This window comes from Oryza glaberrima, chromosome 2 (assembly GCF_000147395.1).
Source record: "Oryza glaberrima chromosome 2, OglaRS2, whole genome shotgun sequence".
NCBI classification, from domain to species: Eukaryota; Viridiplantae; Streptophyta; class Magnoliopsida; order Poales; family Poaceae; genus Oryza; species Oryza glaberrima.
This window is the reverse complement of record NC_068327.1, coordinates 12,441,246-12,585,424: the sequence shown is the minus strand read 5'-3', so window position 1 is coordinate 12,585,424 and position 144,179 is coordinate 12,441,246. Positions and strand designations below refer to the sequence as shown.

General features: G+C 42.9%; 8 protein-coding genes, 2 long non-coding RNA genes and 1 other non-coding gene across 13 annotated transcripts in view; 3 read left to right on the top strand and 8 right to left on the bottom strand.

Annotated features, from left to right (window-relative positions):
* The window catches only part of LOC127764035 (ABC transporter B family member 9-like), an 8,341-nt gene extending 4,595 nt beyond the window's left edge, over positions 1-3,746 (top strand). Inside the window, exons 7-12 of one of the 2 annotated variants that reach the window (XM_052288847.1) lie at positions 1-178; positions 292-973; positions 1,058-1,286; positions 1,368-1,634; positions 1,717-1,980; positions 2,840-3,746. The exon at positions 1-178 is cut by the window's left edge and continues 96 nt beyond it. In XM_052288847.1, coding sequence (XP_052144807.1) covers positions 1-178; positions 292-973; positions 1,058-1,286; positions 1,368-1,634; positions 1,717-1,980; positions 2,840-3,484 — 2,265 coding nt within the window. In that variant the 3' untranslated portion in view covers positions 3,485-3,746. Of the gene's footprint in view, positions 179-291; positions 1,287-1,367; positions 1,635-1,716; positions 1,981-2,839 lie in introns of both variants that reach the window. The other variant, XM_052288846.1, reaches the window with a different exon arrangement.
* Positions 3,747-28,259: 24,513 nt separating this feature from the next.
* Positions 28,260-28,661, bottom strand: LOC127762514 (ras-related protein Rab-2-A-like). Its single transcript, XM_052287025.1, has 2 exons — positions 28,425-28,661; positions 28,260-28,340 (listed from the first exon to the last, which is right to left on the bottom strand). The coding sequence occupies exons 1-2, from the start codon at positions 28,659-28,661 to the stop codon at positions 28,260-28,262; spliced, it is 318 nt and encodes a 105-aa protein (XP_052142985.1).
* Positions 28,662-31,113: 2,452 nt separating this feature from the next.
* On the bottom strand, positions 31,114-33,248 carry LOC127764039 (uncharacterized). Its single transcript, XR_008015800.1, has 2 exons — positions 32,945-33,248; positions 31,114-31,811 (listed from the first exon to the last, which is right to left on the bottom strand). It is a non-coding gene; the product is annotated as an uncharacterized LOC127764039 (long non-coding RNA).
* An 8,687-nt stretch (positions 33,249-41,935) lies between these two features.
* On the bottom strand, positions 41,936-43,540 carry LOC127764036 (mitogen-activated protein kinase kinase kinase 18-like). The gene has a single exon (XM_052288848.1). The coding sequence runs from the start codon at positions 43,383-43,385 to the stop codon at positions 42,039-42,041; it is 1,347 nt and encodes a 448-aa protein (XP_052144808.1). The 5' UTR covers positions 43,386-43,540; the 3' UTR covers positions 41,936-42,038.
* Positions 43,541-64,295: 20,755 nt separating this feature from the next.
* LOC127764038 (60S ribosomal protein L10a-like) lies at positions 64,296-67,250 on the bottom strand. The gene is made up of 6 exons (XM_052288849.1): positions 67,153-67,250; positions 67,014-67,046; positions 65,957-66,176; positions 65,311-65,476; positions 64,698-64,903; positions 64,296-64,590 (listed from the first exon to the last, which is right to left on the bottom strand). Exons 2-6 carry the CDS (start codon positions 67,016-67,018, stop codon positions 64,537-64,539), a joined length of 651 nt encoding a protein of 216 aa, XP_052144809.1. The 5' UTR covers positions 67,019-67,046; positions 67,153-67,250; the 3' UTR covers positions 64,296-64,536.
* A 5,356-nt stretch (positions 67,251-72,606) lies between these two features.
* Positions 72,607-76,793, bottom strand: LOC127761024 (uncharacterized). The gene is made up of 2 exons (XM_052285233.1): positions 76,331-76,793; positions 72,607-73,287 (listed from the first exon to the last, which is right to left on the bottom strand). Exons 1-2 carry the CDS (start codon positions 76,641-76,643, stop codon positions 72,920-72,922), a joined length of 681 nt encoding a protein of 226 aa, XP_052141193.1. The 5' UTR covers positions 76,644-76,793; the 3' UTR covers positions 72,607-72,919.
* A 398-nt stretch (positions 76,794-77,191) lies between these two features.
* Positions 77,192-78,175, bottom strand: LOC127764197 (uncharacterized). The gene is made up of 3 exons (XR_008015823.1): positions 77,944-78,175; positions 77,768-77,858; positions 77,192-77,668 (listed from the first exon to the last, which is right to left on the bottom strand). It is a non-coding gene; the product is annotated as an uncharacterized LOC127764197 (long non-coding RNA).
* Positions 78,176-83,649: 5,474 nt separating this feature from the next.
* Positions 83,650-85,068, bottom strand: LOC127763705 (uncharacterized). Its single transcript, XM_052288487.1, has 2 exons — positions 84,106-85,068; positions 83,650-83,954 (listed from the first exon to the last, which is right to left on the bottom strand). The coding sequence occupies exons 1-2, from the start codon at positions 84,490-84,492 to the stop codon at positions 83,910-83,912; spliced, it is 432 nt and encodes a 143-aa protein (XP_052144447.1). The 5' UTR covers positions 84,493-85,068; the 3' UTR covers positions 83,650-83,909.
* Positions 85,069-85,187: 119 nt separating this feature from the next.
* LOC127763704 (uncharacterized) lies at positions 85,188-90,030 on the bottom strand. 2 transcript variants are annotated; one of them, XM_052288485.1, is made up of 7 exons: positions 89,597-90,030; positions 89,345-89,497; positions 88,608-88,754; positions 88,157-88,309; positions 85,901-86,023; positions 85,656-85,809; positions 85,188-85,482 (listed from the first exon to the last, which is right to left on the bottom strand). In XM_052288485.1, exons 1-6 carry the CDS (start codon positions 89,726-89,728, stop codon positions 85,732-85,734), a joined length of 786 nt encoding a protein of 261 aa, XP_052144445.1. In that variant the 5' UTR covers positions 89,729-90,030; the 3' UTR covers positions 85,188-85,482; positions 85,656-85,731. The 2 variants fall into 2 exon arrangements, with proteins under 2 accessions (XP_052144445.1, XP_052144446.1); XM_052288486.1 differs by having other exon boundaries at positions 85,188-85,414.
* Positions 90,031-115,305: 25,275 nt separating this feature from the next.
* On the top strand, positions 115,306-115,413 carry LOC127764888 (small nucleolar RNA R71). Its single transcript, XR_008016026.1, has one exon. It is a non-coding gene; the product is annotated as a small nucleolar RNA R71 (small nucleolar RNA).
* Positions 115,414-119,202: 3,789 nt separating this feature from the next.
* LOC127764431 (pentatricopeptide repeat-containing protein At1g09900-like) lies at positions 119,203-127,111 on the top strand. The gene is made up of 5 exons (XM_052289313.1): positions 119,203-121,176; positions 122,900-122,968; positions 123,052-123,288; positions 123,425-123,569; positions 126,692-127,111. Exon 1 carries the CDS (start codon positions 119,491-119,493, stop codon positions 121,117-121,119), a length of 1,629 nt encoding a protein of 542 aa, XP_052145273.1. The 5' UTR covers positions 119,203-119,490; the 3' UTR covers positions 121,120-121,176; positions 122,900-122,968; positions 123,052-123,288; positions 123,425-123,569; positions 126,692-127,111.
* Positions 127,112-144,179: the final 17,068 nt, after the last annotated feature.

The following is a 144,179-nucleotide window of genomic DNA, read 5'->3' as shown; positions in this document are numbered from 1 at the left end:
ATACTACTTCTTGATGAAGCTACAAGCGCCCTTGATGCTGAATCTGAGCATGTAGTTCAGGATGCACTCAATAATATCATGGTTAACAGGACCACCATAATTGTAGCCCATCGCCTGAGCACAGTGAGAAATGCTGATACAATATCTGTGCTACATCGTGGACAACTTGTGGAACAAGGTAACAGAGATCTTTGTCACTTTTCTTCAAAACTCTTGCCATACAAATTCAGCAAGTTTTCAATTTCGATTTATAGATCAAAATCAAGCTCAAAAATAATGTTTGCTAAACAGGACCTCATGCTGAGTTGATAAAAGATTCCAATGGAGCATACTATCAACTTTTACAGCTTCAAGAGGTAAACGCGAGAAGGAATGGAACTTATGAACTTGACCCCAATAGGCTATCTGATGTTGCAAACAGACTATCTGATGTTGCAAACAGACTATCTGATGCTGCGAACAGACTATCTGATGCTGGAAATTTTGTAAGTCGACATAGCATTAGAAAGCTATCCTTTGAGAGATCTATGAGCAGACATTCGTCACTGGGTGGAAGCAGAAGGAATTCACAGACATATGCATTGACTGAAGATGAAATCGAAGGGTGTGATGACACGAAGTCTGGCAAGAATGTACTTAGGCGCTTACTACACCTTCATAAGCCTGAAACTGCAATCCTTCTGTTAGGATGCATTGCCGCCTCCGCCAATGGAGCTATACTTCCAGTGTTTGGCCTGTTGCTTTCAAGTGCCATCAACGCATTCTATGAACCACCACACAAACTGCGAAAAGATTCAGTGTTCTGGGCAGAAATATACGTGATCTTGGGTGTTGTATCCATCTTTATCATACCAGTGCAACACACTTTGTTCAACATGGCAGGTGGGAAGCTTATCGAGCGTATACGTGCCTTATCATTTAGTCGGGTTGTTTACCAGGATATTGGATGGTTTGATGACCCTCTGAACAGCAGGTATTATCATTTGGTATATTGCCATTATACAATTGCCATTTCCTTTCCATTACCTAATTTTTCTGCATTACTGGAATTACTCAGTGGCGCAATAGGTGCTAGGCTATCCGCAGATGCCGCATCCGTCAAAAGCATTGCTGGAGATGTTTTATCATTGATCGTTCAAAGTATAAGCACTGCTCTTGTCGGCATTGTAATAGCTATGATTGCAAACTGGAAGCTAGCATTCATAGTCTTGTGCTTCGTTCCCTGTGTATTTGCGCAGAGTTATGCTCAATCAAGGTTAATGAGGGGATTTGGTGCTGATGCAAAGGTATACATATAGTCCTTTTTTTCATTGCAATAAAATAATTATGCTGTTTCTTTGCTGAAAACCTGTGATATTTTCCTGCAGGAAATGTATGAACAAGCGAGCACAATTGCTAGTGATGCCATCAGTAACATTAGAACTGTCACTTCATTCTGTGTAGGAGAGAAGATAATTGAAAGCTACCGAAATAAATGCAAAGGTCCTGTGAAGAAAGGAGTCCGTCAGGGAGCTATAAGTGGTGTGGGTTATGGATTCTCATTTGCCTTGCTCTTCTGCTTTTATGCTGTATCGTTTTATGTCGGAGCACGCTTTGTACACAATGGAACAGCTGACGTTGGGGAAGTTTTTAAGGTTAAAACTCAAGAAACTGATAGATGCATATTTCTGCAATTTTTCCTCTATTCATCCTTTTTGCTGCTTATTGAAAATGCAGGTCTTCTTTGCTTTAACAATGATGGCTGTTGGAGTTTCACAATCGAGTTCTCTTGCTCGGGATTTTAGCAAAGTGCAAGATGCGGCAGCCTCCATTTTTAAGATTATAGATAGGAAATCCAAGATAGATGCAAGCTCAGATGATGGAATGGCTCCAGAGAAAATTGAGGGGAATATAGAGTTTCAGCATGTGAGCTTCAAGTATCCAGCTCGAACTGACGTGCAGATCTTCACAAATTTGTGCTTGAGGATCCCATCTGGCAAGGTACATGTGGTTCTCATGGTAAAGCAATTTGTTCACAGTTCTTTATTCTCATAATTACCATCAATTTGCTCCTAATTTCATCTTAATAACTCTATAATGTTGAAACCATTGCTACAGAACTGAGGCAAGGTAACAATTGTTCCCTCCATTCTTTAATAAATGGCACTTTTGACTAAATCATTTGTTTCAAAATATTTGTCGCAAGTACCCTTTTCCCATGGTGAAATTCCAAATTTTCCCTTGATCCCCCGAAACTATAGTGGTGGGCCCAACAATCTTCCACAGATATTTTTTGGGTGCGTGCTTCGGTTTGTTCTGAAATTTGAATGAATAGCCTGCCATTTTGTTCAGTGCTTGCTTGGGTTTGTTGTACACGTGGCCTATCCTATACAGTGCATCCTAGGAGCATTTTTGTCACAATTTTTCAATATAACTGATGCCTTATTCTCTGTGTGTGGGTAAAAAGAAGTGCACCACAAGTTACAATTTAGAATATAGAACAAGCTGAATCTTAATAGCTCGTCGAAATGTTACTAGAATCTGAACTGAAAATGAAATCCATTCAATATAACTGATGCCTTGTTCTCTGTTCGTGGATGAAAGTATCAAATGTTGAGAAACAGAGGGAATAACAACTTAACAAGTAACCTGAATAGCTGCACAGTAGCTTCACAGAACAGTTGAATTATATTCTTCAACAAAAGTAAACAAAGAAGTGCACCACAAGCTGAATTTTAATAGTTGTCGAAATGTTACTAGAATCTGAACTGAAAATGAAATCCATTCAATACTGAATTTTCTTTTTTGTGAAGATACTGAAATTGTTTCTGAGGATGACAAGTTTGATCTTCTGTTGCAGACTGTTGCGCTTGTTGGTGAAAGCGGAAGCGGTAAATCAACAGTGGTAGCCTTGCTAGAGAGGTTCTATGACCCTGACTCTGGCGCCATCTTTCTAGACGGCATGGACCTTAAGACCCTCAAGCTCACCTGGCTCAGGCAGCAGATAGGGCTAGTGGGCCAAGAACCGGTTCTCTTCAACGGCACCATCAGAGCAAACATCGCCTACGGCAAGCAGGATCAGGTGTCCGAGGAGGAGATCGTCGCTGTCGCTGAGGCCGCCAACGCCCACCGCTTCATCTCCTCGCTCCCGCACGGGTACGACACCAGCGTCGGCGAGCGTGGCGTGCAGCTCTCCGGCGGGCAGAAGCAGCGGATCGCCATCGCGCGGGCGATCCTCAAGGACCCCAAGGTGTTGCTCCTGGACGAGGCGACGAGCGCGCTGGACTCTGAGTCGGAGCGCATCGTGCAGGAGGCTCTGGACAGGGTGATGGTCGGGCGGACAACGGTGATCGTGGCGCACCGGCTGTCGACCATCACCGGCGCCGACAAGATCGCCGTCATCAAGAACGGCGTCGTTGCCGAGGAAGGCCGGCACGGGCGGCTGCTGCGCTTGCCCGGTGGAGCTTATGCGTCCCTTGTTGCCTTGCAGTCTAGCAGTTCGTGATTCGTGAACTGATATGCATACTGCTAGCTATTGCTTCCTAGGACGAGTTTTCTTTCCGAAATTTTATTGACATTCCACGCCGTAGTCTAATCCAAAAACAAAATGACCACGTTGTTCTTTTAGTTATAAAGAGGGTCTTCAGCATGTTTAAAATGTTACGGAAGTATGCCAATATGGTGTTCTATAATCTAGACCCGTGTCATGATGTTACAGGCCCTTCTTTCATGACATGATTTAATTTTTTTTTACTTTGCATTTTCCTGATGAAGCCTTATCTTATAAGAAAAAAAAAAGAAACTTGTGTTTGTTCCTTTTTGTGTTAGTTGCTTGGGCTTTCTTTCTTTGGTCGTGCAGATGCTGATTCTGGAGGCATTATGGTTTATTTGGCCGGGCTATTGCAAATACGTACTCAGAACAAACAAGCCATTAGCAGAAAAGTACTTGCAAATACCAGATGCGCAGAAGTGTTGACAATTCGAAATCATCTCTTGCAGCGTTCCTGCCGATTACAAATGTTCTGTACAACCTGTAACAGACCCTTGTGGCGGGCCAGCGGCAGTTTGACTACACATGCTAAACGCCGTGGTGGTGTAGACATTGCAAAAATTCGATTTTCCCAACAATCAGCTTGGGGCAAGGTAGCCAGATTTGAAAACACCGTGCTGTAAAATCTAGACAAACAACCTGATGTATGCGGAGTACAAATTATGATAGTTTAAGAAATGGTCACTCCAAGAAACCAAGTGCTGCCTCTCTTTCAAAATAAAATAATACTCCCTCAATCCCAAAATACAGCTACCTTTTTACTCCAGTTGATAGAGAGAGTATATATTTCTCGTGAATCAAGCATAAGGAATATTAGGTGTCCGACGGTAGGAGGGCCGATGAAAGATTACATATATATAGATGAGGATTTTTTTTTTAATGAAGCTCAACACGTGTTAATTTTTTGAGGAGCCAAAAACAATTACGAAATATAAGAAAAACGGTATGAGAAGAAGCATTATGAACGAAGTATTCCTTTCTCCAGGCATGGGGGTATAAATTCTCAAAACCATAGAGGCTATTCAATCTATTGTTTTGTGTATTAAGCATTTGAGTGTACATATGGGAGTACTAAGAAATTGAAGGTGGTGAAATTCGAATTGAAATATGTAATTATAATGATAAATTCACATGACATATATATGTCAAAATAGATGAATTGGTTAAGCTACCTTAGCGAAGTTTCAAATAAAATGTTTTTAAATACCTGTGAAAATCTACGGTTAAATTTAAATTCTAGTACCCTTCTACTTCTAGTAGTACTAGTACAAACTACTACTACTACTATAAAAGTTCCCCAAAACTATTTCCATCCTTCACACCAAGAAAATGATGTGGTTATTAATTTTGGTCAAATGCCAAATTGAAGAGTCATATATTATTATATTGGTACATAGAGAATATGCACCCACATAACTTGGACAAGATTTGTTCTGATCTCCAAACTACATGTTTTAGATCCCCATAACTCACTCATGAATCAAGCAATTCTATCTCCGCATCTTCTACTTCTGTCTGTCGCACGATAGTTCAAATAAAAGAAATGTGTCAGAACACACGAATTGGGTTTTTCTTTACTGATGCCAGGTGTATTGTGCAAAGATGAGCTCTTTTCTAGGGTTGAAAAATATAACATTGCATATATGTGGCACATTAAGGACATTACGACAGAAAGTGTTTAATTCAATTATCATTGAAATTACTGGCGATTCCACAAATCTTCAGTTTCCACAAAACTTCAAGCGGGTCTTAGAAAAAGCAATAAGACCTCTTCAAATAAACAAAAGAAAATTTGATACGTAGCACATGAAAAACCTGGTAACAAAAAATAGCACAACAAATTTTTCATTTTGACAAAAAGCACAAGACACCAATTTTCTTGTGATTCATAGCACTCCCGTTACATTTGCCATCCAAACATATGAGTTGGCATGAAAAAAGACTCATTTGCCCTTCTTCCCCAAGCTCCGTGCCGCCCTCATCTGCTCAGATAGGTCGCCGCCGCCTCCTCCTCCTCCCTTCTCCGTGGCGACTCCGCTGATCTTTCTCGGCCTTGCCTCCCCACGCAAGCTCCGGCCTCCGCCGGCTGCCGATATCCGCACTGCTCTCCACCGCCGCCGCCTCGTAGCTCTCCGACAGCGCCTCGTCTCCATTAAACACCCGTGCGCGGCTCATCCATTCCAAATTTCTCATCCGCGCGCAGACGGTGGCGGTGACTGCTTGTGAGCAGCCTCCCCTCAAGCGCAATGGTGAGGCCTGCAGAAGCGGCAGGTCATCGTCCCGTCACCATCGCTGTCATCGTCATCGTCATCATCACGTGGAAGCAGCGGCAAGCCGGTGCGGCACGGTGCTATGGCAAGGGAGAGGCAGTTCTGCAGCGCCGAGTATAGCCACCACTGGCAGAGCCCGAGGACGTACAATGGCCCACATCCATCCACGCCGACGCTAGGGCCACCCACGTCATCATCGTTGTCCTCGTCGTCAAGCAGCCGCCGACGCGGGAGGCTCGCCCTCGATCAGCAGCACCGAGCGCCAGACGAGGTCACTACTAGAAAACTCATTTTCGGCGTCGTAGGGGATCGATTTTCGCAGGCGGGCATGTAATTCGGAGCCAAAACCCCGCCGGCAAAAAAAGTACCCGGGGTGGAGGGGGCGGTCCGCCTGTGAAGATTGATCTTTGCAGGTGGACCATATAAGCGTCGCCTGCGAAGATCGATCTTCGCAGGCGACGCTTATATGGTCCGCTTGCAAAGATCGATCTTCGCAGGCGCCGCTTATATAGCCCGCCTGTGAAGATGCCCCTATATAGTCTTCTTCCTCCCCGAGCCCTGTTCATTCTCCCCGAAGTTTCTCTCTCCTAAAGTGACTTAAATATAGGGGGGAGGTTTTGAACTTCAAATCTTCGGGGGATTTTTCTACGGTACTTAGATCTACTCATTTCCACACTAGGTATGCAATTTTTTAAGCTTTTAGGCCTTAATTTGTGATGGATTTATGCATGCAAAATTGTGAAGGAAGAGCTCCATGTTTTTTAAATTTATTTCTTTTGATATGTTGATGTTAGATGTATGTGTAATACTCGATGCCTCTTGTTGCAGTGGTTTAATGTGGTAACATAAATTCTCAATTTTTTTTATTTTTGCTATCACATCCACCTCCTAGTTCTAGATCTAGATCTAGATCTTGTCATATATAGAGAGAGAATAAAATTTTTAATGTCTATTTATTCGGTGCAATCAAAAAATAGTTATAGTATTTTGTAATATGCCGATGATATGATTTTGTTAGATTTTCCTAATGTACTAATTAGGCATGTCTGTGTAAAAAAATTGAAATAAACTTTGATTTTTTATTAATTTACACTTAACCTTTAGTTAATTAGTTTTGAATAGCGATAAGTTTTTTCAATAAACCCTACAAATTTGGTATTAATTGTGCAAATATTTTACGTGTATTTTTTTAGAGATATGGAAAGTCGGGAATGGATGTATCATTGGCCAAGGTTTTTGTCTCCATATAGAAACGAAGTGTCTAAATTTATTGGTATTGCCAAGGCACACGCTGAGAAGAACAATATGAGGAAGATAATTTGTCCATGTGCTGACTGTAAGAATGAAATAGCCTGGGACTTTGACGATGCTTTTAAAGTGAAGGAGCACTTAGTAACTCGTGGATTTATGGACAAGTACGAAATATGGACACGTCATAGCGAAGAACAAGTGGACGGGCCTGAAAATGTAGTTCCGACACAAGTTGAAGACATGGTGAATGCAACCTAGAGGAAATGTTACGTCATGCAGAACCCGAGGTGCTGATGGGGTCGGCTAGAGCGTTAAATAACTTTGAAGCTTTACAGAAGGCAGCAAAGGAAGTTTTGTACGATGAGTCGAAGGGCTGTGACAATGAGTTCACAACACTCCGGTCAGTTCTTGAACTTATGAGGTTAAAGGCGAGACATGGATGGTTTGATACCAGTTTCGACAGTCTGTTAGAACTTCTGCAGAAAATGCTCCCGAGGTCTAACTCACTACCATCCAGCACATATCAAGCAAAGAAACTCATATGCCCCCTTTCACTTGGTGTGGAAAAGATTCATGCGTGCGTAAATCACTGCATACTGTACAGGAAAGAGTACGCTTCTTTAGATGAATGTCCAACATGCGGTGCAAGCCGGTACAAGTTGAATAGCAATACTGGCTTAGAACCCTCTGAAGCAACTGAGGGATGACAGAGAAAAATTCCGCAGCTTGTGATGTGGTACCTTCCTGTCAAAGACCGCATTAAACGGATATACTCAAACCCGCGAGATGCGAAACTAATGCGCTGGCATGAAGAAGGGCGCAAGAAGGATGGGATGATTCGACACCCGGCAGATGCTCGTTAGTGGATAAACTTTGATGCTCAGTATAGAGAGTTTGCTAAAGACCCACGGAACATTAGATTTGCTCTGAGTACTGATGGAGTTAATCCTTTTGGAGACATGAGCAGCTCACATAGTACTTGGCCAGTGCTTCTCACCATGTATAATCTTCCTATCTTGCTTTGTCAAAAGCGAAAATACGTACTACTCTATATCCTCATACAGGGACCCCGTCAGCCTAGTATTGATATTGACGTATTTCTTGAACCATTGTTGGAAGATATGGCTGATTTATGGAAAGAGGGATTGAAAGTGTGGGACGAGTACTTAAGGGAATACTTCATAGTGAAGGTCATTATCTTCGTGACCATTAACGATTATCCAGCAATGTTTTTAGTTTCAGGTCAAATTAAAGGTAAAACAGGATGTGTGATCTGCTTGAATGGAACGTACTATAGGTATCTCCCGGGTTCCAACAAGCTTGTGTACATGCGGCACCGGCGGTTCCTACGCACAAATCACAAGTACCGCAAGATGAAGGCGGAGTTCGATGGTACTGAAGAGACTGGTCCTGCACCAAAACCTACATCGGGAGAAAAGGTGTGTGCAATGACAGAGAAAATTGTTTGCGAGTTTGGAAAAATGACTAAGAAACCATCAAAGTGGACAAAGCGCAAGAAACCTGAGAAGAATACGAAACAAGGGGATAGTAAGAAGCAAGATGATAGCTCGAAGCCAGATGATAAACTCCCTCCCCCATTCAAGAAGCATTCCATATTTTTTAAGTACCTCCCGTAATGGAAAGATCTGGAGGTTCGGCATGCCATAGACGTCATGCATCTAGAGAAGAATGTGTTTGACAACATAGTTGGAACATTGTTGGACATGCCGAAGAAGACTAAAGATGGTCTGCAATCAAGGATGGACCTAGTCGAGATGGGAATCAGGGAAGAGTTACACCCTCAAGAAGGAGAAAAGAATGGCAAAGTATATCTTCCACCATCCTGTTTCACACTGACACCTGAGGAGAAGAAGTCATTTTGCAACTCACTCCGTGATGTCAGAGTGCCCATAGGTTTCTCATCAAACATCAGTCGACTAGTTTCAATGAAAGATTTGTCGGTATCTGGTTATAATTCACACGACTGCCATGTCTTGCTCACCGTGTTTCTTGCAATTGCAATAAGGGCCATAAAACCGAAGCATTTAAAGGTTTCTATCACAAGGTTGTGCTACTTTTTCAACACAGTGTCACAGAAGGTCATTAGTCTCGAAGAGTTAGGAAATCTCCGTATATTCGCACATGAGACACAGTGCCAACTTGAGATGTGTTTCCCTCTGTCATTTTTTGATATGATGGAGCACCTCATTGTTCACATAGTGCCACAGATGGTTGCGCTTGGCCCATTGTACCTCCATCAAATGTGGTCATACGAGCGTTATATGGCGGTTCTAAAGGGTTACGTCCGAAATCGTGCACATCCAGAGGGATCAATAGTTGAGGGCTATAGTACTGAAGAGGTTGTCGAGTGTTGTATCGATTACCTCAAAGATGGATATGCAATTGGAGTACCTGTGCCCCGACACGAGGGCAGGTTGAGTGGCAGGGGAACGAAAGGAAAGAAGAGATTCGTCACCCATGATCACAAATCATTCCAAGAAGCTCACTTCAGCGTGCTTCATCAGTTTGCTATCTATGAGCCGTACATCGATCAACATATCGAACTAATACGAGCTAACAATAAGGGTCGCACCACCGAGTGGATAATGAAAGAACACAAGCGTCTCTTCATAGATTGGTTGCGAGACCTAGACTTACCTGAGGGACAAACTACCAATGAAATAACTATGAAGCGGTTGGCTTGTGGTCCATCAACTACAGTAAATTCTTGGCAGGGATATGACATTAATGGATACTCGTTTAGCACAAGAGCCCGAGATAATAAGACCTGTACACAAAACAGCAGTGTCTGTCACGCCCTAAAAATCGTCTAATGTAAAAATACATTGTTTAAATCATTCTTTAGAAATTAAATTAAAAGCCTACAAGCTAAACTCTAATAATCTAGGAAAATTTTCAACATAAAAAGGAGCTAGATAAAATTTTATTAAATACTTTGCTTGTTCCTCTATTTTCTAGAATTTTCTGGGAATTATTTGAGCAAGGGAAGTATTTTTTAATAATTGGAACAATATTTCACAAAATATTTTAATTAAAAAGTTCAAAAAAAAACCCTTCCTTAAGTTGTTGGGCCGTTTTTGGCCCAACACTCCCTCTCTCCCGCGCGGCAAAGCCGGCCCAGCCCGCCACCACCGCCCCTCCCTCACGTGGAGGCCGACAGGTGGGGCCCACCTGTCGGTGGTGTCTCCTACCTCCGGCCGGCTGCAAGCCGAGCCCGAGCCGGCCGAGCCGCCGCCTTCCGCCTCTGATTCCGCCCCGATCTCTCCACCCCGAGTCCGGGTTTTTGAGGGGTTTTTATCCCCACATCTTCCTCTATCTTTCCCCTCAAGAATCGGAGCAAGAGGTTGAGTATTTTGCCCGAATTGAACTCGTTTTCGAGTTTATCTCCAAAACCGAGTTTTTGATTTCCCGAAGCGATTTCTTGCGGGAGGAGTCCGATCTCTTCAATCCAAGGCTATAAATAGGACCCCCTAGTCCTCCTCTTCCGTTTGCCCCCTCTCCCGTGGTCTCTCGTGCCTTGTAGCGCCGTCGCCACCCGCCTCAACCCGCCGTCGCCGCCGGTCATCCTCCATCCGCGCCGCGCCGCCGCCTCCGCCGTCGCCGTCGCTTGCCGTCGCTGCCGCTGGTTTCGCCAAGAGGTGGGGAAGCTCGGCCGCCTCCTCCCCTTCGCCGCCGGCCGCCGTAGCCTCGTCGCCGCCGGTCAACCCGAGCCGCCGCCGCCGCCTTCTCGACGCCGGCTAAGGTCGGTGGTCGTTCGGTGTGTTGATAAGTACCGTTGCGTTCGTCTCGTCGTCCTCTACGTGTACATGTCCTCCAAATTCGCAGCCGACCACCCTAGCTCCGGCGAGGGTGCAAACCGAGCCGGCCACCATTGATGATGTCATCATGACATCATCATCTTTTCTTTTTCCCGTTTTTCTAATAGATTAAATCTTTGGAAAATCATAACTAAATAACCGTAGATCCGTTTCAGGTGGTTCAAGTTGCTAAATTTTTCTAAAATCAATATCTACATGTTAAAAATATCCACATGTACTGTTTATGCTTGTTTTTGTACTGTTTTGTTGATTTTTGTTTAATTGCTTTAGTTTCCGACGTTCCGGAGGAGAGCGTTTCCGTTGAGGAAGGGTCCGAAGCGTTTGTGGAAGCCCAAGGCAAGTCACACAGATCCCAAACAACCCTTTGAGCATGTTGAACCCATTTAAAGCTATTATTTTATTTCAACTTATGCATTATTTTCGAATGTCATCGGGTGGTGAACCTTTTCCCAATTAATTAATGGCCAAAGATGATCTTATTTTCCTATGGGTTATAATGTGATTAGCATGAACCTTATATATTGGATTGGTTCAGCTAAATGCCATATGTATGTTTGCTTAGCCATGCTTAGAAACATTAGCTAACTAAAGGGGTTAAATATAAATTATATAATTATTCTTGTTAATTATGGTTACATTAAATGGTAGCTCACGATGGTTAATCGTGTGATGTTAATTAATTGCTAATTAAAACCTGGTTAAGGTGGGTTGTGAGCATATGGTTTTGATGGTTGTGCTCATGACAATTAAGGACCGGTTCGCGAGCTACTGTTGTGAAACATTTATCGTGCCAACCACAAGCTAGCGTGGGCAACGGCTTTATCTTTTGTATAGCATGATTCATTATAGTGTGCCAGACTGTGAAGCGGCGAGAAGTCCGTGGGGGTCGCTGGGGAGTCCATTGCCTCTGGTTTTGAGGGGGAGATTATGATCCAGGAACGGTGCACTGTGGTGAGTTGTGTTGTGCAAGAGGTATTGTCACAGTTCCTTTCCGAGGTACCGTGGTGGTACTAAGGCGCATGGTAACATGTTGTGGGATTGTGTCTTGTGGGTACAGTGGTACACCTCTGATCAGAGTTTAATCTATTCGAATAGCCGTACCCGCGGTTATGGGTGAATTGAGCAATGTTTTTCGTGATTAGTCTCATATTACACATTAAATGGTAACGGTGTTAGTTAATGTAACTCCTAGTTTGGAATGGTATATTCCTAGTTTGGAGGTTTAATTTGTTCAACTGGGGTTGGTTGTTCAAATGAGGTTGGGCCTATGCAACACGGGTGTGTTGTATGGTGTTTATTTAATATTGATTAATTATACAACTGTTTCACTATTCTCTTAAATATTTGTTAAATGCTGTTATGCAAATGAGCTATATTATGCCATCCTTTGTTATCCTGTGCACTTGCATATTTGCTGTGTGGCTTGTTGAGTATGTCATATGCTCATTCTTGCAATATTCAATCATCAGAAGAGGAGTATTTTAGCGAAGGTGATGATCTGGGGGATTGAGCTTGTTCTGGTTAAGATGCCTGTGGAGTGGAGTCGCCATAGCTGTTCCGTAGTTTGTTATAGTTTTATTTTTTCCGCTGCATAGAATGTTATTCTTTGAGAGGAACTATCTACCTCTGTGATAATTTATTATTTGCGAATATTAAATAGTTATTTATTTGTACTCTATTATCAATTTGTTATTGTGTGCCTCGGTTGATTCCTGGACGAGGGTTTAACACACATGTAAGCGTTTGGAATTTTGGATAGAAATTCCGGGCGTGACAAGTTGGTATCAGAGCCACCTTGACCTTAGGATAAGCCAAATGGTAAACCTTAAGTAGCCTTCAAAATATTTTGAAAAAAATAGAACTGCTCTTCTCTATTCTTTTACAAATTAATTAAGTTGGCAGCACATGCAAGGTTATGCACAAAATTAATTTAATTCATTTTCTTTTCTTTTAAAAGAAAAAAAAATTGTTCTTCTTAAAATGTTTCCTATTCCACCTTAGTAAACTTCATTGATTAGTCGGCACTGTACATCTATTATGGTATCGATAAAATCATGATAGCACTAGTACTACTCATCCTTCTTATGGTGACACTGTACCGTGCTTATAATAGATCATAAGTATTTTAGTTTTATTTTAGTTGTTTGTCAAAAAAAATTATTTGTCTCTGTCCAAAAAGTTAAATTCTAAAAATATATATATATATAATAGCTTAGTATGTGTCTTTTCTTTTATTTTTTTTTTCTTCCTCTTTGGTCAAATCAGTTAAGTCTAGAGGGTGCAGCTAACTTAAAAATATGCATTAATTCCTCCCTTCTATGTTTCTTTAGATGCCGCCCCATTCACCGAGAAACTTGATCAAGGTGTTAGGATTCGTCAGGGAGCTGAGGTTGATGGCTTTTGAGGTAGGTTATGAAGTTGCTCCTGAGTATCGCCGGATTTCCCATGACCCCAACGAGGAGAAGTGTCGTGTTCGTGTGACGTTGGCTAGTGATCGTGAAGACCTTCCGTCCATTAAGTTCGAAGCTGGAGGAAGATCGTACAACCATGCTTGTCAAGAAGCAGCTTTGGTGGCCATTGGAGAGTTGCGTCAACGCTTTGAAGAAGAGTTGGATTCATCAGCTTTCCAGTATCATCCTCACAAGCCTCATGGTCAAGACTATGGAACCTATACCTGTCCTGATGGTGAAGAGAGTGCCACTCTGATGCATGCGGTGCATATGCTTAGTGCTATGGATGCAGTAAGTGTGGAGCGAGACAAAGCAGCTCATGACAGGGAAAACTGGAATCGAGGCAAGATTTGCAAGTTGGAGAGCAAAGTGTACCGTCTACAGAAGGAATTAGCTGAACTTAAAGGAGAAACGCCGCCGCCAACACCCAAGCTTCGCCTCACTGCAAGAAAGAGAACCTGTCCGCCACCTCGTCTCCAGTTAGCTTCGAAGATTCGCGTGATGGGTGAAGCTGTGCCCGATCGTGCTGAACCTGTCATCGACATCGTAAGTGATGAGGAAGAAGAGGAAGACCCTGAAGAAAGAGAGCCAGCTACTCCAGAGGAAGAAGATCCATCGCTTCGTTCCGACGCAAGGCGGGATTAGTCGCTTAGTTAGATCGTTGCCGTAGTTCGCTGTGTTAGATTGCTTGTTCAAGTTTGCTTGTGAGTGTGTGGGTTTTAGTTGTTGCTTACATCATTGGTGGGATGTAACAGCATGAGTCTAGTTCTTTTGCTTGTCAGAGTGTAAGATAGTTGGTGAGATAGTGTTAATGCAATTTAAATGTAATCATACACAGTTAAGAGCAATATAGAATTTAAATTAATTAAATAACTCCGTTCTAAGGGTGTCTCTCTGTCGTTCTTTCCTGTTGTCTCTGCTTATCGTCAGATGGTGAACACGCGCACCGGAAGTGGAAGTGGAAGTGGAAGTGGAAGTGGAGCTGCTAACAATGGAGGAGATCCCACGCTAGCTCAGATTCTGGCCCAACAAACACAACTGATCAATCTGTTAGTGCAGCAGGCACAGAATCAGCAGGCAAACAATCAGAACCAGAATCCACCCCCACCTCCCCAAAACAAGCTGGCAGATTTCTTACGTGTGAGACCCCCTACCTTTTCAAGCACCACCAATCCAGTAGAAGCAGGAGATTGGCTGCATGCGGTGGAGAAGAAGTTGGATTTGATCCAGTGTACTGAGCAGGAGAAAGTTTCTTTTGCTTCGCATCAATTGCATGGTCCTGCTGCTGAATGGTGGGATCATTTTCGCCAAGGCAGGGCTGAAGGAGAGCCTATTACTTGGCAGGAATTCACGGCCGCTTTCAAGAAGACACACATACCAACGGGTGTTGTAGCCCTAAAGAAGAGAGAATTTAGAGCACTCAACCAGGGATCTCGTTCGGTCACCGAGTACCTCCATGATTTCAATCGTTTAGCTCGTTATGCTCCGGAAGATGTTCGCACCAATGAAGAGCGTCAGGAGAAGTTCTTGGAGGGACTGAATGATGAGTTGTCTTATGCCTTGATGTCTACGGATTTCCGGGATTTCCAGCAGTTGGTGGACAAGGCGATTCGTCAGGAAGACAAGTATAACCGGATGGAGCAGAAGAAGCGCAGGGCTGCCCAATTCAAGGCACAACAGGGCAGTAACCAGAGGCCGCGTCTCGTTACGGGACCTCAAGCTCCATCGTACCCTCAAGGAGGATCTTCATCAGTTGTCCGCCCCCAACGCCAGTTCTACAACAACAATACTGGTAATCGTGGCAATGACAACCGCAACATGGTTGCTCGTCCTGCAGCAACTCCAGCTCAGAACCAGCCCGTCAGGAAGGAACAGGGAAGCAAGCCAGGGGTGTGCTTCAATTGTGGTGATCCAGGACATTATGCTGATAAGTGTCCTAAGCCTCGGCGCGTGAAGAACGCTCCAGCCCCGAACAACTCCAATGCTCCAGCACCAAAGGCACGTGTTAATCATGTTGCAGCAGCAGAAGCTCAGAATGCACCAGATGTGGTTTTGGGTACGTTTCCTGTTAACTCTATACCCGCATCTGTGCTTTTTGATTCCGGTGCTACACATTCCTTTTTGTCTAAAAGTTTTGCGAGCAATCATGGGATGGAAGTTATTAGTCTTGGGAAACCTTTACTAGTTAATACCCCAGGCAATCAAGTATCTTCGACACAGTATTGTCCTTCCGCTACTATAGAAATAGAAGAAGTTCCTTTCCCATCCTCGCTTATCTTGCTAGAATCCAAGGATCTAGATGTTATCTTAGGGATGGACTGGTTATCTCGTCACAGAGGAGTTATAGATTGTGCCAACCGTAAGGTGACTTTAACCAGTAGCAATGGGGAAACCGTTTCTTTCTTTGTGTCCTCTCCTAAATATCGTGGTGTGATCTTAAACCAAGTTGCTCTACAAGAGATCCTCGTAGTACAAGACTACCCAGACGTGTTTCCCGAGGATTTGCCAGGTATGCCACCTAAGAGAGACATAGAGTTTCGGATAGACTTGGTACCTGGAACCAACCCTATCCATAAGAGACCATACAGAATGGCAGCTAATGAGTTAGCTGAGGTGAAGAGACAGGTGGATGATTTGCTTCAGAAAGGATACATCAGACCCAGTACTTCGCCATGGGGAGCACCAGTCATCTTTGTGGAGAAGAAAGATTATACTCAGAGAATGTGCGTGGATTATCGAGCGTTGAATGAGGTTACTATCAAGAATAAGTATCCTCTACCCAGAATTGATGACCTGTTTGATCAACTGGAAGGTGCTACAGTTTTCTCCAAGATAGATCTCTGTTCTGGATATCATCAACTTCGAATCCGTGAGGAAGATATACCAAAGACCGCCTTCACAACTCGGTATGGCTTGTTCGAATGTACCGTTATGTCATTTGGACTCACTAATGCCCCAGCCTTTTTCATGAATCTGATGAACAAGGTGTTTATGGAATATCTGGATAAGTTTGTCGTGGTGTTTATTGATGACATTCTTATTTACTCCAAGACGAAGGAAGAACATGAAGAGCATCTTCGTCTAGCTTTAGAGAAACTACGTGAGCATCAGCTTTATGCCAAGTTCAGTAAATGTGAATTTTGGTTGTCCGAAGTGAAGTTTCTTGGTCATGTCATTTCATCTGGAGGAGTGGCAGTAGATCCAAGCAATGTGGAGTCAGTGTTAAGTTGGAAGCAACCCAAGACGGTTTCAGAAATTCGTAGTTTCCTGGGACTTGCGGGGTATTACCGCAGGTTTATTGAGAACTTTTCAAAGATCGCCAGACCAATGACTCGTCTGCTTCAGAAGGAAGTGAAGTACAAGTGGACAGAGGATTGTGAACAAAGTTTCCAAGAACTGAAGAAAAGGCTAGTGACTGCGCCTGTGTTAATTTTGCCTGATTCGAGGAAAGGTTTCCAAGTGTATTGTGATGCATCCCGACTCGGTTTGGGTTGTGTGTTGATGCAAGAAGGAAAGGTGGTTGCCTATGCATCTAGGCAATTACGTCCTCATGAGAATAACTACCCAACGCATGACCTAGAGTTGGCAGCTGTGGTGCATGCATTGAAGATTTGGCGTCATTATCTTTTCGGTAACCGTACAGAGATGTATACGGATCATAAAAGTTTGAAGTACATTTTCACTCAACCTGATTTGAACATGCGTCAGCGAAGATGGTTAGAGTTGATTAAAGATTATGATATGGAAATCCACTATCACCCGGGGAAAGCAAATGTTGTAGCCGATGCTCTTAGCAGGAAAAGCTACTGTAATATGTCAAAAGGTCGACATTTACCTTGGGAGTTATGCCAAGAATTTGAAAAGTTAAACTTGGATATAGTCAGCAAAGGTTTTGTGGCTACTTTAGAAGCTCAACCTACTCTGTTTGATCAAGTTAGAGAAGCTCAAGTGAATGATCCTGATATCCAAGAAATAAAAAAGAACATGAGAAGAGGAAAAGCCATCGGTTATGTAGAAGATGAGCAAGGAACTGTGTGGTTAGGAGAAAGAATTTGCGTCCCAGATAATAAGGAGTTGAAGGATACTATCATGAAAGAAGCTCATGAAACTTTGTATTCCATCCACCCTGGAAGCACTAAGATGTACCAAGACCTAAAGCAACAATTCTGGTGGGCCAGTATGCGACGTGAGATAGCAGAATATGTGGCTCTATGTGATGTATGTCAGCGGGTCAAGGCAGAACATCAGAAGCCAGCCGGTCTGTTACAACCGTTGAAGATTCCAGAGTGGAAGTGGGAAGAAATAGGAATGGATTTTATAACCGGTCTACCCAGAACGTCGGCAGGACATGATTCTATTTGGGTAGTGGTTGATAGGTTGACAAAAGTCGCTCACCTCATACCGGTCAAAACAACCTACACGGGGAATAAGCTTGCAGAGTTATACATGGCCAGAGTGGTATGTTTGCATGGCGTTCCTAAGAAGATAGTGTCAGATAGAGGTAGCCAGTTTACTTCGAAGTTTTGGCAGAAATTACAGGTAGAGATGGGTACCCGTTTGAATTTCAGTACCGCTTATCACCCTCAAACAGATGGTCAGACGGAAAGAGTAAACCAAATTTTAGAAGATATGTTGAGAGCCTGTGTTCTAGATTTTGGTGGAAGTTGGGATAAGAATTTGCCGTACGCGGAATTCTCATATAACAACAGTTATCAAGCTAGTCTGCAAATGGCTCCGTATGAAGCATTATATGGCCGAAAGTGCCGTACGCCGCTCCTTTGGGATCAAACCGGTGAACGTCAAGTTTTTGGGACAGACATATTGCGAGAGGCAGAAGAAAAAGTGAAGATTATCCAAGAAAGGTTGCGCGTTGCTCAGTCACGTCAGAAGAGCTATGCCGACAATCGTCGCAGAGATTTGGCTTTCGAAGAAGGAGATTATGTATACCTTCGGGTTACGCCGTTACGAGGTGTTCATCGTTTCCAAACCAAAGGGAAATTGGCACCGCGTTTCGTGGGACCTTTTAAGATTGCGAGTCGAAGAGGTGAGGTAGCTTATCAGTTAGAGTTGCCTCCGTCAATGGCGGGAATACATGACGTGTTCCACGTGTCTCAGTTGAAGAAATGTTTACGTGTACCCACGGAGGAAGCAGATCCTGATCGTATAGAGCTTCAAGAAGATTTAACTTATGTTGAGAAGCCAGTCAGAATCTTGGAAGTAAGCGAGAGGAATACCAGGAATCGCGTTATACGGTTCTGCAAGGTTCAGTGGAGCAATCATTCAGAAGAAGAAGCCACTTGGGAGCGAGAAGATGAATTGAAGTCAGCTCATCCTCATCTCTTCGCCAGTTCTTCTGAATCTCGAGGACGAGATTCCGTTTAAGGGGGGTAGGTTTGTCACGCCCTAAAAATCGTCTAATGTAAAAATACATTGTTTAAATCATTCTTTAGAAATTAAATTAAAAGCCTACAAGCTAAACTCTAATAATCTAGGAAAATTTTCAACATAAAAAGGAGCTAGATAAAATTTTATTAAATACTTTGCTTGTTCCTCTATTTTCTAGAATTTTCTGGGAATTATTTGAGCAAGGGAAGTATTTTTTAATAATTGGAACAATATTTCACAAAATATTTTAATTAAAAAGTTCAAAAAAAAACCCTTCCTTAAGTTGTTGGGCCGTTTTTGGCCCAACACTCCCTCTCTCCCGCGCGGCAAAGCCGGCCCAGCCCGCCACCACCGCCCCTCCCTCACGTGGAGGCCGACAGGTGGGGCCCACCTGTCGGTGGTGTCTCCTACCTCCGGCCGGCTGCAAGCCGAGCCCGAGCCGGCCGAGCCGCCGCCTTCCGCCTCTGATTCCGCCCCGATCTCTCCACCCCGAGTCCGGGTTTTTGAGGGGTTTTTATCCCCACATCTTCCTCTATCTTTCCCCTCAAGAATCGGAGCAAGAGGTTGAGTATTTTGCCCGAATTGAACTCGTTTTCGAGTTTATCTCCAAAACCGAGTTTTTGATTTCCCGAAGCGATTTCTTGCGGGAGGAGTCCGATCTCTTCAATCCAAGGCTATAAATAGGACCCCCTAGTCCTCCTCTTCCGTTTGCCCCCTCTCCCGTGGTCTCTCGTGCCTTGTAGCGCCGTCGCCACCCGCCTCAACCCGCCGTCGCCGCCGGTCATCCTCCATCCGCGCCGCGCCGCCGCCTCCGCCGTCGCCGTCGCTTGCCGTCGCTGCCGCTGGTTTCGCCAAGAGGTGGGGAAGCTCGGCCGCCTCCTCCCCTTCGCCGCCGGCCGCCGTAGCCTCGTCGCCGCCGGTCAACCCGAGCCGCCGCCGCCGCCTTCTCGACGCCGGCTAAGGTCGGTGGTCGTTCGGTGTGTTGATAAGTACCGTTGCGTTCGTCTCGTCGTCCTCTACGTGTACATGTCCTCCAAATTCGCAGCCGACCACCCTAGCTCCGGCGAGGGTGCAAACCGAGCCGGCCACCATTGATGATGTCATCATGACATCATCATCTTTTCTTTTTCCCGTTTTTCTAATAGATTAAATCTTTGGAAAATCATAACTAAATAACCGTAGATCCGTTTCAGGTGGTTCAAGTTGCTAAATTTTTCTAAAATCAATATCTACATGTTAAAAATATCCACATGTACTGTTTATGCTTGTTTTTGTACTGTTTTGTTGATTTTTGTTTAATTGCTTTAGTTTCCGACGTTCCGGAGGAGAGCGTTTCCGTTGAGGAAGGGTCCGAAGCGTTTGTGGAAGCCCAAGGCAAGTCACACAGATCCCAAACAACCCTTTGAGCATGTTGAACCCATTTAAAGCTATTATTTTATTTCAACTTATGCATTATTTTCGAATGTCATCGGGTGGTGAACCTTTTCCCAATTAATTAATGGCCAAAGATGATCTTATTTTCCTATGGGTTATAATGTGATTAGCATGAACCTTATATATTGGATTGGTTCAGCTAAATGCCATATGTATGTTTGCTTAGCCATGCTTAGAAACATTAGCTAACTAAAGGGGTTAAATATAAATTATATAATTATTCTTGTTAATTATGGTTACATTAAATGGTAGCTCACGATGGTTAATCGTGTGATGTTAATTAATTGCTAATTAAAACCTGGTTAAGGTGGGTTGTGAGCATATGGTTTTGATGGTTGTGCTCATGACAATTAAGGACCGGTTCGCGAGATACTGTTGTGAAACATTTATCGTGCCAACCACAAGCTAGCGTGGGCAACGGCTTTATCTTTTGTATAGCATGATTCATTATAGTGTGCCAGACTGTGAAGCGGCGAGAAGTCCGTGGGGGTCGCTGGGGAGTCCATTGCCTCTGGTTTTGAGGGGGAGATTATGATCCAGGAACGGTGCACTGTGGTGAGTTGTGTTGTGCAAGAGGTATTGTCACAGTTCCTTTCCGAGGTACCGTGGTGGTACTAAGGCGCATGGTAACATGTTGTGGGATTGTGTCTTGTGGGTACAGTGGTACACCTCTGATCAGAGTTTAATCTATTCGAATAGCCGTACCCGCGGTTATGGGTGAATTGAGCAATGTTTTTCGTGATTAGTCTCATATTACACATTAAATGGTAACGGTGTTAGTTAATGTAACTCCTAGTTTGGAATGGTATATTCCTAGTTTGGAGGTTTAATTTGTTCAACTGGGGTTGGTTGTTCAAATGAGGTTGGGCCTATGCAACACGGGTGTGTTGTATGGTGTTTATTTAATATTGATTAATTATACAACTGTTTCACTATTCTCTTAAATATTTGTTAAATGCTGTTATGCAAATGAGCTATATTATGCCATCCTTTGTTATCCTGTGCACTTGCATATTTGCTGTGTGGCTTGTTGAGTATGTCATATGCTCATTCTTGCAATATTCAATCATCAGAAGAGGAGTATTTTAGCGAAGGTGATGATCTGGGGGATTGAGCTTGTTCTGGTTAAGATGCCTGTGGAGTGGAGTCGCCATAGCTGTTCCGTAGTTTGTTATAGTTTTATTTTTTCCGCTGCATAGAATGTTATTCTTTGAGAGGAACTATCTACCTCTGTGATAATTTATTATTTGCGAATATTAAATAGTTATTTATTTGTACTCTATTATCAATTTGTTATTGTGTGCCTCGGTTGATTCCTGGACGAGGGTTTAACACACATGTAAGCGTTTGGAATTTTGGATAGAAATTCCGGGCGTGACAGTGTCCATGTGGAGGCAATTGATGAAGCCGGGGAAAAACAATCATACTTCGGGTTTATTGAAGAAATATGGGAAATCGACTATGGGCACACAATGCAATTCCCCATATTTAAGTGCCAGTGGGTAAAATACCTGAACGGGGTCAATGTTGATAAGTTCGGTCTTACTGTTGTTGACCTGGCGAGTGTGGGTCACAAGGATGACCCTTGGGTACTCACCAATCGCGTAGCACAAGTGTTTTATGTGAAAGACCCTTCAAATTTGAAGAAAGATATAGTGCTACCATGGAAACAAAAGATATTGGGAGTGGATGGGGTTGAAGATGTCGAAGATTACAACCAATATGATAGTATGCCACTTTATAGTCAGTTTGTACAGAAGATTAAGAATGTCGAGACATCTACTCAGAAGACCGTGAAGCCTTACATGCGCACGGACGGTGTGGGCAAAAATGTTAAAGGGTAATGATTGTTGAGTGGCATGTAAGCATCTAAGAAGTTAGTAGTTATGTAATGGTGGTATGTAAGGTGATGTGTGATCATATCGCAAATTGACGAACAATTGTACTAAACATTTTGCATATTAATTAGTTTGTACTAATTTTTATGTGCAATCACCATTTATAGTGTAAAAAATTTGTTAAAAAATTTAAATTAGTAATATTTGAAAAGTGTAATTATTTTTATGTGCAATTACCATTTTTACCATTTTAGTGTAAAAAATTTGCTAAAAAATTTAAATTAGTAATATTTTTATGTGCAATTACCATTTATACATTTGAGAAGTAATAATACAAAGGTTTGTATATTTTGTAATAATATTAAGGTTTGTATATTTTGGAATAAATATATTCAACTCTGTACAAATTTTCGCAGGTGGGCGGTCCGCCTGCGAAAATTGTTATACATAGTAGGGTTTACATCTTTGCAGTCGGACGGCCCGCTTGCGAAGATAGTAAAAACAATCTTCGCAGGCGGACCACCCGCCTGTGAAGATCGTTGCCCTATATAAGGGCAAGCCCGCGGCGCCAAAATTTCTATGTCCAGGCAGGAACCCTAGAAATTTTGGCGTCGTCAGGCTGCCGAATTTTTTCGCCTCCGCTGTTCTCCGCCGCCGCCCGCCTGCGACCTTCACTCTCCGACCATCGTCCTCCGCCGCCGCCGACTGTCGTTGTCTGTGCGCTGTCAGCGAGACCGCCGCCCCTTGCCGCCGCTCCACCGCGCGCGAGCTCCACAACTTTGCCACCGCCGCCGACCCCTCCACCACGTGCGAGCTATACGCCGCTCCCTCCACCCCCGCCGGCCCCTCCACCGCCACCGGCCCCTCTACCGCGCCGGCCACCGGCCCCTCCACCGCGCCCGCGGCCGCCGCTGGCCCCTCCACCGCTGCCGGCCCCTCCACTGTCGCCGGCTGCCACCTCTCTCTCTATCTCGCTCGCGGCCGAACAGCTTCATCGGCCAATCGTCGTCCACGAGCGAAGACGTCCTCGGCCGAACGACGTCTTCGGCCGGTCGTCGTCCACGGCCGAACCTCGTCGTCGGCCGTTCGTCGTCCATGACCGAAGTCGGTCGTCGTCCACGGCCGAACCTCGTCGTCGGCCCTTTCTTCGTCGTCCACGACCGAAGCTCGTCGTCGGCCGTTCGTCGAACACGGACGTGTGTGCATGTGGGTGTTTCTTTTTATATGTGTGTGCATGTGGGTGTGAGGGGTATATATGTGTGTGCATGTGGGTGTGAATTGGCATGAGGGGTGGGTGATATGTGAATGAGGTGTTATATGTTGATTGTGAATGTGAATTTGGGAATGTGGGTGATATGTGAATGAAATTGGGAGGGTATGTTCAATTTTGCAGGATATGTGAATTTGTCAAATTTTTTAAATAACATGTGGGAGGGTATGTTAACATTTTTTTAAAAAAAATGTGGAGGATATGTTTGCCTTTTCAATTTTTTTTAATCAACATGTTGATGAAATGTAACTGCCAATTAGTGCACTACTTGATAATAACATATCAAATTTTGTACAAATTTGTATGTACTAATTAATTTAGCATAACAGTAAGTAGTAATTAGTTTCGCAAGTTAAATTTGTTTGTATTAATTAATTTAGCATAATAGTAAGTACTAATTAATAATATTTCGCAATTTAAATTTGTTTGTACTAATTAATTTAGTATAATAGTTAAATTTGGGAATCTCAGAGAATTTAAATTTGTTCATACGACATATTGTTAATATATAGTTTATTTTTGTACAAAGTTGTTTGTACTAATTTGAGTAATTTAAAATGTGGGCGATAACTCTTTTTTTTTATATTAGAGGTTTGAAACGATGGCCGATAGTACTAAAGGGACTGAAGAGAAGGGTTTAGGGGAGCAAGAGCAGTCCTTTGCTGTTGTGGTTGCTCTGGAACCAACGGTCCCACCGGAAGGTAGTTCCGACAGCGACGTAGCTGACGAAGACGAGGAGTACTCGTCGCCAAGCGATCCTTGTCCAAGCCCAAGCCCGAAGAGAAGGAAAAAGGGCGACAGTAAAGAAGGCGACAAGGACTACATTCCCCCTAAAGAAGGGGTAAGTAAACTTAATATGTAAAATGTTCACCGTGATAACTATTAGCCCGAGCTAAATTCGAAACTTCCATGTATACCTTCTCGTAGGAAACGGCGCCACGGCGATCAAAACGGCAGCCGAAGAAAAAAGTTCCGTCGAAAGACGACGACGTACCAGCTAACATAACCGGCACAAAGAAAAGCGAATGGTCAGCAAAAGAGAAGAAAAGGAAGGGCGAGAGAAGCGTGAATAGAAAGGATGAAGGGTTCCATGTTGTTACCCATGTTTCGCCTAAAGGAGAGCCGCTCGCCCCTAAGACGGCACGTGCGAAATTCAGTTCACAGTGTGGCATAATAGTAAGGGAAAAGATCCCCATCACGGTCAAGGACTGGGATCATGTATCGAATGGGGATATGGAAGTCCTATGGAAAGAGTTGAAGAAAATCTTCAAGTTCCCGGATGGATCAGAGGCAGCAGTGAGGAATTGTGCACTGCAAACAATGGCCAAGTCTTGGAGTGGTTGGAAAACCACCTTGAACAAGAAATTTGTGAAGACGGGACACACACCATTTTCGACGTATGCCAACATAACCCCGAATCAGTGGGACGACTTTCAGACGTTGAAGAACTCCCAAGAAGAAATTCAAAGGAGCCAAAAATATGTAGAGTTGACCAAGAAGAACAAATTTCCTCATCGCTTAGGCTCCGCGAGATATGCACCAAAGGTGTAGTGGACAAAAGAGGAGGAGGAAATGAGGAAGAAGGGGCAACCGGCACCAATGGAGGAGTGGACACAGAGATCAAGGAACTGGGTAAGAGCTAGAACTCCGAAGATCACGGGTGAAGGAAAAGTATCGTTTGAAAATCCGGAGCTGCAGAGCGTTGCCGATAAAATAGAAAATTTATCCAGTTCACAAAAGAAAGGAGCTTTCAAGCCTAAAAGGGAGAAAGATGTGCTAAGTACGGCGCTGGGTACTCCTGAGCATGGGGGAAGGGTTCGAGGTGTGTCGAGCAAGATGAGTTGGAAGGAAGGGTTCAAAAATGACCCCCACAAGAACCGTGAAGCGTACAAGGATAACCTTAAAGACGAAGGGGCTGCGGAGTTTGAAAGGCAAATGATGGATTTCTACGTCAAGCACATGCTTTTGCCTTGCCCCGAAACCAAAGAACCTGAGCCAGATTACCCCTTCGATGACCACAAGGAGAATACACCCTGCAGATTGCACGTTCCCATTGGATGCTCCGGGAAAACTCTTGAGGCCGCTACAGCCATTGCTATCCCTGGGAGAACATACAATGAAGAGTTCATACCCGATGCGTATGCCAAGGTGCAGTCGCAAGTGGTCCACGAAGGGTTTGAGTCCTACGACATTGACTTCCCGACTGCAGATGGTGTATCCGTACTTGGGGATGCGGTCGATCTTGTAATTCTCTGGCACAAGAATGACATATCCTTTGGATTGGGCACCGACGCGACGCAAAAACCTGTGGTGCCTAAACCGGGGTTGGGAAAACCTCCGAGACCTCCTAAGAGGAAGGTGACTGATAAAGCGGAGGAACCCGAGATGCAAAAGGAAAATCCAGTGCCGGAAGTGTCACCGGAGATTGCATTGCTGGAGGCAACCATGGAGATTGCACCGCCGGAGGCAGCCATGGAGATTCCAGTGCCGGATGTGCCCATGGAGATTACAGTGGCAGAACCAGAGGTGCAATTTGTGGCATCAGTCGGGTCAGAAATAGAAGAAGTACCAAGATTGGAATGGGACGGTACAGAGCCAGAAATATTTGAAGACCCTTCTCCTGCGAAAGACCCCGAGGTGCAAGAGACCACGGTCCCTGAGAAGGCAGGTGCCACGAGTGCTTAGGAGCCACGACTCCAAGTCCAAAGATGAGAACAAGGAGAAGTTCATGGTAACCGTCTGCAGAGGGGGTAAGGAACGTGCCAAGCTCAGAGATGACGACCCCCAGAAGGCTGCTGAACTAGCCGGGCCAACATACTTCACAACCGATGATTGCTCGGAAAAGTACGAACATGAGAAAGCATTCTTGCCGGAATGGGCACTGAAAGAAGGACCATGGGAGATAAGAAGGTTACATACCTTCTACATGGAGGCCAGCAAGAAAGGCTTGGGCAATATAACAGCTCGATCATCGGCAGATTGTTTCGGCGAAGAAGGTTACGTATGGCTAGATTTCTCAGATCTCCACGCCATATATCGTCGGGATAAGATGGACGTCAACTACGTCGGTGTTTGGTGCATGTGAGTATGAGTTTTAATTAATTAGATGAAAAATATGTACAATACAAATCCATGTGATTGTTACTAACAAACTTCTTCTGTAGGATGCAATACATGGATGCTATGAAGAAAAAAGAACCCATCGGCTTCTTGGATCCAACTCAGATCTGCCAAACACAGCGTACAGTGAGGCTAGCACCAAAGTCTGACCAGCTGAAGGGCAAGAATCCAAAAGAGATAGCAGAATACAAGAAGGGCTTGCACAAGGAGAAATTGATTACTGTCGCACAGTACATTGGACGAGCCTTCTTGCACTTTCAAAATAAGAGAGTCGTCATGGCCGCTTATAATTTTAAGTAAGTCCGGTACATTTATCTTGTACACATATGTCTTATTTTAGCTGGTACTAACTAACTATACTGTTGTTAATATGTAGCGATCATTATATCTGTTTACTCATCCACCCTAAAGACGGAACCATGTTAGTCTTGGACCCTCTCGATTACAGTCACAAGCAATACAAAGAATTTTTAACAATCTTACAGTAGTAAGTGATTATGACTCTTGCATTTGTATATGAATGTATTATAAATAAATATCCTCCTTACTGTGAAACGGTACGACATCCATACAGTGCATACCAATACTACAAGTTCAAGGGTGGAGAACAGACCCGAACACGAGAGAAGCTGCTAGTACGTAGCTATTGGCCGGTAATACTCCACTCACTTAATGTATTCTAATTGATTCACTAATTGCAAATTTTAACTACTTTTTTCTATGATATGTCCTGAAGTGTCACAAGCAACCGCGAGGAACGGTCCTTTGCGGGTATTATGCGTGCGAATTCCTTAGGGTTAATGGACGGTACAGGACTAACGCGGAGGATGTAAGTCTCTATACTATGTACTAGACAGCTTCACATATTTATGATACTAATATATTGATTAACTTCAATGCATGCAGTTGCCAAGATTAGAATGTCGAACAAGCTTTGACGATACAGGTATCACAAATGTCCAGCGTGATCTGTGCCACTTCATCCACCATGAGTGCTGTCATGTGAAAGGAGATTTCTTCAACCCAAAGGGTGCCCTAGCGGCAAATGACGAATTCAAGGATCTTCGGGAGTAGAACACTGCTATGCCATAATGTAACTAGATGACCTTATTTGAAGTGACAATGTAAAAAAAATTGTAATATATATATTTTGGTAACACTTTTGAGTTATGCAATATATGTAGATTTCTCAGTACCAAATGCTTGATAATCTTCCAATATATGTACATAATAATCTACCTGCAAGAATTTCTATTAAATAATTTAAAAGTAATTTATGGGCAAATTATTATTAAATTTCAATATTTTCTACCTATCTTCGCAGGCGAAAGTTTTTTTTTTTTTTGCAGGCGGCCAATTCCTATTTTCGCAGGCGGACCGGACTAGCCAACGTCCGCCTGTGAAAATTATCTTCGCAGGCGGACAGCCGCCCCGCCTGCAAAGATCGGCGATCTTCACAGTCGTTGGCTTACAAGCGGACGGTCGCCCCGCCTGCGAAGACCCTTTTCGGCCGCTTGCGATAATGTTTTTCCTAGTAGTGGGGCCACCTCGCCGTCGACTGTGATGGCGAGCCACGCGTCCACGTCGTTGAAGTGCGCGCCCCGCAGCTCACTCGACGGTGGCGGGGAGACGAGGCGGTCGCCCAACACACCGATGGTTCACCGCGCTGCCGTCCACGAGGTAGCGGAAGAAGAGACCTGGTGGGGAACGAAGGGCAAGTGAATCCGACGAAAATTTTCTCCACTCCGATCTAACACCGTTACTTCAAAATGCGACGGAAGTGCTACCAGGCGAAGAAAAATCGTTGGCCTATGCTATGGATCGAAAGAGGAAACTTTTTGTGCTATTTTTTGGTACCGCTTTCTTTTCTGTGCTATGGATCGAATTTTCTCATTAAACAAACCCATGCATCTTCAACTTTGTGGCACATTGCTCTAGCAGTCAGAGTGAATGCCTACACCACAAATTAATGAAAATTTTGTTACAGATACCAACCGCTTAGTTGCACAAATAAGCACCGAGGATAAACCATAGTAACCTCGTTAACATTATGAGCAGCTTTCGCTGATGCCTCAATAAAGAGCAGGGCATTCTGCTTGGCAAACTGTTCACCTTCCTCGTAGCTGACAGCACGTCTATCAGAGAGGTCGCATTTGTTTCCAATGAAACATATTGTCAGCTTGGCACCTCCAACTCCAAGCCGTCTCGCCTCTTCTATCCAAGTCGTGAGATGATCAAAAGTGTCCCCCTGATGCCAAGCATAATTAAGCTCCATTGCACGCAAGATATATGCATTGCTAATAAATCATGTAAATAAGTGTATACTTGGTGATTTCCTTTCAAAAAAGTGTATTCTTGGTGATGCCGTAAACCAAAAGGGCAGCAGCAGCAGCTATATGTAGCGTGCATGACATCTAGCTACATGCTCAGATACGGATTATCTCGAATACGAATAAGAATCGAATATGATCGGACACGAATACGGAAATATTTTTATCTCGGAACATGAAAACCAACTCAACTTGCAATAGAAACAAATATCAGCATATATAATTAGCTCATTTTATATAAAATGTAGTATAATCTATAAATATTTTTAAATTTTTAAATAATATTAATAGTGTGGACTAGTGTTAAGGGATGAACTACTATTAAAATCTAAAAAGGTATATTGAAGGTCATAGAGTTATAAAGAAATAGGGTATGTCTCATGGCTTCTGCGGATATCCGAATAGCACTGTTCATTGGATATCTGAATATTATTCATATTAGACGAAAACCCCGGTACCATATTCGTATTCGTGTCCGGAGAAAATATCCGTATTTGTATCCGTATCCGAACTATCCAAAAATTATCCGATCCGAAAAGTATCCATATTCGTTTTTCTCTGGAGCGAACGGAAACTATCCGCTCTGTTTTCATCCCTAGTGGACGGATGACATCGGATAAAAGACGGATTCAGAGGAAGTTAAAGATTAGAAAATTTACGATTCTTAAGAAAGTATCTTAAAGGTAGATATCTTGAGACACATAGTACATAGAAACAACAAATTTTCTACTAGAAAATGAGGTACCTCCCATTATTTTCTTAAGGATTATAAAATTACCCTAATGACAAAGGGAGTACATAGAGCGGTGGCGGCTTGGATGACTAAGTGGCTGTTTGGGAATCAGGGACTTATTCCAAATCCCTGTTACATCGGATGTTTGGACACTAATTTGATCTATTAAATATAGACTAATTACAAAACTCATTCCATAACTTTGGACTAATTCGCGAGACGAATCTTTTAAGCCTAATTACGTCATGATTTGATAATGTGATGCTACACTAAACTTTTGATAATTATGGATTAATTAGGCTTAAAAAATTCTTCTCGCGGATTAGCTCTCATTTATGAAATTAGTTTTTTTATTAGTCTATGTTTAATACTTTAAATTAACATCCAAACATCCGATATGACAGGAACTAACAAGTTTTAGCCCCATCTAGACACCCCAAGGTGAAAAGGCGATGGCCAGCGTGACACCGCTGGCGTGGTGGGCGTGCGCAGAGACAGGAGGGGAGTCGGAGCATCACAGGGATGAAGAGGCAACGTGCTGCACAAAAGAGTCCCGCAACGAAACGAAGGATATCAAAGCAAAACCTTCCTGCACAACACGAATCCCTACTTGTATAGTACAAAAGACTTCGGGAGCTCTTTGGTTCGATCATAAAGCTTGTCAAAGGTTATCACACATCATGTTAGACAAGTTTAATTAAGTTAATGTTGATGATATACCCTAAAGATAATTATAGAGATGATTATACCGCATACTATATCTACATATTATCATGTGTTGTTACTCGAAATAGATAACTCATTATTGGCTAGTGAATATGTGATTCGTTCGTAAGACTATTTATGTTGTATGTTATTATTTCTACAGGATCCTTGATCAAATATCATATATGAAACAAATAAAGTTCAATGATCAGCACATGTATTGATTAATTATCATGTCTCATGGATCATGGTTGTAACATCCCACGTTTTAACTATAGTCTTAGTCATGCTAATGACTTGATCACACTGGCTGAGAGCGGTGTTGATTGAGCCACGATGCTGGCTAGGACCTATAAATATATTAATTTTTGTTCTATTTTGGATATTAAATGGTTTCTCGGTTGTTTCTTTGTCATTTATTCATTTAGTCATATCAATATGAATCATTGATTTATTATTAGTTAGACTAAACATGGTGAGGAGCGGGATAATTTAGTTTTGGTTGAATTATAGCATGGATTAGTCATCACTAAGAGCGGAACACTTATGCACAATCGAAATCACCATGGAAGCTATAGCACTTTATTCACAATTGACCAGTACAGTTTTGCAACCATCCATACATACATGGATATAGTTATATATTTAAAATCTTATTATACAGTATGCATTTCATATATTGTACAAATACATTAGCCGAGAACATATCGTGTAATTAGTAATATTTCAAAAAGGGACCCTGCGTTATAGAACAAATTACAAATCAGTCCCTAAACTAATGGTAACCTCCAATTTTACCAGACTTGAGGGATTCAAGTGCAAAAGTATCAAACACCTCAGACTCTACCAATTTTCCATTAATTAAGGAAATTAACAAATAGCTTTAGGTTATCCCACCGAACAGCCATGTTGAGGTGTCACAAGTACAGGATGGGAATAGCCATGCAAGCAGGTGAATCACCAGTACAATATTTATCATTGATAAAATAATTTGTGTGAATCATTTCCAACCCAAGTCTCGGGTTGGTCGTGCAAACCAAAACAAGCAGCAGCTGCGGCAGTAGTAGTTACAACCATAGAACCAAGCTCCAGGAAAAATTAGCTTAAGTGTTAGCTCCACCCAGAGAGAAATAGCTCAACTGAAGTCCAGCTCAAACCAATACATGAACCAACAGTAGTAGTAACCATGGCCAAGTAATCAGAGAGAGGAAAACCAAATCTGAAGGAGAAGCAGGGTTGTTTAGTTCTTGGATGAAGAAGGGTTTCAGCTCTAGGAAGAGATGAAACTCAGGTCAAGAAGCAAGATGGAGCGAAAATCAAGCAAGAGGATCAGTCTGAAGAGGAGGAAGAGAATCACCAGAAGCAGATCAAGGAAGATGTCAGGAAGCAGTCAAATATTACCAGTAGAGCAAGAGCCAAGGAGGAGAATTACCTGAGTTCCAAGTAGAGCATGGGGGTTCAGTTCAAGAGGGGGGAAACAATCAGTCAAGCTCAAGGTGGAGAAGCTCAGTTCTAGCAAAATCACCTTAGATCCAGAAGAGCAGCAGTAGAAGAGAAGACTTGGAGTTCTGGAGGAGGAGCTGAACCACACATTTTTCAATCACGGTAGAATCAACCGAGGTAACCAAAAAATTAAAATAGGGGAGGAGAGTAGATCCTGCATACATATTAACAGCATTTGTTAGAGCTAGAGTTTCATGCAGATATATATATACCATCCATCTTGACAAAAACCTTGGCAATACTAAATGAATAAAAGTAACAAAATTTTGGGATAAAGTTAAAGATAAATGCATGTCTTTAAATCCTGACATATATAAATTATCATAGAAGAAATCTGAATAGTAACAATAAGCGTATGTAGCTATAATTCTTGAATAAAATCAACTGGTGTTCATGACATAAATTATTTAGGAATAGAGCATGTATAGAAGAACCAAATCATGCATGTGAACTTATAAGCTTTCAGATTCTAGTCATGTAAACAGGGCATAACATTGACATGTGCATATACAGATATAGAAGATGAGTAGTGTGTTCCAGTAAAAAGAATCAAATTGGGGTGATAAGATTAATGAGTAGAAAACCATAGATTTCTATAGTATATAGTCTATAGCAACTGTTTAGATTTAGAACATAGCATCTGGATAAGTTGCATATATATAATTAGTTTACCAATAGTTTAATTACTGTCCTCATCAACCATTGTAATAAAGTAATTTATAAATTGGGTTATTAATCACTACAGCATATGGAGATGATAAACAGAACACAAGAGGCAGTAGCAGTAGAGCATATAGAGGAATAAATTGCCATCAATTTGTATTCATGATAATGTTTCATAGGTGATAATTTAATTAGTTATGGTCCAGACCTTCCCATGATATTCCAAGTGTGGAACCATGTAAATTGCTTCATCATTAAATAAGATTTTAGTTAAAGATCTGATCCTGCTAGTATGTCACTAACTTCAGAAGATTCAGTCAATTAAACATGTATGCATATATAAGGACCAATGATGTTAGTGTGGTTTAAATTTCAGTAATGCAATTCATAGGCCTATTCATGTCAGCATTCATTCATCATGAACATATAGGCATCATCCATCTTAGCAAGCCAATTTCTCAAGAACCCTAGATCCAGTAAATACAACCCTAAGTATTCATTAGGACAAGTTCACAAACATCACCAGTACATCACAGTTTACATAACAACACCATACAAGAGAGGGCACCACACTAGTACATCACAATAGGAATCAGATATGGGAGGATGGAATAGGTAGCTCACCTATGGGGGAAAGGGATGCAGCCACCGGAGTTGCGCTGTGTTTCCACCAGCCATCTCCACGGCGGCTGCAGCAGCAGGAGACTGGTGGCTGGGGTTAGCTTAGGGGCAGAGAAGCGTGGAGCCAATAAACCGATTCGCGGCTGCGGGACATCTGCTTGAGGGGTCGCCGGAGTGGGGCGCGGTAGCCGGCGCTAGGGAGAGCGGCGGCGTCGCCGGCGCTGCCTAAGAAGCGGCGGCACTGGGAGAGCGTGAGCCGTGAGGGAGAGAAGGGGAGAACGAGGAAAAAGAGATAAGATGAAGAAGGTGGTGTAGTGGGCTTTTACATGTGGGCTGTATATAGGTGTATTATTGAATTTAATTATTATTGATTATTAAATATAAATCTCTCTCAAATAAGGTAAAACTTCTTTCAATTTAAATAATTACTCTCTTAAAAATAAAAGTGTAATGATGTTTGTTTTAACACTATATACTTTAGTCCAATTTTGTTATATAAATCATAGATCTTTACCGAATCAAAACATACAAATATATTTAACTATATTTAACTTAAAAATATATATGGTTCATCTAGTTGAGTCTTGAGGTGAGAGTCAATAACCTATAGTGTTGTAGATCAGCTATGATATTAAGGTTAGACATATCATGTGCATCATACTAATATCTACATTCTTGGTTTTAGTTTTAATTCGTCATATTTTTACAGTTGGATATTTATCTTGGATTTCTTGGAGTTCTTCAATGATTTATTCGTTCTTCGATTGTGGGTATCTCAGGCAAGTCCAACATCTTTGAACATCTCTTGTTATATTTTTGTAATTGCAATCTATATGTATCACATTGCATTAAATTATAATTTCTATGATTAAAATAAATATGCTGATGGATTGGATTGACTGGTGGAGCAATCGGTCATACTATAGATGTATTCTGAACTTGCCATGGTGGTGGGGGTTCAGTTGCATATATTTATCATCATAAGGTTAAACAACAACTGTTATATGACATTCAAGCGCCGTAGCGATCGTGTCGACCATATGACCTGGAATGGGACAGGCTGGCTTAGTAGTTCTTTCTTAATGGCTTTATCCTGCGGACTTAAGGACTTCCGCGAATCCCGTGAGCGTGGGCTAGCGATGAGGGTTGCCGTTGTTGCGGAATCCGATTAGATAATGTGGATCGCCGTTGTTGCGGGATCCGATGATTCGCCGTTGTTGCGGGAATCACCCGCAGAGATAATTGCCAAATGGGATTGATGAAAAGCTTGTGACCTTAGCCTTGCCGGCATACACCATGAAGTGTGCTTCAAGCGCCGACGGGCGTGGACATTAAAAGGTTTAAGGCATCTGTGGGTACAGCGACACACCTCTGCAGAGTGTATGAATTGTGATATGTCACTCCCTGTTTCGGGTAGAAACTGCGAACGCGGCAGGAAAGGAACCTATCGGAGGTTCTAATACCTGTGGTGCTTTATATGCAGTAGATTTTATAATTACTTAATATGAGCTTTTACTACACTGTTTTATGAACATGCATAAAATTCCTTGTTGGATTATGGGATTTGGAGATATATGTATTATGCAAGTGGATTATGAGCATGTATTTGTTGGATTGCTATAGTTGGACTTGTTGAGTACCATTCGTACTCATCCCATATATATATTATCCTTCGTAGATGTTTGAGCTAACTCTTTAGGCGTCGAAAAGGTTCTCTTGGAAGATGAACAGCAAGGAGAAAAATTCAGGAGTTGTATATGAAGTAAAGCATGGTCAGTATCAAGTCAAGATAAAGATCATTATTGGAAATTGTTGTTGAGATAAATTTAGTTATTATGTTGATAAAAGCTATTTTCTATGGTTTTTATTTAATGGGTTTCGCTACAATTGTTTCTGCTATGCTACTCTGGTGTGCTTATTTCTCGGTAAGTTAATTCTTACTAAGGAATGAGCCGTAGACCGGTATTCTACCTCGAAAGTGGAATACGAGGGTCGCTACAATGGTATTGTTGTCGGGAAATCCGCGCTCGGCCGATGGTGCCAGAACTATGTTGGCACGAACTAAGTCAATAACAGCAACGGCTCGGAAGTTCTATTTAGCTCCAGTTTAGGTCCAAAATATTGATGAGATGCGGGCGTGCCAGTCAGTTTGATCCTGCAACTGAGAAGATATGTAAACAATAGATCAAATAGCCGATCGGCTAACAAGCCGATGGAATAGTTTCAGCCAATGTCGATACTAGCCGATGTCGATAGGGTTTTGAGCAATTGGCTATATGTCCAATGTAGATAACGATACAAAGACAATCGGCTGATGGTAATATAATAAAACAATAATATATCCATTAGAAACTAGTCGGCTAATAATGATATAATAGAATAAACACTAATCCAAAGGTTAAAGCATACTTTGGCTGGAGATCCGATGTCATAAAATCCACAAGATTCGATATTCAATGAAACCTTTGTTGCAATCGGCTAAAACCAACTTATATACAATCCTTGTAAGCCAATGTAAAGTCCAGATAACTCATCGGTTGAAACCCGAATGAAACTCTTATTATAACCAAAGACAGGTTAGCCTTTATGATTCTAAGCACGACTAGTAATGATGCATCACAAAAGTATGCAAAGAAGCATAAATTCTAAACAATCAATACTTTGACTAATTTTCAGGGTGGTGGATACCTTAGTTAATCTAATCTAGCAAGATAATTTAGCTGATACCAGCATAAACCCTAAAATGAATCTCAGCCGATATGATTAAATTAAGATGCTAAACTAGATCAACTAAGATATATGATAAATAGGTAGGCAAAAATATCAACCGAACCAGAATGATCCAAGAGGTCGAAGCGATGCAACCTTGAACAACACCAATGTAGCCGATACAATTGCTATGGTCAGCGGAACGTAGGACTTGCCCCTTCGCCGGAGATCGAAAGCTGATGTAGCCCCGCATCAGGTGCCAAGTTCAGTCGTGTAAGTAAAAACCTCGGGAAAGAGGGTGGCGATGCGTCGAGAGTAATTTTATTGATCGGGAGATAGTTTATAATGACCCCTAGTGTACATATTTATACCCATGGGTAGATACTAGTCCTTGTTGGACAAGAAAGAAATTTTCCTAAAGATAAAAGGAAAACATAAAGTCCTTATCAGACACTAAACACATTTTCCTAAAGATAAACGGAAACTAACAATTTTTTTCTAATTAATAGATAAACTTATGCCGCCATGCCATAGTCTTCACGATTCTTTCTCGAACTCGGTCGCTTCTGGATAAGCTTCCTGCAATTGATTAATTTCCTTAACCGAAATTAGCAGAGTCAGGTAGTTTTCTTTTTTATTTTTAGGAAAGATTGTTTAGAATTCGATCAATACTTATATCTTTTACTTTATCTTTAGGAAAGTCTGTGTCTTGTCCAATAAAGACTAGTATCTACCCATGGGTATTAATGTGTACACCCAGGGTCATTGTAAAATATCTCTCGATCAATACATCTCTCGGCGCATCGTCACTCTCTTTTTCGAGGTTTTTATCACTGACGGAACATGGCATCCGACGCAGGGTTGCATCGCTTCTATCTTCGGTGAAGGGGTAAGGCCTAAGTTCCGCCGGCCCTAGCCATTGTATCAGCTATATCGGCATTGTTCAAGGCTGCATCGCTTCAATCTCTTGGATTGATCTGGTTCGATTGGTATATTTGCCTACCCGATATTTCAATTCTACCTTTAATTGCATCGTGTTTTGTGACACATCGATTTACTTGTGACTGTCTCGGTTTAGTTTGATCTTTTGTCTTAGCCAATACATCACTATAATCATAATGTTATTTTAAATAGATTTATTATATCCATCATGTTAGCATAGATCTATCGACTTATCTAGCTTATTTGATCAGACATAATCTTAGGTCCGATCTTCAATATTACTACTAATAATTTAAGTCTTGTTAAGTTCATAGATTTGTGCTACATTTTATCGGAGTGCTAGCCGATAAGTAATTTTTTTAATCAGACTTCCAGCCATTGTATGCTTTAACCAAGTCTACATTTAAATATTCTATGTCAATATCGGCCGATTGGTTCATTGGACATCTGCTTCATCATATTATCATCGGCCGATTGGATCATTTGTTCAAGTTCTTCCATTGTCCTAATCTAAGTGTTAGAATCTACATCGGATGTATAGCGGATTGTCCAAAATCCTATCGACATCGGTTAGTATCGCTACATCGGCTTATTGGCCGATCGGCTCTTTTAATCATCAATTTATCTATCTTGTCAGTTGTAGGATCAAACTAACTGGCACGCCCGATATTTCAGGACATGCACTAGAGTTAAGAAAATCTCTCAGGTCTTCATGTGTCACAACAAAATTTCACGTCAACATAAATTGGCACGCCTGGTAGGACACAAAATTTATTCCAACATGTCTGAAGAAGAAGTTGATTCCAAGATCCTGGTTAGAATGGAGAATTTGACAGAAGAACAGAAGCAACAGGTGGAGCAATTTGTGGCTGATTTTTAAAAGTGTTGTCTTCAATCTTTCGTCATGATGCAACAGGGTCTGATTCATAGGACTCAATTCCCCATGTTGATGGTTGGAACATTTCAACATACAGTGAATAAGGCAATTCATCATGCATGCTTTGTTCGATCAATCTGGAGTTTTGATGAACACATTGTAGAATTTGAACAAGAAAGGAATTGATGAATTAATCGATCGAGGAATTCAGCTCAGGGGACAATCACATCAGTATCGGCATGACGAGTCACATCAATATCAACGAGAACTTCATCAGTATCGGCGTGGTGAAGAGTATCAATATATGTAAGGAACAATACCACATCAATATACTAATTAGAGAGAGGGGAGAGTCGCCTCCGCCATCGCCTGCGGTGGCCGCCGTCACCATCGCTCCCTCCTTCGGTCGGATCTGGGAGGAAGGGAGGGGAGTGCCACCTCTACCGCTGCATGCGGTGGCCACCACCACCATCGCTCCCGTCCTCCACTAGATCTACGAGGGAGGGATGGAGGGAGGGATGAGAGGGGAGCGCCTCCACCGCCACCGTCGCTCCCCTCCTCCGACCAGATCTGGGAGCAGGGAGGGGGAGAGGGAAGGGAAGAGCTGCCTCCGCCGCTGCCACAACCCTCCCCTCCTCCAGTCAGATGTAGGAGGGAGGAAGGGAGGAGAGGCCTACGCTGCCTCGGCCGCCACCGTCGCTCCCCTCCTCCGACCAGATCTGGGAGCGTGGAGAGAGGGAAGGGGAGCGCCGCCTCCGCCGCTGCTTGTTGTGGCCGCCTCCACAACCCTTCCCTCCTCCGGTCGGATCTAGGAGGGAGGGAGGGAGGGGAGGGCTGCGCCGCCTCGGCCGCCACTGTGGCCCTTCCCTCCTCCAGCCGGATGGTGGAGGGTAAGGGTGTGAAGGGAAGGGGAGGTGGGTAGAGGGTGAGGTGAGTGAGTGAAGGGAAGGAGGACTTAGCGGGTGGAGCTCGGCCGGAGGTGGATTTTATGAGGCCTAACTTTGTGCAGGCAGACGTCTCAAGGTCTCGCTTGTGAAAATCAATTTTCACATGCGTTGGCTTAAAGGTCCGCCTATAAGTTATTTTTGTAGGCATGCGTCTTAAGACCACGCCTGTGAACATCGATTTTCGTAGGCGAGAATAAACTTAAGGTATCTTTTAGCTATTTTTGCAAACGATGAGGTGGAGGAGAGAAGTGAGGAAGAGAGAATAGGCCCACCTTTCATGTAAGAAACAACCTCTATACGATTTCTAGTGTGAAAATAAAAAAAAAGAAAATTTGGGAGTTTGTGCACTAGAGATAACATGGCTAAATTTAAAGATAGTAGTATCATTCACTATAAAACTTGCTCTAATGAATTTGTCTTTCACTCTACAAACTCTAATTGCTTGAAAGATAAAGTTATTTTAAAACAAATAAGGTGGTGAAAGATAAATTTATTCATGGAGGAAATAGATAGACAAAACAGTGGTAAGGACGCTCTAGAGCCTAGAGGTAGCTATGCTTGATTGTAGAGCAACCCCGTGATGGTGCGATGGCTATATGTGCCACCAATAGGGATGAAAACGGAGCGGATAGTTTCCGTCCGCTCCGGATAAAAACGAATACGGATACCTCTCGGATCGGATAATTCTCGGATAGTTCGGATACGGATACGAATACGGATATTTTCTCTCGGAAACGAAAACGAATATGGTATCAGGGTTTTCGTCGGATACGGATAATAATTCGGATATCCGGTGAACAGTGCTATTCGGATATCCGCAGAAGCCACAAGACATACACTATTTCTTTATAACTCTATGACCTTCAATATACCTTTTTAGATTTTAATAGTAGTTCATCTCTTAACACTAGTCCACATTATTAATATTATTTAAAATTTTAAAAATATTTATAAATTATACTACATTTTATATAAAATGAGCTAATTATATATGTTGATATTTGTTTCTATTAGAAGTTGAATTGGTTTTCGTGTTCCGAGAAAAATTTGTTTCCGTATTCGTGTCCAATCATATTCGATTCTTATTCATATTCGAGATAGTCCGTATTTGTTTCCGTATTCAAGCTATCCGTATTCGTTTCCGTATCCGGCAAAAAATATGAAAACAAATATGGTATGAGCATTATCCGTCCGTATCCGCTCCGTTTTCATCCCTAGCCACCAATAATCATTCTCGCATCATCGCATTAATCGTGTGTGCGCGGCGAGAGTGGAGAGTCCAAACTCCAAAAGGTCCAATCAGCCAATCACCGGCAGTTCGGGAAGGGGGGAAGGGAGGCTTGTACGGCACTTGTTGGCATGGAGTGTGCTTGCGACCAAACATATCCATCCATCCATCCATTTCGACTCGATCGCCCGTCGATCGGCCGCACCGCACGCACGCGACTCGCCATCGATCAGAATTCGGAAGGCTTGACGCTAGCCTCTCGCTTGATTCCGCCGGTCGTTTTCACGCCGCGTGCACGTTTTCCTCTGGCCCTTGTGTGTGTGCATGCGTACGTGGTGCGGATTAGCGGCACGTAAGTAGGTGCGTGACACTGGCCCAAATTAACGAGAGCAAGAGTGCCTCGCGCGCGCGCGCGCGAGCCGCGTGAACTCATTCATGCACGCATGTGCATGCACCTCCGTCCGTCGTCCGACCTCCGGTGATGTTTGTGTTTTAACCGGACGAATCCGTGCGCGCACCTGGAACGCGTGTGTCCATCAAATTAAGGTGCGTGAGCTGAATCTGTCGCCCAATTGTGGGTAGGCACCCTTCTTCTTCCAGCTACTGTACTACTTATGTGTAAGGGGGACGTTTCCATTGGCACCTAAATTTGGGTGCTCCGAACCTGATTGAAACACATCAAAAATGTAATGGTGTGTTTCACTAATCACCATTAATTTGTTCATTTTATATACTGTGTTACAGTTTCTTTTATTAAAAGTACATAGATACTGTGTGTGTTATATTCAAGCAAGTTTTGTAATTATTGGTTTGTTATGATGCACAAGAGAGGATAATTTTCCATTTATCTTGAAAAATGAAAATTAAATTTTACAATCCTAAACGCCAAAGGCATTATCTCACATGTTACAAATATAAGATCAAATTTGTCAAAATTATAGTGTTGCTGATTAAGATGATTTTTTTATCCATGAAAATCAAAACAGGTCCGGTGGTTGGACCCTGTACCAGCTTTGATTTGGAATCGTTGCTGATGTACAGTGAGGAGTGTAGAACCATTTTTATATATGTGTGTATTTACCATAAAAAATATGCAGCTCTAATAAATTCACTTAAAAATAAAATTGCAAAAAAAAAGAAAGTATACATATAAGAGCAAGTACAATAGCAGACTATAAGTCATCTATAAGCATATATGAAGAAGATAAGAGAGAGATGAGAAATGAGCTACAGATTTATAGCCAATTGTGATACGTATTCCAAAATATTATGTGTATATGAGATGTGGAATTAGATATTAATGGTGTAGTACATATTTATAGGTAACCGTTGTACGAATTGAATTGGGTATTAGATTAGCTATAAATGATTTAGAGATAAAGTTTACTGTACCATTAAACTCTCTAAAACTTTGAAACTCCCACCGCTGCAGAACGCACCCTAATAGTTTGCTTAGATGGGTGTGTGTGGGTGGCTGTGTGCACTTTCTGCGTAAAAAAAAATACTACTATATAGGAATAATTAAAAGCTTATACGTAATATTTAAAGAAATGGAGCACTGTCTCAATAATCGCTGTTGGGCCTTCCTTAATTAGGGAACATATAGCTATCGATTGCGTAGCCTTCACGTACTTTAGGCCCTGCTAGCTACTCCAGTTTGCTTCCTGCTCTCGACTTGACTCTTGGTTCCTCCTAAATAATGGCATAGTAAGGCAAGGCCACTGCATCACCCAATCCTAACACTAGCACTAACGCTAAGCAGAGGGAGAAAAAACCGTACCAACATTTTCGCCCAAAAGCATCTGCCGTTCCTATAGCAGCTCAGGTACAACCAAGGGTACATGTCAAGTGTAGCAAACTATCAATGGACGAATCGGTGTGGGTCTCAGCGAGCAACGGACGCCGACGACTCAACCAACCAACGAACCAACCATCTTAGCTAGCCGGACCCGGACGCGACGCGACTCTCGATCGACCGTTCAACTCCCGTAATCTCGCTGCTTTTCGCCATCAATGGCACAGTGGCCGCAACCGCAAAGGCGCCTCTCTCAGTCTCACCTGCACCCAAAAACTTATTGGCCCAGGTGGTTGCACGTCACCCAACCCCAATTCCCCCTCGCAAACCTCATGCCAAAATTCAACCAAAACCAACACGATTAGGCGCAACTAATAGTAGTACCACACCACGCCTAATTAAAATTTCTAAACCGACTCGTGTTTGCAGTACGCTTCCTTGGGCCCCACCTGTCAGAGGCCGTAACCTGTTCTAGTAGGGAGTAGGGTGTAGTGGTAGCCTCCTAATTACGGCTCACGCCCGGCACGTGACGGAAAAGGACACCGCCGAAAAGGTGAAAAAGTGGGCGCGGGCGGTCGAAACGGCACGCGGGAAAGTAATTAAATCTGCTGCCAGCTCGGACGCGGGGAGGGTTTAACCAACTTGATACTCCATTGCTTTGTCTGTGTAAAGTTACAGCACCTATTATTATTGCGATTATTACAGCCACTAATCGCGCTGTTACTGCGGCGCCAGCTGCAGGGTGAGCTCGAGACGCCGTGGTCGTCGTCGTCGTCGTCGTCGTCGTGGCCGCGCGGGCCGTCGGCGGCGGCCGCGAGCTCACCGCCTCCGGGGAAGACAAGGTCTGACGAAGCCTCATCGCCGCGGAAGAAGCTGGTGGTGGTGTCGGGTTGTGGCGACGGCGTGGTGTCGTGGTCGTCGGCGCGGCCGCCGCAGACGGCGATCCAGTCGTCCATGCTCCAGGTCCAGTCGGGCGCGACGGACGCGCCGGCCGACAATGCGCGGAGACGGTCGGCGGGGGCGAGCGCCACCGTGGCGTCGGAGTCCGTCGAGGTGGACTCCCACAGGCACTGGTCGAGGATGCTCTTGGGGGAAACGCGCTGCTCGATCTGCACGGCCTTGGATGTGGAATCGGATGCCGCGGAGGCGACGAACGGGTGCTCGAGCAGCTGCTCCGCCGTCCACCGCTTGGCTGGGTCTCTGATCAAACACCTCGCCAGGAAGTCCTTCCCTTCGGCGGAGAACCACGCGGGGGACTCCGGGACGTCGACGGAGTGCGCGACGTGGTGGAGCGCGGCGACGGGGTCGGCAAACCGCGGCCACGGAGCGCCACCGGTGGCCATCTCGATGACCGTGCACCCGAGTGCCCAGATGTCCGCGGCCGTCCCCTGCGCCTCGCCGCGCGCGGCCTCCGGCGCCAGGAACATCGGCGTGCCCCTGATCGTCACGCCGCCGGCATTGCAGTCCTCGGCCGCCATCCAGCGCGCGCACCCGAAGTCGGCGAGCATCGCGCGCCCGTCGGCGCCGACGAGCACGTTCCGGCCCTTGACATCGCAGTGCGCGATCCCGGCGGCGTGGACATACGCCAGCCCGCGCAGGACATCGCCCACCCGCGACCGAATCTGGGGCTCCTCGCACCGGCCGCCGCACCGCTTGATCTCATCGGCAAGCGATCCGCCGGGCGCATACTCCAAGAACAGATCGTAGCACGCCCCGCCGCTCCCGTCCACCGCCGCCGACACGCCGGATCCAACGCACGGCACGACGAACGGCGAGGCCAGAGCAGAGAGCATGCCCTGCTCGCGCCGGAGCGCGCCGGCGCGCGCCACGTCCACGGACTTGACCGCGAACACGCCGCCCGTCCGGCGGTCCGTGGCGATCGACACCGTCGCCGTCGCGCCGCGGCCGATGACCGGCCCCCTCCGCCACTCCCCGATCGCGCCCATTCCTGCGCTCCGAGAAAGCGCAAGAATGGGAGCAGAGGTGAGCTGAAAGCTTCCACTTCAACTCCTCCTTGTTGCCTCCTCTTCTTCTTGTTGTTGTTGTGCGCTTTCTTGTTGTTGTCGTCGTCGTTGTTGTTGTTGGTAGCGTAGAAGAGGCAACTGCAGCTGGATATGTGGAGTATATGTGTGTTTGTGCATATATAGGAGGGGTGGGAAGGAGGTGATGCTTTGGCAAGGGAATGTGGTTAAGTGTAGGCTGTCCAACCAAAGCAACAAGGCAAAGAAAGGGGTGAGATGAGAGAGTCCAAGCTGGCACAGGGGGATTCTCCACTTGGCCACACATGAGTGGTGGACGCAAGTTTTGGAAGGGGAGGGGGAGCTACCTAACAAAATATTAGGACTTGAGGAGGAATATTTTTCTCTATCTCTTATTTTTTTCTTTTTTAATCATGGTAGCTAGAAGGGGACACTTGTCCATGTTGTCTTGTGGTTTTGCCAAGCTCATGTGGCTGGAAATGCCTTTTGTTTTTAATTGGTGGGTTGCGTATTCTGGTGGGGTTGGGTACTAGTACATGAGTAAGAATTTTAGATAGTTGAGAACGGATAGGGTAGAGGGTATTGGATACATGTCAGAATTCCTAAACTAAATCTGCTGTGGTATTAATAAGTTCAAACTACATAGGTTCATTTTGTGAAGTTATATATCAGGGGTACAAAATGGAAGAGGTTAGTTGAAGTAGTTAGTTGTGTTGTGCCACTCATTATGGCCACACTCTAGCTTTAATCTGGAGTTTCTCTCGGACAGACCTTTCCTATTGATTTCAGCGACCTAGCTATTTGGACTAGTGTCGCTCTACAAGCAAAAGAACACAGCTCTCTCACCATAGTTTAAGCATCACCCAATTGCTTGACAAGTCTCCATCCTTTCTCTCTAGAAGTAACCTTTAGCTTTGCACCCAAGAATCGCCATGATTATATTATGTTCTTTTTAAGGGGAAGGCAATCTAGGTAGTTAGTTATATCTTCCTCCTTTCAGTTTCCTGATGCTGATATTAACACTTAATTTTGTTGCTGCTACAAAATTAAAAAAAACAGAGGTAGCATCTCCCTTTATATACAGAGAGATTTCATTTCTGGTATCATATGTACTAGTAATTAATCATTTGATGTCTGATTAAAGTAAGTCAGCTATCATTTTGAAGAAACAGTTTGTGGATGCACGATCAATTGAGAACTTGGGCCTAATTCCCAAGATATCAAGGCTCATTTGGAATGTGGCACATCACTATACATTTAGTTGTCTCTCAACCAGTATATATATTTTTATATAATGCACGGACAATATATAGGAGATGTAGTACTCCCTCCGTCCCATAATATAAGGGATTTTGAGTTTTTGCTTGCAACGTTTGACCACTCGTCTTATTCAAAAATTTTTGAAATTATTATTTATTTTTTTGTGATTTATTTTATTATCCACAGTATTTTAAGCACAACTTTTTGTTTTTTATATTTGCAAAAAAAATTTGAATAAGACGAGTGGTCAAACGTTGCAAGCAAAAACTTAAAATCCCTTATATTGTGGGACGGAGGGAGTAGCTAATTACTAATTAATGTATAGTGCCATGTGAAATACATATCATTGCCACTAATAACAAATAAGTATAGGCCCTCTTTGTTTAGGCTTATAAGCCAACTTATAAGTCGAAAAGTCTAAGTCTAAACAAACAAGCAGCTTTTCCGTTTGGCTTTTCTGAAGCCATAAGCCACTCTAACACTATTAAGCCAAAAGCTAGATTGGAGAAACTTTTTTGGCTTATGTGAGGTAGATGTATGACTCAACTACTAAACTTAGGACATTAAATCCACCGGCTTATAAATCATATAAGCCAATAAGCTGACTTAAAAGTCTAGGCCAATAAAACTAAGCCTAAAAAAAGAGGGCCATAATAATCCATAGTGCTTTTCCCGTGCTTATTTATTTTTCTCTAAACCTAATATGTGTCTACCTCCACCCATATGTGGTTGTCAATAAACAAAGAAGTCTCTCCCTCTATCTGCATTTATTATACGTATCAATCCTAGAATGGGTACAGCTTAACCTAACAACACAGTTGGGGCAGATCAGCGTTGTGCTTGCAGATCTGGTTTTTAGTGGCAATGCTACTCCAGCACAAGGCGCACCAGATTGAGATTTTCTTGCGTCCTTGCAAAATAATTATTATATAACCACACATAGATCAACGAGGCCAACATGGAATTAAATTGATGGTGCTAATTAACTAGCCACCAGATTATTAATCACGAGTTCAGATTTTAATCACACCGTTAACTGCTAATTAAATTGCTTTCCTGGATCGTGTGTGACACATGCTTGTCTTTTATATATGTTTATTTCTTGACGCAATTGGCTTGAGATGTGTTGTTAATTAATTAGGTGGTGAGATAATTGATCTTGTTCTGCGACGGGAAGCACCTTGGGAGTGATCTTCCACGAGATATTTAGCGGTTAACATAATCCCTTCTTGGCTTATTAACCTGCATTTGTTTAAGACAAGCTGCACGTTTAGTTGTGATGTCTATGATTTTTTTATTTGTTTTGGGGATGCCTTTGCCGGCACCTTGGCACAGAAGAGAAGAGATATGGGATCCAGAAGAACAAGATACAGGAGACAAAAACAAGTATGGTGTGCAAGTAAAGACCCACAAAGTGTATATTCCGTTTGGACTAATTATGATGTAGATAACGATTATTTTTGTTGCTTTAGCATAAATAGCCTCTAAGTAATTAATTTATCCATTTAGACCACTTGATCGTATAAGCCCTTTGGACACAAGAATTTCATTACAAAGTGTCCAATAAATTCCAGCAAAATAGAAAACGAAAAAAAAAAGAAAATATTGTGTTGGATTGACGAGGTCTCAAATATAATTAACAACTCTGCAAAGATTTCGGAGGAGTTTGCTAGGAGTACTATTTTTAACCAAATTAAAACTCTTGTAATACAGTCTTAATTCCACCTTTCAATTTTTACGGAAAAATTAAACGACGAAGGATCTAAAGAGAAAAGCACTACTAGTACTTCTGTAACCATGATCGCTGATCAATACTCTAATCTGATGGCCACACTTAAGAGCAGGCTAGTTAGGCTACTCCTAACGACCAAAATTCCGCATCAACCGGCTCAACACAACAGTGACCGGCGTGCATGAATGTAGCAGATGCCAGATGCAGCAGTGCAGGGCGGTAGATAGGGTGGTGGTGGCCACACCAACCGATTTTTCTCCTACACAGACAGTTGTGCCGTGACAGCAACCGCTTCCTCCCCCTCCCTCTCCTGTGGCCTCAGCTAATTGGAGGGAAGAGGAGTAGAGGACGGCCGACGTGGGCGGCTTCTGCCCACTGGCACTGACACTGGCAGAAAATATGCCCTGTGCGGCTGCCGCTCTGTCGAGTGTCGAGTCGTTATTTGGCTGCAGCTCTGACCATTCACCTGACCAGTTAACCAGTAGTAGGAGTACTTGTAGCTGCTGCTGCTGTTGTGGCAGAGATCTGTGCCTGAAGCGTTGGGTTCGGTGCCACCGAAGCGGCTGCTGCGTTGGGAGTTCGACGGCGAGAGGCCGGCTGGGTCCAAGTGGCAGTGTTGTGTCACTGCTTGTGTCTGGTCTTTGGGCCCGTTTAGTTCTCTAAAATTTTTTCTCTAAAACATCACATCAAATCTTTGGACACATGTATGAAGCACTAAATATAGATAAAAAGAAAAACTAATTGCACAGTTATGGAAAAAATCGCGAGACGAATCTTTAATCCTAATTAGTCCGTGATTAGCCATAAGTGCTACAATAACCCACATGTGCTAATGACGGCTTAATTAGTCTCAAAAGATTCGTCTCGCGGTTTCCAGGCGAGTTCTGAAATTAGTTTTTTCATTCGTGTCCGAAAACCCCTTCCGACATCCGGTCAAACGTTCTATGTGACACCAAAAAATTTCCTTTTCCCCAACTAAACACACCCTTTTTGTGGAGATTTGTGAGGAGTTCATCTGTGGATCTGTTCATTTTTAGTTACAGCGTAGGTAAGCTAACAAATGTTTTTTTTTTGTCATATGTGTGAATATGTGATCGAAATCGGTTGTGAAGTTGAGCAGAAGATCAAAGCAGATATTTTTTACCTAAAAGGGGATAGAACGCTGCTGCTAAACCTGTTCTTTACTCTTTTCTTCTTTTGTTTTCTTTAGAATTATGCGTGAAATCGTCCAGAATATCAGCTCATACATCAGCATTTTGCTTTTTCATCTTGTCATGATGACTGAAAGTCCGAATCTGGTCCTCCCTTCTGCTGAGCTAGCTAGTTAAGAGAATCTTTACCGGTTCTACCATTTCTGGTCAAATATTTGGTTATGGTCCTATACGGCATGTGGTTTGTACAGATCGAACTGCCTTCACGCACACAACCAAATAAACCATTAATATTCTGAAAATGACCAATTTGAATTAGCAGTGCAAAACAAGCAGGTATGCAACTAGAGGTTGCAATTTCTTGAGACATATATAGAACTATGCAAGTTGCGCAGTAGTTAGCACTGGTGCATCATGTATAATTCGAGATACTATCTGTTTATTAATGTGGTGTGCTTCTTTGCCCTAAACTATATGTTTATTTTAAAGTCAAATAACACGAATTAGTCACGTGCATCATGTACTAATTAGTAAAATGGTGGGACAGATCTCATCAATATATATCACACTCAAGCGGATTCGCGTTTGTTCAGAGAACAGATTAAGATCTAGTAGTCGAGACATTGCTATCGCTATTCAATTTACTGTAGAAGACATCGTACATATATCCTGCAGCTGAAACAGTTATCCCTGGCATCCACACGGCAAGTATTTCAGCTGGAAATTACATATTTATATACATGTGTTACATGCGGCAGTCATAGTTTCTGTTACTTTGTTAGCGTATAATAAATAAATGGTAAATTTTGCTACAGGACACTTCGACTTTGTGATTTTAGCCGTAGGACACCGCCCGAACTCACTTTTAGGGGAAAACACTTCATAGACATGGTAATTTGCCAATGGACACCGCGCCGATTAGAATAATAATTTCTGGTTGAAGAGGAGAAAGAAATCACGTGAAATGTCAAAAAAAATGCCCTTGGGCCCACACGTTAGCTATCACATCTCTCTTCCCTTCTCTCTATCTTCACTCCAACGCCGCCATGCTCCCGTCGTCTACAGGCCGTCGTCCATCCCTCCCTCAGCGGCAGTGGAGGGGGTAGGGAGGTGGAAGGCGGCGGCGGCGAGCAACGCTTGCGGCGGGAGCGGTAGAGGACGGCAAGGACGTGGCGAAGCGGCACGGGGCGGCGTCGCTCGCCGGGGCTCGTGCTCATCGCGGCCAAGGAGATGGTGAGGACGGCGGGGCGAACGCGGCAGGGAGCGGTTGCGGCTCGGGTTTCATGACCTCCGATTAGGGTGACACGATCAAGAGGCTTAACTCCGTCACCGCCGCATCGTCACCGTCGCTTCCCCTGCTGACCGTCGTGAACAACACCGCGCTATTGGCGCGGTCCCCGACGAACTCCTCTTCATCCACGGCTTCGTCGTCAGCGTCTAGCTCGCCACCGATCTCAGCGGCTTCGTCGCGGCAGCTTCTTTCTGAGGCAGCTGCTGCCATCGCTAATGGCAACCACACAGCGGCGGCCTCTCTCTTGTCTGCCCTGAAGCTGTCGGTTAACCCGCGCGGCGACGCGGAGCAAAGGCTGGTGGCGATGATGGTGGCCGCCCTATCCTCCCGCGTTGGCACAAGCCCGTCTCAACATTTGGCGGACCTCTACAGCGGTGTAGGACGGCGGCGTTGGAGTGAAGATAGAGAGAAGAAAAGAGAGATTGGATAGCTGACGTGTGGGCCCAAGGGCATTTTTGACATTTTACGCGATTTCTCTCTTCTCTTCAACCAAAAATTATTATTCTAATCGGCACGGTGTCCATTGGCAAATTAACATGTTTATGGAGTGTTTTCCCTCAAAAGTGAGTTCGGGCGGTGTCCTACGGCTAAAACCACGAAGTCGAAGTATCCTGTAGCAAAATTTGCCATAAATATATAATCAAGGTAGAATAACATCTCAATCGCTTTCTTACTTGAGGACCTGAGTTTTGTGTTGCGAAAAATCCAAAATCCGTATGTCTGGACTGAAGGACAAATTGATCGTTTTTGGAGGTGTCTTATATATAGAGAGAAGCCGCTTTCAGCTTTCATCTGGCAAGGAACCAGGGACCAGGGAGTGATCTCAAGTAAAATGCAAGATATTTTTTTGCTTGGTTGCTGGCTAAACAAAGTATTAAGGTGTTAAGTGTTTTGAAGGAAAAAAATAAGTGCTAATTAATACGGAGTACTATCTCAATTACAAAATATACTGCAACCTAGTACTAAATTAGACACATCCTATTTCAAAATTTATAATATTATAGGATATGTCTAATCCAATACTAAGTTGGAGTATATTTTAGGAAGGAGTGACTACATGATAATACGATGAAAACTATAGATTTATCATTAAAGGAATGGCATGCTTCCGTTTGTTTTGTTCTCTTTCGTTTTGGATTAGTATGTTCTTGCTTAGGATAAGTTCATTTGACCTCTTCAACTGTCATGTTTATTTACAAAACATCTCTTAAACTATAATACTGGATATTATACCCTCTCTAACTCTCACAGAACCGTTTAATCTACTCCCTTACTATAAATTAGAGTGATTTTGATCTATGTGGAACTTACATATAGTAGTCTAGTCGGAAAAATGGTGGTGCCCACACTACTACATAATTAATTTTTCTGGACAAAACCCCCTTTAGGTTGCAGGCGGGCCATAACTGTTCTTATCTGCAAAAATCATTTACTCGGGGATTAGTTGAACGTTCGAATGCAAAAAATGAATTTTTGCATGCAGCCGCTTAAGAGGACCGTTTGCAAAAATATACTCACTTTCCCAGCCGGACCTCCTAAGCGACCGCATGCGAGAATGCAGTTTCGCAGGCCCGCCTACAAGTCTGACCTCCCTCCTGTCTTCCCTCCAACATCTTTAAAATTTTTCAAGTCTCATACTTATCTCTTCACAATCTCTCTCCCCACCCATCCCCCCTCTCTCTAACTTCTCCCCTCCTTTCCCGCTGCTCGAGCTGGTGGGGGCTCGGCTGGTGGCGGCGACGGCGGGAGCGGGGGTGACGGTGATGGCGGCGAGGACAAGTAGTGGTGGGCTCGACGGCAGGAGGTCGCGGAGAGGCGGATCCGTCAGTCACAAGTCTGGCTGGGATAGATCCACCGATGGCGAGTGACGGCGGGCTTGGCCTCCGATCGCTTGGATCAAACACCTCTCCTCCCTCACTCCCTCGGCTTCTTCTCTCCCAACAACCAGAGGACACAGGGTGGTAGATACGGCCTGGTCAGATCTAGCGGCAGTGGATCCACCGGTGGTAGGAGTGGCGACAGTGACTGCGGCGAGCTCAGGCAGTGGCAGGCTCGTCTTGCGACCGCGCGGATCCCGCCACCTCTCCTCCCTCACTCCCTTGGATTCTTCTCTCCCAATGGCCACTGGGCGCAGGGTGGCGGATCTAGCCTGGTCGGATCCAACTGCGTCGGCAAGCTCGGGCGACGGCAAGCTCAAATGGCCGGCGAGCATGGGATATGTCGGCTGTAGCTAAGGAGTGGAGAGCAGCAGGACTAGGTTTCGATTTTTGGGATTTTTATTTTTTTTCGTGATATTTTGTTTTTTATGTGGACAATATAAGCACATGCACAGGAAAAACAGATCTTCATGTGCGGGTGAGCCACCGCATGAAAATATTGCTATTTTCGTAGACATCTCCGGGAAGATGGTTGGTCCAACTGCATAAAAAAATAAATTTTGACCACATGTAAAAATGTTTTTTTAGCAGTGCCACCTATCATCTCTCCCGTCTCTCTCCAAGTTGCCTCTCACTCTCATGGTGAACCTAGAGCTTGAGCTCATTTGTGCAAAGCTATTGAAGGAGGAGGCAGTGGAGCTTGAGAATGAGGAGGCACGTGGAGAACATGACAGTGAAGCCAGATCTCAGGGGAGGATACGGCAGCGGACCTCGTGGAGTGGGAGCTTAGCTGGTGGGTGAACGGGCAAGCGCCACGGATACGGTTGTGGTGAATATGGTGCATCGAATGCACAAGTGGCAGCTTTCATTCATCTTGCCTTCTCCAAAACATTGTTGCTGACGGACATAGTCCGCTTGCGAAAATAAATTTTCGTAGGCAGGTTAATTTTTATAAGTTGGCTAATTTTCGTAGGCGGGCTATTAAGAGGACCGACTGCGAAAATGGGCACTACTAAGAGGACTGCCAGCAAAAAGGTTTTTTACCAAAAAAATTCAATATCCAGAGAAGTTGCTGTATTTTGAAATCCACATCTAGAGATTCAAATTGAAATCAATTCAAATCCTCATTAGATCCATAATCAAATCCACATCCAGAGAGCACTACATCAATTTTTCGCTCCATTTTCAACATGCATACAACAACACAAGCAAATAAAATAGCATCGTCTTCGACCATCGCCGTGCTGCTTGTCATCATTATAATGCTGTCAGTGGTCGTCATGTTGGTTCGTCGCAGGTGGAGATGGAAAGGGAGGACTTAGCTCGGCAAGATCTGGAACCACATCGAACAAGCCGAGCTGAGCTGCGCCGCCCTCTCCTTCCTCCACCGTCGACGAGAGGAAGGAGCGGTCGCCGCCGCCACTCCATCTATCGCTGCCATGGACGAGCTCTCCTCGTCAGCGTAGTGGACAATGATCCACCATCGGAGCCTTGTAGAAGCCCACCCACGCTTGTGCCATGGGACCTGTCGCCTCCGCCAGATCTCTGCCCTAGATCATCGCCACCACCGGATCTGCGACTTGTCGTTGCCATCGCCGGCTTTCTCCCATAGCCTAAAACTAAGGACACCTTGTACGGTGCAAAATTTTACCATTGCTTGCACAAATATGACTAAAATATTACTATTGCTCAAATATCAAAGGTGATTGTAGTGATAAAATATCCAAAATATCAACTATCGATCTATGCGCATGCAATTCATATGGGCTTCCTTCATCCCTCTATGCATGCAAGTAGTCTCTCTAAGGGTTCATTCTAAACAACTTTTTGGGACCACTACTTCCTCATTGTATATAAGCATGCTATCCAAACTGTTAAATGATATGTTTTATGCAAATATTTACTAATTGATATCATTAATAAAATCAAATAAATCTTTTTTTAGTTTGTAATAATTAACACTCGGACAATCATGTGCTAATGACTTATCTCGTTTCGCGTGACCATAATTTGAGCTTAAACATTGAAACGAACTCAACCTTATTAAGGATAAATGCTCTATTAGCGAGCTTCAAATTTTTTTCTCAGTAAACTATTTATCATATTTCCTCCGTACTAAAATATAAGTATATAACTATTTATGGTGTCTCACATATCATTTCATTGACTTTTTTTTCCCACAGCATATATCTTCATTGTTTCACTAACAGTCAACTGCAGCACTTCAATTGTTCGGATTTTCCAACAGATCGGTTCCCCATGCATAGGTATTTCCGAACGTAGGGCATGTTTGGTTGAGGACTAATGTTGCCATATTTTTAACTAAGATGAGTAAGCTTAGTTTTGCTACACTTTTGTGGTAAACAAAATAATAAACTAAGCTTAGGTAAAGTTAGGAAATATAGTATATGATATGTGGTCAGATGGCTAAGGGTTAGGCAAATTAGATTTGTAGTATGAACCAAACATTATCCATGAAAATTATGACTTGCCTAAGATAAGATGTGGTAAAATTAATTTCTAACGAAACATATCCTAATTATTACCTCCCCGATGACATGATGAGAGGTGGGGGAAAATGATAGTAGTATGTGCTAAGGCCATGTTTAGATTTCACCCTAAAATTTTTCACCGTGTCATATCGAACGTTTGAACACCTACATGAAGTATTAAATATATACTAAAAATAACTAATTGCACATATTGCGACTAATTTGTGAGACGGATTTTTTAAGCCTAATTGCTCCATGATTTGACAATGTGGTGCTACAGTAAACATTTGCTAATGACGGATTAATTAGGCTTAATAAATTCATCTCGCGGTCTACTGATGGATTCTGTGATTAGTTTTTTTTATTGGTGTCCGAATGTCCTATGCGACATCCTATATAATACCTGATGTGACACACCAAAATTTTATACCATGTATCTAAACACCTCTAACTATAGTCCATTTCACAATCCTCTAAAAACCCACTAGCTGAGAATTCCGATTCTGGAAAAGGAAAACCTCGGACACAAGAGCTTTCGAGGGCTTGAATTCCCACAACCCCATGTGACGCCCAGGTGCCACATGAGTACAGCACAGTCCTTGCTAGCTTTCAAACGTGGGGCGCGCGCTATAAGCTAGCTGTGTCGTCGATGGTCGATGAGCTGCGCGCGGCGCGGGACCATGCACGCACTGACGCACGCATCGCCACTGCGTCTTGCGTTTTGCGTGGTTGTGCTCGAGAGACGAGAGCTAAGCAAGGCATGTACGCGCGCGCAATCGAGTTATGGCCGCAAGGTATACTGTACGCTGGACCGCCGCGCGCGTGTTCTTTTTGGGATCACACGTCTCCATGCGACGCATTTACTCGCGCGCGCGCCTCTGCACCTGCTTGGACCATGAATGGCATGCAACGCATGGACTGGCATGTGTGGTCTTGGCACGATCCAGCGAGCGCGCCCGCCCGTCGATCCGTCGTACTACAGCACGGCAGTACGCACACTTACGTGTGCCTAATTAATCTGGACAAGGGCCTTAATTGTTCTGCAGTAATGGATGGTGATTCGTGTACTCACTCCGTCCTTATATTATATAAGGTATCTTGATAAGATGTGACACATTCTAGTACTAGATGTGTCACATCCCACCAAAATCTCTTATATTATGGACGGAAGGAGTACAACATATCGAGGACGATGTATTAAGCTACTTCCTTCATCCCAAAATATAAAAATCTAAAATTGAAAGGGATCCAAATTTATAGTATTAGGAAATATCTTATCTGATTCTATCCGATTCTAGTTTATTATATTTTGGGACAAGGCTTTGTTTGGAACTCAAGTTTCCAACCCCTCTACCTCGTTTTTCGGGCACACGCTTTTCAAACTGCTAAACGGTGCTTTTTTAAAAAATGTTTCTATACGAAAGTTGCTTTAAAAATTCAAATTAATTTATTTTTGAAAAAAATTTAGCTAAGCCAATTAATTAATCACGTGCTAATGGACTATTCCGTTTTTTATGCGGGGAGATGGGTTCCCAACCTCAGTAACCGAACACATAGAGTAGTAGAGTAAGAGCATCTCCAACAGCCACTCACTGGTGGAGAAGTGGTTTTTATTCCCGGTTCGTAACCCCTATATAGTCCCGGTTTTACGAATCCGGGACTAAAGATCGCTATCTTTAGTCCTGGTTGGTGAGATACTTAGCTAGATCCGGTTGCTTCTTTATTCTTTTCTTCTCTTCATTATTTTTAATATATTAATTTTTTATTCTTTTCTTCTCTTCATTATTTTTAATATATTAATTTCATCCTGACCCTATCCCGTCCCAAAAATCCTAAAACAATCATCCTCAAATTGCCTTCAAATCCACAAATCGATCATCTCAAATACATCACAAAATCTTAAAAAAAATTACATCGCAACTTCAACAAAATTTATCATATATTCATATCACACACAAATCAAATACATCACACAACAATCTCAGCTCAGATTCTCCAAAAAAAAAAGAAAGAAAAAAACCGCTAGGCGCCGCTCGCCGCGCCGGCCGGCCGGCCCTCCACGCCCCGCCGCCGTAGGCCGCCGCCTCAAAGGCCGTCGCCGGCGGCCACCGCCTCGCCGCGCGCCGCGCCGCCCTCGCGCCGGCGGCCGCCGACTCGCCGCGCGCCACGCTGCCCTCCGTGCCCCGCCACCCTCGCGCCAGCCGCTAGGCCGCCGGCGGCGGCCGCCGCCTCACTGGCCTAGCCTCCGCGCCCCGCCGGCCTAGCCTCTGCGCCCCGCCGCTTCGCGCCGACCTGGCTTCCTCGCCCCACCGCTACAGTGTAGAGAGGAGAAGGAGAGGAATAGATAAGGTTGAGGAGAGAGTTAAAAGGAGAAGAGGAGATAAGGTTGAGGAGAGGAGGAGGGAGGAGTTAAAGGAGAGGAGGAGATACTCGATCCAATCACACAGGCCTCTCTGATCTCCGCGTCGATCTTTTTTCCCGGTTGGTGTTTCCAACCGGGACCAAATAGATCTTTAGTCCCAGTTGGTAACACCAACTGGGAGTAAAGTGTATGGCGATCTTTTTTTTCCGGTTGGTGTTATCAACCGGGACTACAAATATATCTTTAGTCCCGGTTGATAACACTAACCGGTACTAAAGATTGGAAAGTACCCCTGGAGCTTTTAAATCGAGACTAAAGATGTTTTTAGTCCCGGTTTTTAATACAACCGGGACTATTGTGAAATCTGGTTGACCGATCAAAGATGGTTTCTCCACCAGTAACTCTAAAATAGGCTCTCCAAACACTCATATAGCCAACTAGCTATTTGATTTGACAAGTCAAACTCGTTGCTTGGTTCAACAGTCTCTCCAACCGCCTCTACATTATAAGCCTATGACAAATAAAACCCACGTGTCAACCTCTACTATCCTTCTTCTTCCTCCTCATCTATCCCATTTTCCCCCATCCATACGGATGAAGCCGAGCACGTTGGTGTTACGGTGTAGAAGGTGAGCGACTACTGCAACGACCTGCACACGATGCTGATGTGGTTCAGCGACGCCAGCGGCAGCCCGCTGCCGCCCTTCGTCGCCGCCTTCGCCGTGTTCACCATCGTGGCATCGCCGACGATCTCCTGCTAGCTCTCTCACGTACGTACACTCTGATAGATCTCTCGATTGATTCCAAGCTCCGGCGATCGAAGAGATCACCCAACAGATTGATCGATCGAGCTAGCAAATTAATAGGAATTAAACCTGAGATCGATCGATTTGTAGCTAGATGATGAGCTAATTAACAGTGAGGCACGGATGAATTTAACAGAGCTAGTGATGATTCACGGGTGAAGAAACCATCTTTGATCGGTCTGGCAAAATCCACAATAGTCCCGGTTCCAAAAAAACCGGGACTAAAGATTGCTTTTAGTCCTGGTTATAAAAATTTTGATCTTTATCAACCGGGACTAAAGATGTTCATCCCTTGTCAGATGTATGTCAGGGGGCGGAGGATCTTTAGTCCCGGTTAGTGTCAATAATCGGGACTAAAGATCACCACTTTAGTCACGGTTGGTATTACACCACTTTAGTCACGGTTGGTATTACCAACCGGGACTAAAATTGAACGCGTAGTATATAATCCCTATCACTTATTCTCTCCTCCACAATTACAACTTAGACAGATCAAATATCTCCCCTCTCCTCAGATCTATCCTCTCTTCCTCATCCCCTCTCCTCCACCTCCTCCCCTCTCCTCCTCTCCTCCCCTTCCTCCTCCCCCCTCCTCCCCTTCCCATCCGGCAGGCCGGCGGGCGGCGGCGCCGCGGCCGGCGGCGGCCGGTGGAGCCGGCGGCAGGGCCACGCCCGGCGGCCGTGGCGAGCGGCGGCAACGGCATTATTTTTTCTTCTTTTTTTTAAAAAAAATTTGTGATTCACTGATATGTACAAATTTGTGATTCATTGTTTGGATCTGTGATGTATTTGATTTGTGTGTAATTTTTTAGGATTTTGTGATGTATTAAATTTGTGTGTATAAGTAACTCTATAATTTATGATGTGGATTTGGTGATGTGAATTTGGGATGTTACTTTAATTTGGGGATTTGGGGATTTACCTACTTGATTCAGGAGAAAATAAAAAGGAAAAAAAGAAAAAGAAAAGGGGATCATCTGGTACTGCCGCTATTGTCTCTTTAGTCTCGGTTGGTAACAGCAATCGGGACTGAAGATCCCTTCTTTTTAGTCCCAGTTGGTGTTACCAACCGGTTATTTTAACCGGGATTAAACATCTTTAGTCCCGGATCCGTACTTCCGGTTGGAAAACCGAGACTAAAGGGGGTTCCCAACCGGGAGTAAAGATGGTTTCTCCACCAGTGATTTCTCCTCTGATACGGCAACGGCGGACGGTGGGTGCGCAAGGCGACGTCGATTCGTGTGGCGTGAGCACGCGAGGCGATGACGGACGGACGATGTATAAAACCCCGCGGGATGAGCAGCCGCCGCCACCTCCGCAATGCCGCTTGGCGTCGGTGGAGCAGTGCTAGCACCATGCTCGGGGGAGGGGTCGTTGACGGCATCCGCAGATGGCTCCGCCGCCACGGCCGCACCGCCTCCGCCTACCAGCCCCACCCCAGCGGCGACGGTGGGCTCGAGGTGGTCCTGGGCCCCTTCACGCTCCCCGCTGCCATCCGCGTCCCCGCGCGCACCTCGCCACCGCCGCCGCCGTCCGACAGCCAGCTCAAGAAGGAGGTCAGTTGCCGTGGGCTTCCTCCGCGCGTCGTCGTCGTCGCTCGACGAGGAGATGAGGTGACGGCCGCGGACAAGGCTGACATGAGCCGGTGGAGGCCAGCGGCAACAAGAGCACCGCCGGCGGGTGGCAGAGGCGAGTGATGGACGCCGGCAGGAGCACCGCCGCCGCTGCTCGCTGTCGATTTCGCAAGCGGCAGTGGTAGGGATATCGTCGGCAGAAAAAGGAGAAAGAGAGCGAGCGGATGCATAGGAAAGAGAAGGGGAAATAGGTGGGACCCACAGATGGCCAGTGAGTTTGGCTGGCCAAATTTGGTTAGTGAGGGAAAGGATTTGACCAATCAAATAGCTTGGCAAGTTGAATAGAGAAGCTGTTGGAGCACATTTTTCTGCAAGAATTAGCAAAATTTAGCTTGGAGAGTCATTTGGAGAGGCTATTGGAGTTGCAATAATACACAAGGAATTAGCTATGAGTTCTTGATTGGTGATGACACTACTGAAAACTGATCGTTCAGCGTGGGACACTTCGACTCTCGACTCACTGATGGCTGGCTGTGCTCGTGTGTCTGTTGACAACTTGACTGCTCCGATTGTGGGCGTATAACAAGTTGAGAAAATTCTCTATATGTCTAAAAATTTTCGCAATCCTTTATGTAACCTTGATTGTTATCTCATCCCCTATATAACCTTGAATTCCCATCTTTATCTCCTATATTTCTATTCCGTTAATTGATCGTTAGGTTTTTCTAAAATGACTTATATACCCCTTTATCATACTTATGTGCTATCTACTTCCTAAATTTTTTTAAAAAATATAAATTGGGCAGAATTATTTGATGTAAAATTGAAAACTAATTTTAAACTTTTGATTTTTTTTTACTAAATCTATATAAGAGTTTCATCCATAAATTGAGCACCAATTTATTTATTATTGGTCAAATTTTGGTGAAAATGGTGTAAGAATTTCAAAAAAAAATAATTTGAAATTATCTGAAAATTTTAAATTTATTTTTTAATTTTTTTTGTTAAATAATTATATTCCCTTTGTTTTTCACAAAATAAATCCTTTCTCAGTTAAGAATTGTGTTTATATCACTAAACTAGCATATAAGTATGAGAGAGGGGCAAAACAGTCGATATGTAAAACATTTAATGGTCAATTCATGATCAACTAACGGAATGAATATATTGGAGATCAAAATGAAAACTCGGAGGCGTATAAGGGATGAAGAAAAATTCAAGAACACATAAGAGATTTAGCGAACTCTCTGGGGCAAGTAGGGAATTTTTCTTGTTACTGTATCATCATGGTGATATTCTAAGACCCTCTTTGAATAGTGGGACAGAAAACAAAGGAATCGACTAGCATGTTTTTTCTAATTATGTTGGAATTACAAACATAAGAAACATGAAGAGATGGCATTTGATTACACCATAGGAAAAACAAAACCAAAGAAAAGTTCTAACATCTTATTTCTTCAATATACTAGTCCCTTCGTTTTGGGACAGAGAGTAACATCTCAATCTCATATTATAATTTGTTGCTGCATGGCATTACTGTCTATATCGTATTCAAATTAAATAAAACTTCTAAAAAGCACTTATACAAAGGTAAAATTGTCTAAAAATGCATCTAAAAACTATAGGTCAAATGATTGTTTTGCACATATCTCTAATTAATATGCCTCAAAGAACTTGTAACTCCTGGTTTTATTGACAATATCAAAACTGCCTCTATGAAAACGTTTTGATAGTTGATATAAGTTCTTTTTTGTTGCAGTAGGTATCTTAGGTCAAGATTTTGTTTAGGCAAAGTTTATTGTAGACATATATACTTCATGGAAGACACTCTCGAAATATGACTATTTGTTATTGGACCATGTGCACATTCCCCATTCATTTTCGGTTGAGAGGAACAATATAATACATCTAAATGTCCCTGGCCCCACTCATCATATTCTTTCCCTTCTCTCTCACCAGCATCTCCCAACCATAGCCAAGGGCTTGCTGCTGGCCCCATGCACATTCTGCGCAGTTATGCACATCCGTAGGCCCGTGCCTTGCCTGAGCTCGAGCTCCCCTCATTCGAGTTTTCCCGTTGCCCAAGCTCCACTACCGCTCTAACCTAAATTCAACCCTCACTATGGGAGAAAGAGAGTTCATATCGATCTTTTCTACCATCTAACCAGAGATACCCGGCCATCCACCATTGCTGGGCACGAACTCTGCAAAACCCTAGCTCGACCACCGTAAATTTCCTGCACTTGAACTCCCTCATCCAAAATTGAGGTGTCTAGTTTCCTCCATGTGCACTACTCCTTTCCCATCTCCTCTCACTACCCTCTCGTCCACCGAAGCTCGACATATCGACCATCCCAACCATTGCCTCCGCTTCTGCTCTGCTTTGGCTCGTCGGGCCGCATGGGTGCATTGCTGCACCCAGCTGCCTGAAGCCAATAAACCACCACCAACTTACTTCCTCTGCCATATGTGTCATTGCTCGCCAAAGAGGTAGGGCAAAAGAGAGAAGAGAGATGGGAGAAGTGGCCCTTTGACACTTTCTTTCTCCTATTCAACCTAAAATGGAAAGTTTAATAGTAAATAGCCACATTTTGGCAGTGTCTTCTTCCAAACATTGACTTTTGCTTTATCCAGAAGATAAATCACAAAGTCATGATGTTCTACAACAAAATTTACCTTTTATGTATGCTTTGTTGTCCACATAATTCAATATGCCATCTGTTAGAAAATGAATTTATTTAATTTACTTTGATCAATCACATTTTTATACATTGATAACTTGTATGTACTTCCCCATTCCAGAATATAGGCATTTTTAGGTAAGCATGAATATTAAGAAAGTAGTTGGAGATGATTGAAGAAATGTTGTGATTAGTGGAGAAAAGAAAGTAGGTAAAAAGAATGGTTATAATTGGTTAAGAGAAGATGGTACGTGAAAAAATAGTCTCATTTTGAAATAAATTATCGTGTTAGAAATAGTTATATATTAGGATGGAGGTAGTAGTTTATATTGATCAATCATAGTTTATACGATGTGGTACAGTGAGGAAGCTTTAGAATCACATATGATTGCAATTAGTGGGTGATTATTATATATATGATGCTATGGGATATGCTTTTGGGCATATACTTCTCCTGCTCTGTTGGTCGTTTGCTTGCATGCATTACTTTGCCATCCGACAATCGCTTACTGTCACAATGCCCTCCGCAATAACCTCTTTAATGGCAAAACCAACCTGCTAGGGTCTGAAAGCACACTACAACTAAGCCGTGATTTGCAAGCCAGACAAGTTCCACTTCGCTTTTCATCCCAACCACCTTATCCCATCGATCCACAGACCACAATGAATCTCTCTCCAATTGCCTTTGTCCCAGCCGATTCAAGCGTAACTACGACATAATTCTCGCAAAAAGAAAGTAATTACCACATAATTGCAAGCAAGGCATATTCTTCCTCTCTACTTGCTAGCTAGCTAGCTTGTTCATATTCATTTCATTTCATAGTTTGTTAATTTGTATATGTATCTCTTCCTGCTCTCCTGGATTTGATTACCTCTGTGACAACTAGCAAAGCTGGATCGATCGATCGATCGATCGATCGACCGACTACCTTGCTGTACTAGCTAGTTACTACTAGTTGGGGTCTCCAAAGCTATGGACCAACGCATGCATCCACGTGAAGGCATAGCTGGTCTTGCCTAGCTGTAGTATATAGCTGTTCACCGTGATCAGATGGGCGTCAAAGTGTCAAAACCAATGGATTCATTTCAATAAAGCCATGGAAAGGAACAAGTCATGCACATGGTAGCTGTTCTTTTACCGAACGTTTTCTCAGTTTACCGGCCTCGCCTGGAAAAATATCAAAATACTGATAATTACCGAAGTGCCATACGGAATCACACCGTTTATGTATCTTGATCAGCTAATGGTCACTTTTGTTATCTACTTGGATTCCTATGTTGACTTCTAGAATAGGCCTAATTCGAATTAGGGTTATGGAATTAATGAACACTGGAATTAATTATGCTAGTTGGTCAATCCAACTGGGCTAAGCATCAATTGAATGGGGCAATGTCCAACTGGGCTAATCAAATAGTGTACATGGGAACACTGGAAATAATGATGCTCATTGGGCAATCCAATTAGGCTAAACATATCCACAAACTATGTTGGAGTAGCATAACTGGTGTGGTGCTAGCGTAGTTGTTAAGCCCGGACAGATGATGCCATTGGTTCATCGGTCCATAGGTAGAACTGCCGGTTCACCCGCCGATTCAAAATTATAAGTTTTTGTTGAAGTATTGGTTGACTCAAAGGTTAAAACATACTCCCTCCGTCCTAGTATAAACGCAACGTAGTATAGATGTGACATATCCTATGACTATATGAATTTGGATGTTTAGATTCGTAGTCATACGGAGCCATCGTGGCTTATTTGCGAAATAAGAGAAACGGCATATTTGCAAACAAAAAGTAATTTGTGATTAAAAATTTTATATACGTGTTCTTAGCGATCTAAAAGCAATTGCTAAAAAATAAACTTCAATGAAAAAACCTCAAAATCAGCTCCAAATTTAAGATTGAAAATTCAAATTTTGACTGATAAGCATAAACATAAGCGAAAAGATAAGGCCCATAGAATATGTCACATTCGTCTAAGTTACGCTTATATGTAGCCCATTTGGTTTTGATGGTATGCTCCCAAAGCTACTCATGGGTTTCGTTCCCATTCCTAGTTGCGGAGCCTGTTGGATTGGCTGATCCACAGCCTTTTCACATTCACCCTTATGAGTTATTTTTTTCATGTAAATTCATTGGATCTTACATAAATGGCCCTACTAAAATATAAGCAATGATAATTGACCCTATAAGGTAAAATTGCTCACTCCGTCACTGCACATTCCCTTTCCTATGCACTCGCTTTGAATTTTCTTGAGAAAAATTTGCCATGGTCTAACCGCTATGTTTTCCACCAATTCTATATAAATCCATGAGGTTCGATCATTTTTTTTCCAGTTCAATAGCAAGTGCAATCTTCTTCATCAGCTTTACCAAATATTGCTCTGAACCTCTACATTTCGTTTGAATAGCAAGTGTGGTTTTTTTAGTTGAACCAGTCAACTGGACTAGGGGCTGGCTCCGATTTTATTCCAGTCTAACCAATGGTAAACTTGGGGCTGGTTCGATAATATTTTCCGGTTCAATAATAGGCATGGTTTTTTAAGTTGAACTAACCAAACCGTACATTTAAAATTATAAATTTTATCAAAAACTCTTAAAAAATATGCATATATTCCTCTAATTAATCTTGGTCCACCTACATTTCAAATTTCATATTCACTATATTTTAGCAATAAAAAAAGAAAACCTGATAGTTCCAAGCGTATAAATTTGTCGCACTGTTTCTTTTCCTGTGCTCTTGATGCATAATGAACCTGAACCTCAACTCTTTAGGTGGATATCAAGGTGTACATGATAGGCTTATGAAGAGGCAGCTTGTCCGCAGCCGGCCCAGTTCTTGATAGATAATTATTCAAGGACATGAACAAATAAATTAAATATTATTAAGTTAAAAAGTCGTTTTAAAAAGTATTCTAAGAAACAATAATGACCTAGCCATGATTTTTATATCCTCCACATCATCAGAAAACTAGTATATTTGAATTTATATACTAGTGCAAACATGACTAATTTATATTTGAATTTAATTCTACTCTCTTATTATTGCCTTAGATGATGTGTAAAAATCATGTCTCATATGATAACTCAGTTGTCGCATTATATTTTATCATCCTATGTGATAAATCATTTATAATTCTATGGACGCTATTCTATTCATTACATTGTGATGAGAATGTCCCAAAGCTAAGGATTTCGGTGTTCAAATGGTACAAGCGTAAAAGCCTCAGCTCAACATGACCAGGACTAGCATCGATGTCTCTAGACGGAGTATGGCTTCGATCCTACCATGCCCTCGTAGTCTACATTAACATGAGGCAACATTACCAGGACTGCATCGATTTGTCTCTAGACGGAGTATGGCTTCGATCCTACCATGCCTTCGTGGTTCTCAGTATAGGTAGAGGTTCAGAGCAATATTTGGTAAAGCCGATGAAGAAGAATCAAGACCAGCCAGTTGTTAGCCACTTTCTAATTGCATCAGCATAATTAACCGAGATAGATAAGCTGACTATTCTGCTACATCCATCAAAACCACAGTAAGGTGTATCGGTATCTCTAAAATTCCATTGTGATGTGTGCATCCAATAATTTTCTTTAATAAACAGGCAAGAAAGATATGAACACCTAATGTTCTCATTAACTCATGCTGGTAAGACTAATAAAGATCAGGACAATATAAGGTCTGCACAGCAGGATTTTGGGTCATCACAGAATGATCTCGATGGATAAAATGTAATGATGTTCAACCAAAGAGAGAGGCAACTTAGTACAGGACAATTAAATCCGAATTCCTTAATCCTCAGCTGTTGCACAAAATTTGATGACTGGGAAAGTAGCAAAAGTTTCAAGTAGCTTAGTCTCCAAAACATCTAGAAGCCTAAAGAAAATAACTTAGAACACTCGGTACACCTTTCCCATGGTGCTCTTCAGGTACAAGCACCTAACCTGCACAATGATACAAATAACATGTCAAATCATCAGAATAACTAGGCTGATGTCCAAGTGGCAGATAAATTTTGTATCTATGCTATAAGGAACACATGATCACATACGTTCTGCCAATTCTTCTTCAAAAGGGAAACAAGGAAGTTCACGCTCATCTGCACATTTTGGAAGATCTGCTTCTCCTCCATAGCACAGTTGCCAACAGCAACACCCATGCAGAGAACCTTCTTCAGCTGGAATTTCACTGTAGCCTTAGTCTCATTAACCTTGGACTCAAGTGATTCCTGATGCGTCACCAGAGTTGGGAATTTGCCTGCAGTCGATAAATGCAAGGGCATATGAACAAACATGGGCAGGAAATAATAGAATCAATTGCTAGCACCTACCGCAGGGTAGTATCAATGCATAGCTCATGTTATCATAAGCTCTATACAGTATAAACAATAAGTTCGTAAGCTAAAATCTTGGTTGATATGGAGTTTATGTTTCCAAGGAATAAATAACAAAGAACTTCTGTACCAGCAGAGCATGATTCTGTGAAAAGGGTTGAAAAAATCTTGATAATCAAGTAAAAATTCTTGACACTGGAACTTCCTAGCTACCAGTTTATAACTGTTAACTCAACAGAAAAGGCACTGAAACCACTCAACTAGTTAATAACAGCTATATACAACCACTGAAACCAAGTGGAAAAGATGGAATAAGGAAAAAGCCACTTGCCTGCCTTGTTAAGACCAGGACCAAGAAGTCGAGGAATCTGCTTGATGATAGCCTCAGAAGCAAGGAAAGCATGATATTTCTTTGCAAGCTTCTTAACTAGCTTCTTGTTTTTGTTCATTTTCTTGAGGGCTTCCACATCCATATAGTCTAGGCCCATTTTCTCTGCCTGCAGACCCAAAATTGTAGCATATAGAATTATCAGCCAGACATTAATAGTCCAATGAATGAGCACTACACTCAAGAATACAAATTTCCATATGCCATCAAGTGGAATCAATGATAAAACTTTTACGTTTGGGATTTTGGAAGCAAGGTATAATGATTGAGCATTCAATATCTATCATTTTGACAATAGAATAGACACATTTACACAGAACAAAGATTATAATACAGTATCCAAGAGTACAAATATTTGTTTTATCATTGAGACAAAACAGTCAATGCAGTAGAACCTTTGGCTATAATGGTTAAGGAGAATTTAGTTTTAACTAAAGAAAGAAATAATTGCAAAACAGCAGAGATCACACAGCAAAACACGCATTCATTTGCTAAATACGTAGTAGTAACTACCCAATTGCGATAAAAGTTCTCTCCACATCTCATATCAAAACCAAGTCAATGCAAAATCAGTAGAAGCATAACATACCTCTTCGACGTGCTGAGCATCACCAAGCATGCAAACCTTCATCTTAGGCCGAGGGATGTGGGGCAGCTTAACAGAACCACTGAAACGCTTATCCTTTTGAGGGTCATAGTTCTTCAGTCCAATCTGCAGCTCAATGGTTTCCACAAATTTGCGCTGCTTCTCACGAGAGTCATTAGCAATTTGAGAGATCGCTTCTCTCAGAGCATCACTCTGCAACTTACTGCAACAGTAGACAATAATAAGTTTGGCATTAATGAACATGTGAAGAGTCTATTATTGTGAATTGTTCACTACAAGAGATAGATCTTTTTCTTACAAGAGCATAGAATTGCAAAAATCAAATACAACAAGTTCCCTTTCAAGCATTTCTATAAGATAATGCAGCCAACAGCTAACTACAAGTATGGAACAACAAATCCAGCATCTACTGAAGCTATACAGGTTAGCTGGCATTGCCACGGTTTAGCCCAAACAATGACAAAAAGCCATCTTACAGTTAAAATAAGAGCTTCATCAAAATATTTAAGAAAATACATGACATAAAACGGCACAATCACAATCCTGTTAGCTAGACCACCAGACATAAGGAACAAGCTCCATGGCTGAGAGCTGCACTAGATGTGAGTAGGCGGAGAAAAACCTAATCCCACCATTAGGGAGATCAACATACCATAACACTTCATCACAATGTGGAAAATATCAGGATCCTAGAACCCAGCCTCTTCGACACTATCAACGCGACCACCTCCCGATGGTCTTCTATGGTTGTTGCCCGCAGGTGATGCAGCATCGAAAATCATGTCCCACCACCCCACACCCACGACCAACGCCGCAATCCGCGGTGCAGCCCGCCAAATCTGGCATGTAGTTCAATCAACCCGCCTAGATCCAACGCTCCTACATTTGCCGAGGCCGCTCTTCCTACCTAAATCCCCAGATTTTTTTTTTACCCCCAATTCGCGGCGGCGCAGCTCCGCAGGCGAATGCGGCGCCTAGTCAGGCAACTACGAATGGGCAGAACGAACACTGAGAAACTGTGAACAAGTGAAATCCGTACCTCATGGCGCCGCCGGTGGTGCGAGCACAGATCCTGCACAGCGAGAGGGAGAAGAAGGCAGGATGAGACGAAAGGAGCAAGCGCCACCATCGAGTACGAGAGAGAAAGGAGACAGGAAGAGGGGCGCAGGGCAGCTTACCGCGACGAGGTACGAGGGAGGCGGCGCGGCGGAGAGGAAACCCTAGATGGCGGCGAGGAAGAGAGCAGTTTATATACTGCTGCCTAGCGGGTGAGCCGCCTAAACCCTAGAACACACCCCGCGCGAGGGATCGAGGGGCGCGGAAGATGATGGGCTATGGGCCTATTTGGATTTGGCAATTCTGGTTCATTCTGAGTCCCTCGACTATTGACAGGATCTATTTGGCATGCCTCAATAACAAAACCGAGTATATCGCCTCCCTCAACTAGTCAACTATCAATTTTGGTTCAATTTGCCTTCTCTGGCTCCTCTCAAACCTTCCAGGAGCAGTAGCGACTTGAGAAGCCGAGAGGGCAGCAATGACGGTGAACCGGAGCTAGGAAGGGCTCCAGCGGCTCCTCCCCTCTTCGCTCCCTCCCTTCTCTCTCTTCTTTTGGTCTGGTCAGGATGTCAAGATCGTCAGAGGCTAGGACGGGCACGTAAGATGACAGCAAGGAGCGGAAGGTGATATTTGTTGTTCTGCTGCTAACGTTCGACATTGCTCCTTAGAGATTGATGGACACGCATGGCCTTGCTCGCCAATCGTACCAAGCTCGTCTGTACCATTCAAGATGCCCTTGGGTCGCTGCCTGTCACTACTGGGACAACCTGTCGCGAGGCCTCGCTCTCCTATTCGAACTCTTCCCTCCGGCCGCATGAGAAGGGCCCACATGGATGCATTCACCTTTCTCCATCGACATTAGGGCCTGTTTGGCAGGGCTCCAGCTCCCAGATTCAACTTACCTGGAGCTGGAGTCCAACCAAATGGTCCAGATCTGTTCAAAGCTGGAGCGGAGCGCATGGAATCGCTCTGAGAAATTGAACTAGCGGGTTGGAGCGGCATTTTGGTCGCTCCTGAACTCCAACTCCAACCGCGTTATAGAATTGCCCACATATTTTCGATGAAATTATCCGCAAATGCCATCGCCCTACCCCCCATCCCTCTCTCCCGTACTGCTTCACCCCGTCTTCCCCGACCTCCAGCTCGCAGGAGCGAGGAGGCGAAGCAGCAGACGGCGCACGGTGGAGGAGGAAGCAGCCGGCGGTAACGACGCACCGGCTGGAAATAGCCGGCGCATGGGCTTCCCCTTTCAGTGTCGCTCCCCTCCTTCCCATCCCGGCGCACAGCGGCTGAGGGCGAGCACGGCGGCGCATGGCGGCTAATGGGGAGCACGGGGGCGCATGGTGGCTGAGGGCAAGCACGGTAGCACAAGGTGGATGGAGACGGCGCACGATGACCCCAAATGGCGGCACGATATTTTCTCCCAAACCCTAAAAATTTCCCTCACCTCTTCCCTTCAGATTTGGTTGAGTAGTTGTTATCATGCAATGAGCAAATGGGGAAGTTTCAGATCTGAAGACTTGTCTAGTGATGAATGGTAAAAATGCAATGAGCGATTGGGATGTGTGAAATTTCAGAGCAGTGATGAGCTCTCTAGTAACTTTTTTTTGTTTAGTGTTGTACCTTGTGTTTACAATTATATACACACTTGGTTGGAATTGAGCAAATCAGCAAATGGTTATATACACACTTGGTTTAGAATTCTTTAGTATAAAACCTGGCAGTGGAAAGAATGTCCTTTTATGGGAGGATAATTGGATTGGGGGCATACCCCTGGCTGAGCAATTGGGAGAAAAAGAATAGGGAATTCACTATGAAATCTTTCTATGCTGCTATGAGAATACATGGACTGAACTTCCCACACAAAAGAATCTAGAGGCCCTAAGGCACCCCTAAAAGTGGAAGTGTCCATGTGGCTATTAAAAACACAGCATACTAACAAAAGATGATCCAAAAAATGGGGTTGGAGGAAAGGAAGCTATGACTTTCAATTCTGTGATAGATTTGAAGCTATACAATTTTTTTTTGTAGATTGTCCTTAATTGATTCATGGGGTGTTTTGCAGACCTCGATGGAAAGACAAGTCACAAGTGAGATTTTCAAATCAAGATTTGGTTAGAGGGCACCCCTACGAAGGATTCAAGATTGAATTGCCAGAAGTCCCTTTTTTTTGCCGTCATCACTGTTGTCCTTGCTTTCACTTGTTAGTTTTTCAGATATGTGATACCGAGATGTTTCACAAAGGTTCTGTTGGATGTAAAGTAGCAACACAAAACTTCAGTGGGTTATGAGATGTCGGTATGACTGAGAGACTAAAACTATTGTTGGTTTTTTTGCTTGGAGCTGACCTGGACTCTTGCTTGCAAGCAAGGCCTTGAACTTATTCATGGATGGATGCATTTTACCTTGTATACGCAGCACGGCGACAGTGGCGGGGTCGGAGCACGGCAACGACGGTGGTGTGCAAGGTTTCCAGATCTGTGTGGAAGGTATCTGCACAGCAACGACGGGTTATATCATTTCATTTTGCAGGTTAGCAGCTGGTGAACTGCAATCTATCAAGATTTCACGCCTGCCTTCAGTTTTATCTGTTAGCTAATGACAGCTAGTGCACCTTTGTGTTTTTTCTGCTCTGTGTATTCTGCTGGTTTGTAAATAGATTACTATGAATATCTTGGAAAGTCATTGAAAATTGTCTGGACCTTTATTGAAAATTGTCTGAACCTTTATCAAAAACTGATGTAAATTCAGTTCATCAATCATGTTTTCCAAGTGATTATCTGTGTTGTGATTCTGCATGTGGCAGCTGCACATATTTTGATTTGGTTTGATATCTTGCAAGAGAGAGGCCAATACTTTCAGGATGGGATAACACAAAGCATTCATGATGATCTAGCTGGTCGTACTGCACGATGATAGACCATATTACTATATGTTATTTTGTGGTCTTTTGCTCTATCTTTTGATGATAATGATGCTACAAGTTGTTAAACATTTATATTACTAAGGAAAAATAGCATATTAATCCTTCATGAAGTAAACGGCAAGAATCACAAGGGCAGTATTGTCCATCTCCTCCCTATCCTCTCTTTCAAAATTTCAGGAGCTGACCAAATGAGCCAAACACTTTTACATCATCTCCAGCTCTTACAAGAGCTAGCTCCAGCTGGAGTTGGAGTTTGGAGTTAGGATCTGAGAGTTGGAGCTCTACCAAAAAGGCCCTTAGTCTATGACTAGGGATGAAAACGGATCGGCAACGGACGGAAACTAGCTTTATCATATTTGTTTTCATATTTTTTTCGAAATCGGAATCGAAATCGAAAACTCGGATACGGAAATGAAATCGAATATTATCGAATACAGATACGGTAGCGAATATTTACCGGTATATAAAAAAACCCTCAAATTGAGTTGCTTGATCAAGGAAGAGATATCGCTTATTATTTTAGTTCAACATCTCCAACATTTATATCGTCAATTTTGTAGACGGTCCCACAACCATATATAAAAATCGATTTTCATGGCTGTTTCTTTAAGAGATCCATATGTAAATATGATTATCATTTTCTATTCCCAAGACCTTTTACTAGATGTATAACTTAATTACTTACCATTGTATAAATTGGAGATGTTATTTATTTTATTTCACATCTTCGAAACTTGTAATGTTTGTTTTATATTTTAAATGCTTTCAAATACAAACGTTATAAACTACAAAGTGGTAGATCCCGTTGAGCTCTACAACTTTGATATGGAACACATCTCCATCAGATGTCGTTTGAATTGTAGATCTGAAATTTTGTAAAAATTAATATGGTATATTATAATGAATATTTAGACCCTTAAATGACCCCAAATAATAAAATAGTCAATAAAAAAGTTGTAGATCTCATCGAGCTCTACAATGTTGATATAAAGTTTGTCTTCATCCGATTCCGTATGAAAAAGTTATGTATATATATGTGTTTTTTCTAAAATTTGCTCAATGTTTGCGGATATCCGAAAAAAATTCCGGATAGTTTCCGACCGTTTTCCGATTCCGACGGATAGTACCCTTACTGTATTCGTTTTCGTTTCCGAGAAAAAAAATCCGAATTCGTTTCCGAATCCGAGAATTTCCGGATAGTTCCGACCGAAATTATCCGAATCCGAAAAATGGTTTGGACGAACGGAAACTATCCGAACCAGTTTCAACCCTATCTATGACTGGGTTGGCTGAGCTCCATCTTGCATGGAACGCATTGGTTGCCGACACTACTTCCCTTCGCGGATGGGCAGACATGTGGAGCAAGGAGGCAACTGCTTTTTTAATTTTTTTTCTGGTCACCTACATGTGGGTCCATGTGTATTTTTTTTAATTTCTTTGATGACTGAGCTACCACACGCATGCCATGTGGATTCTACATTACTAAAATCCACCAGCCAATATTATCGAGAAAGTCATTTTGCACGGTTTTAGTAGTTGGAGCCTTGGAGGAGTCGTTATAACCGATTTTGCGGTTGGGGAATATAAATCATCTTCCACCTCTGATTGAGGGAGTTAAAGACTTTTTCCTTTTTTACTTTTGGGGCACCTTTGAAATAAGGGATTTTTCTAGGAATTTTGATACATTATAGAAATTTTTCCCATGATGCCCAAGAGTTTGAGTGAAAAAATTATGTAGAAATCTTTCATATCCCGTTCTTGGAGGATTTCAGACATGAACACAAACATCATTGTTTTGATTTTCTTTGAGATACCCAATGTACTATTTCTCTTCATCTCTCCTTTCAACTATATTCTAAAAATATTTTCCTCTAAAACATCTATAAGTTTTCTGTGGAGTATCCAATGATCGATTGGACCGATTCTCTTGTAGAAATATATATGTCATGACATTCAATCCTTGTGTTTTTCCTTTTTCTGCTTTTTTTTTTCAATTTTTGTGTACCAAATAAGCCCTTGTACATGTTATATTATCTTTGTAGAGGCTGGTTTATCTATACATTTGATCTGGCCTTTGTAATACTCTTGATTGATACTTGTAATTTGATACATCACGAATATGGCATTTGCGTCATCCGATTAATTGTAAGAAAAAGGATTGCTCATTTTCAGTCAAGCCGCATATTCGTCACAAATGGACTTTATTTCTTTTACAGAAGTGACGATTAATGGACTAACTTAACTCTTTGTTTTTAAGATAATGGACTAACTTAACTTTACATGAAAGTAGCCGTCGCAGATGGTTTTACAGGCTTCACGAATAAATAATTTTGATATTAGCAGAAAATATAGCTAGAAATGGTCGGACACTTTCAGCTGCTGAAGCAGTGTAAATACTTTTTTCCCTTTCCAGAAAGAAATACAAGTTCCAATAATCAAAGAGAAATTGCTCCTGAGCTCATGCAGCGTGTGATGGAGACTGAGGTTCTTGCATTCACAACATCATTAGATTGCAATCGCCTTGAAGTTATGGTACCGGCAATGCAATTGGCGAATTTAACACAGAGGAATGAGTCCAACCAAAACACACACACACACACACACACACACACACACACAAAGTTTTGGTCATGATTCATGTGAATGCAACCAACAGACATTATTAATATAACCACACATGGAAAAATTGTAAAGTGCTTGACAATATGATGCTCGAACTTACCTACGGGTATATATTACAAAAGCTAATTAAGCAAAGATGATAAAACTGATAAGGGAGAATACTGCTAAAAGCATATTATATGAGCATTAAATCCAAATGATTTTACCGCCAGGAATTTCTTGGTATTCTACGATAAAAGTAAACTTTTTTTTTCCAAAACTGTGATGGAAAATTTTCTGCAGCAATATATTGACTAGGTTCTCCAATCCCATAGGAAAAAAAAATATTACACTTGAACTTATTTTGGACTGGAGAGCCTGTGGTCAATTGACTGCAGCTGCTCCCGGAGATGCTGGTTGTCCTCCAGCAAACGGTCATACTCAAGCAGCAGGCTTTCAGATTGTTTCCGAATAGCAAGAGCCTTGTCCTCAGCAACGTGGACTTCCTCTGTCTTTTCTTGGACTTGTAGCTTCAGTTTCTTCATATCCTCATTGAGAGCACCAATCTCTTCTTGGTATTTCTTTGTCTCCTCAGATCTTCCATGTTTTGCTTCCTCCAACATTTTATTATGCTTAGTTATGGCCTCAACATTCTTCTTTAGCCCACGTAGCTCTCTGATGTATTGGTGGAGCCGGTCAATAACTAGAGCAAGAAATAAGGAATACCCTGAAAGAATATCATAAATGCTCAGAACTTCAACATAGGACAATATACATACTGAACTAAGGAACACAGTGGAATACATTTTAGAACAATTAAAGACTATATTCCATATATATAGCTGCTAATTGCATCCTCACACCCCCTCCTCCAGCTTATGCCTTATAGGGGAGAAACAAAGCACCTTATGTGTCCCTACTTCACATCAATGTTCCACAAAATGAAAAAAAAAACAGATCTGATGAAATTAGTGATTGCACTACTGAAACAGAACAAGAAAATATTATGGGAGTGTAGCAAGCAAGAATTATTGAAATCAAACTTCCATTGGTGAAACTGTTAACATTAGCCCCACCCCACCCATCAGCCACAGCAATTGTCTAATGCAACTGTAGCATTAGGAGGCCATGGAATTATCTAGTTTGTTTCAGTATAAATCAGTTAAAGATGAGGAGGTTATTTTTAAAGTCTTGAGTTATATTGAACTTTCAGCGCAGAAGTTATTGGTTCAAAACAGAAACATATTTACCCTCAAAAGAAAAACAGAAACATATTGCCCGATTAGTATATAAACATATCATGGGCCAGAACGGTGGTCCCACCTCATATTGCTCATATTTTGTCAAATTGCTTAATCTCTGAACAACCACTCACTATCTAATATAATGCATTTCACATATTCAATTTTTTTTTTGCATGATATAGAACACACGTCCTACATAACAAATTTTTTTTCCTGAACTCATTTCTCTGTTACACCTTTACCGATTGGATTAAAACACTAATTTTGTGTAGTTTTTAGAACATATGAAATGCTGCCCGCCACTGATTATCCTTTTCTTAAAAAAGGTTGGAACAGTGTTTAGAAAAAATGAAACAAGTCTGCCATGAGAATATCTTGCGGTTAGATCAATATATGGTTTCAACTTTCTAATCCTCTACGATACTACAATAGATCCTAGTATACTATACCTCTATACCTAGCATAGCTTTAAAGTGACCAAGCCTGAACTAGTGTATTACACAAGTAAACCAAATGCTAAATTAAACTAACAACTGACAAGAGGACAAGTATAAACTTAACTGCCATTAAAGAAACTGGCTAACCTAATAGCTTTAGCTTGAAATATGATATGTTTTTAAATGAATTCGCGGGGGGGGGGGGGGGGGGGGGGGACCTAGTGGCAAAGTTCTTATATGGAACATTTTCGTTTTATCAGAGGCAGCCTGAGATTTGAACATAATATGGACCATTTCACAACCCACATGCATGCAGACTTGGGATCTTCAACTGAACTAAGCAGATATGCACTTTCTATAACCATATTCAAGACCAAAACTTGTACAAGAGTGGGCAGTGGGCACAGCTGGCTGCACTGGCTCAGCCAATGATCTCCATGATAAGTAAGTTAACTGCTCGTTGTGTCACAGTGCATCTTAGAAGTCAAGGGCATGTCAGAACTATACATGCCAAGCTGGAAGTTAACAGGGTGGACAATTTACAGGAGACGAATGTTGCAGTCTTGCAAATCAAAGATATCCTTGGCTGTGGTTCATGGTTAGGACTACCTTGGCATGGACATCAACGATATCAAAGGGTTTAAAGAAAAAGGCATAAGGGATATGCAATGTGCTTTGGAGTGAAAAGAACTCCAATTTTGAAAGAAAGAATGTCCACATTGGATGACTGAATGCAAAAGAAAGCACCATGTAAACAAAAAATATGCTGGGGGTTTACACATAAGTACATCACATAATGCAACCTTCATCAATAACGTATACTCATGCAACTAGTTATTTATGTGTTTTGGCCTTGCATAACCACTACCATGCAATCCTTAATACTTATTATATGGGAAAATTTCCTTAAATAACACAGAATATTTGCATTATCCATTATATGCACTCATTTTCTCATTGGCATAATGACATGTGGCCTGGACCCACATTATGAACGAAAGACAAATGTATTTCACAAGTAGTCAATACAGTACCATGTAAGGAATTAATCCTTCACACAATCATTGCAACCATCAGTTTGTAGCTCTGCACCCTCAACGTGAAAGATTTTTTTTCCTATTCAGTTACTAATGATCATTATATAACTTCAAGCCATACAAGTACAAGTGTACAACAGACCACACTGGCACTACTGTAATACTTATGTTTACCTATATATATAATCTGACTACAGAACACAATGCATGCAACAGATGCAATAGAGAAAAAGGAAAATGTTGTCTATGTCACTAATGTTGAGCAGTTCTCGTTAACATAGTAGAAGAGTGGCATAGATGTGAGGTGCTTAAAATAAGTGGAATATACGAGAAGCATTTCCTAATGGTATAATCAACTTTTCCTTAGACTAAAAGATGAGTGTAGACAAGCAAGAAGCAACATTGTTGTATTTTCCACCCCCAAGTTCACACTGCACATTTTTATTGTCCTTACTCAGAACACTCATCAGATGTTGACTGCTACGGTCCATGGGATGAGCTCATAACAATCTTTTCAGTGGTGGAAAAGTATACTTTTTAGATAAATATGAAATCAAAACACAGAAACAGGAAACAGCTCAGATGGTTAGGCGGCAAGAAGCCGAACTGGCTGAGTTTAATTCCTCTCAAGGAACTGAGTTTGCTCCAGTCGAACAACTTGAGACTTTTCTTGAACTTTTGATGTATCGTTAGTACAAGAAAATGCCTAAATTAGACCATAAGATTATTTCACCTGTTCACTCCTGTTTGTGCATTCATCCCTGAGGCATGATTATGGGAATCAGCTCCAAGACCAGCTACCACTCTCTATAGCCTAAGCCATCATTTTATTCATTTATTCCTTCTAACATTTTCAGACACCTAAGGAAAGCGCGTCATTCAGTAGCGATCGGACCAAAGGTTTGTGCGAAATGGATTTCTACATTTGTGAAAAACGATACGACTACTGTTTAGTACGAAAGGACAAGCAATAAGGGTATCCCCAACCCAAGACGAAAGCGCATCGGGGCGGCGCACACGAGAACCGATTTGATCGAGTAGCCAACACCTACCCATGAGGGATGCCTCGAGGAGGTGCCGCGAGAAGAGGACCTGGTCGGTGGGCGAGAGGGAGGCGCCGCCGCCGCCGCCGCCGGATTCGGGGTCTCCCCCGGCGCGGCCGCTGATCTCGGCCATGCTGTAGAGCGTGGAGGCGAGCAGGGCGAGGACGACGCCGGCGACGGTCTTGACGGCGACGGGCGCGCGGCGGCCGCGCTTGAGGCGGTCGATCCCCATCACGGCGAGCTTCCGCAGCGGCGTCTTGAAGAGGAGCACCGCCGCCACGGCCGCCTCCGCCACGAGCACCAGGAACAGCAGCTGGATCATTTTGCCCTCGCGTGGATTGGTTTCGTGGTTCGATTCGATGGAATCGAGGAAGGAGGAGGAGGAGGAGGAGGCGGCGTTTGGGGGTTTAGGGCTTCGGACGAGGCATGAATCTGGCTTCGATTTGGGGTTTGGAACAGACCATGCGCTGTAGTGTTGGATACTTGGATCACGGATAAACGTTCGGTTCCATAAGTGTGTACGGCCCAGCCCTATCGTTTCATGAAATAAGTGAAATGGTATATTTACAAATAAAAAGTAATTTATAAATAAAATTTTTATATACGTTTCTTAGTGATCTAAAAATACTGAAAAATAAATCTAGATAAAAAAATTAATTTTAAATTTGAGATTGAAAATTCAAATATTAGCTGATAAATCTAAGTATAAGTATAAGAAAAAGATAAGGTTATATGTAGTGTTAAATCGAATCATGGGACTCATGTTGAAAAAAAGAATCCCCCAATCATAACCAAACTGCTACAGGCACAAACAATTCTTTACTCGGTTGGTTCTATCGTATTTTAGACTGATTTTTAACATGCATGTGCCGACTGTCACAATATTGGATGGTTTCTTTTTAGGGTTAATCGGATCCGTACCATTAGAATTTGTTCAGTTTTAAAATATGTCATTACAATTTGTACAAATTTGTAACAAAGCCATCGTAATTTTACAACTATATGAGATACGCCACTGCATACTCTTCACTGTGTTTATCAAATTTTTTGGACCAAAATATCCGCATCTTCTCTGTTCATCCTTTCTTCTCCCTTCCCTCTATCTCTTCTCTTCCAGACAATAAATTCTGACGAGATGTCGCACGCCCCGCTGGAAGAACTCCCTGCCGTTTCTGCTGCCTGGCGTGCTCTGCAGCTTTGTAGAAGGTGTCTGTTCCTCGGCGCCGCTGGTGAGAGCGCCCCGCAACTGCGCAAGGCGTCCAGGAACTCGGCGCGGCTGCTCGAGTGGAGCAGGTGGGGTAGCGACCTCCATGCTCACAGGACACGACATTCAGGGTGGCCGATCGCCTTGAGCACAGGCCAGAAGGATCATCAGGGGACAGGAAGAACATGGGATTAGTTAGCACAAGCCATTTTCTCCATAAATAAAAGAACCAAACCGATTACCTGAATTCAGATTAATCAGCAGAAACGTTCTTCACGTGACAAGATAATCCTTTTCACACAAATTTTCTTCCAAGTGTGAGACCCCTCAGATCTAAACACAATCGCAACCCCACAAAAATGAGAACTTTATCTCCATCACCCACAACAGCAAACACCCAGGAGAAATTTTTGAGTACCTCTGCTTAGATTCAGATCGATCCATGAGCACTTGCGAGAACCCCACAGGCCGCACGATTTGCAACTCGTCAGCGGTGGCGGCGGCGACGACAAGCACTGGAGCTCTCTCTCCTCAGTCTGTCTCTCTCCGCCGCAGTTACCGTAAATGGAGGCAGGGACCTGCTGCAGGCCTGCAGCATGACGCGGGTGGTTGCTCGTCGGAGTTCGTTGCCTGCAAAAGAAAAGAGAATGGAAAGGGAGAAAGGGATGAAAGAAGAAGACAGGGTATTTTGGTCTATATTTTTTTTATGAATGTAGTGAAAGGGTATGTAATGGCATATCTCCAATACATATGAAGTTATAATGGTATGTTTTTAAATTGGTAAATAGTAATGGTATTTTTCAAAACAGTGAAATTTATAGTGGCATGAATTCAATTAACCCTTGTTTTTATGTACTATAAAATCAATTTAAGCCTTACACGTACTGGAGCTGTTATCATAATTGTTTCTCTTTTTTTTTGTTTTTTTTACTTTTGCATTTTTTTTCTTCCAACAACTTTTTATTAATATTGTGACTTGGCGAGTGACATCATGTCTTCGTATTGGAGCCAAGACATCACTTCAGCTAGGAGAATTACTCATACAGCGTGATTTCTACTCCCTCCGTCCCATAGCGTGATTTCTACTCCCTCCGTCCCATTTTAAGTGTAGCTCTGTTTTTTCGTGTCCAACTTTGATCGTCCGTCTTATTTATTTTTTTTAAAAGAAAAATTATAAACATAAGTCACGTATAAAGTACTATTCATGTTTTATCATCTCATAACAATAAAAATACTAATTATAAAAAAATTTCAAATAAGACGGATGATCAAATTTGGGTACAGAAACTTATAGTTGCACTTATAATGGAACGAAGGGAGTATGTATTTGACTTTTTTTCTTCTAATTTTTAAATTTTGAAGTATTATTTCAATGGGCAGACTTAGGAGAGGTCTCTGGTCCTAATTGGTCTACTCTTGATTATGCCCCTAATATCGTAGGATTTTGTATATTTTGGCGATTGCAAAGGAATCTTATATTGGAACAGTTTGAGCGTCCTAGCACGTAAAACCATCACTAAGAGATCAAAGGTGGCTTTTTTTTTTAACAATTCAAGTTTCTATGTATTGATGAGAGTATGGCTAACAGAAGCCCGAAGCAGATCGCAATCCTATATCTTTGGATTTCGTAAAAAAAAAATGGATCTAACAGTTGCATACCCAAAACTGAAATCCCCAATGCTGAACTTTCTTTGTTCTCCACTTCTGAGGAAGTGTTCTTGCTCCCTATCCTAGATAGCGAGGAGGGAGGGCTGCAATATCATGTGGTATCGAGGAGGGAGCATTGGAGGCCGTCCACTTTTTTATCTTAGAGAATCAAGTTTAGGATATGTCTTGAAGAGATATATCTTTTAAAGCTTAACCATCTCGTCAGAGATTCCAAAAAAGAAAAAGATGTAGGGAAATATTTTTGGGCTACCGCTAGACAAGCTCTTAATCTATAATATTTTTAAAGACGCTGTGATGGTGGTTATGCCATACCCTGTAAGTTTAAGTGCCTTAATTTGGTTTTGGTGATTAATGACAAATCTAATTATATGAGACTAACAATTTTTATGAGCTTTTGTTTGACTAGTCTCATTTGGATATGAAAGTAAAAATGATGAGATGTATGTATTAAACTTCACATATTCTAACTTGGTCTCTCTTGTGGATCCAAAATATAGTGTGAGCTCTCTCATTGATCTTGATTGATTATGTGCATATGTGTTCCTTTATATCCATATGTATGCACATCTTGAGGGGGAGGTTATTCTATATTTTGTTTATTATAAGATTTCTATCTTGATTTGAAATCATCTTTCATCTCATCTCTTTATATTGTTTATATCGGATTATTATCTATCACAAAAGAGAGAAAAGATTGAAAGATCTTGGATTAAACAATTTGTGTAATTGTTGCTTTGGTGATAGATGATAAACCGATGTTTATGGGATTAACCTCTCTTTTACATAAGTTTTCAACAAGGTTATTTCCCGATAATGAGATGTGGTAGATATGCATTCTTTGGTGATGGACCTTAATCATGACAAGGATGAAATTCATGGAGATAAAGCGATATGTATCACTTCTTATCTCCTACTTTTTGATAGGTTCATATATATGATTTTCATGTTATTGTTATATAAGTGTGAGACTAATGTTTACTTGAGTCTTATCTTATTTAGTCTCCTTTACATTGAGAATATGGAGATCATGAATGTATGTGTTTTTTGTTTATCTTTATCATTGCTACATGCCTTCTCCATGTGTATAGGATAAACCCCATTGGTTCTTCATAACTGATGCATACACTTGCCTCTCTTGTATATTTATTTGTATGCATATATTTAAGGGGAGCAAATCCTATACATTTATTGTTCACCTATTATTTATATTGGATCTTTGCATTTGAGCTTGCATACGAGTATATGACACTTGCGATGTTAATGAATACTCAACAAACATATCCATATATTTCATATGCAACCGGTTGGTCACCAAGTGGAGGATGACAATCGATTTGTTGGTACTAATGTTCTCCTTTGAGATGTGTAAAGGAATAGGTCTAATTGTGATGAGGCTAATGGATGACACTATGGGTTGATGGTCACCAAGCCAAGGACATCGCCATGTCGACAAGAATGAAGTCAAGATTGTGATGAGAAGAAAGCCTTAACAAAGGATGGTCAAGACCTCGGCATAAACATGGTTCAAGCGAATGGTCACAAGTGTTGATCTTGGCTCAAGCATTGACCCCAAGTTGGATGGCACAAGGCAAAGGTATAATTGAACTAAGAATGTTTTCGTAGTCTTTTCTCGGTCTTGGTGTTTGGTGTAGACCGGATTTGCTAGATAGGCACCATACTATCAAGAGGGGCCTATGAAGCAAGCACGTGGATGATCTTGTGCCATATTAGTTCATATGCATGTAGGTGCATTTGGTGGTCTTGTCTAGCCAAGTGTGATGAGTTTTCTCATGTCCCAAACAAAGAGAGAAGTTGGTATGTCCAATAGGAGTGAGTGACATCTTGTGGGTATGTCCGGTGGATATCCTTTGGAGAGTGAGCCCTTTCTCCCTGAATTAAGTTGTGTTTCTTGGATGAATTATTCATGGGTTGGATAGCCCTTTGAATAAGCTTTCCATAGAGTCCAAGAACGCCAAATTCCGAGATCCGAGTCAAGAGATATCGCCGTTTTACTAACGGTTGGTTGTGTTGAAAAGTGACCTGCGGTGTGACCGTGGGCCTTAGGTCGGTCTGACCGGGGCTGTTAGCCGGTCTGACCGGCGTGGTAAGGCCGGTCTGACCGGCCCTACTGGTCTATTGCACTGGTCTGGTTTTTGGTGGCGATACAGAGCCGCCAGAGCCACAACCGGTCAGACCGAGCCGATGGTGGTTTGACCGAGCCATGGACAGTCTGACCGGCCACTACACTGCGGTCAGACCGGCCAGGTTGAGTGGGCTCAGTGATTACCCTGTAACGGCTAGTTTTCTAGCCGTTACAAAGTAGTCCGGTCTGACCGTCCACTCTATGGCGGTCTGACCGGCAGAGCACAGAGTTGGGGATTTCGACTCCAACGGCTAGTTTTGGTGGTTGGGGGTATATATACCCACTCCCCAGCAGTAAGGGTAAGGTTTTGGCACTCCATTGCATTATCTTAAACCCTTGCAAGAGCTCTCACACCCTTGTGCACTTAGTTTATCTAGTAAGGTGTTAGAGAGTGAGTTAAGCCAATCCAAGTGCATTGCTTCATTGTTATAGCTAGTGTGGCACTTGATCATCCTCGGCAAGCATCCTAGACTTGTTACTCTTGGAGGTTGCCGCCTCCTAGACGGCTTGTGGAGGTGTTGCCCGGTAACCTCTCCGAGGAGATTGTGGAGGAGGCCCGACGCTGATTGTGAGTTGGTTTGGAGTTCACCACCTTCGGAGTGAAGGAAGAACTACCCTAGTGATCGAGGCTTGGGTAGTCCTCTCCATGGGCCGGCTCCCACCTTACCCACCCCTTGACGAAGGGGGCGTGCGGTAGCTTCGTGGTTGAGCGGTGGAGTTGAGCTTGCCTCAACGGGGATTAGGAAACCGACGAGTTTCCGAACCTCGGTGAAAAATCCCTTGTCTCTTGTCTCATTTAATTGTTGCATTTACATTTGAGCAAGTTTACATACTAGAGCTTATTTGTGCTATTTCCACCCTAGGCTTGCAAACCTTAACATAGGCTAGCTTCTTTGTGCACTTACTTGAGACTAGTTGACTTAGGTTTTGAATTGTGTAAAACCGTTTTGATTTACGCTTCCGCATACAAAAGTCGGTTTTTGCCAAAAGTTTTAAAACCGCCTATTCACCCCCCTCTAGTCGGCTTCCTTGATCCTACATACCCACCTAGCTGACAAGTGGGGGCCACCATCTATCTTTTGGGTCCATCATTATTAACCAACAATGTACTAGACTGAGAATATCTATTTGCTTCATGTACACTGTATAACATATCATATCATCATTAGTCAGAGTGTGAGAGTGATGGTTTAGTTTTAGTCAACTCATCTAATATAATTAGAGCCCATTGCAACGCACGGGTATTTTTCTAGTGTTCTATAAGGTGTATTACTTGTGTTTACATAAGACCCTACCATATTTTATCTAAAAACAATAGATGCATTTGCAAATCCAAGGGCGGGATCAAAGTTATTTTATAAAAGAAACTTTTATAAAATCACTATCACAATTAACCAACAACACTATAATGGTTATGGTATTGTAGTGGAGTTGTATGTGTAGAACTCTACCTATTAGGGTTTAAATCCTAATACTTATAAATATAGCATGTGCGAGTACGCTTAGTAATTTTGTGAAACCAGTAAAACTTAAATATAACTAGTATTTGCTATGGAAATTTCAGTATCAATTTACTCATCAATATTAAAATTTAATGGAGTTGCTGATGAACCCGGGAGGGCGGAGCCAGAAAGATTTTTGAACCCGAGTAAACTTCAATATAATTAGGATTTGCTATAGAAATTTCATCATCAATTTACTCATCATTATTAAAATTTAATTGAGTTTTCGCTGGCGAGACCAGGCGATGGCTCCGCCCCTGCATGTATGCGGATACTAGCAAGGGCGGAGGTGGTAAGTTATCAGGAGTAGGGCTCAATCATGTAGTTTATCTGAAGTTTAGTGTTGGCTCAAGCCCAAGCTACCCTTCACGTGGCTCTGGCACTCCGCTGCTGGATACTGGGTACACGACCATCCTTCTGAGTTTAGCACACATTTATACACATGTAGATGTATCTTTAATAGGGATTTAGTTAGTTCATATATAGATTTAATATTGGGTCTCTCTTGAGCCATTGAGACGCACTTGTAACTGTGGTATGTGTGTGGTAGTATGCCGCTCAGCCGCTGTGTGTCATGTGTATATACTGCTGAGGTGCGTGTGCGTCTTCCATACAATCTAATAAATAATAATTTGTTTTGTCACGTTCTCACGTAGTATCGAATTGAGATTTTTGGCAGCGCGCGAGCCATGCTCCTATCATGCATATTCTCCAAGCTGGCAAAACAACACCTGACTATCAACACTGTAGTCAATCACAATAGGTTTGCACAACCAGGATGCAGGATGCCAAGAACACTCCCAACAACCAATATGCATAGACAACCCTTTTATTGCCTCTCGGTGCCTCACTACCTCCCCGATACATACTCCTGGGCTCCTGGCTAGTAGCTACTGATCACTACTGAGACAGACGACGTAGTCGGCCAAATGGACAACCCATGAAACAAAAAGATGTACACACATATCGACCGGTTAACTGAAACAGGAAAGCAGAGGGATGAAGAAGATCTATCGCCACCGGGGACGGCGAGTGGCCGGCCGGCCGGCCGGCGAGGTAGGGGCCAAGAGGCTAGAGCATGTCCCTCAGCACCATGATCGCCGCCGCGTGCTTTTCCTGCAGAGATTGACATCAACGAGCCGCGCGCGCGCCATTAGTTACGCATGCAGCATTTGATCGAGAACACATATGCCACTTCGTGCAAAAGGCAAAAAGCGCAGGCCCAGTTTAATTAATTAGCGCGCGAGAGATGATATGGCTCACTCACCTTGTCGCGCGCCCTGTCCCGGACGCCGCTGCACACCGGTCGGCCACGCTCGTCGTACAGTATCATCCCGCTGAACCGCGGCAGCTGGCACTTGACGCCCATCAGCACCTTCCTCTGCCATATCGGCCGTGCCGGCGTGCCACCCGCCGCCACCGTCAAAGCCGCCTCCGCCTCCGCCCCGCACTTCACCACCTTCTCCGCCGCTTCCTCCTCGATCTCCAGCACGTCGGCGTCAGCGTCGCCTCCCAGTAGCCCGTACGGGCCACCACACCCGCCGCCAGCGCCAACGCCTCCCACGTCCTCCGCGCCGGCAACCTCGCCGCGCCGCCGCCCCGCGTAGACGACCTTCTCCTTCCACACGGCCACGGATGACATACAGATCCCCATTAGCAGCTAGCTCGCTCGTGCTCGAGTTCGAGCAAACGCCAACGCCAATGAATCGAGGATGGATCAGGACGGCGAGACAGCTAGATTAGCTAGGTAGCGGTGTAGCAGCTTGTAGTACGTGGTGGTGGTGGTGGGCTTTCTTAAGGCGGGTGGCGCCAAGAATGAGCCAATGCGCGCACAGGCCGCCCGTGACCGCGACGCCGAGAGTGCCGCACACTCCTTGCGCCCGCTTGCCGCTTGCGGAGTCATTGAGCGCGCGGCCTGGATCGATCGATGTGTGTATTTACGTTTCACCGTTTGGCGTCCTGCGCGCGCCGCCCGGCGCGTGCATGTGAAGCATGCCCAGCTTGGCAAAATGGCGATGATTTTGGCAAGGACTGGTGGTTTATGGAGTAGGAGTAGTAGTTTTCTTGAGATTGGAGTAACCAAATCTTCTCGGTAGGGTTGGTTGGGGTGCCTTAACTTGAGTGGTGGAGGTGGGTTAATGTGCTGTGGTGTCATTGCTTGGGTTACTAGATTGGTTTCCAAGAAATGTACTTACTGGTGTAATTGTGGAAATGTACCTACCAGTGTAATTGTGGAAAAATGAAGGTAATCAAGTGTTTTAGTGCATGTGGTAACTGATGCAGGGACAAATTTAAGTTGGAACCTTGTGAATAGAGTGCACATGTAATATACTTTAGGATAAAACTGTATTATTTTCCTTTTGTTTTTGTTTGGAACTCATAAAATTTTGTTACTGTTTAGTCAAGTTACATACTCCTATTACAGTTTAAATACTAAAGGAAACAGCAACAGATGATGGGGATACATTCTTTAAAGCCTTTTCGAGCAACTGCAGGGGGCTTTCTTCGTCCATCCAGGAACGACAGCACCCAAGACATTCTTGAGCGACTAGCTAATGATTTCGAGATGGTCCTGACTGTCAAGATTGAAGTCCAAAAATCATGTCAATACAATTTAGCTCAGTCTCGATGGTTTGGAGCTCTCCTAGCAAGTAGAAAAAACACAAAAATTCAAAGCAGCAAGTTCAGTTGCATTAAAATATCTGCCATTCAATTTTTAGGACAGAATAAATCCCTACTCGTGATTAGAAGAGCTTGGTTCCCACTAAAGAAAATAAGCTGATATCCAAAGACAAAACAATGAGAATCAGCACTGACCTGTCACTAGGTACTTCAACGGTCTCTTCGGAGCAACAACCCAGTGGTGACAGAGATGATAAACAGTTCATGGCACCTAATTGCGGAAATCAGGAGGTACAGTCTCTTTTGTGAAGTATTCTTTTCTCACTGTCTCGACATCACAAAATCTCACCTTATGTGCAGGAATAACAACAGTGAAGGGGTAAGATTAAGTGCCATTTGCTAAATAACTTCTATGCAGAGGGGTAGAGAGGGGAGCTGACCAGTGATGCATATTGTTTCAACAAAGGTTTAACAAGCTGCCACATCGGCTGAAACACAAACGGTGCATCAACAAAAAGAACTTGCCCGAGCCGCTTTGGGTAGTAATAGTAGAACACATCAATCTGTACAAAGTTAGGGAAGTAGGGTAAACAGGAGTACAGAAAACAAAATGGTTTGTGGAAAATATGCATCAAGCGTGGAAGCCAGCAAGTTTCAATGGTTCAACTAACATAATAGTACAAACTTATGATCGTAGAATATATACAGGACATGGTCTGTTTTTAGTACTCCCTCCGTTTCATATTATAAGTTGCTTTGACTTTTTTTAAGTCAAACTTCTTAAAAGTTCAGCCAAGTTTATAGAAAAATATAACAACACTTATAGTATCAAATTAGTTTCCTTACATCAAGCATTGAATATATTTTGATAGTTTGTTTGTTTTGTATTGAAAATGTTACTATAATTTTCTCCCTACTAAGCTAAAAGAAGTTCTGAGGCTTAGGGCTAACTTTAGGCTAACTTTAGATTTTCATTGATTGATTGGTAATAAAGTACATGGGGTCCCTTTATATATAAGGACAGATTTGACATCGAAGGAACTAATCTCTAGTATTTTAGAAACCAATCCAATATCTACGGCTCTAACTTTCTTATAAACCTCATATCTTTTCTAACTAGATAATATATCATGACTTACTCCTAACATATCATGCCTAATCTGCTGCATGGGCTTGGCCCATGCCCATAACATAGAGCAGGCAATTCTTGTTTAGTAATGATGTTAGTTAGCATTCTTATACTATTACAAACTGGTATTTAATGAAAGTAACTTTTTTTTTATCTTTGATAAACAAAGGCAAACCGGTTGAAAGAGTCAATTAGGCCTAGAGGGGGGGGGGGGGGGGGGTGAATAGGCTAATTCAAAAACTCAAGTAAACGCGGGAGTAGGAATTTTCGGAATTTCCGAAAATGACAGAGTATGCGTAATTCAAAGTAAATTCTAGATCTAGCTGCCTACAACAGGAAAATACTAGCACAAACAACAACTAGACCTATAGCAGCACAAACAAGCAAAGCTAGAGGAGTGAGGATGCTGCACAATGAGTTGTTCCTGGAGTTCGAATCCTTTAGGGGATTCTACTATCCATTGAGGAGCTCACAAAGAGCCGGGTCTTCGCTAAACCTTTCCTCAAGAGATTGCACAAAGCACTCCTTCCACTAGTGATATCTCTTCCCTTTCGGAGGTGAGATCCGACCTTCACAAACTTCTCCTGGCCAACCACACGTATGGTGGCTCGAGAGTGACACCTAGCCACCTAGGAGTCCTCAACCTCCGAGAGTAACAAATGATGCAATGAACTCCCGGAGACGATGCAAGTGCTCACAAATCTTCACGAAGCCAACAAGCACTCACACAAACTCGAATCCACAACTCTCTCTCACACACACCAAATCCAAGTCAAACACGGGTGGAAAGGGGAAACAAGAAAGCAAGGCTCAAAATTACTTTCAAACACGTCCGAAAATTTCCAGAAACGTTTTTTGGTGCGCAGACATTTTTGGAAATTCCAAAAATGGATTTCGGACAGCTCCAAAAATTTACAGAAACATTTTGCCTTCACTGTCATTTTCGGGAATTCCGAAAAGTAGTTTCAAACGGGTCCGAAAATTTACATAATCGATTTTGGCTTCTCAGTCATTTACGGAAATTCCAAAAATCAATTTCGGACAACTCCGAAAATTTCCAGAAGCGAAATTCAGTTATGTATATTTTCGGAAACTCCAAAAATCTGTTTCAGACAACTCCAAAAATTCCCAGAACACAGAAACTGAGGAGAAACCCTTTTAAAAATAGATTTTGAGCACATACATCACTCCTCATACGTCAATGCATCATCTCTCTTAATAGTACGGCTTTCCTAGTGACCCAAAGAAATAAAAATAAACAAGATCACCTTTTGCTCATTGCAGCAACTCATGATTTTGTCGCATTCGTTGAGATATGCATTGCGCTACAAATCGTCATAGACTAACAATCCTTCACATTCACTTAAATAAAATTGCTAGTCCTCTCTAATCGTATTGTCATTAATCATCAAAACAATTAGGGGCCTACATGCACTTTCACCGGTGATAATTGTATGCATGTTCAACCCTCCAATGACTTAGCAATTAATCTGAAATGCTTGGTTAGTAGCTTCTGAGGGACAACTACGTGGTTGGGAATAGCATAGAATGAATGAACACAACTTACCAAAAACTTCAAAAACTGGAGATCACCATTTTCCACCTGAAATCCTCGAAGATCAAAAATGCCAAGTATATTCTCTGTTCCCAAGGGAAGTCTACTCAATGCCTTCTCAACTAAAAAGGCACACAACTTCTCATTTTCAACTGGATCTTGTTTCTGTAATTGTGTGGACCAGTAACATAACTGAGATTATCAGAAAGAAAGACACTAAACAGAAATCAGAGTACAAAGTCAAAATGAAGCTGTGTTGTGTAAATATGTAAATCATGTTTTTAGTTGCTCTCAGACACTGTAAGTTCTAATGATATGCCACAAATAATTCTGTAGTTCTACACTTCTACTTTGTTCCATGTGCTGTTCTAATGCTTTGAGAATGCCTGTACCCACTATTTAGGCTAAGAAACATCAAAAGTTCAACATGTCTAAATCATGGTTAACAACATAAAGAACTTACAGAAGGGAAATGCTTTGACGCCACCACTACTAGCACAGGTCTACCATAGATGTCAAAAGAATCATGCACATATGCTTTGCCAGTTTGATACAACCCTTTAACCGATTCTTCTGATAATTCTGAGACTTGAAAATCCTGGCGCCATTTCTAATGCGGATGAAAGGAACACTCATTAACAAATAGGATAATGTAGATAATATAACATAGAGCTTTACCAAGGGGGTGTGATTTTAGGTCAACTCTGTGAATAGGAACAAGTGTAGTTCTTAGCAATTAAGGTTCAAGCATGTAATGCCTTCTCCCAGAAAATGAGATACAACTTGTAAAAGAATTGGAAGACGTATATGAAACACTGTACAGTTAAGCATATGCAAGTTTAGAAAAGAGAATATGGCACTAGTTTGACTGAATCACTTAAATTCCAGTTTCCACCAGAACTCAATATTCCCATCAGCGAATGTATCCAAATAGCACATTATGTATTAAAAATTCTTGCGGTAAAGTGTAAAAGTAAGCGGCACTATTGAACTTAGAAATATCTGGCTCTATTATGCTTTTTCAATACCTTACATGGATTGTGATTTTAAGAAAATCATTCATTATAGAGGCACTATAGAACAGAACAATCTAGGTTTCATAAAGAAAATTATGAACGAAACAATAGGCTAAAACAAGAGCATTTATCGTAACAGGAAATGAATGTCATATTTCTCATGTCAGCACAGTTTGTAGGATACAATGGCCTTGGTCAGTTTAGAAACTGTTTCATCGACGGAGAGCTTCCTGTCCTTCAAGAACCAGAGGATCATCTCCTCATCATCCCTCCCGTTCCTGCCCGTCGGGAGGCCCGGATGCTCCCTCTCCAGCCGTTCTTTGACCTCCAAGACGAGCTTCACAGCACATGGATAGAAGCAAATACAAGCAAGCAAGTCACGATCTACGTCTCTATCCTATCTACGCATCCAGAACATACGGGGGGTTGCTGGCACCTTGGAGGAGGAGGTGGAGGTGCCGCCGCTGGGAGGAGCGGTGCTGCAGCAGTGCACAACCACTCTCCTGGCGAGACCCCGCAGGGGCGGCGGAGCTCGGGCGACGGAGCGGAAGGAGCAAGCTGCAGCCATCGCCTGCGGTTCTCCTCTCTCTCTCTCTCTCTCTCTCTCTCTCTCGTGAGGCGCTCGGATCGAGCAGGAGACGGGTTGTGAGCGACGGAGCGAGGGATTGGGGAAGAACTGGAGGAAGAAGGGTGGAACAGGAAAAACTGTTGAGGTGTGGGTAGAGAGGGATGCTCACCGGCGAGTGACGATGCGGTGGAAGCAGGAGGACGCCGGGCGCCACCTCTCCTCGCAGGATGGGGATCGGCGCAAGCGGCAGGCGAGGAGAAGAAACTCGAGGCCGAGGCCGGATGGGATGGATTAGGATGCTCACCGGCGAGCGAATGCGGCGGGAGCAGGAGAACGCTGGCGCCACCTCTGCTAGCAGGATGCCAGCGGCAGGCGAGGAGACGGGACGGATTGGGGAGGCGGAGCCGCGGAGGTCGTGCAGCGGTTTGCTGCCGTATACTCATACGCACAGGCTGGAATGTTTTCATCTCCCAAAAAAGTTCATCTAAGGTCCCTTATCTTGTCATTGAGTTTTAAACGGTCCTGAACCCTCTAATATTGTAAAACCAGGTCACTTTTGATCCCAAGGTAATATCTTTCCGGTTTTATTGACGTGGCGGCTGAGTCCCACGTAGATCCCACAAGTCAACCGGCAATCTTCTTCCACCTCACTCCCCTCTACTCCCATCTCAACCCAAACCTCCAGGGCATCTGTCAATGGGTGAGAAGAAGGGTGTCGGTCGGTGGGGAAAAGCTCGATGGCGGAGGCCACCGGCTGACATGGCTCCCAACAGCCGGGAGCGCTCACATCATGGACTTGCGCACACGGGGAGTGTGGTGCGGGTCCCAACTACAATTGCAATGTCGTCTTCACCTGCACGCGCGAAGGATGGGGCTTCTGCCTCGTCACGCTGGCCAAGCTCCTATCCCCCAAGCTCATACTCCCCCACCCCCCGTCGAGTTGCTCAAAAGCCGATGTGTTCAAGTGTCCCCGAGCTCTGCCTCTTATTTGCAGAGGCGCACGCGCGGTTCCACCGCATTGTCTTCGAGGTCAACTCCATCTACACCATATTGCGGTTGCATCGTCCCCAACGCATGCGCCCTTCTCACTGCTCGCCATCGCCAAGCTTCTTGTTGGCTGCCAGCCTTCTCCCCACTCATCGCTAGGCGTCGTCGTCGGGCTTCTACCTACCGTTGCCGCCTAACAACCGCCACCCTTCTCCCTACTGGTCACCGGCCACCACACACTTCTCCCGCGATTCAGCGTCTGGCATCCTCTTCGCGTGCATGCACGGACACTCATGGAGTCAGTGGTGCTTGCAACTATGCTCAGGCGTCGCAACATACTCCATCTCCCAACTCTTGGAGATCCTCTTGCCAATCTTGACGGTGTGGCTGCATACGACCATGATACGGACGCGGTGCAGATGCGTGACGAACTGCCACGCAACGATGTAGCAGTGTAACCCAAGGGGACGACATGTCGGGAGCCCTTCCTACTTCGCTTCTTCGCGCTCTTCGCCGTGTAGGTCCATGACGCAGTCGTCAGTCGCCACTTTTCTCCCCACCTGTTGTCGGCTGCCCTAGAGGTCTGGGTTGAGATGGGAAGAAAGAGGAGATAGGTGGGCGAAGATTATCGGTTGACATGCGGGACCCTACATGGGCCCCACGCTGACTCAGCCACCACATCACCAAAACTGGGGAGCAATAGTGCCTTGGGACCTAATGTGACCTGGTTTTGCAAGATTAGGGATCTGTTATATTTGGTATTTCAGTTCAGGGACAATTTTGAAACTCGACGACAAGGGACCTCAAGTGAACCTTTTCCTTTCATCTCTCTCGTTTATCTTTCTTTTAAGAATATCAAAGATGCTCGTGCATTGCGGCAGGAAATCCAAATTACATATGTTATTTTTTTTCGTGTACGGTGGCGGAGAGTTAGATGATGGATATTTGGGGGCCTTTTTTCATGAACCTGGGTGGGTCTCATGCAAATATTCATTGGTCGTAATTATCCAACTAAAATGTGACTGAATGGTGGGCTGTGGGTGCATGGTTTTTGCTGGTCGCACCCATAGCAATTAAGGACTGGTTCACGAGAAACCCTGGAAGACTTACAGTGCTTACCACAAGCGGGAGTGGGTAACTGCTTGATTTGTAGTATAACTCGACCCTTTCCTAGACACTAGTGGCGAGGGTGGGCGTGATGGAATTGGGTCGGCCGGGTGTCCGGTTGTCCAGCTGTCGGATTCATCGCGACGCACGAGGGGACTGCCCACCTTTGGGGTAGGGGGTGGGGGTGAAACCTTTACGTGGTGTGGATGGTTAGGCGAGAGTTATATGAAGGGTCTTGTCACAATCACTCGACATGGTGACGTGTCTGTGCAGGCACGGTGACATGCTGGTGGATTGTGTCTTGTGGGTACAGTTGTGCACCTCTGCCCAGAGTAAAACTATTCAAATAGCCATGCCCGCGGTTATGGGTGATCGATCAGATTCACCGTGATTAGTTCCATCCTTAATAATTGGTTAATGAACTGGTTAATTCAGGTGGGTTGGTTGGGCCTGTTCAACGTGGTGTAGCGTTGATCAGTGGAGATTTAATGTTACCTTAATCAAGCAAATATTATATTGTTTTGCTCAATAAAATGCTTTGCAACCGCCTTTATGCAAATAGCCACAAACCATCCGTGTGTTCCCCTTGCACGTCTGCATCATTGGTGTGGCTTGCTGAGTACGGTGGTTGTACTCAGCCTTGCTATTTTCTCCCTTTTCAGATGTGTAGTGCTTCTGAGCTGAAGACGAAGTTAGAGGACCAAGGCTCAGACCCCAGTTGAGTTTTGCCTGTGGAGTGGAGCTGAAGCCCCGGTAGGATCGCCTTTTTCCGCTGCTGCTACTTTCTTTTCGGTGTGAGGACTAAGCGCCTCTTCTATAAATATTTTACGCTTTATTTACGTTTGGATCTGTATATTAATTTGTCGTTTTGTGTACCCTGGCTGGTACTGGACAGGGATTTAATACATAAAATAGTCTGAAAATTTAGGCTAAATTTCTGGGCGTGACAGTTGTCTCCGTGAGAGCAACACAATTCCAATAGACGAGAAGGTTGACCAGCAAGTAGGCCATGAGCACACTGGAGTTGCTGCACGGGGACGACCACCATTGCAAGGTCCGGCAAAGGGGAGAACAAGGCAGCTGAGCCAGATCTGTCGAAACAGGTGTTTGCAATCTTTAGCTTTGAGCTCGGACACTAATTTCGGCTTTGATCCAACATCCTTTTAGCACTTGGATGATACTGCTGTCGGTATTTCTTAACGACATTACTAAGAATATAATTCCCAGCAATAACGCAGAAATGCTCGGGTATATTATGGTTATAGAACTCATCCGCAAGCGCACGGATATACCATTGTAGCATTTCACCCGAGAGTATTCCAAGGGTATTGTATTTATTTTATTCCGTGGGAAGATCATGTAGAGAGAACTTGATTAATAATTTATATATTACTTGTGATAATCATAGTCTAAGCACTGGTTAAGATAATCCAAGGGTAGAGTGAAACACAAGCAGTTGAGCTACTCATTCTCATACTAAATTATCTAAGCTAAGTGGAAAGAAAAGATAAAGATAATCTATTCCTATACTTTTAGTATACATAGTATACATACATTCTATTCATATAAAGTACTAGCTAACACCCTCTATCCAATGCCCTCCTGGTACTTTGAGAAGCCACCCCTGACTGCCGAGTTCCTTACGACAGCCCGTCATCACCATACAACCGGTCTAAATACGGAGGAGTACCCTGATGAGAACACAACTAGCTCGGATATAACCATGGCTACTTTATGTATTAATCAACCAAAGGTGCATATGTTCTATATTAGATTTACTTGTTATATATTTGAACAAACATTGCTACACGATGAGTTTTGTGTGTTTTCGTTTGCAGAGGTACTTGCTTGGGCTAAAGAAAAGAGACCGAGCATAAGGAATGCATGGATGATTGAAGAAGTTGATTGGGAACCAAACCAAGACCTTCTCCAAGTCTTCTTTCATCTCACCACGTCACTTTTGGCCCATAGAAGACAAGAGATTAAGTTGTGCAAGTTTTGGATTCGGATTCGGGCCTCCTGACAGCATCAACTTCAAACGGACCTAACCGCTGATCTAGAAGGAATTTCGGGGTCCATGAATACTTGTTAGAAAGCTTATGGAGTCTACTTTCAGATGGTTTTGGTCCCACGTTAAAATTCCTACTGAGCTGCCGAGAATCTGCAAAACAAGCCACGTATCTCATCCAGTCCAAATCTGATTTGGGTTTTGGGCCTTATAATTGTGTCGTGGGCTTATCCCAAGGGGGTGTGCGCCCTAGGGCAACCCTAGGACGTCCCTAATCACATTTATTCAGTAGCCGTCAACGTTTAGAGTTGGGTTTTGCTTAGATTATTCTGTCAAGAACAGTTTCGCCGCTAGATCGGTTTGTGGAACCCCAAATTCGTGTACTTAATCATTCATATGCAATTTGGTTGCAATCTATCTTGTTCTTGCTTGTGTTCTTAGATTCGCATGCAAGGATTAGCCTTCTCGGCGAGGTCAACCGGGTTTCGGCATGGTTGATAACTAGAGGAGACGTGGTGCTGCGATTGCGGGGCTCAGTAGCGTGTTCGTTCAGAAGCCGGATCGAGTTGTGTCGCGACTCCGCCCAAACCGATTGTTTATCAATACCTATCGGAAGATCAGGACCTAACATTCCCTCATCAGTTGGTATTAGAGCGCGGTTGCCCGTTAGGTAATTTATCTTCCCATAACCAGAAAATTGCCACACAAAAATATTTATTCTTTACCTAGACAATTTGAGCCGTTGCATTGTTCTATTAGATTTTACTTTGTTAAATTCTAGGTTGCATCGTCGTGTCGAGTGCTGGTTTAGTCTTAGATTTAATTTTTAGTTTTGAGTATTGCATCTGTTCATTACTTAGGTCTAGGGTACATCACTCAAGTGTGTGAGTTGTACGTCAGTTTTGGGTCCAGTTTTTCATCTCGTCAGTTGTTGCCAGGACCTTGAAAAATTGAATCGTCTCGTCGTCGAGTTTCCGTTTTTGTGATTTGGAGAAAATTTTATCAAACGGTTTTGGAGTTGCCATACTGTGCGCGTGTACTGTGCGCGTGAGGGGAGTATTGTGTGCGCATGAGGAGAGACTCCGTATCAGATCACATCTATCCGTGCCTGTCCGTATTTCCCTATTTATAGAATTGTTAAGTAGCGGATTTGAGATATTTTTATAAAAACGGAACCTACATGATATGAGTAATCCATTTTTGAGATGATCCAATTTTAGTTTTGCACTTTGCGTTTGAGTCCCTGTAATATTCATATTTACATTTGAGTCCCTGTTCGAGGTCAGTGGTCCGTTTTTGTTGAAGAAAAAAGTAAAAAAAAAAGAATAAAGAAAGAAAGAAAAGGCAGAAAGGTGCAAAGAAAAAAAAGAGAAAAAAGCCGCACCTAAAAAAATGAAAAAAAAAGGCAGAAAGGTGCTTAAAAAAAGTCGCACCAAGAAAGAAAAAAAATCATTCATCCTTTGAGTATGTTATCAGAGTGCAGAGTTGTGCATTGATTCATATCTAGTCTTTAGTGGTGCCGGATGCTAGCTTGAGCTAGAGTTGAGTCTAGTCTAGGCCAGCACATTGACTAGTACTTTGAACTATTATTCAACTTTGCATTTTCTGATTAGCACAATTACGTTCTTTTGCTACTATATATTGTGCCTCCCAAGCTACACATATATACTTCTGGTCAGCACCGCTTTGATCCTTGCAATCGCCATATCATGTCCTTCAAGGTGTCACGAACCAGCCACCGGTTGTACCGTCCTTAGCATTGCTGGTAAGACACTTGTAAGAGCTTGGTAAGGTGCTCCATTTGGCTGAGTTATTGAGGGGCACCACTACACCGCATAGCAGATTATTAGGGATAACCTTCATTGTTTGTTATTGGTTTTGTGTTTGCAATGACAGGTATAAGTGGCGCTCAAAATCAGCGATACCAACAAGGTGCACGTGATGAAAGTACTTGGGTGCAACAAGTGCTAAGTTCTCAAATGGAGAAAGCGGAGCAATGGCAGTACCACGAATTATTTGAAACAAAGTTTATGGTTAAGGATAGAGCATGTCGTACTATAATCGATAGTGAGAGTTGCAATAACTTTGTGAGTTCAGATTTGGTTGAGAAACTTGAGTTGCTTACACAACCGCATCCTCATCCATATTACATCAAATGGTTCAACTCTTGTGGTAAGTTCAAGGTAAATAGAATTGTGAGAATAAACTTTTCAATTGGGAATTACCATGATACTGCCAATTTTGATCTTGTCCCTATGCAAGCATGTTCTTTGTTGTTTGGTCAACCATGGGTATATAATAATAATGGATCACATAATTTTGTTGCTAATACATACACATTTAGACATAATGGTCGGAAAATGAAATTGGTACCCATGAGTTTTACTGAAATTTTCGAAGATAATCTTGAAAGGATGAAGAATGGAATCGAGGAAATTTTTAAAGATAGTATTGAAAGAACGAAAAATAAAATCGATGAGACTTTAAGAGATACCAGTAAAGATACTATTGTGATGCCTTCAACTAAGTCTAAGTTATTACAAAATGAACGTAATGTCGTGCCTATTGTTTTGGATACTAATATTTTGCAGGCATCTAAGAATAAACAAGGTAATGAGAAGGAGAAGAAAGACGAAGAGAAAAAAGACTTATCTATAGCTCCATGCATGCTTGAAGAATGTTCGATTGACCAAGCGCTGATAATTTCTGAAGATAAGAAAAAAAGGTAATGATAATGGTGCTACAGCTACTCAAGGTATGCATATTTATGATATGCCAACTATTTCCACTACTTATGCTACGTTAGAGCAACCCATAGTGGAAACAATTGTTGAAATACCTTTATCACAAAACAATTTGCTTGATGTTTCTTGTGATAAAGAAAAGTTGTGCGATGCTTCACTTATATCCATGCCACAACTAGTGAATTAACATGTTAGTTTTATAGTAGAGCCATTATGTGTTGAGTTTAAACATGTTATTCACATTGCTAGCGAGAATGAAGAGCTTAAATTGCTATCTTCTTTAAATACTTGGGGATATATTCAATTTGATGATCTTTGTCCACTCAACTGTTTAGAGAAGAAATTATTTGCTAGATTTGAATTGCCATGCCCTTCTGATGTGATTTTTCATGTTATTGGCAATTATGATAGTAAAGAAGAATATAATGTGTATCGAGTATATATTTGTTCAAATTTGACCATACCTCCTTTTCATGATGAAATGTATTGTCTAGAGCACCACATGCGTATAAGTTATTCTCTATCTAGTTTCTCTAGTTGTTTAAATGAGTTACATGTTGGTTTGCAAGAAGGGGAGTATAGTGGTTTTTCGACTACAAAGATTTCAGGATCCAATCATATGACCATCAAGAAATGTTCCTCACCGGATGTGATAGATAAAGATAAGTTCAATACGCTCCATGACAAGGTGAAACCAAGGACGGTTTCTAATCAAGAAGGGGAGGATGATGAGAACACAACTAGCTCGAATATAACCATGGCTACTTTATATATTAATCAACCAAAGGTGCATATGTTCTATATTAGATTTACTTGTTATATATTTGAACAAACATTGCTACACGATGAGTTTTGTGTGTTTTCATTTGCAGAGGTACTTGCTTGGGCGAAAGAAAAGAGACCGAGCATAAGGGATTCATGGATGATTGAAGAAGTTGATTAGGGACCAAACCAAGACCTTCTCCAAGTCTTCTTTCATCTCACCATGTCACTTTTGGCCCATAGAAGACAAGAGATTAAGTTGTGCACGTTTTGGATTCGGATTCGGGCCTCCTGACAGCATCAATTTCAAACGGACCTAGCCGCTGATCTAGAAGGAATTTCGGGGCCCATGAATACTTGTTGGAAAGCTTGTGGAGTCTACTTTCAGATGGGACCGACTATCCATTTGTCGGGTGATTTTTAACAAGAAATCACCCAAATTTTTTCTACCCTTAGATTTACATCCAACGAACTACAAGAAGAAAATAAAAAATACATATTTACTTACACATCATTGTTATCAAAATTACAATGCACTTACATGCCATATCAACTGAATTTACAAATGTAATTTTAGTTATATAGGACTGTAATTTTACAATTTAAAGAAAATAACAAATACATATTTACTTACATATCATTGTTATCAAAATTACAGTGCATTTACATGTCATATCAACTAAATTTAAAAATGTAATTTTAGTTATATATGACTGTAATTTTACATTTTAGAGAAAATACAAATACATATTTACTTACATATCATTGTTATCAAAATTACAGTGCATTTACATGTCATATCAACTAAATTTACAAATGTAATTTTAGTTATATATGACTGTAATTTTACATTTTAGAGAAAATACAAATACATTTTTACTTACACATGATTGTTATAAAAATTACAGTGCACTTACATGTCATATCAACTAAATTTACAAATGTAATTTTAGTTATATAGGATTGTAATTTTGTATTTTGGTTTCAAATGAGAGAGAAGGAGAGAGAACAACACGCATGTCAATTTTTCAGAGCGTAAAAAAAGCGACTCTGACCGATCGACGTTGGTACACGCGGCCCAACAGAATCCTATGTGGGTTCGCACTTCCCAGCCCAATATATGCGCACGAATCTTGGCACACATCGAATGGCCTAAAAAATGACAAATCTGAGAGAAAAAATTGCACGACAAATCTATAGCAAAATCACTTTCAGATGGTTTTGGTCCCACGTTAAAATTCCTACTGAGCTGCCGAGAATCTGCAAAACAAGCCACGTATCTCATCCAGTCCGAATTTGATTTGGGTTTTGGGCCTTATAATTGTGTTGTGGGCTTAGCCCAAGGGGGTGTGCGCCCTAGGGCAACCCTAGGACGTCCCTAATCACATTTATTCAGTAGCCGTCAACGTTTAGAGTTGGGTTTTGCTTAGATTATTCTGTCAAGAACAGTTTCGCCGCTAGATCGGTTTGTGGAACCCCAAATTCGTGTGCTTAATCATTAATATGCAATTTGGTTGCAATCTATCTTGTTCTTGCTTGTGTTCTTCGATTCGCATGCAGGGATTAGCCTTCTCGGCGAGGTCAACCGGGTTTCGGCACGGTTGATAACTAGAGGAGACGTGGTGCTGCGACTGCGGGGCTCAGTAGCGTGTTCGTTCAGAAGCCGGATCGAGTTGTGTCGCGACTCCGCCCAAATCGATTGTTTATCAATACCTATCGGAAGATCGGGACCTAACATTCCCTCATCATACCCTCCCCAGGAAATTAACTTAGGACTATATACACGTGCGGAGGAATACCCGTACTGAGCTGTCACCATCAGCAGCCTACCTCTCATCCGTAGCATATAACCCCAAATAATGATATCCCGTTATCTAGACACCACGCCTAAACATTATACCCGCACCAAAGCATCTCCTAGATAAGCTAGCAGTATATTCAGTATAACATGAACATAATGTAAAGTAGGAATTCATATACTCGGGAAGTATTTCAATACCATAAATGTATATAGAAGAGTATTCTAAATAAAGTACAAAGCTTACAAAAGAGGAAAGGAAAGCTACTAGAGCCATACCTGAACTCTTCCGAAGGCTTCCGAACTCGCGATTTCTACTCTATTCCTATTCCACTAGCTTAAGAATACTAAACTAACTTGAAAGAATACGAGAGAGCTCTTGCTTGAGGTGTGTGAGTGAAGTGAGGATGAGTGCTCCTTTTATAGCCTCCCAATGACGGTTGTGACGGTTGGAAAGGTCGGTAATACCCACCAACCGTCATTGGGGAGCCATCTCAGCCGTCCAGGAGAAACCTGGATCAAACGGCGCTGCGGGGGGTTCGGCCGAACCATGGGTCGGCCCAACCTGGCCCAAAAAGGCAGGTGGTCTCCTCCATTGCTCTCTTTCATAGACTTGTGAATTTTGGCCCAATTCATCGTGTCAATTCTGAGTTCTTGGCCCATTCATGCATAAGTCTGATCCTTGACATCGTCCGATTGATTTATCGTTTGACTTGATGTCGATTTTCCTTCACTTTATGATTATTCTCTACAAAAGGTTAGTAAACCTAATACTGGTGGAATATTATTATTCTGACATGTATATGCATTGTAAGCATAACTAGTTCTCCTCTATTTCGGTAATTTTGACAGTCAAAACTGATCGCTAACGACCGTCAACAAAACCCCCCAAGCTTGAACCTTAGCTCGTCCCGAGTGAAGGACGAAAGGACACAAAACTTGGTTGTTGATGAGGAGTTGCTACCATGCTGTATATTTCAAAGGTATAGGTGCAAGGTATATGTACTCTCTCCCAGATTAAAAAATCTTTGGCACGGTGGCTTATCCTTATCCCTGATTCCCACGAGACACTGCTTCTCCTTGCCTTGGGCGGTTGAAAGACAGAACAACAATTAGAACACCAATCACCCAATATTTGTTCAACTTTTATTCTGGATGTTTTCAAATGATTTTGCAAAAGAAAGCCAAGTTCCTCAAATGATTCACTCAGTCTCTCTAAGTGTATTAACTTGAATTCCTCACCATTTTTGCCTTTTTGATTCCTACTTTAAGGTTTGATATGTAGAGCTTGGTAGGGATCAAACATGGCATACTTGCATCTACATTTATTACTAAGTCAAAAACTTAGACAAAAGCAGATAACTAAACATACTCAAGATCAAGATCGTGCAGTGTGTATGTGTGATCAAGATCAAGATCGTGCAGTGTGTATGTGTGATATATGGTGGAAATGGTATATAAATAAAATAAAGAAAATGCTTCTCCTTTGTGCTTACTTCCTTCTCCCAAAAATCCTTCTTTTATTATTTTAGGAGAGGGCATGGCTACACACATTCTCTTTTTTTTTTTCAATATCATGCTCATGCTTGATATAGCATAACTTTATTATCTCTCTTTCTTTTTTTTATAACCATGCTTTTCCCTCCCCTTTTTTTCGAAAGGATTTCCACTTTAGCAGAAGAAATCACATGAAAGCATGGCGAATTTATTTTGGTGGTAATATGGAAAATGGAATGGAATATTGCTAGCTGCCAGTGTAGGAGTTTAGCATGTGCATAAATGTGAGTGTATGATCTTGATCATAGAGCATGAGAAGTATCTACACAAGTCACAAGGATTTGACAAAGTTCAATGGAATGACAAGTAACCAAAAATGTATATGATTCAATCATGATGGCATATTTTTGGCTCTGGTAGGAATTTATATCAAATGAGGAACTTTCAATTTTATCATTTTGAAAAACAAATAATCCGGAATTCAAGTCAAACTAGGATCAGGATCATAGCAGCTCTTATTTACTATCTCATATCTTGCAACAACCTAGACTTAGATCAGCAAGTGCAGCTCATTACCTCATGTTCCCAGATAATTGTTGGCTACTTATATTTAACCTTTGAGAGATCACTTACCTATGAACCCATACATAAGAGATATAAAACAGAGCAACTATTCATCATTTCAACAAAGAGAACTAGTTTGTCTTACCTAGCATGACTCAAACCTATCCTATCTTTTTGGTATTTTCTATTTTGTAAATTTTTATGTTGTTTTTAGGTTTATAAGATGCAATTGGAAAGCACATATGCAATTGGAAAGGGAAATATGCAATGAGATACAAGTTACCTCAGTGGGAGGAGAGATGTCTCCCCTCAAGCTTGGCTTTCGTTAAGGGTCCTTGATAAGGATTGAACCCCTGAAAGCGGAAGTACGCTTGAAGGTCATCGTGCTGTTGCTGCATCATGTTGTTGATGTTGGCAAACTGAGCATCAACAGTTTGTTGCCATTCTTGCGTCTGGGCTATATGTTCCGTGAGGTTGTACTGGATCTCCCCCGTCTGCACATCAAGGGTGTCCATTCTCCTAGTGATTTCACCCAAGTCCCAACGAGAGAAACTTGAGCGCCATTCACTTGGAGATGGAGGCATACCACTTGATCTGGGGGGTTGATTGCCCCCCCAATGTATGTCATGAGGTGCACGCCACCGGTTTTCACTGGCACTTGCCCAGCTTGAGACTCCGTTGCTGTGGCGTGGAGCTTGGGTCCATCCGGGCGCATCCCCAGTTGGTTCCTAACCTGCCTCATACATTTGCACGGGTGTTGAGGATGATGAACTTTCCCGTTCATTCCTTGCCATGTTGCGCGTACCCCTGTATACTCCACCTGCACGAGATTCTTCTATGGTCTGCAGGGGAATGGTTAGTTCACGACAGTTGTACAAATGATACCCTACGTTTGGCAACGGGATTTCATTTGTACAACCGGGGAAAAAGTAAATCAAAGATCCATCTACTCCATGTTTAAGAATATGGCCTTGCACTAGATAATTTTCATCAATACACGGACGAGCGGCTGAGATAAAAGCAATTTGGTCATTAACGACCCCTAGCCCTTTTGCTATCCGAGTAATCGGAGAAGTGCACTCAACAGGAGTAGAAAACCTTATACTTTCTAACCATTGTCTTATCATACATTTCACAGGAGCAATTTTGATTTTTCTAACCATGGCAAACATGATAATCAATTCTTCCCCCCTAATGGGTCTAAGATCATCTCTAGTAAACAAAGTCATAGCAATCCATTTGTGCATGAGCCTAAGTGTAGGATTATGGATATCATTCGTCCTAGGTTTCTTGCAAATTGGAGAGCTAGAAATATCTTCCCAAAACTTATTTTTCTCGAACCCGGAAATTCCTTTCTGGAGATCGATTTTATAGGAATCATGAAAACCAAGAAGTGTACTTAATCCTTTCCACGTAAGTGTGTATTCCTTATGGAAAAAGCGAAAGGAAATTCCATCTTCTATTTCTTTCAAAGTGCACAGAAATTGCAAAGTAAGCAAACGAGAACTAGGCTCATCTACCACAGCAAATATCTGCCAACCAACGGCTTTCTAAATAGCACGAAAATCAACATCCATACCTATGTTTCTCAGCAGCTCCAGAGAGTACTCTAGTGTGTGAGCATACTCCCGGTCACTCAGCATGTAGTAGGCTTGTCTTTCTCGATCGTCGACAAGGTCGAGGTCGGCGTCGTTCAGGAGACATCGCGGAACTTCGGCATCCTCTATCGAGACATCAGCTGATGAATGAGCGCTAGACTCGTCATGATGGCTTGATAAAGAGCCGGATCCCATGAACAGACGAGATAGTCGCCTCCTCACACTGCTACAGAAAGCGTTTTTGCATACGGGCGGAATCGATCTTCACATGCGGTTGGCCAGCCCGCATGCGCGAAATGGTCTGCAAAGATCACCATTTGCGCATGCGGCCGGCCCAACCGCTCACTTAAGACGGCCGCATGCGAAAATAGATCTTCGCATGCGGTCCATTTAAGAAGTCGCATGCGAAGATATATTTCCCCATGCGGTCGACTTAACAAGACCACATGCGAAGATCTATTTTCACATGCGGCCGTCTTAAGTAGACCGCATGCGAAATTCAATTTCCGAATAGCTCAAATAATATTTATTCTAGCCTTTGGTGAGATGTGTCTCGTCATTAATATTAAATTATTGAGGGATTTATTATCGTATTTCGGAATAGTAAGCATATGAGATAAGACAAGTGGCACAGTAACAAATATGTAATACATAACCATAAATTCAATCGTAATTTACATACGAAATATATAATACAAGTGCCACAGTTTTTTCATCATATGTATAAGTAGTGTACATGTCATTGCATATGTTCTTTCTCCCACTCTCTGAGAGGTTTAAATTTGTCGTCCATTGCGAGTTCACTCTGGTTGCCGTAGAAGAGACCTCTTGCGTTGCAGACATCGCGACGGATGAATCGACAGAGGTCAGCGGCCACGTTCAAGATAGTATTGTCGTTGAATTGTTGTGCAATATATGGGATTTTGGGGATCTGCACACATAAAGGAAAATAAAATGGTACTCAGTGAGAAGTGTGTGCTAGATGGGTTTCTTTGTAGAGAAGAGTTCACCGACTTACTCGGTTACTGGTTGTTTTGTACCTCCCATTTACTCTGAGCATCTTGCACACGTAATAACCGCACAAGTTGGTTCTCAGTGGTTGTTTGTAGCACTGCGATATAATTATGAGGGACCGATCTCAGTAGATATAATTTAGTATATATGTATTGTTCAATAATTAGTTGTATCGGTATAGATTTGATAGTACCGGCCAGCCAGTCCTGACAGATAACTGCTTCTGGGATGTAATATGTACTGGTCCACCTCTTTTGTGTAGTACTTATGTGCTCTGTTTGAAGAAAACAATTGTTTTATCAGTAGTTAGAAGACTGGGGTTCGACCTAAACAATTTATATTAATGAAATGTTTATCACTTACAAATTCAAAATAGTGAGGAATTCCATAAATGTTTCCTTGTCATAGTGTGCGGGGTCCAATGATATGATCAATTGGTCTTTTGGATATACAAGGAATAATATGTAGTGGTCTCTGCATATAAGATAGGCTTATTGGAGATAGAAAATTCCGAAGAAGATAAATTAATTAAACAAAAAGAAGAGAAAGCTTACATGAACGCGTAGGGGACCATTAAGTCATCTTTGTCGGCGTGCGCCAACATTGCTATTGCCAAGTATATTGCTACTTCTAGCTTCTTCCTCTTGTGCAATGTCTTCACATATTCTTCCTTTTCTTTAGGGGTCTTGCCAACCAATTGCTCGCAGTCCTCTCTCAGCTCTATGATGTGTTGTGTTTTGCATATTCTTGTTGGATCGATATATCCAACCTTTGCTCCAGTTCTATCAGCTTCGTGGAATTGCATACTGCACAATGAACAAAGAAGTAATGGGATTTGGTTTCTTTGTTTAGAATGATACGTGTAACATGTAATATAGAGTTCGGACTTATAGACAGAACGCCGCAACGAGATTAACGTCCATTTTATCTAGCTTGTAGAGGGCGTAAAGGTCTTGGAAAGAGATAAAAAATATCCCATTAGGACCACTCATGAAAGCACCTTCCGGGACGGCGACGCTTATGAAACCGAGACCCTTCCTAGATGCCTTGATATACCATTCGTGAATTACTCTCATTTCCCATGGTAGCTTGTTCATAAGATAAGTTGGCAAGAATGGCTTGCCATACTCATAAGTTTCAGGCACATCGGCAGATAACCAGGATTGCACTTCATCTTGGGCCGCTAGTACTGACTTCTGGGAGTCTGACATGACGTGAGCAAGTTTTTTCCTCTTCTCAGAATTCCTGAAAGCTGAAAACATGAACTTCTCCTAATCCTTGTCAATCTCCTTTGGGTCGTATGTCGATATTAACTTTGGAATTATACGACGAGGTTCCAAAAGATTAGACTTCGGTTCGGATGTAGTACCTTCTGGTATGTGCACTTGTTCTACCAGAGCAGATTGGAGTGTAGGTGGAGAGGCTTGCACTGAGGGCGGAGCCGGGGGAGCATGCTGTTTAGCTGGGGAGGTGGGAGAGGCTTAAACTGGTTGCGGAGCCGGGAGAGCAGGCTGTTGAGAAAGGGAGGGTGGTGGTGTAGGTTGGCGAGGCGGTGGCCTAAGCGGTGGTGGGGACGCTGGATGTCGAGGTGACGGTGGTTCAGGAGGCGACGGTGGTGCAGGAGCGGCAGCTGTCCTTGCTTGTGATGGGGATGGAGTTGAAGATCCTGCTGCTGGAGCGGCCACGGTCAGGATTATGTCTCTGCGGTGCCACAAGATAAACTGATTCACTGCATCACCGAGAAGTTCAATCCCCTCAGGTGCAGGTATGTCTAGTTCCAAGGAAATGTGGTCGCTATGGACCTTGGCGACTTGTACCCTTGCGTAATCCTCAGGGATTGCCGTGTTGTGGAATTGACGTCCGGGTATCGCTAAACCCGTTGCAACCTCCTTAGTCTTTCCAGCGCGGGTACGACGAGACTGCACGTAGGTTGTCCAGTTATACTATCCATAGGGAAGGGAGTTGTCTCCACTGAGCCTACACTGCTGGGTACATTAGTTGTTTGCTGTGCGAATTGTGTGGGTTGGTGGCCATCAGGGAATAACCTTGGAAAGGCTGTCGGGTTTTCAGCTACCAACGAGTAGAACTGTTCCTTCACTTGCGCATAGATTTTGTCTGATAGTTGTTCTTTGTATTTGTCTCTCTTCTTATAACTTGATGCGTCTTGTGGAAACCCTATCTTCCAACTCGTCGTTGAGGACAAACCCCTTACACGTCCAGAGTGTTCGGCGGTCCCCAACGCCGCGGTAAGCTGGTCTCGCTCCCTCCGTGGGACGAACTGTCCTCCTCTTTCTTTCTCGACTATCTACTGCAAATTAGTAGTCACTTGTTCTATGTCTGGAGTCTCGAATAGTATGTCTCCCTCATCCGAGACTTGACCTGTGTTGCGCGCCCAAACCCAGTTCTTGCTACGTTCCACCATGGGGTTTACCAGTAGAGGTTTGCTGGCCGCTGCAAATCTCTGCTCGGTCTCCCGCCATTGATCGACGTGCCCAGCGTATCCGCTAGACCCCAATCTATGGGGATATTTGTTCTTCTTCGCGAGGTCTGACATTTTTTTTCCTCAAAGCCAATGCTTCATCTGTTGTATGATCTTCAACAAACGTATCCCAGTCAGCCTGCGATATATGTCCATATTCTATGAACGGTGGCAGATTCTTCTGAACATAATTCCGATTTAGATCGGACTTCCACTGTCGCCATCAATCTCCCATCTTTTTAAGTGCGTAATCTCTCCCCCTAACCTCTGATCCAGGAGGGTACACAAAATACTTCTGCAACTCATTCCAGAGAAGTGTCTTGATGTTGTCATCCACCGTTTCCCATAACTTGACATTAATAGGACAATGCGTCCTGACTAGAGTGCCACAGGTGTTGCTAAACTTGGACCGCACTATCGGTGGCTCGATGGGCTTCCCATCCTGATCGAGAGCAATCACGTTGTAAATTTCCTTGGGTAATTTATTCTTGCTTCTCTCACCACGTCTTTTTTTCCCACTCCCGCCTGCACTTATAGATGTATCCGTACGTTCAAGTGCAGACGTAGCAGTGTCCATCTCAACTTCTTCCTCTCTACTAGTCCTCGTGGCTTTACATTTCGAGCGGCGTCGGACTACCATCTGCACAATATAGGTAACTCTCCACACCATTAGGTTCATGTCACATCATAGTTAGTAAATAATACATGGCTAACGATGTTCAACACTTACGGCCTGTTCCATAGGTATGTAGTCCGGATCATCATCGCGAGGGGCGACTTGTGTTATTTCCATTGGAAACGGGTCACTTGGTGTGCGCCACGTTTCTTCACTAGAAGCGTCAGGCTGCTTGTTGCTACCAGATTTTTGAGGAGCGTTACCTTCTTGAGGAGCTATTGGCGCGTTCGATGGAACCTTATCGTTCGACATCTTCCAACTTGACGTAAAAAAATCTGGCATAAGTCCCAATTTTAACATAAGTCCCAATTTAACATAATTTGACATAAGTCCTAATTTGACATAAGTCCCAATTTAACATAATTGCTAATTTTAACATAAGTCCCAATGTAACATAAGTCCCAATTTAACATAAGTCCGAGATTGACACATGTCACAATTTAACATAATTCCGAGATTGACACAAGTCACAATTTGACATAATTCCGAGATTGACATCAGACCCAATGTAACATAAGTGCCAATATAACATTCATCCCAATTTAACATAAGTCCCAATTTTAACACAAGTCTCATTTTACCATAAGTCCCAATTTAACATTCATCCCAATGTAACATAAGTCCCAATTTTAACATAAGTCGTAATTTAAACAATCTCACAAATAAACTAAAGTCCACAATTGCACAATTTCACAAAAGTCCCAATTCAACAATCCACAATCCACAATTGCACATTTCACAATCCACAATCCACAATTAAACAATCCACAATGCACAATTGCACATTTCACATTTCTTTTTTTTTAAAGGAAATAGTACTGGGGGAATTGGACCGGAGGAGTCGACGCGGCGGTGGCGGGGAGGACTTGGCGCCGGCGAGGGGCCGGGAGGACTTGGGGAGGAGCCGGCGGTGGCGGGGAGGACTTGGCGGCGGCGACGGCGAGGGGGCCAGGTATAGGTCCTGGCGGCGGCGAGGGGGACGACTTCGGGGAGGAGCCGGCGGTGGCGGGGCAGACTTGGCGGTGGCGACGGCGAGGGGGCCGGGGAGAGGTCCTGGCGGCGGCGAAGTTGACGGCGAGGGGGACGACTTCGGGGAGGAGCCGGCGGTGGCAGGGAGGACTTGGCGGCGGCGACGTCGAGGGCGCCGGCCGGGGAGAGGTCCTGGCGGCGGCGAAGGCGACGGCGAGGGGGACGACTTCGGGGAGGAGCCGGCGGTGGCGGGGAGGACTTGACGGCGGCGACGGCGAGGGGGCCGGCCGGGAAGAGGTCCTGGCGGTGGCGACGGCGACGTCGAGGGGGACGACTTCGGGGAGGAGCCGGTGGAGGACTTGGCGGCGAGGGGGAGGTCTTGGGGAGGAGCCGGCGGTGGCGGGGAGGACTTGGCGGCGGTGATGCGGCGAGGGGGGAAATTTTGGCAGCCTGGCGGCTAGGGTTCGCGGGCGCCGGGACTTAGAAAATTTTCGCTCCCCGCGCTCCCTATATATAGGTGCAGATCATCGCATGCGGGCGGCTTAAGCCGGCCGCATGGAAAAATGATCTTTCCATGCGGGCCTTTAAGCTGGCCGCATGCGAAAATGATCTTTCCATGCGGGTCGTTAAGCCGGCCGCATGCGAAAATGATCTTTCCATGCGGGTCGTTAAGCCGGCCGCATGCGAAAATGATCTTTCCATGCGGCCGGCTTAAATTGCCCGCATGGAAAGATCTTTTTCCCAAATAAACTCATGTTTTTTCTTTCATTTAAATAAACTGTACATACATATTTTTTCAAATATTTTGGCACAACAAAAATTCCATATATTTTTAGCAGCAAGAAAACTCATGAGTAAACTCATGAGAAAACTACAGATTTAATAATATCTGTTGGACTTGTGATTTAATAAAATTACTCAAAACTCATTACCAAATGTTACATGCTAATGCATACAACATAAGGGGCACTTAAATTCATCCGGATACATTTGGAACACAATGACAACTAAAGGTTACAAAATAGCTATGACTTAATAACCTTAGCAACACCATCTGCTCGAACATACGACATATTCGCTTCATCAATTGTTCTCTTAACCTTCTTAATTCGCATAGGAAGATCAGTAAACAATGGTACATCATCGAACTGGTTGTAATCATTGGGGTCTTCGATATTGTCGATGCCGACGATCTGTTGCTTTCCAGATATGACAATAATTTTTCTTTCATCCGAAGGGTCCTTCACATAAAACACTTGAGCCACACGCTCTGCTAAAACCCATGGATCATCCTCGTGGCCTGTTTTACTGTGATCGACTATTGTTAGCCCGTAGTCATCAACGGAAACCCCTGTTGTGTCTTTGACCCATTCACAACGAAGCACAGGGATCTGGATGTTCAGGCCATAGTCCAGTTCCCAAATTTCCTGTATGGTCCTGTAATACGACTTCTTTTCACTAGTCGTGTCAATCGCTTTGACACGGATCCCACTGTTTTGTGCGGTGCTTCTCATGTCCTTCGTAGTCGTATACAAGGTAAATCCATTGATGTCGTAACCTTGCCATGAATTGACAATACTTGAAGGCCCACATGCCAGTCTTTGTAAAGTAAGTTCCTCCACAGAATCACCAACTGGCAGGTTTAGATCTTTGAACCACAGAGGAAAGTGACGCTTGTGCTCTCTTGATACCCAATCATTGGATCGCCCTGGGAAGCATGCTTTCATTTCTTCAAGGTGTCGCTCAATGAATGGCTCATCGATAGCGAGCTGTTGAAGAACATTGTTGTGTGCCGCGGACACCATTTTGTACTCATTATCGAAGAACTGCTTCCTACCAACCGTACCCCTTCCAGACAATCTCCATTCGTGTCGATGAACAGGAATCCCAATGGCATTAGCTCCTTTATGTAATCCATACAACACTCGACCGCCTCTTCAGTTGTGTATCCCTCTATCATTGATCCTTCGGGGTGAGCGCGATTGAGTACATAGCCTTTGAGGATCGACATGTAACGCTCATAGGCCCACATCTGATATAAGTATAAGGGACTAAGTTCAATAATCCGAGGGACGATGTGAACGATCATATGCTCCATCATATCTAAATATGATGGTGGGAAATACATCTCAAGCTGTCATACGGTATCGACAGCAAATGTCTGAAGGAGACCTAATTCCAGAGGATCAAATACCTTCTGCGAAATTCGATTGAAAAAGTAGCACAACTTTGTTATAACCACCTTGGTATGGACTGGTTTGACTGCCCTTATAGCAATTGGTAGGAATACCGTTAGCAACCTATGGCAGTCATGCGCATTGTATCCAGAAATGGTCAAATCCTTCATTGGTACTAGCTTCCTGATGTTCGATGCGAAACCAGTAGGCACTCTAACCCCTTGCAAACATTTACAGAAGGCTTTTTTCTCTTCAAGTGTCAATGAGTAACAAGCAGGAGGAATCTCGGTCTTCCCATTTGGCAGCACTACTGGGTGAAGGTCATGTCATATGGCCAAATCTACAAGGTCGTTACGTGACTTCAATCCATCCTTCGTCTTACTCGGGATGTCCAGCAATGTGCCAATGGTGCTATCAAACACGTTCTTCTCGAGGTGCATAACATCAATTGCATGTCGAATCTCTAGGTCCTTCCAGTAATCTAAGTATCTGAAGAAAATTGAGTGCTTCTTGAAAGGCAACACAGTATCTTTGTCACCATCAGCTTTCTTCCTCTTTACTGTCTTCTTCTTTCCCTTTCCATATACAACCTTAATCTTCTTTGTTATCTCATACACGTATGTACCACTTCGTGCTTCTGGGGCAGTGTCATTCTTCACTGTATTATCGAACAATCTAGCCATCTTACGGTACCTGTGTCTTTGTGGTAGGAACCGTCGATGCCGCATGTACACTGTCTTCAAAGACGACGTCAGGTATTTGTACGAAGTTTTCTCTAAACATATCAGACATCCAGTCTTCCCTTTAATCTACCCAGATAATGAAAAGTTCGCAGGTAGGTCATTGATGGTAAAGAATATGATCAGTAGTAGATTGAAGTGCTCCCGCTTAAACTCATCCCATAGTCGTAACCCCTCTTTCCAAAGCTTCTCCATGTCCTCCATCAAAGGCTCAAAGAAAACATCTATGTCGATTCCAGGTTGGTTTGGACCTTGTATGAGGATAGTGAGAAGAATATACTTTCGTTTCTGACATATCCATGTTGGAAGATTATACATTGTGAGAAGGACTGGCCATGTGTTGTGCGAGCTGCTTAAGTCACCAGACGAGTTCATTCCGTCAATGCTCAACGCAAACCTTACATTCCTGGGATCCTTAGCAAATTCTGGGTGTTTTGCATCAAATTTCTTCCACTGGCGAGCGTCGGCGGGATGTCGAATCATACCATCTATCTTCCGGCTCTCTTGATGCCATCTCATCAACTCAGCATCAGTTGGGTTTGAGTACAGACGCTTATGGCGATCCTTAATTGGTAGGTACCACATCACCATTGAGGGAATCTTTCCGTGCTTACCCTTATCAGAATCTGGATCGGTACACTCTGAATCTATGGGCCCATTCCCCATTTTATACCGACTTGTGCCACACATTGGGCAACTTTCCAAGTTTGCATATTCTTTACGGTATAATATGCAGTGATTCTTACAAGCATGAATCTTTTCTACACCAAGAGATAAAGGACATATGAGTTTCTTCGCTTGATACGTGTTTGATGGTACAAAGTTAGGCTTAGGAAGCAACACAAGCAACAAACTCATCAGATCATTAAAACTTGTGTCCAACCATCCATGTTTAGTCTTCAATCTCAGAAGTTCAAGCACTGAATGCAAGACTGTGAAATCCTTATCACATCCCTTCATTTCATTGTAAAGAAGATCCTTCGATGCCTTCTCTAATGCCTGCCAATTCTCCAATCCTCGTGACCTGCCCGCTAGCACCTTTGGTTCAACATGGCATAGCATATCCTCTAAATCAAAACCACCCTCGAAATCATCACTATCGGTGGAAACATCGACATCCATTCTTTCACGGGACATGTCTTCGATTAGAAAATTCTCTGCCTTATTCATCTCGAAACTTAACTCTTCATCGTCATCTTTGGGATCGGCGAATTCCCCGTGATAGGTCCAAACCTTGTAGTTGGCGGTGAATCCGTACTCCATTATGTGACCCAATATTTCATCAGGATCTACCAACAATTTCTGATTCTTGCAATGACGGCACGGACAAAAGATCTTTGTCATATTCTCCCTCAAAGCATGCGCCTTAGCCTGATCAATAAATTTAGATGCTTCCTTAATAAATACCGGCTGCGTTCTCCGCATCTCATACATCCATGACGACCGATCCATCTATTTATATGAAGACAAAAAAGTTACAGATAAAAAAATAGACCGCAGGTATTTCATACAAAAGTTTAAATGCATTTGTCCCTCCAAAAAAATTACAACAATAATGCAACTAGTATGTACAAGTGATTACATGCAAAATTTGCCCATCAAAAAAAATATTTTGAAGCTAGATTTTGCAAAAACTAGCTAGAACAAACCTTGTCAAAATATTAAAAAAAACTCCACTTTCCACCAACGAAATATAACAAAAATGGAGCCAAATGAAGGAGGAGAGAGAGTTCTTCACCTTTCGTATAGAGTTCAAGCAAAAATTTCGAGTTGAAAACCTCCCCCCCTAATTGTTGCTTGCTTTAGGAGAGAGAAAATAGGCCTATTATCGCATGCGGCTGTCTTAAGCAGCCGCATGCGATAATGCATCTTCACATGCGGCTCGTCGACCTGCCCCCGGGGGGGCAATTTTTCCAGGCGCCGACACAACTCGCCCGCATGGAACCAAACGCCCCCTCGTACAGAAAAACCATTTCTGTAGTATTGTCATTATGCACAATGGAGCAAGAACGGACTAACTCGCGGGGGTTAGAATAGCAAAAGTTTCACCTGCCAGTTAGTTTTACCAAAGTAACTTGTATATATGTAACTAAGTATTTGAATTTGAGGGAAACTATCAAAGTTTGAATGAATTTGAGAGCAAACTTTGGAGAATGAATGAAAATGTGTTGAAATGGGGTGGATTTCCCTCTCCTGGCCGGTTGGCTTAAGTAGTGCACCCACAACAGTCAAAACTGATCTATGGGGCCCACTAGCCGTTACCTCAAAAAGGAAGGCAGCCGACCGTTGCTTGGCCTGTTCAGCCGAACCCGACCGTTGCTTAGCCGGTTCGGCCGAACCAACCCCTGGTGGGCCCAACCGGCCCCACTTTCGGCCATTGGGTTCCAACTGTCAGTGTGGTCGTGGCATAATGAATTTTCATTAAAAATTTTGTATTGGTTTGCTCTGAAAAATTCATTTGGAAAATTTCCTCAAAATTCTAAAATTCTAAATGCAATTTTGAAATTCAAACATGTGATGATGCAAAAATTTAAATTGTTGAAAACAAATGTGCGGATACATACCAATTTACCTGTTGGCGAAGGTCACGTCATTTGAAGTCCGATGTGCAAGACCGTACCTCCTTGCAGTTCAGTTCGTGGATTTCCCACCCTTCTCCAGAGGTAATGGAGTGGACATCTTTAGCTTTTCCTTCCACACCTTATTTGGTTTTGGTGCGAAAGACGGCTTCCTCTAAGCCGATTGTTCTAGCTTCTTGGCCGGTGTGCTGGCTTTTACCGGCGTCTTCCAATAACGGTTCCTGGGTATTGTTGTTTCCTTCTCTAGGAAATTCTGCATGAACTTTACGAGGCTGTCCATCTTGGGTGGCTCCACTTCGACCACTTGAATATTTTGCGGGTTTGGCCCGTACTTTATTCTGACCATGGAGAATTGTTCGATCCTTGGCTGAAAATAAAACTTTTCCTCCTTCCCGTTGATATGGAAACGGATACTTCCCGTTCCCACGTCAATGTTGGCTCCTGCGGTGCTAAGGAATGGGCGCCCCAAGATAAGTGGTGTTTCCTTTCCCATGTCCATGTCCAGCACTACGAAGTCAACCGGGATGAAGAAATCACGTATCTTGACCGGCACATCCTCCTCTATCCGCACTGGGTAACGGACTGACGAGTCAGCCAGTTGTAGGCGCATCGGTGTTGGTGCCAACACCGTGAAGTTGAGCTTGTCAAAGACGTCCTTTGGCATGACGCTGACACTTGCTCCAAGATCATATAAAGCTTGGCCGAACTGCTATGCCCCGATCGAGTAGGTGATCGTAGGACACCCCGGATCCTTCTTCTTTTCCGAGAGCTTGTGGAGTATGACGTTGCTGCATTGCTCCGTCAGCTTAACCACCTCCGTTGTTGGGAGCGGTCTCTTGTTGTTGAGTATATCCTTGAGGTAGCAGGCATATGTTGGCACTTGCATAGCATCCAACAATGGCACGTTGATGTGGATCTTCTGGATTACTTCAACAAAACGAGCGAATTGCTCGTCCACTGACGGTTTCCTACTTCGTTGAGGAAACGGCAGCAATCGTGTGTCACAGTACTCCTGCGGCACGGCTTTCTCTAGCTGAATCTCCTTGTCAGCCGAGTCACTGGATGGCACTTCCTTGGCTATCCCATTGGTTCCTACATGGTTAGGATATGGCGGATCACGAGTGGACTTACCTCCCCTCGTCGTGATCGCCTTGACATTTTCAACGGAGGAGTCGGGTTGTCCCGGAATCCTCCCCGATTCATTTGCAGGGACTAATGAAGCCAATTGAGCTAGCTGGGATTCTATCATTTTATTGAAGCTCAGCTGGTTTTGAAAAGCAGAAGTGAAGCCATCTAGCTTAACATTAATATTCACTAGGACCTTTGTCGTTGGCAGCTAGCTTTTTGCTTAAGGCATCAGTGGTCTTAGCTTGCGCAAAAAACAAGATCCTTCAAGGAGGGCTGGTTAGAAAAGTTACCGTTATTATTACCTCCTTGATAATACGGGCGTGGCTCGTTCCACCCCTGACCTCCTTGTGGACGGTACCCGTTGTTATTGTTGCCCATGTACATCGCCTCCTCACGGGTTTTCGGGCAGTTATTCCTAGAATGTCCCGTGCCGCCACAGACCTCACACGTGACATGTGAGTCCAAGGCCTTGACGGTGCCTTGAGGCCGTTTGTCGTGGTCGTCCAGGTGTTTCATGAGGAGGTCTAGTTTGGCAGTGAGTAATTCCGTCTCCTTAACGGTGTGCATACCTCGCTGACGGGTCTGGAGTCGTTCCTCGCTCCAACCCATATTGGAGACCATCTTCTCTATTAGATCAACGGCTCCTCGAACCGTCTTAGAGAAGAATGCTCCTCCAGCCGCCGCGGCCAGTGATCACGGGACATGGGAGTGAGTCCATTGTAGGAGTTCTGCAGGATTAGCCAGTCGTCCATCCCATGATGAGGACGGGCGGCCACATACTCCTAAAGTCGTTCCCATGCTTCAGGAATGGACTCGTCCCTTGTTTGCTGGAAACTGGAAATCCTTCAACGAAAGGGCATTAGTTTTGCCCAACGGGAAGAACTTCGAGAGGAATGCCGTAGAGCACTTGTCCCAGGTGTTGACAGCAGCACAGTTAGCGTAGAACCACTGCTTCGCTTTCCTGAGAAGGGAAAACGGAAACAGCCTTAGCCTAACGGCGTCTGGACTGACACCCTCTATGGTGTACGTGCTACAGATCTCCAGGAACTGCTGCAGATGAGCGTTGGATCCTCGTTAGGCTTGCCGCTGAACGGGCTAGCCTGCGCCATCGTGATGAGGCTGGACTTCAAGCCGAAATCCACGTCTCCCATGTTGATTTGCGGCCCAATGGCCACATTATCAATAGAGGGAGCAACGAACTCGCGGAGTGTCTTGTCAGCCATAGTCTTGAAAGTCGGTGGCACTGGTACGGCTGGTTTCTTTGTCGGTAGAGTTTTCTAAGGAACGACGACTCGCGGACTGACGCTCCGGACGAAAGCTTCTGGATTTTCCTTAAAATTTTCCGGCAAGTTGAAACCAGTCATGCACTACCCTGTTTTCACAACAAAAGTGAAAACAACCAAGGTTAGCTTGCAAAGGGCAATGATTATACAGAGGTAAATATAATGTATTAGTTCAGGTAATCTCTATTATGAATCTTCCCCGGCAATGGCGCTAGAAATGCTTGTTGGTATTTCTTAACAACATTACTAGAAATATAATTCCCAGCAATGACGTAGAAATACTCTGGTATATTATGGTTATAGAGTTCATCCGCAAGTGCACGGATATACCATTGTAGCATTTCACCCGAGAGTATTCCAAGGGTATCGTATTTATTTTATCCCGTGGGAACATCATGTAGAGAGAACTTGACTAATAATTTATATATTACTTGTGATAATCATAGTCTAAGAACTGGTTAAGATAATCGAAGGGTAGAGTGACACACAAGTAGTTGAGCTACTCATTCTCATACTAAATTATCTAAGCTAAGTGGAAAGAAAAGAGAAAGATAATCTATTCCTATACTTCTATACTTCTAGTATACATAGTATACATACATTCTAGTCATCTGAAATACTAGCTAATACCCTCTATCCGATGCCCTCCTGGTACTTCGAGAAGCCACCCCTGACTGCCGAGTTCCTTACGACAGCCCGTCATAACCATACAACCGGGGCTAAATACGAAGGAGTACTCTCCCCAGGAAATTAACTTAGGACTATATACACGCGCGGAGGAATACCCGTACTGAGTTGTTACCATCAGCGGCCCACCTCTCATCCGCAGCATATAACCTCAAATAATGATATCCCGTTATCTAGACACCACGCCTAAACTACCAGATACTACTCTAATATCATCGTCATGACATAGAGTAATTGCATATGCAAACATTATACCCGCACCAAAGCATCTCCCAGATAAGCTAGCAGTATATTCAGTATAACATGAACATAATGTAAAGTAGGTATTCATATACTCGGGAAGTATTTCAATACCATAAATGTATATAGAAGAGTATTCTAAATAAAGTACAAAGCTTACAAAAGAGAAAAGGAAAGCTAGAGCCATACCCAAACTCTTCCGAAGGTTTTCGGACTCCCGATTTCTACTCTATTCCTATTCCACTAGCTTAAGAATACTAAACTAACTTGAAAGAATATGAGAGAGCTCTTGCTTGAGGTGTGTGAGTGAAGTGAGGATGAGAGCTCCTTTTATGGCCTCCCAATGACGGTTGTGACGGTTGGAAAGGTCGGTAATACCCACCAACCGTCATTGGGGAGCCATCTCAGCCGTTCAGGAGAAACCTGGATCAAACGGCGCTGGGGGGGTGGGTTTGGCCGAACCATGGGTCGGCCCATCCTGGCCCAAAAACGGCAGGTGGCCTCCTCCATTGCTCTCTTTCGTAGACTTGTGAATTTTGGCCCAATTCATCGTGTTAATTCTGAGTTCTTGGCCCATTCATGTATAAGTCTGATCCTCGACATCGTCCGATTGATTTATCGTCTGAGTTGATGTCGATTCTCTTTCACTTTATGATTATTCTCTACAAAAGGTTAGTAAACCTAATACTAGTGTAATATTATTATTCTGACATGTATATGCATTATAAGCATAACTAGTTCTCCTTTATTTCGGTAATATTGACGGTCGAAACTGATCGCTAACGACCGCCAACAATCGCCACCACCACCAACCACCATCACCAGCACCGTCGACTCCAACACCAAGAAAATAATACCAACGAAACAAAACGGGATAAACTCGACATACAGAACGGCCTGGCTGCCGCAAACTATAACCTACGCTACTCTATACTAGCAAAGAAGGAGGCCTGATCTCTCTTCCAGCCTTCACAAGCGATGAACCGCCGGAATCGGAGGAGAAGAGGGGTTAGAAAGAGGGGAAACAATACTGTAGCGCTCTAGTCGCCTGGAGAAGACTCGAGAGAGTTGCTACACCTTCGTGGCGGCTCATTATGCAAACTAATTTTCCTAACAATGTTTTTAATTTTTTGAAACTATATGGATAAGTTAAAAACAGAGCACATAGATAATAGGACACTAATTATCCAGCTTGTCTGTATAACACGATGTAGCGGTAAACTCAGTAACACCATTAAGCGCGGCAAAGAATATTTGATAATATATTTAAAGTATTTTCGCTAATTGATAGTAGTAATAGAGATGCTAGCGATGGAGCCGCCTGATCAACCCAGGAGCTATAGCTCCACCATTTACACGGAGAACTATGATAAACTAGATGTCTAGAAGGTGATATTCTAGCATTAAACATAGAAGAAGATATCTCTTAATCTCTACCTTAAGTTGCTAGCTTGTCAGCCATCCTATCGATCTTCTTAATCTTCGTGAGAAAGCATCTAATCTAGAGAAAATTTCTTAAATCACAGCATGTATATGACAGGAGAGGAGAGGTGGAGAGGGAGGGAGGTTGACCGAGGGGGCCTAGTCAGTGACGTTGATTCCGGCCAGCCTGCACCCTGCAAGACTGGTGGCAGCAGTGGCACGGTGTGTATTGGGGAGATCGAGCGTCTGAGGTGAAAGTGGACGATTAGGGTAAGGAAGTGGATAAGGTAGAATCATTGTAGCGATAGAATCATAATATAATCGTAGGTTCAAAATTTACGAGATTATGATGGTTCTTTTTCTATCAAATGACACGTAGGCAGTTCCTTATTATATTACCAATCACATATAACCTGAGTTGTTTATATATGGTCGTGATGTGAAATGATTAAGATTATACACACGGCTGACGTCTAAATAAATTTTGAGTAAATTACATTAGCGGTACACAAACCTATTAGGTGGGTGTAATTTAATACATAAACATGTAAAGTGCTCGTTTCAGTACGCGTACTTTTCTTGTTCGTGCAAACGAGGACCAAAATAATTTGGCAATGTTAATTTTATGAGGCTGATGTTGATTAAGATGTGACGTGTATACGTGAAGTGAGTATGTATAAGATATGTAATATGTATAAATTTGGTCTCTACTTTATCCTTCAATTTCATATATTTCTAACCCTTATATCTTAAATTTTGCAAAATTATAATGGCATGGTTCTAATTTTTCCTTTTTCCTACTATCATTATATTCCATTCTATTTTTTATTGGATAGGTGTATGTCTAATAGCAATCTTCTCAGATATATATTTACATAGTATCCTAATCAGCCCTAAAATCAATAAAATTAGCCATGTAGTGTTTTTTTCGGCTTTCTCCGTACATATTAGACAAGTTCATATACCAAAACAAGTATTTTACAAGTTGGTGCATTGGATTATACTCACCTGACAAGTTCATGTACCGATAATGCAATCGTACAATAAGTTGAGAGGGGATAATGGATTAATGGGCCGTTTTCTACACAGTACAGCCCAACCGGCCTATTCTCGAGGCAGATCGCGCGGCTGCCGACCAAAGCAAAACCCCAACGCACTCTTCCCCGCCGCCGTTTCTGCCTCACTTTGAATCGCGAACCACTACGGCCGCCGCCGCCGCCGCCGCCACCGCCACCACGGCCTCCGCCCCCCCCATTCGGTGACCATCGGGCGCATAGCTGTCCTCCTCACCTCTCGCCTCCTGATGCGCGGGCGCATGGCCTCCTCGGCCTCCGCCGCGGCTCTCCTGCCCCTCCCCTCGCCTTCCTGCTCCTCCTCGGAGGACTCCGACGACGGTAAGCACCTCCCGTCTCCTCCCGCACCGGAGGCGAACACCCCGCCTACGCAGCAGCAGAAGCGGCGGCGGCTGGAGCGAGACTACAACGTGGCCATGAAAGCCCTGGCGCTCGCCGGCGACTTGGACGAGGTGGTCGCTGTCTTTGCTGAGCTAAAGCGGACTGCCGCCGACGGTGGTGATGGCGGCGCGCCGCCCAACGTGCTGTGCTATAACACGCTCGTCAATGCGCTCGCGGAGGCCGGTCGCGAGGGGGAGGCCCTCAAGGCGTTCGATGAAATGCTCGCGTCGGGTGTAGCGCCCAACGCGTCGTCACAAAACATCCTGATCAAGATGCACGCAAGGCGGTCGGAGTTTGACCTTGCTTGGGAGCTTATCCACAAGAGCGGGGTGGAGCCTGACGTTGGTACGTACTCAACGCTCATCGCGGGCCTGTGCCGGGCAGGTAAGATCGTTGAGGCGTGGGGCGTGCTTGACTGGATGCTGGAGAAGAACTGCCGCCCGATGGTGCAGACTTACACGCCCATAGTACAAGCATATTGCCGCGATGGCCGCATCGTGGAGGCCAAGCTGCTGATGGCCGAGATGGAACGTCTTGGCTGCCTTCCCAACGTCGTCACATACAATGTTCTAATCAGGGCCTTGTGTGATGATGACAAATTTGATGAAGTTGAACAGGTTTTAATGGAAAGTAGTACCAAAGATTGGAAGCCCAGTACGGTCACGTACAATATATATATGAATGGCCTCTGCAAGAAAGGTAAGGCTAAGGAAGCACTTGAGCTGTTGGATGTTATGTTAGGTGAGGGATTGGAACCCACAGCTTATACTTGGAGTATTCTTCTGAATTGCCTTTGCCATTCCTCAAGACTTTTGGATGCTATATACTTGTTAGAGAGGAGCACAGAGTTGAAATGGTATGCTGGTGTTGTTGCATACAACACTGTAATGAGCAGTTTGTGTGAGATGGGCAAATGGAGGGGTATTATGAAGCTATTAACAGATATGATCAAAAAAGGTATCGAGCCAAACACAAGGACGTTCAACATTTTGATTCGTAGTCTTTGTGTTGGTGGAAAGTCCTCCTTAGCCAAGAGCTTGATCCATAGTCAAGGATTTGCTGCAAATGTGGTGACATACAATATACTCCTTCATTGGTTTTACTACCATGGAAAGTTAACTGAAGCGAATCGCTTAATTTCAGTAATGGAGGAAAAGAATATTGCTCCAGATGAAGTCACCTATACTATAATAATTGATGGATTATGCAGAGAAAGGAAATTTGATGCAGCTACTGCTTGTTTTCTTAAATCACTTACAAGTGGGCTATCGATGGATGTTCTTACTGTCCTTCTCAACAGGCTTGTTTATGCTGATAAAATATGGGAAATCAATCGCATATTTGATGGAAAAGATTTTGTCCCTGATCATCATGTTTTTGACCTTACAATTAGAACATTTTGTAGGGCTGGCTATTGTCACTATAGAACTTTTTATAAGCTAAACCTTATTCTGGATGCGATGTTGAAAAGGAAGTAAACTGAAGCCTTGTGGATCTAGGAAACATATCGGTTACTGTAGGCAAGATGAGAACAGGTAACTTAATCTCTCTGATTTTTTTTTCCAAAGAATTAAATTTTGTAGATTGATAAGCATGATTCTTATTGCTGAACGCTTCCAGATGAATAATAACAATATATGTTCTTGGCTGCTCTTACAATTTGTTCTCGTAACTTTTATCAGTATATTATTCATGCCATCTAATTCTATTACTGTGACATGATGATTGTTGTACTATATAATTGTCAATGACTATTCAATGACCTTTTGCAAACAATTATATGTAGATCCCCTTGTAAGAAATTTGACCTTTTTACTAAATGAATAAGCATGGTCCTCAGTTTCTTAACTGGTTCTTCCAGATGTTCAAAGGAGCATTGGAAAATATGAAATCTTAACCTATAGCTGTGATGGCCTACTTATTGTATATATAATAAATGATAGCTCGTCAATGGTCTTTGTTCCACACAACTATCAATATGCACTTGCATATTCTCTCTGAGTTCTCAACAATGTTGCCTACCTTAACAATCAAACATTAACTAGCATTATCACCTGTGCTGTACTGTATTTATTAATTATTTTTAACTTCTAACACACTTACAAAAAAAATCCTTCTAGTCGATATAGTATATACCTAGACTACTTAAAATGTTAGTAGTGGTGGTGTCCATTCCCACACCACCCCTACCACTAACATGTGAGCCCAACAATCTATAATTCTATATTATTACACCACCTTTCAACAAGTCCTCCCTCATTTCACTATTGGCTCCCCACAAATTTCAAAATCACTTACTTGTTCAATAAGAAAAAACATAGTATTACTTAGACTAAATAAGTGCTTATTAATTGATTTAATAAGCTAGAAACTCAATTTATTTTCCATTGCAACGCACGGTCTTAGGCTATATAATAAACTAAAATGATGTCCTATCATGTAACAATGCCATTTTGGTTAACAAACTTCCATCCTTTGAACCAAAAATCTCTAATCAAAGCTTTCTTGAAGTGCTTAAGATGTGTATTAGGGGATAATTTAGCATAGAGAGGAATATGTTCATTATAAAGAGACTATCTGTTTGAAGAAAAAGTAATCTCATGGCTAAAAATAATTTGACCGTACCACATAATCTTCATTGATTATCAAGTTAATCATATTCTTTCCTTAGCCTTTCTTTTGCGAAGCCTTAGGCTGTGTACTTAGGGCGTGTTTGATAGAGCTCCAAATCGTAAATGGATCTGTAGTTGTGGAGCTGTGAAAAGGTAGCTCCATGCTTCCAATGTATTTTCTAGGGCAGATCCACCTGCTTCTAAAAATTTGAGAATCTAGTACCACTGGGTTTGGCTCCAGCTCCGCCTCCACCGGACAAGGATCCAAGAGATGGAGCCCTGCTAAACAGGCTGTAAAACATATACTTATTTTTTCTGATTGGTCTGTTATATGGTTTCTTCATGAACAAAAAAAACAGTTTCCTCTGTTGGGACATGGAACCTATTTATATGAAATTCAATTTAATCTTATAATTGTTCGAGGCCAATTATTTTGTGTTTGGTATGAACTATAAAGTGTTGTCTTTGCTATTTCATCTTAAATCATCATGGGCCATTTTTGCTTGCTGGTGTATGATGACAAAGTCAAATTTTTACCACCATTCACTTTCTTACTCGAGAGTTGTCATCTGAGTTATACATATGCAATTTCAGCAGTGGATTTCCATCATTGCCTGACTGCAATTCTCTTTGTTCAACATGCCAGGCGGGAAGCATTTGACTGGCTTTATCATTTAAGCTGCTTAAAAATGGATCTGTGGTGCAAAAAGCCAAGGTATATGGTCCTTTTGTTCTTTTTTCATGGAAATCAAACGGTTTTGCAATGTTGTACTGAAAACTTGTGTAATGTGCTTGCAGACCAAGCACATACTATTGGTAAATTGGAACTATTGATTTGTTCTGGGTAGAAGAGAAGTGAATTGAAATCCATTAAAGTAAATGTGGAAGTCCTGCGAAGAAAGGAGTTTGTTAAGAGGCCATAAGGCAGGTGTGGGCTATGGGTTTGTCATTGGTGTTGCCCTTCTGCTTTTATGCTGTATATCATTTTACGTTGGAGTTCACTTTGTGCACATTACACAATGGAATATCAGACTGGTAAGTTTTGAAGGCATAACCAAGTATGCTGATTAATCTATCTCTACGTTCTGCTTATTAGGCTTCTTTTCATTGCCTTTGCTGTATATCGAAAATGCAGGTCCTCTTATTCATGATATCTGTTGGAATTTTGCAGTGAGTTCCCTTGCTTGGGATTTCAACAGAGTGCAAGATGCATTACTGCCCTCCTTTAGGATTTTCATTTGGAAATCAATGATTGCTGCAAGGTCTGAGGTAGGAAGGCACTAAGGACACATGGAGGGAATTTATAACAGCAGCAGGTGAGTTTCAAGAACTTCCCTCAAACTGAAGTGTAAATCTACAAAGATTTCTGCATGAGGATCCCATCTAGCGAGGGGCACAGTTTTTATGGTTAAGCAATCCATTCATAATGCATCTTATAATTTCCTTCAATTTGATCCTAGCTATATTTACTTTCATCTCAATTGAACTTCTTCACATATAAATCTTGAATGTACAGCTAGAGAACTAAGACTAGGTGAAAATAACTAAAACTGAGGTAACTTTATAAATAGAAGCCTATTTAAGCAAATACAGATGCAGTAGCTTAACATACTTAAAATAGACTTCTAAAGGGAAAGAAGAAAATGGAGCATACACACAAATGAGAACCAGTCCTCAGAGCTGAAATTTAGTTTTTGTAAATAAAGCCATCCTCGTAGTTTCTTTATTTTTGTTTTTTTTAAATTATTGATCGGTATGGTGATACGGTACTTTTTACATATGTTGGTTCCACAGACACCAAGCCATTGAAAACCATCCCAAATTTGGGGCCAGAGTTGAAATGTGCATATTTTAATGAGCTGAGGGACCAAAATGAACGATTTTACAGTTGAGGACCATGCCCTCGGCAACACACAGGCGCATATGAGTGGCAGTGGTGTGGAGATGCCTATTCCGCTGGTGAAGAGGAATAGGATGAGGAGGAACAGGTCTAGGAAGAGGAGCAGGATGAAGGTTGCAATAAGGACAGGAGCAAATGAAGGAATCCAGCGATGGATAGGAAGAAGCAGAGGGCTCACTGCTGCATCTCCTCCTGTTCATCGCCACTGTCACTGCTGCCTCCTCCCAACCGCCACAGCCAAAGCCTTCTATCTCTCCCCATCTCCACCCCTCTTACCCTTCGGTGCTTCCCATTCCTTTGCCAAAGTCTGCACCATTGAGGCCAAGGCCAGGAACAAGCCAGCAACACACTCACCCCTCCCTAAGCCCTACAGTCCTACACTACCTCCATGTTCGCTCCCTCAGAAGCACCGTTTTAATGTAGTCCACACCCAGCCTACATGGACAGGAGCAACTGATGTGGTATTCTTTGCCCTCTAGTGATGCAGGATCAAGGTGAATTTAAGCGAAGGTGCATATAAGCACAACCTGTAACAGTTAAGGATATGCATGAAATGTCAGTAGCATAAAATAGATACTGCTATATTGATTCTAGACAATGATTAGTTGAAAGACTCTTAGAGGTAGATCTAAGTCGAGTAAGTACTCTAGGTAGTAATTACCTAAGAAATTTTGTGACGAGAAGAAAAAATAATCATGCATTGCTCTTGGAAATAGGGGTGATAAGGAACACTGTTAGAACACATGAGTCTTTAGTGGAATGCAGATTGACGTGTAATCAAAAGAAACGTCGAAGATGAACTTTTGAAAACATGTTTTCTTTTGAGTTTTGATCTACTAACAGAATTGGTTAAAAGGTATTAGAAGTTCACACCTACGCTGAATGACTGAAGTAGGTCAATCATATGGATTTTGTAGGGGTATTAAGTACTTTAGCTACCAGCGAGCAAGAGGCGCTTGTGAGGGAGGGTAGGGGGGTGGCAGGGGATGCAATTACAGAATTTATAGTTGCTGGACAATGAGTACCTTGAATTGTCAGACATTCTATGGGTGGATCCTTTCACCTTTTGCAATTTTAATGAAGAAAAAGGTTTAAGCATTTGTAGAATACTCCTTCCATCCAAAAGTCTAAGACCTATTTTATTTTTTGTTTTTTTTTTCAAAAAGCTAAGGCCTATCTGTAATCACTATGTGCTAAATTAAATTGTTAATCGGAACCCAAGAAGCTATTTTAGTACTTATTGATTGCATGTTCATTGGTTTTGTCACATGGTGAATGAGTTAATTACTTTTTAGTCTTGGTGACAAAAGAAATAGGTCTTAGACTTTTGGATGTAGGGATTCCAATGAAGTGTAATAAAATGAATAAATCCTTAAATCATGGATACCTTTACGGTGGTCTCTACTGGTAGTATTTTACTACCAGTAGAAATGATCCAACTCGTTGATTTATGAGTTCTACTTCCAGTAGTTCAAATTATTCTACTACCATTGGTTTGGGTCATTAGTGTGTGTGTGTGTGTGTGTCTATATATATATATATATATATATATATATATATATATATATATATATATTAGAAAATATTAATGGTCTAAATTGATTTTACTACCAGTATACCAGTAGAGACATTGTAAAACACGTCTTAAATTATATGTTTCAGAAGTTACTATGCATGGTTACTAACTCTATTGATTACTATTCATAGCATTGGCAGTTTTTACTTTGGTTAGTTATTGTTTTGGTTGTTACCTAATAATATAACTAGCATGGTGGCTCGCGCAAATTGCACGGTTAGCATCCTTATGTTTTCCCTCATATAATAGCATATATATTTTCTTATTTTTAATTTCCGAATTTCCATTAGTTCTATTGTATACTGTTATGGATTCTAGTCTTTTTTTTTCTATATTCCTTATTTTTAATTCCGAATTTCAGCTATTTTTAAATTGTATTCCTATATGAGCTTTGTTTTTTCCTTTTCTCCAATTAATATGAAAATTTATAGGCCATGAGAGATTCTAAATTGTATTTCTATATGGACTACTCTAACCTCTAATTTTATTTTTTTAATTTTTTAATTTCGAATTTCCATTAGTTCCATTGTATATCGGTATGGACTCTAGTCTTCTCTTTCAATATTCCTTATTTTTAATTCCAGATTTCAGTTATTTTTAAATAATTCTGGATTTCAGTTATTTTTAAATTGTATTCCTATATGGATATATGGACTCAGTTTTTTCTTTTTCTCCAATTATTAATATGAGAATTTCTAGGCTATGAGAGCGAACGTGGAGGCTTCTTTTTCTATTACTTTAATAGTTAATAGATTACATCAGTTACAATTTAGAGCAAGCTTAAGATTTTACCTTGATTGTTTAGCCAGAGTTCATTTTTTTTATTAACTAAGAACGGTTGAAGTGACATCTATGGGTTAAATGAACATTCGAAATTTCCAAATATTTTTCATGGTTTGTAAGTTTTGCGTGTTTAACTCTCTTTATGGGTCCAAGTAACATTTTTTTTTTCATGTTGCTAGGTGTTCTGCTGCTATTTCATGGTTATGTAACCACGCAATAGTTCTTTAGTTATGTAACCAAGAAATTGTGAAACACATGAATGAGCTTTCAATAGCTCAATTCTGAGGGTGTCAGTGGTGCTGCAAACAGTAACAAATGAAGGCATACTTTGGAGCTTAGCCGGAGCTTCACAGAGCTAGGTCTATGGCCCTTGCGGCTCAAGTGGTCTTGTTTTTCTGTTTTTAAGTGTTTAGGGTGGGGAGTTTCTGGATTCTCCTCCTATGTGTATCTTCTTCTTAGTAATGAAATGATGTGCAGATCTTTAGTTTGTTCGGAAAGAAAAAATAGTTCTTTGCCCCAAAAGCAAAAAAAAAAGTAGTTCCTATTTGACGAGAGACATTCTCTGGCTGCCAATAAGAAAAGTTAGTATTCTGTCTGCATTCTATGGTTTTGGTCAAAGGGTTGGAATCTGAGTTCCATGATTTTAGTCATTTGTGACAAGCTTGTGATATGATTCATGGTCAATGGAATGGCTAAACCAATTTAGAGTAGCATCAGCCGTCAAGCAAGGCAGCAAAGCCGTTTATCAATGTTATCGACATTTTGTTAAACAGGAACTGCCTTTTAACTTGCAGCACTACATGTGAAGTCTATACAGCCAATTCATCTTTGTCTGGATGTGCTACATAACATACTCTTACTCCAAGAGTTCATCGATTGCACATGAGTGCAACAATGTTCAGTTGAATTGTATGTTGAATTTCCGTGGTCACGGGTGCATGCTACATTTCTATCACAAAAAATCTTGGTTGCACGTTAAAAGTTCACGACCTGTGCAAGACCAGAAACTATATTTAATGCCGTATTACCTCTGTCCCAATATAGTTATCATCCTAGGTAATTTAGCAAAAATTAATGTTTACAAAAATGACTATAGTGCCCTCAATTAAATGATACATGGTTGGTAGGAAGAGGGTAGAATGGAGAAAATTTTGAATTGGAGATGATTGATGTGACAAAATGTACTTCAAAGTAACAAGCTTTTTGAGTTTTTTTGACAAATTTTGAATCCTAAAGTAACATCTATATTGGGACAGAGGGAGTAGTTTACTTCATAATTTCTTCGTCGTTTTGGCTTTGAGGTTGACGACATATTAGAGAAGATCGATCCAAAGCATGACAAATGCACTCCCTTCGACAAATGCATAATCATGTTTTCCATTCATCCCAATATAAGTTAACCTATTATAAGATGTAATATATCCTATACTACAAATTTAGACATTTGTTTATTCAGATTCGTAAAACTAGGGTATGTACTAGGTTAACTTATTTTAGGATGAAGTTTTTGGGTCAAATGAAAATCTGAAATACATGCATGATTAATTGTGTGTTAACTCCACCCAACTACTGTTCTTGTTCATCGTAATTTTGTTGGAACTCCATTGGAGGAAACTCGTAATCGAGCACCAGATTTCTATAAAAAAATGATTAAATAAATATTTTAGTTGACCATTAGTGAAAAAAAATCAGCCATTGAAATATTTAAAAATTTTGTGAAACACTACCATATAATTATATTTTGATAAAGTAAAACATATGTTTTAAACCGTTAAAACTCAATGTTTTGTATGTTATAGCGACATGTTTCAGTGTATGTTTCACCATGTTTTATAAAACCCACTCAATTACTTGTCCCCACTCTCTCTCCAATCCATTCATCCATCCATGCATACATTCAACGATTTTCAAAACGATTTTTCTCATAAATTACTTATCCGATCTATAATATAATCACACCGTTGTATTCATTGTAATTAAATTTTTACAACAAAATATCATATAATTATATTCTGATGAAAAAAAAGTCATGTTTTAATACGTTAACACCTAATGTTTTATACAAAATGGTATAACAAATATAATGATGTAGTCGGATCGTATATAAGATAAGTAGTTTAGGATAAAAAAATATTTTAAAGATTAATACATGTATGTATTGGAGTGACCGATAGGATAGGTAGATTGATCGGTAGTTTTCTCCGAATTTATTATATACATATACGGATCTGACATCCTGTTTGGATGCCTCTCATGCTTCCTCTCCACTGCATATCTTATCTTTCCAAGCTTCATGGCTGCACTATTCCACAATGCATTACACTACTAGAAAAACGATTTTTAGCGACACTGGTCTTTTATTTTTCCAGACGGGTATGACCCTCGGAGCCAAATATCCTTCTACGAAAATATAAACCGGGGTGGATTTTTGTTATCCACCTGCGAAAATTAATTTTTCCAGGCAGATGCGAAAATACATTGATTTTTGCAGGTGGAGCCTTATGTGGTCTGCCTGCCGGCCCCACCCCTCAAAAAATATCTTAACTCTTTCTTATCTTCTACTCCACCCCTCCTCACCGGCCACCACTTATTTCCCTCTCAACACACACACACACTCTCTCTCTCTCACTGGCCTGTCACTCTACTCCCCTCCCCTCCCCTCCCTCCCAATCCAACCAGAGGAGGGGAGTGACGGCGGCACAGCGGCTCCGCCTCTCTTCCTCCCCGCTAGAGGAGGAGGAGCGACGGCAGCGGCGCCAACGCGGCGGCGTGGATGGAGACGTCAGCGTGGACGGGGTGGTGGCCCCACCTCTCTCCTCCCCGCTCCTACATCTAGCTGAAGGAGGGGGAGCGACGGCAGTGGCGCGGACGAGGTGGCAGCGGTGCGGACGGGGCGACGGCGGCGGCGGCTCCCCCTCTTTCCCTCCCCGCTCCTAGATCTGGCGAGAGGAGGGGGAGCGACAGTGGCGGTGTAGACGGCGACGGCGGCACGGACGCGGGCAACGGCTGCGCGGAGGCGGCTCCCCTCCCCTCCCTCTCCCAAATCTGGCCCCTACGAGGAGAGGGGAGGACGGTGGTGGCAGCGGACTCCTCCCTCCCTCCCAGATCCGGCCCGAGGGGGGAGGGTGACGGCGGCGGCCACTGCACACAAAAGAGTTCGTCAGCGACGACGACGTTGCTTTTTTTTTTAAGTTTACGTGTTGATTAATGTTAACTTGTAAGTTGATGTTGTGGATTTGAATCCAATGCTTTGTGTTGATATATGGATGTTTGTGATTGGATTTTGTTTCCTGGATGAGATTTGTGAGAATTTGTGATTTGTGATTTGAAACCTAGGGAGGGGGTGGGGGTGGCGGGAAATTTTTTTTTGGTGCCGTGAGTATTTTCGCAAGTGGGGATACTGTAGCTACTGCAGCGCCGGGAAAGATACAAACTGCTGCTTGTGAAAATCATTTTTACAGGCGGTGCTTTGGTCTACTTGTAAAAACTAGGATTTTTACAGCAGTTTAGATCCAGGCGGAAGGTTTGTTCGCCTGCGAAAACGTGTTTTGACCGTCTGGAAAACGTTTTTTTCTATCAGTGTTAGACACTGATATTTAGGCGCTGCTTTGCCTCAAGCTAAGTGGTGATATTCCTTTGTCTCTTGGAGGCAACTTACACTGCTGGACAAAGGGTTTTCACCCACGGTTCGTAACCCCCCAATAGTCCCGGTTATGCAACCGGAACCATGAATCCGGGACCAAAGATGCCCCGGTTGAAGCATCTAGGCCCCCGTTGTTAATTTTGGTAATTAATGACAAACGCTAATTGTGGACTAACCGTTGCTATTGAGATAATATTTTAAGTTAGGTCCACGTCATGTGTGCGCATGGATGACTATCGATGGATTAAAATTGACGGCGCAAAGCAAAGAGAAAGAAGACGGTAAAACTAGCGCTTTAATTTAGAATTGATCGAGGTGTAGGGCGATCAAATTTGCTAGTTTATTTTTTAGTTTCGCCGTACTATTAAGAGGGGTAATGACCTAGCAAAGAGATGATTTTAATTGCCACATTAGGTCATTAGGCATTTAGACTTGTGCTCGCTTTTCATCACACACACAACCACTTGGGATTTCACTGGTTTCGGCCTGACCAGGGGCGGTCAGACCGGCCACATAGTGGCGGTCTGACAGGCGTGCCCTGGCCGGTCTAACCGGCCGCAAGACGGCGGTCTGACCGGCGCATAAGGCCGGTCTGACCGGCGGCACATGCGCGGTCAAACTGGCCCCCTAGAAGCTGGGATGGTGCTGCTCGGGGTGGCCGATACAGAGCCGACGGAGCCGTATTGGGTCAGACAGAGCCGATGGCGGTCTGACCGAGCCGAGGCCGGTCTGACCGACCAGGCCGATGGGGCCCTTTGGCAACACTACAACGGCTAGTTTTCTAGCCGTTGCAGAGTAGCACGGTCTGACCAGCCGCATACCTCCGGTCAGACCGGCAGAGCACAAAGTTGGGGGATTTCGCCCCCAACAGCTAGTTTTGGTTGGTGGGAGTATAAATACTCCCCCTCCAGCAGCAAGGGGTCTCTCTTGGCACCCAATTCAATTGCATACACCCCTTGCACCTCTCTCACACCCACTTGAGCTTTGTGTTCTTCCATCTAGTGTGTTAGAGGGTTAATTAGCCAAGAGTCAAGTGCATTGCTTCCATTTGTAGAGCTAGTGTGGCACTTGATTGCTCATCTCCATGCCGGGTCATTGCTTGTTACTCTTGGAGGTTGCCGCCTCCTAGACGGCTTGTGGAGGAGTTGCCCGGTGACCTCTCCGAGAAGATTGTGGAGGAGGCCCGGCGCCGGTTTGTGAGTGGTTTGGAGTTCACCACCTTCGGAGTGAAGGAAGAACTACCCTAGTGATCGAGGCTTGGGTAGTCCTCTCCGTGGGCCGGCTCCCGCCTTGCCCACCCCTTGACGAAGGGGGCGTGCGGTGGCTTCGTGGTTGAGCGGTGGAGTTGGGCTCACCTCAACGGGGAGTAGGAAACCGGCGAGTTTCCGAACCTCGGTGAAAAATCTCTTGTCTCCTTGTCTCATTTGATTGTCACATTTACATTTGTGCAATTTACATTTCTAGAGACATACTTGAGATCATATCACCCTAGGATTGCTAAACATTGACATAGGAGTGTGATTTACTTTCCTAGAGATATAATTGAGCCACTATCACCCTAGGTTTGCAAAACATAACTTAATTGCTTAGTTAGAGTTCACCCTCACCAAGCCTAGCAACTTAGGTTAGTTTTAATTAGGTGTCATTTAGTTTTAAATCGCCTATTCACCCCCCTCTAGTCGACATCTCGATCCTACAAGTGGTATCAGAGCTTGGTCTCTCTTGATTGGGCTTCACCGCCTAGAGAGAAGATGTCGAACGAGGTGAACCATGTAGGGAAGGCTCCCATGTTTAATGGCACAAACTATTCCACTTGGAAAATTAAAATGTCTACTCACCTCAAAGCTATGAGCTTCCATATTTGGAGTATTGTGGATGTAGGCTTTGCTATCACTGGCACGCTCTTGATGGAGATTGATCACCGCAACCTCCAACTCAATGCCCAAGCCATGAATGCTTTGTTCAACTCTTTGAGCCAAGAGGAGTTCGATAGAGTGAGCAACCTTGAGACCGCATATGAGATTTGGAACAAGTTGGCGGAGATCCATGAGGGCACAAGAGAGTACAAGGATGCCAAGCTTCATTTCCTCAAGATCCAATATGAGACATTCTCCATGTTGCCTCATGAGAGTGTGAATGACATATATGGGAGGCTCAATGTCATTGTGAATGATCTCAAGGGGCTTGGGGCAAACTACACCGATCTTGAGGTTGCCCAAAAGATGCTTAGGGCTCTACCGGAGAAGTATGAGACCCTTGTCACCATGCTCATCAACTCCGACATGTCAAGGATGACACCCGCAAGCCTCTTGGGGAAGATCAACACCAATGACATGTACAAGTTGAAGAAGAAGGAGATGGAGGAAGCCTCACCTTCCAAGAAGTGCATTGCTCTCCAAGCTGAAGTTGAAGATAAGGGCAAGGGCAAGGTGAATGAAGTCAATGAGGACTTGGAGGAAGAGATTGCCCTTCTTACTAGAAGGTTCAATGATCTCTTGGGAAGGAGAAATGAGAGAGGAAGGGGCTCCAACTCAAATAGGAGAAGAAATAGAAGATCCAACAAGACTCTCTCCAACTTGAGGTGCTTTGAGTGTGGTGAGAAGGGACACTTTGCTTCCAAGTGCCCTTCCAAGGATGATGATGGAGACAAGTCATCCAAGAAGAAGAGTGGAGGCTACAAGCTCATGAAGAAGCTCAAGAAGGAAGGCAAGAAGATTAAGGCATTCATCGGGGAATGGGACTCAAATAAGGAGAGCTCCACCTCATCCGGGTCCGAGGAAGAAGGTGGTGATGATGCAAGCTCCAAGAAGAAGAAGATGGCCGTTGTTGCCATCAAGGAGGCTCCATCACTCTTCGCTCCACTTTGTCTCATGGCAAAGGGCTCCTCTAAGGTAACATCTCTTAGTGATAGTGAGAGTGATCATGATTGTGATGATGTTTCCGATGATGAGCTTGTGAGTATGTTTGAGGAGCTCCGTGCTTATAGTGAGAAGGAGATCGTTAAGTTTAAGCCCCTAAAGAAGGATCGTGCTTCTTTGGAGGTCTTGTATGAGGAGCTAAAGACCTCTCATGGGAGACTCACCATTTCTCATGAGAAGCTTAAGGAAGCTCATGACAACCTCCTTTCCACTACTCAACATGGAGCTCTCATGATGTTGGCATATCTTGTGATTTGCTTGATGATAGTGCTACTTGCCATATTGCTCATGTTGCATCATCTAGCATTTCTACCTCTTGTGATGATCTTGTGGATATGCCTAGCTCTAGCTCTAGCTCTTGTATTTCCATTTGTGATGCCTCACTTGTTGTTGAGAACAATGAGCTTAAGGAGCAAGTGGCCAAGCTCAACAAGAGTTTGGAGAGGTGCTTCAAGGTTAAGAACACTCTTGACAAGATTTTGAGTGAGCAACGATGCATCCTTAACAAGGAGGGACTTTGATTCATTCCAAAGAAGGGTAAGAAATCTTCTCACCGTGCCACTCGTTTTGTCAAGAGCAATGGTAAGTATTGCTCCAAGTGCCGTGAGGTTGGGCATTTGGTGAATGATTGCCCTGGTGGTAAGCCTCCTAAGACATGCATGTTTGATTCTCATTATATGCTTAGGAAGGCTCATGATGGTAGCATTGTTGCTAGATATGTGGGTTCCCCTATACTCGGTGGTAAAAAGAATGTCATTTGGGTGCCCAAAGCTTTGGTCTCTAACCTCCAAGGACCCAAACAAGTTTGGGTACCTAAAAGAGCTTGATCTTCTTTTGTAGGTGAACTACCGCACTGGTGGAAACCATTGGGTGCTTGATAGTGGATACACTCAACACATGACCAGTGATAGGGCTATGTTCACCACATTTGAAGTAGGAGGGAAAGAACAAGAGAAAGTGACATTTGGAGACAATAGCAAAGGAAAGGTAATTGGGTTAGGTAAAATTGCTATCTTCAATGATTTGTCAATTGATAATGTCTCTCTTGTTAAATCTCTAAATTTCTATTTGCTTTCGGTTGCTCAAATTTGTGATCTTGGCTTGTCATGTGCTTTCTTCCTGCAAGAAGTTATTGTTTCTAGCCTTCTTGACAAGTCTTGTGTGTTCAAAGGTTTTAGATATGGAAATCTTTATTTGGTTGATTTCAATTCTAGTGAAGCAAATTTGAAAATTTGTTTAGTTGCAAAAACTTCATTGGGTTGGCTTTGGCATAGGAGGCTAGCCCATGTTGCCATGAATCAATTGAACAAACTTTCAAAACGTGATCTAGTTGTGGGCTTGAAAGATGTGAAGTTTGAGAAAGATAAGCTTTGTAGTGCTTGTCAAGCCGGCAAGCAAGTTGCATGTTCTCATCCTACTAAGAGTATCATGTCTACATCTAGACCGTTGGAGCTCTTGCATATGGATTTGTTTGGCCCAACAACCTATAAGAGCATTGGTGGTAATAGTCATTGTCTTGTGATTGTTGATGATTATTCTCGCTATACTTGGGTGTTCTTTTTGCATGATAAGTCTATTTTTGCCGAGCTTTTCAAAAAGTTTGCAAAAAGGGCCCAAAATGAATTTAATTGCACTCTTGTGAAAATTAGAAGTGACAATGGTTCCGAGTTTAAGAATACCAATATCGAGGCTATTGTGATGATCTTGGTATCAAACACAAACTTTCCGCTACCTACTCACCTCAACAAAATGGTGTAGTGGAGAGGAAAAATCATACATTGATTGAGATGGCAAGGACTATGCTTGATGAATATGGTGTTTCCGATTCCTTTTGGGCGGAAGCCAGAAACACCGCTTGCCATGCAACCAATAGGCTTTATTTGCATCGTCTCTTGAAAAAGACTTCCTATGAACTAATTGTTGGGAGGAAGCCAAATGTTGCATATTTTCGAGTTTTTGGTTGCAAGTGTTATATTTATCGAAAGGGTGTTAGACTAACCAAATTTGAAAGTCGGTGTGATGAAGGGTTTCTTCTAGGTTATGCCTCAAATAGCAAAGCATACCGGGTCTACAACAAGAACAAAGGTATTGTGGAAGAAACCGCCGATGTTCAATTTGATGAGACTAATGGCTCCCAAGAGGGACACGAGAATTTGGATGATGTAGGTGATGAAGGCTTGATGAGAGCTATGAAGAACATGTCAATTGGAGATGTCAAGCCTATTGAAGTGGAAGACAAGTCATCCACCTCCACTCAAGATGAGCCATCTACTTCCGCTACGACAAGTCAAGCTCAAGTTGAAGTGGAGGAGGAGAAGGCACAAGATCCACCTATGCCACCAAGGACACACACCGCTCTTTCCAAGGATCACCCAATTGACCAAGTGTTGGGTGACATTAGTAAGGGTGTTCAAACTCGATCTCGTGTCGCTTCGATTTGTGAACATTACTCGTTTGTTTCTTGTCTTGAGCCAAAACATGTAGATGAAGCTCTTTGTGATCTAGATTGGATGAATGCTATGCATGAAGAGCTCAACAACTTTGCAAGAAACAAGGTGTGGACTTTGGTTGAAAGACCTACAGACCACAATGTCATAGGGACAAAGTGGGTCTTTAGGAACAAACAAGATGAGAACGGGTTGGTGGTGAGAAACAAGGCAAGATTGGTGGCACAAGGTTTCACACAAGTTGAAGGTTTGGACTTTGGTGAAACTTATGCCCCCGTGGCAAGACTTGAGGCTATTTGTATCCTTCTTGCATTTGCATTATGCTTTGATATAAAAGTATTTCAAATGATGTGAAAAGTGCTTTTCTAAATGGTGAAATTGCCGAACTTGTCTTTGTTGAACAACCTCCCGGTTTTGAAGATTCTAAAAATCCTAACCATGTTTATAAACTCTCAAAAGCTATTTATGGTTTAAAACAAGCTCCTAGGGCTTGGTATGAAAGATTGAGAGATTTTCTTTTGTCAAAGGATTTCAAAATTAGAAAAGTTGACATCACCCTTTTCACAAAAATCATTGGTGATGATTTCTTTGTGTGTCAAATTTATGTTGATGACATCATATTCAGTTCTACTAATGAGGTATTTTGCAAGGAATTTGGTGATATGATGTCTAGGGAATTTGAGATGTCCATGATTGGAGAGTTGGGCTTCTTCCTTGGACTTCAAATCAAGCAACTCAAGAATGGGACGTTCGTGAGCCAAACCAAGTACATCAAGGATCTACTCAAGAGGTTTGGCTTGGAGGATGCGAAGCCCATTAAGACACCTATGGCAACCAATGGGCATCTCGACCTTGATGAGGGAGGTAAACCAGTAGATTTAAAGCTTTATCGTTCTATGATTGGTAGCTTGCTTTACCTTACCGCATCTAGGCCGGATATCATGTTTAGTGTTTGCATGTGTGCACGGTTTCAAGCCGCTCCTAAGGAGTGTCACTTAATGGCCGTGAAAAGGATTCTAAGATATTTAAAGCATTCCTCTACTATTGGCTTGTGGTACCCAAAAGGTGCTAAGTTTAAGCTTGTTGGCTATTCCGATTCGGATTATGCCGGTTTCAAAGTGGATAGAAAGAGCACATCCGGTAGTTGCCAAATGCTTGGTAGATCCCTTGTGTCATGGTCATCCAAGAAACAAAACTCCGTAGCCCTCTCTACCGCCGAGGCGGAATATGTTTCGACGGGTAGTTGTTGTGCCCAATTGCTTTGGATGAAATAAACATTGTTGGACTATGGCATATCCTTCACCAAAACCCCACTCCTATGTGACAATGATAGTGTCATAAAGATAGCCAATAACCCGGTCCAACATTCTAGAACCAAGCATATTGACATATGCCATCACTTCCTAAGAGACCATGTTGTCAAGTGTGACATAGTCATTAGCCACATAAGAACCGAGGATTAACTAGCCGACATCTTTACCAAGCCTCTTGATGAACCCGCTTTTGCAAATTGAGGAATGAGTTAAATGTCATAGATTTCTCTAATGTGGCTTGAGATGGTGCACCATGGTTGCTTCTTTTTGCATTATGTATATTTGCTCTCATTTGCTCTTATGCTTTGGATTTATTGCCATTTGGTTCTTCATTGCGAAAATGGAGCATGTCACATTAAGGGGGAGTTTTGCACTCTTACATGTGCTCTACTTCCTTTTATATGTGAGCAAATCAACTAGTGGTGCTAGTAGTATTTTCAAAATGCCCAAGTCAACCTAAGTCAAAACTTTTGCAAAATCAATGTAATTTAAAAACTATCTCTTGGAAAATGTTTCAAAAGGTTTCCTATATGTTTTCCAAGCCTCACATTGCAAGAAAAATGATTTTTGAATAAAAATGCTATTTTGGCCCTATTTTGAAGAAACTAGATTCTTAGTTTTGGCCAAAATGAGATTTATCCCCAAAATGAGATTGAGAAGGAATTTGATAAAAGTTTCAAAACAAAGTTGGTAGAGAAGAAGATTTGATATGTTTTTGGTATTCAAATCTATTTCAAAAACCTAATCATTCAAAAGTTATTTGAAAATCAAATTCGCCCAAAAACCCCTATAAACCATAAAAGGTCACCTCCTAGCACTCAAGTGAGTTTTGTTGCAAATCTTCATAATTTTCAAATGTTATGAATGGTTGGCAATATTTCAACTCACACATTTTAAAATTGCTGCAAAAATTAAATTTTTATTGAATTTTGTTGTGTGGGGGTTGCCGGCTTGTGCAAGGGCTGTGCACAGCCGGCAGGGGGCCTGGCGGTCTGACCGGCCAGGTGCGGCGGTCTGACCGGCCGAGGTGGGCCCAGGCAGTTTTGCCCCTTTTCTTCTCCATCCCGCACCTACCCTCTCCCATCATCCCCATTCATCCCCAACTCAAAAAACTCTCTCTCTCTCTCTCTCTTACCTTCCCTCAAACCCTAACTCTTTCCTCCACCAAATCCCCTCGGTTTGACCGCGGATTTCTCTCCGGTTACACCGTAAGTGATTCTCCTCCACTTCCTCTCTCTATTCCATGGATTAGTTCGTGTTTTTGTTGAGTTTTTGATCCATGGCATGGAACCCTAGGTGAAGCACGAGGTGTTCTTCAATTTGCACCAGTAGAGGGTAGTTTCTTGGTGTGATTCATCCCCTTCAACCGGTAAATCACTCTCTCTCTTGTGCATTCTCTCAAATCAATCTATTTCACCCTAGGGCTATGGGTAGTTATTCCAATCTTGATGAACTAGGCCATACCCTTTGATGTTCTAGTTCCAATCTTGAGCTATATTGTTCTAGCAATTTTTAGACTCAAATGTGAAGATGTGAAAATTTTTGGATGCTTGAACTTGTGGGAGGAGGTCTGCCCAGAGCCACAGGCGGTCTGACCGTGGGTCAGCCGCCGATCTGACCGGCCGGCAGCCGTCGGTCTAACCGGCCACCAGCGGGCGGTCTGACTGGCCTGATGCTATCGGTCTTACCACCCTGCTGGCTGTGGTCTGACCACCCCTCCACAGGATATAGGCAAATTTTCACCTCTCCAAATTGTTTCTAGAATTATTGCTAATATCTATCATCCTTTGCTCTTTGATAGTGATGCCTCCCCGCACTCGCCACGGTCGTCGTGCACCCACTTCGGATCCCATGAGTGAGCCTGAGGAATCGAGCGGAGATGAGTACACTCAAAGTGATGAAGAGGTTGAGGCCAATGTTGAAGGGGCTAGTGAGGAGGCTAGTGGAGATGATGACAGTGGAAGTGGAGAGGATGAGGACGAAGGAAGTGATGATATGCACATTGATCCCTCCATCCAGTTTGTTGTGAACATGAGGAATCCATCGCAGTATACCATCTTGAGGCACCATGATCAGTTTTTGAGGCCTCGGGATACCCCGGATCCCCGTTTTCACACCGCTTTCCAGAAGAGTGTGTATGAGCAGATTTATGCAGGGAAAGCTTTTGCAGAGCATAAGTGGATTTCTTGGAGAGACATCAATGAGACTCCAGAGTTTGAGGGCTTGCAGGATCTCTTCAAGACTGTTTGCATTGATCGGATTATGACTCTCAAACAATACTACAATGAAGATTTGATCCGGCAGTTCTATGCTACAGTGTGGGTGGCTGGAGACTATAGTGAGTTGAAGTGGATGTCCGACACCCTTCAGTGTTCTATCTCCAGGAGGCAATTCCGGCGGCTCCTCAATATTTGCTTGGACTTTGGAGATGACTTGCATGAGGAGCACACCCATAATCCGCTCTCCATAGACTATCTCTCTCAGTTTTATGAAGATGGAGTGCGGTACACACATGGGAAGGTTGTCGGCCTGAGGACTATCCCCAGTGTGGTTAACAGGATTGTGAGAGCTACCATCCTCCCTCGCCTTGGTAACAATGATGATATTAGGGGGGTGGCTTGGCACGTCATCGATGCCATCATTCAGGGCCGTCAGTTCGACATTGTGTCTCTCATGATGCAAGAGATTGCCATCTCCAAGGGGACCTTTACTCAGGGAATCTATTATGCCCCTTACATCATGAGGTTGATTCAAGACAAGCTTGGGGCTGCTGGGCAAAATTTGAAGAAGCACAAACAGTACAAGCCCCGCCTTCAGCTTGGAGCTCCCCGTGCTCCTAGGGCGGCGCCCTCCTCTCATCCTAAAGCTAGCTCAAGCTCAGCACCTCCTCCTCCTCCTGGGTATGATCCAAATGCTTTCTTCTATCTACAGTATGCTTATTTTGGAATGCAACCCAACGAATACTTCAACCCGGTACTTGGGGCTATTAATACCCTAAGTGAAAGCATTCAACGCTTGTCTACCGGGCATAAAGCTTTACATGAGGATGTTCGTGGCTTGTGCACGGACGTTGGAGACTTGAATGCTTCCGTGGGGAGATTGCACACTAGAGTGGGTACATTGGATTCTCGAGTCCAACTGTTGGAGAGCTCCCAAGCATTTGTGTATCATCGTCGTCGTGATGCTCCTCATCCTTCCACTTTGGCGCATCCTCCTTCTCCTCCACAAGAGTGAAGACCTTTTTGGTGCTTGATGCCAAAAGGGGGAGAAAAGAGTGCTTTATGTTTTGTGGGTTGGGACTAGTAGTAGTGAGGATAGTGCCCTCATTCCTAATAGGCTAAGGTGTTTTGGGCTAAATTTTGTATGGGTATGGGCTATTACTCTATATTGTGTGTTCTTTGTCGTTTTGTTAAACTCTATGTCATTTGGACCCTTCGTGGTCTTGTAATAGCCTATGTTTATTTGTGAGCCCTTTTAAGATGATTTGTGACTTTTGTGATTTGATTGGTTAAGTGATGTGAACTTGTGCGATGATGGATGGTGTATGCGATATTGATATATATGTAACCATCTTATGCTCATGAATGAATATTTCTTGAAGTTCACATTGAAATATTGCTTATGTGTTTGTGCTTATTGGAATGTGAAATTGAAATGTGCATTGGCTCCATATTTGTTGTCTATGATTGATATGCACATGTTTAGGGGGAGCTTTTGATTTCCATTGCAATATATGTCCATGTGATCTATGTTTGATTATATATATATTTGTGGTGTTTGTCATCAATTACCAAAAAGGGGGAGATTGAAGCATCTAGGCCCCCATTGTTAATTTTGTTAATTAGTGACAAACGCTAATTGTGGACTAACCGTTGCTATTGAGATAATATTTAAGTTAGGTCCACGTCATGTGTGCGCAAGGATGACTATCGATGGATTAAAATTGACGGCACAAAGCAAAGAGAAAGAAGACGGTAAAACTAGTGCTTTAATTTAGAATTGATCGAGGTGTAGGGCGATCAAATTTGCTAGTTTATTTTTTAGTTTCGCTATACTATTAAGAGGGGTAATGACCTAGCAAAGAGATGATTTTAATTGCCACATTAAGTCATTATGCATTTAGACTTGTGCTCGCTTTTCATCACACACACAATCACTTGAGATTTCACTGGTTTCGGCCTGACCATGGGCGGTCAGACCGGCGTGCCCTGGCCGATCTGACCGGCCACAAGACGGCGGTCTGACCAGCGGCACATACGTGGTCAGACCGGCCCACTAGAGGCCGGGATGGTGCTGCTCGGGGTGGCCGATACAGAGCCGACGGAGCCGTATTCGGTCAGACCGAGCCGATGGTGGTCTGACCGAGCCGAGGCCGGTCTGACCGGCCAGGCCGATGGGGCCCTCTGACAGCACTACAACGGCTAGTTTTCTAGCCGTTGCAGAGTAGCACGGTCTGACCGGCCGCATACGTCCGGTCAGACCGACAGAGCACAAAGTTGGGGGATTTCACCCCCAACGGCTAGTTTTGGTTGGTGGGAGTATAAATACTCCCCCTCCAGCAGCAAGGGGTCTCTCTTGGCACCCAATTCAATTGCATACACCCCTTGCACCTCTCTCACACCCACTTGAGCTTTGTGTTCATCCATCTAGTGTGTTAGAGGGTTAATTAGCCAAGAGTCAAGTGCATTGCTTCCATTTGTAGAGCTAGTGTGGCACTTGATTGATCATCTCCACGCCGGGTCATTGCTTGTTACTCTTGGAGGTTGCCGCCTCCTAGACGGCTTGTGGAGGAGTTGCTCGGTGACCTCTCCGAGAAGATTGTGGAGGAGGCCCGGCGCCGGTTTGTGAGTGGTTTGGAGTTCACCACCTTCGGAGTGAAGGAAGAACTACCCTAGTGATCGAGGCTTGGGTAGTCCTCTCCGTGGGCCGGCTCCCGCCTTGCCCACCCCTTGACGAAGGGGGCGTGCGGTGGCTTCGTGGTTGAGCGGTGGAGTTGGGCTCGCCTCAACGGGGAGTAGGAAACCGGCGAGTTTCCGAACCTCAGTGAAAAATCTCTTGTCTCCTTGTCTCATTTGATTGTCGCATTTACATTTGTGCAATTTACATTTCTAGAGACATACTTGAGATCATATCACCCTAGGATTGCTAAACATTGACATAGGAGTGTGATTTACTTTCCTAGAGATATAATTGATCCACTATCACCCTAGGTTTGCAAAACATAACTTAGTTGCTTAGTTAGAGTTCACATTCACCAAGCCTAGCAACTTAGGTTAGTTTTGATTAGGTGTCATTTAGTTTTAAATTGCCTATTCATCCCCCCCCCCCATCTAGTCGACATCTCGATCCTACACCGGTTAAAATAAGCGGGACTAAAGATTCATCTTTATTCCTGGTTAGTGTTACTAACCGGGACTAAAGAGGGGAATCATTATTCCCGGTTGAATAGAGAGGGTAGCGCATGTTCTTCTTTTTTTATTATTGTTTTTTGAATATTGATTTCACGCCAAACTCACCAAAATCACAAAATCATCACAAATTCCAAATCGAGTTGCTCCCTACATCCCCAAATCAAAGTAACAACATCACAAATCATAAGATTCATATCACAAATTGTCAAAAATAATACATCACAAATTCTAAAAAAGTTACATCACACATACATCACAAATCAAATAACACATATCTAATGAATCACAAATTCTTAAAAAAAACAATCAAATCCCCAAATCAAGTCCTCCGCATGCCGCAGGCCGCCGCCTCCCGCTCGCAGCCTGCCGCCTGCCGTGGGCCACCACCTCCTCCTGCCGCGGGCCGCCGTTGCCTCCCCAGCCCGGCGGCGGCCGCGGCCCCCATCTGGCCGCCGCCGACTCCACCCAGCAGCCACCACCCCTTCTCCCGTCGACTCCGCTGCAGAAGATATGTGGATGAGGAACGAGAGAGTACATAGACAGCGAGAGAAATGGTGAGAGAAGATATGTGGATGAGGAAGTCTCGATCTGTCTAGCACTAAGAGATAAGGATGAGGAAGTCTAAGTCTCTAGTCTCTGGTTCGATCTATTTAAGACGTAGGAGGGAGATATTTAGTCCCGGTTTCCCGGTTGATGATATCAACTGGGGCTAAAGATCTATTTTTAGTGGACTAAAGATCCTCGGTGCCCTAACATCGTCCGACACAAATAGAACCGGGACTAAAAATGGTTTCTAGTCCCGATTTCTACTTGAACCGAGACTATTGTGGATTTTGGCCAACCTATGAAAGATGGTTTCTCCGGTAGTGTTATTTAATTATTAGATTTGTCATTCTCACTAACAACTGCCTCACCGGAGGCGTTCCATTTCCACCTCCGCTAGCAAATTAATAGTTCATCAGTCCAATTGCTTTACTTAACTAACAATCATCGGGGGATCCCCTTTTCCTCTCTTCAATAGCTCCTCACTAGGGATGAAAACGGAGCGGATAGTTTCCGTCCGCTCCAGATAAAAACAAATACGGATACCTCTCAGATCGGATAATTCTCGGATAGTTCGGATACGGATACGAATACGGATATTTTCTCTCGGAAACGAATACGAATATGGTATCAGGGTTTCCGTCGGATACGGATAATAATTCGGATATCCGGTGAACAGTGCTATTCGGATATCCGCAGAAGCCACAAGACATACCCTATTTCTTTATAACTCTATGACCTTCAATATACCTCTTTAGATTTTAATAGTAGTTCATCTCTTAACACTAGTCCACATTATTAATATTATTTAAAATTTTAAAAATATTTATAAATTATACTACATTTTATATAAAATGAGCTAATTATATATGTTGATATTTGTTTCTATTAGAAGTTGAATTGGTTTTCGTGTTCCGAGAAAAATTTGTTTCCGTATTCATGTCCGATCATATTCGATTCTTATTCGTATTCGAGATAGTCCGTATTTGTTTCCGTATTCGAGCTATCCGTATTCATTTCCTTATCCGGCAAAAAATATGAAAACGAATATGGTATGAGCATTATCCGTCCGTATCCACTCCGTTTTTATCCCTACTCCTCACTTGTACTGTTAGACCTTGCAATTAATAAACTTGTTGGGTCTATTATGAAAATCTCAAATATCTCCTCAGCATTGGCGTATCTCATCCTAAACCAAAACAATCTCTCAGAGATCAATCATACCTTCCTCTATAACGAACTTTTCCTCGTTTTGGTGTCTTTTACTTGCACAAGGAATCATTTCCATCGAGGATAAGCAGAATTCCAAATTTGCAACATCTCGACTTGTCAGTTCCAACTTCTATGGGTGTGTTTAGTTCACGTTAAAATTGAAAGTTTGATTGAAATTAA

Bases quoted from the DNA above. Each gene is read 5' to 3' on its own strand.
- LOC127764431 (XM_052289313.1), top strand. From the start codon at position 119,491: ATGCGCGGGCGCATGGCCTCCTCGGCCTCCGCCGCGGCTCTCCTGCCC.
- LOC127763705 (XM_052288487.1), bottom strand. From the start codon at position 84,492: ATGGGGATCTGTATGTCATCCGTGGCCGTGTGGAAGGAGAAGGTCGTC. The intron at 83,955-84,105 runs GTGAGTGAGCCA...CAATCTCTGCAG, and splicing joins GGGACAGGGCGCGCGACAAG to GAAAAGCACGCGGCGGCGAT.
- LOC127764036 (XM_052288848.1), bottom strand. From the start codon at position 43,385: ATGGGCGCGATCGGGGAGTGGCGGAGGGGGCCGGTCATCGGCCGCGGC.
- LOC127761024 (XM_052285233.1), bottom strand. From the start codon at position 76,643: ATGATCCAGCTGCTGTTCCTGGTGCTCGTGGCGGAGGCGGCCGTGGCG. The intron at 73,288-76,330 runs GTAGGTGTTGGC...ATATTCTTTCAG, and splicing joins CCTCGAGGCATCCCTCATGG to GGTATTCCTTATTTCTTGCT.
- LOC127763704 (XM_052288485.1), bottom strand. From the start codon at position 89,728: ATGGCTGCAGCTTGCTCCTTCCGCTCCGTCGCCCGAGCTCCGCCGCCC. The intron at 86,024-88,156 runs GTAAGTTGTGTT...AACTTTGTACAG, and splicing joins TCCAGTTTTTGAAGTTTTTG to ATTGATGTGTTCTACTATTA. The intron at 85,810-85,900 runs GTCAGCTCCCCT...CCTGCACATAAG, and splicing joins TGAAACAATATGCATCACTG to GTGAGATTTTGTGATGTCGA.
- LOC127762514 (XM_052287025.1), bottom strand. From the start codon at position 28,661: ATGGAGCTTAATTATGCTTGGCATCAGGGGGACACTTTTGATCATCTC. The intron at 28,341-28,424 runs GTTACTATGGTT...TTTGTGGTGTAG, and splicing joins CTGCTCATAATGTTAACGAG to GCATTCACTCTGACTGCTAG.
- LOC127764038 (XM_052288849.1), bottom strand. The intron at 65,477-65,956 runs GTATGTTATGCT...TTGGGTCTGCAG, and splicing joins ATGCTCAGCACGTCGAAGAG to GCAGAGAAAATGGGCCTAGA. The intron at 64,904-65,310 runs GCAAGTGGCTTT...TATCGACTGCAG, and splicing joins TCCTGGTCTTAACAAGGCAG to GCAAATTCCCAACTCTGGTG.